This window comes from Cupressus sempervirens, chromosome 3 (assembly GCF_028749045.1).
Source record: "Cupressus sempervirens isolate cs-2001-9-10 chromosome 3, ASM2874904v1, whole genome shotgun sequence".
NCBI classification, from domain to species: domain Eukaryota; kingdom Viridiplantae; phylum Streptophyta; class Pinopsida; order Cupressales; family Cupressaceae; genus Cupressus; species Cupressus sempervirens.
In genome coordinates this window covers 962576016-962720194 of record NC_143120.1, presented here as the reverse complement: position 1 = coordinate 962720194, position 144179 = coordinate 962576016, and the positions used below count along the sequence as shown (strand labels likewise).

At 34.5% G+C, this 144179-nt stretch overlaps 1 protein-coding gene and 1 pseudogene across 2 annotated transcripts; one reads left to right on the top strand and one right to left on the bottom strand.

The window, feature by feature from the left end:
• The first annotated feature begins 45946 nt into the window (after window positions 1-45946).
• Window positions 45947-46807, top strand: LOC149569932 (dirigent protein 23 pseudogene; annotated as a pseudogene). Its single transcript, XR_016362828.1, has one exon. The product of XR_016362828.1 is annotated as a dirigent protein 23 pseudogene (transcript).
• A 6952-nt stretch (window positions 46808-53759) lies between these two features.
• Window positions 53760-97406, bottom strand: LOC149569931 (transcription factor bHLH140-like). Its single transcript, XM_089822615.1, has 5 exons — window positions 97237-97406; window positions 97128-97155; window positions 54911-55111; window positions 54591-54761; window positions 53760-54315 (listed from the first exon to the last, which is right to left on the bottom strand). The coding sequence occupies exons 1-5, from the start codon at window positions 97344-97346 to the stop codon at window positions 53995-53997; spliced, it is 831 nt and encodes a 276-aa protein (XP_089678741.1). The 5' UTR covers window positions 97347-97406; the 3' UTR covers window positions 53760-53994.
• Window positions 97407-144179: the final 46773 nt, after the last annotated feature.

Sequence of the window (144179 nt, the reverse complement as noted above, 5' to 3'; positions counted from 1 at the left end):
TTTTCTTAAATGTCTTCACTATAAAGTTCACTATGAACTTCTTTCATCTTTTCTTCAAAGGTGCCCCATCTAGGACAGTTTGTGTCCTTCTCTAATTTTAATATGATCGTAACATGCCTTTCAATTATCTCTTCACTTAACTCATAGCCTATAAGGTCTATAAACTTAACCCTTGACACAACTGCCTCCATATAGGTTACATCTATTTCAACCATGAAACATATGTCTTTTGTATACTTTTCCACCAAAGAGGGTGGTATCCTGAATCTCTAATTCATCATGGTTTTAAAAAATTTCATCATCTTTCTTATGTCTTCAACAATCCTCTCCTTGGACTATCTCCTATAGCAATACGTCACCAAGTTCATGGTGCATTGATTGTTTTTATTCCATTCCCTATCAAGCACACCAAGGAATTTTTCTAATAACTTGGAAGAATAGGTGTATCAGTGGTGACTCAAACCTATACACCACACTCCTTCTCTTCTTTACTTTCTCTATGTTATGCAATAGTTGATGTCTCAGAATGTCACACATATTAATATATTTCTTCTATGTTGTCATCGAGTATGCTGCATGTAAGAATCCAGCGGGTATTGAGTTTAATCTTGAACTATGATTCATTTTATAACCAATGATCTTGTTGATCACTATGACATATGTTCTCTAAATTTAAGGTCAATCCTCATACTCTTACCATCTGATTTGGTCTTTAGATTGGTTTCCACCATCTTCTTCATATTCTTCTCATCGACTAGATTTCAGTCTTTATTGTATAAACTAGTTAATCCATGAATCATGTCATTATCAATCATGATAGGCACATCTCCAACCCAAAACATTCCTTCATGAATATGACTCTAAATTATTATGCTTCATTCATGGTTGTCAAAATCCATTAAGAACATATAATTTACTATGTTCTATTCTTTCAAGTATGTGAACTCTTTTTTCAATGACAAGTCTACTTGGCACACTAGATCTAAATCCTTATGAATTTCATTATCCCCATTACTCTCAATTTTGTAGTGAATTTATGACCTGATATATTCTACATGAAGAACATTGTCTAGAACTTACAAAAATGCTCCTAAAAGATCATCTACTTGAGATATGAAAGGGTGTTTCTTAAACACATATCTCGGCCTCTCTCTAACATCACTCATAGTAAGATTTTTCATTTTAGCAGATTCAGATACTTCAAAAGCTATGTAAAATATCTGAATTTTGTGAAACTGGGGCTTTTTTACTTCCCATTATGAGCCTTCAAATTTGTCTTTACTTCACTATCAATTCACTCACAATTGCTCCTTAACTCTTCCCACAATCAAATGATACTCAAAATATTTTTCACATCCTTTAAATCTTTCAAATTAACCTTCGCATTAAATGTGAATCTACCAAAATTTGTAAAACTATAACTCTTTTAACCAGTAAAGTTGTTTGTCTTTGTTCTCCTTCATGTGATTACCAAATGACTTGCGCTCTTAACCAGATCTTCCTTATAATATTTTTCTACCTTGTTTCAACTTTGCAACTCGCAACTCAACTTCTAATTTTTGTTCCATCTTTGTGATGCTCTGACTTTGATTTCAAGTGCTTAATTCAAATAAGATGAATCACACACTATTGTTGATTTCATGCTTTCTTCAAGTGCATCAAAAATTGTTCATCTAAAACTGTATGTGAACTTTCCTTATTGTTTTCTCTCACAAATGCTTCCTTAAATTCTTCAACATGCTCTTTAAGTGCTTCCTTTTGGTAGTTATTGCTGTAGAACAAGATTTAGTATGCAAAGAACATTAACAAATAAAGTAAACATTCACAAACCAAAAACTAAATTCACATATATGCTTAGACAAAGAAAGAAAACAAGAAGTGCAAACCTCACAAGAAAAAGCACTCCATGCTTTTTTGATTCTGTAGATGTGTCCTTTTGCTGTGGATGTATGCTCAAGATGCTCAAAAGTTGCTTCAATGGAGATGGGTAATGGCAAATTGGTAGCTTTGTGAGCTCTCAATTTGGCATTACAAGGGTATGGTTGATGGCTTTGGTTCTCAAAATAGCATGGTAACTTTAGCTCAAAGATTGTTGATGAAATGGCTTGGGATGGGATTCAATTTATAGGCTAAGGGGTAGAGGGATGGAGGGCTTAGATGCAAGGATGGATGAAGGCTTAAGGAGGGCTAGGATGCACTCAAAGGAAAGCACATGGATTGTGCTTGTTTAGCACCAATGGGAAGGTGACACTTGTCAAAAGGAGGATGAGTGTGAGAGGCTAGGGTAAAGGGTTGGTTAAAGGCATGATGAGTGGGGTTGAGTATGTAAGAGGAATGTAAGAGGAATGAGTGTGGAAGAGGGAAGAGTGTGGAAGATGGGTGTAAGAGTCATGAGTGGGCTTGTAAGAGTCTTTATGTTTTGTAAGAGCACTCATGACTTAGTGGTTGGGTTTTTTGAGGGGAGACTTTGGTTTGGATTAGGAAAGTCTTAAACTTGTTTAAGGAATGTGACAACATTAGGGGGTGGATTAGGCTTGGGTTTAGGATTAGATTAGGGATGTTAGAGATGTGCAAGTGGATGGCATTAATGAGGGTGGGTGAGTTAGTGGCTAAGCTTGGTTAGTATGGGTGGATGGGGTGGATTAGGCTAAATGGAGGATTAGAGATAGGTTAGGGGTTTTTGAATTTGAGGATTTCATTTATCAAATAGATTTATTTAATAAATGGGGATTTTTGGAATTAGATAGAAGAATAGGATTTAATTGATAAATAATAGATTATTTGATTTATCAATTAGGACTATAGATGATTAATTAAATTAATCAACTAGGGGATGACAAAGGATTAATTAAATAGAAATTTAATTAATAATGCCTTTTTAGATAACTAAATAGGATTACTAAAATAGTGTAATCAAATTTAGGTGTCTACAATTGCTACCATTATCATTTCTTCTATCATTTTTGTTATTGTTCCTTCTATAGTTAGGATTCTTGTTGAAATTTATTCTATCCATTCTACAAAATATCGCTATGTTTCAAAAGTTATTACATACCAGACATATAGATGCATTCTTTCTATGATTGGTTCCACTCCGATTATCTAGTACTCTGAAATTTCTTGCAATGTGTATGTAGTTGTTACATTTGTAACATAAAATGTGGTTCCTTACTCCATTAGGTCTTTCTCAATAATTGGATCAACTTTGTGACCTCCTTCTTTCATTACTTATAGGGTTAGTATTCTTGAACATTCTACTATTTCCATTATTACTATAAAAATTAGGTTTCTTACAATCTAATGCTTTATGTCCAAAACCATTACAATTATAACAATACAAATTTGTGATAGGTTTAAAATACATACCTATGCAATCTCTCTTCATATGACTAACTTCATTGCATATAAAAAATCTACTTCAAAATTCATATCTAGCCTCCTTAGGTGGTTCAACTTTCCCTATTTGTTTTGGTTCATCATGTTTCGTAGATGAATTAACTTGCTCAACTTCTATAGATACTTCTGTAGATTTTCTAGGTTCAATCCTATTTTGGTCAATTTCTTTAGGTTTAGGGGTTTCAACTACTGGATCTAATTCCTTCCTAACTTCAATTTTCTTGGCTTATTTTTCTCCAATAAGATATTCAAGACCTTTCTTATCATAAGAAGATCTCTGATAAAATAGTTGTTCATCAATTTTCTCACTACTGGAATAAAACTTCATTAACTGTTGCTTATCCTAAGTTAACTCTCCTTTCACAATGGTATTGTACTTTTCTAATTCTACATTCTCTATTTTGATAGAATATAATTAAAATGTTACTTGAGTTAGATGGGATCTTAGGTTTGCATTCTCAAATTTTAGATCTAGTTCAATCTTACTATCATCCTTCTTCAGACTCAACTTTAGTTCAACAATTTTCAACTCACATTTCAAGATCTCATTTTCTTTCTTAAGGATTGTTACTTCATCACTATCACTAGTTTGTTCTTTTGATTCTTTTCTAGATTTGAGATGGTCTATTTTGTCTTTCAGTTTACCAATGTAATGTTTTGCTTCTTCATAACTTTCTTTTAGATCATCTCTTTCTTTTGTAAGAAGATCAATTTGCTCAAGGGCTTCTTCAAGATTCCTCTTTAACCATTCCATATCCATAGGGATCTTACTCAAGCTATTAAAACTCTTCTAAAGTAACTGAGCTCTTATACCAATTATTAGAAATAAATAATATTGAGAGGAGTGGTGAATCAATATTCTACAATTTTTTTCCCACAACTGGATACTATTAATTACTTCGCAACATGCATAAGAAAGTAAACCAATAATGTTGAATAGTAAATAAAACCATACACAAAGAGAACTCATAATACCCTATTTTTTTAACTAGGGAAACTCTGGCCAAAGGAAAACCCTAGTGGGGATAGCATCCACTAAATGATCCACTAAACAAAAGAATCGTGTTAAGGATATTGACCATGTTAGGATTATATGAATTACATATAGTGTCTCGGTCCTTGTTATAGGACTAGGCCATGTTCAAAGCCTCAAACTTGTTAGGAGTTTCTTTAACCCTATTAGGAGTTGGTAGTACAAATACAACGTGTGCAAGAAGAGATCACTTCCCTAACATGCAATTATACAATATAGTGTTTTTATACAAAATGAGATAGATACAAATCCTCTTTATTGTTGACTAATGTACTTCACATAGCTCTGATCTTACATCAAAATTTGCATCATATATCTCTCGTACAAGTTTTCATATCACATCCATAATTTGCATACACATAATATATTTCACATTTGCATTACAAAACATCCACACACTTCGCAAGTGGTGGCCCTTTACTTATAATCTTTTCTTTCACAAAACTCTTATGTAAATGGCTAAATGCATTCACACGTTATGTTTGTTAGAAATTTACAATTGGAATTGTTATTGTTTTCTCATTTAAGTCAAATCTATTATTGATACATATTTCTATCTATTCTAAATATCATATATATTTGATTGATGAAGAGGATTTGATAAATTTCTCATAACAATAGCACCTAGAGGAAAGGTTGAGTTATGAAAAGAAAGCTACAATGGACATTTGATTAGATAGACTTTGATAAAGAAAAGTGATTATTTATGTCAATAAAGTTAAGCCAAGTTGAGAAATAGAGTAAAAGGAAAAGTAATGTTGAGTGATGCTAGTGTAAACCGAACCATAGTTAGTGCCAAGAAAATCTAGTGTTGACTAAGCATTAGTATTTACTGAGCAAGGTAGTTGATGCTGAGCCAAGAAGTTTTACAGCCCTAGAGTATTATGTGATAACCAAGTGTCAAAACTTAGTGATTTCCAAGTAATACTATTAAAGATGAATTCAAGGAAATTGTGATCCCCAATCGACTCAGTTGATTTCTTGGGAGATCTAAACCATGTTGAAGATAAAATTGATAAGTTGGATCATTAAATTCAAGATGAGGATTACGTAAAAACCTAATGGACAGATTCTAGAGAAGTTTCTAGAAGAAGATCAAGAAGATGGATAGATAGAGTGAATCATGTCCAACCTAATTGTAAACCCTAAGATCTACAGTGATCATGGAAAATAGTAAATAAATAATTACCTATTTAAAGAGGTAGAAAGCTGAAAAAATAATCAAGGAGTGCAAGTATATGTGAGAGGCACATATAGACAAAGGTGGATCATAAATACACAAGTGTGTGAGTGAATGTGAAGCTAAAGGAGAAATCTTGCAGAGATGTTGCTGATAGTGATAAGTGAAATCTAGACAAGAAGACTTAAGTGTTGTTGAAGGGGGAAGATTGATTTCTTGAAGAGTTGCCAAGCGAATCAAGAATAGAGATGACACTAAAGAACTTATCAGTGAATCAACACCTAAATCGAACAAAAATCTAAACTTGCAAAGTGAGTTGTAATCACACAAATTGAAACCCTTTTTTTTTTTATAATCATTGTAAATAGTTTGTATTGAAATCCTTTTAATAGAGGTTGACCTAAATGTCATTTTGGAAGACTTAATATTCTATGTAAATCCTTTCACAAGGTGACGTTCTAAATGGAATGATCAAAGTCCTCTAACAAGGTCTCTCCTAACAAGGTGATTAAATCCTCTAACCAAGTCCCACTTAATAGTGTGTATTGTAACCTTTAATAAGGTTGGCTCCTAATAGAGCTCACTTTGAAAGAGTAAGAATTGGTGACATGTTGTTGGTAATTTTTCTCAAATTTGGTTTCCACGTAAAACTCCAAGTGTCAAATCTCTATTGATTTCTTTGTATGTTTTACATTTTATATTCAGCAAAGAATGTTATATTTGGAATAGTAAATTTTGTTTACAATAGAGATTCAGCAACAGTAGGATAAGAGGAACACTAAGAGTTTTATTGATTAATTGTTCAAATGCTACTTAAGGATATTGAGGAACTAATTCACCCCCCATCCCCCACCCTCTCAATTATTCTAAACATTTCTAACAATTGGTATCAGAGCTCATTGCTTACAAAGTTAAGTTTGAAGGTACTTAAAGCTAAAGGTCATGACTCACAAGAGAGATGTGCCCAAGCTGAATAAAGAGGACTTTCCTACATGGCAACCCTTGATGAGGTTGCACATATATAGTATTAGTGATGTTATTGTTAATTTTTTGGAAAATGAATATGTAAAGATAACAACTACTCCTATGACTATTGAACAACTAAAAAAAAAGCTAGAACAAAACTAAGAAATGTTGGGGATTTCCTTAGCCCTAAGCTATGCTAAGTTTGGTGACCTAAAAGACTGTGACAATGCAAAGAAAAAGTGGTGGAAACTAAAGACCATATATGGAGGTGATGAAAACATCTTGAGAGCCAAATCAGAAAGCCTAAGAGGTAAATTTGATGACATGAGAATGATGGAAGGTGAGAGTATAGTTCAATATTGCACAACAGTTAAAGAAGCTGCTAATGCTATTTGTGGTGTAAATGGAGAAATCAAAGATGAAACTATAATAAGCAAGGTAATGAGGACTCTACTCCCTATTTATGCCATTAGAGTCACTGCAATCCAAGAAATGAGATGCACACTAGGTAACACTTTGACCTTGGAAGGTTTAATTGGTAGACTTGCTACTTTTGAAATGTCTAACTTTGATAGCTACACACCTACTACTATTGAATATGTCTTTGAGTCACAATTGGTCCTTAGAAAAAAGAAAGCAAAATGTTTGAAGAGTGACAATGATAGTTCTGATGATGAGATTGATGAACTTGAAGCCCTTATTGCAAAATGATTTGGAAGAGGAAAAGGCAATAATAAAAGTAAACTATCTATTATATGTTTTTCATGCAACAAAGTAGGTCATATTGCTGCTAGGTTTCCTGACAGAGAGGATAAGGATGAAAAGAAGGGAAGAAAGGATGACAAAGATAAGAAAGCATGTTATATTGTTGAAGAAACTAATAATGAATCTAAAATTAATTATGATGAAGTAGTCTATGTTTCTATGAAAGAAGACTCTTATGAAGATGAGAAAACTACATTGATTTCATATGTAAACAAAAATGACAGATAGACAATTGGCAGTGGATGTTTAAATCATATGACTAGTGATAAAGAAAAATTTGAGGACTTTGGTCCATACATTTTTCCAATGATATTCCATGTGTTGTAAAAGGTAAAGGAACTATTCAATTGATTGACACGATAAAATGTGACAATGTTTACTTGGTTGAAGGACTTAACTATAACTTGTTGAGTATTTCACAATTAAACAAATCAAGTTATAGAGTTGAATTTCACAACAGGAAGGCCAAGATTATGATAATCTAGTTGGAAGTGGGGAATAGACAAGAGGTAACTTCTTCTATCTAGATTTATCAAATGAGACATGTTTGTTTGCACAACAAGAAGATGTTTGGTTATGCCTCAAGAGATTATGTCATGTAAATTTTGACAATCTAGTGGATATAAGTAAAATGAAGAAAGTAAGAGGATTGCCTAAACTAAAGAAGCCTGACAAAGCTATGCATATATAATGTGAACTAGAAAAGATGACCAAGTCTAGTTTTAAGATAAATACATATACTTCCAATGATATTTTGGAATTGGTTCATTCTGACCTATGTGGACTCATTGATGTTCAAAGTTACTATGGAGATAAGTATTCCATCCTATTTGTCGATGATTACTCTAGGATGATGAATGGGATGTTTCTTACAGTCAAATGTGATGCTTTTAAGTTATTTAAGGGGTATTTAGCCAAAGTTGAAAAAGAAATAGGGAAGAGTCTGAAGTGCTTGAGATCTAATAGAGGTGGTGAATTCATTTCCAATGAGTTTAGTACATTTTGCAATGACAAAGGAATTAAAATGTAGATGTCAACACCAAGGACCCCTCCTCAAAATGGAAGAGTTGAAAGAAGGAATAGATCAATAATTGATTGTGCAAGGACATTAATAATGGAGAAGAGTGTATCAAAGAAATATTAGAGATAAGTTATTAGTACTTATATCTATATCCTAAATAGAGTACAAGTAAAGAAATGTACTAATGTTACACCTTTTGAACTATGGTATGGATAATGCTCCTAATGTGAAATATTTCAAAATATTTGGAAGTAGATTCTATATAGTTAAAGATAATAGGAATGAAAAACTTGATGCAAAGAGTGAGGAAGGCATACTCCTAGGACATTCCACTAAGAGAAAAGCTTCTAAGTGTTTGAAATCTAACACTAACAAAGTTGTGAAAAGTGAAAATGTGAAAATTGATGAGTTTGCAGAAAAAAGTGACACTACATGCAAAGAAGAACTTGAAGATTAGAGTTTTCCAAGAACTCCTAATGAACAAGCAAACCAAGTTGAAATCTCTTAGCAGACAGGGAATGTTGCAGAGCAACAATTTTTCGAGCAATAGAGAGTGGGTGTCAAGCAATAGACTAAAGATGTCGAGTTGCAAACAAGAGATATCAACCATCAAATAGAAAATGTCAAGCATGCAGAAGCCAGACCAGAACTTGAACAAGCAAGAGCAAATGAGCTTGAAATTGATTTTCAAGATTAGCCTAAAGAATAAAAAAGAAGGAAACTACCTGTGATAGAAAAATATGTGAGAAGACATCACAAATCTAATCAAATCATTGGTGATGTTGAATAAAGTGTTATGAGAAGGAACAAACTCAAAGATGACACATGCTTACTCTATGAACTTGAGCCCAAATTAGTAAAAGATGCTTTGAAAAATAAAGATTGGATTTAGGCAATGAAAATAGGGAAATTGAACAGACTAAGAAAAACAATACTTGGACTTTGGTGCTAAGACCCAAAGACAAAAATGTCATTGGGACAAAGTGGGTTTTTAGAAATAAACTCAATGAGAATGGTGAAGTTATAAGAAATAAGGAAAGAATAGTATGCAAGGGTCATGCTCAAGAAGGAGTTGACTATGGAGAAACTTTTTCTCCTATGGCAAGACTTGAAGGAATTAGAACTCTGCGTGCATATTCAACCTTCAAAACTTTCAAGGTATATCAAATGAATGTCAAATTTGCATTTTTAAATGGCATACTGGAGGAAGAAGTATACATTGATCAACCTAAAGAATTTGTGGATTTAAACAAGAAAAATGGGGTATGTAAATTGAACAAAGCCATCTATGGATTGAAACAAGCCCTAAGAGCATGGTATGAAATATTGCATAATTATTTGGTGAAGATTGGTTTTGAAAGGAAAAATGATAATAGTAATCTATATTTGAAGAATGGTAAGAGTAATGAAGTGCTATTGTCTAAAATATTTTTTGATGACATTATATTTGGAGGAAGAGAAGTATTGTACAAATAATTTGCTGATGAAATGAAGGAATTTGAAATGAATATGTGTAGTGAGATCAAATTCTTTGTTGGATTACAAGTATGTCAAATGAAGTTTTGTATTTTCATTACATCATCCAAATATATCAAGGAGATACTAAAGACTTTTAAAATTGAAGATTCAAGACTAGTGAGTACACCTATGTCAACAGGACATGAGCTATCTAAGAATGATGAATCTACGTATGTGAACCAAACCCTATACAGATCCATGATTAGAAAATTGCAAAATGTTGTTCATAGAAAACTAAATATTGCTTTGGTAGTTGGGATAGTTGCTATATTTTTACAAAAACCTAAATAGAATCACATGATGGTTATAAAAAGGATCTTGAGATATCTGGAAGGTATAGAAGATTATGGATTGTATTACAAGAGAAGTGATAAATTTGAACTGAAGGTATTCACTACCTCAAATTGGGAAAGAAATATTGATGATAGAGAAAGCGCTAGTGGAGGTGCATTCTTTCTAGGAAAGAGATTGGTGCCATGGACAAGCAAGAAATAGAATTGTATTTCCCAATCAAAAGTTGAAGCTGAGTGTGTGGCATTTACAATGAACTATAAAAATATTATGTGGATCAAGAAATTACTAAAAGGTACGAAGAAGAGATTACAGATCCAGTGGTTATCTATTGTGATAACACAAATGCTATTAACATTTTAAAGAATCTAATAATGCACACTAAGACAAAGCACATTACTATCAAGTATCATTACTCGACGGAACTAGTATGAGATAAAGAAGTGAAGCTAGAATATGTGAACACCAAAAAAAAAGATTGCTAACATATTCACAAAACCATTACCTAAAGATGCTCATGAATATCTTAGAGGTAAATTAGGGGTGATTCCCCTAACCAAAGCTACTTAAGGAGGAAAGGTGCATTGCATCAAATGTGCTACTTGGAATGTCTTACACATTGATGCAATATAGTTCTACTTTGGGACATTCCTGAGGTAGAAAGATTAGTATAGCATAAAAAATCAATACAGCATAATAGATGACATAAATCACATGCAAAATCTACATAGGTCAAATGTATGAAGAGATTGAAGCCAAGACATCCTAGTGTTGTTGATATTTGATTGAAAAGATCATTTGAAAAGAGTATTGTTAAGGAGATTGTTGAAGAAGACTATGTGTTTCAATCATTATTTTCTCACTGATGTCAAACTTGCTATTTTCTGGTAAGACAATTATTTATATGTTTCAAGTACTATCACTTAGTTGATTGATGAGGAGGATTTGATCAACAAGATATAACAAAAGTACCTAGAGGAAAGGTTAAATTATGATTATGTAATGAAGTACAAGGATCAGTTAAGACAGTGATAACATATTGTATTGATAATCTACTTGAAGTTACAAAATGGTTGGCTACACTTAGAAAGTTCAAAAGAATAAGTTGAACAAAGTTCATCTGCCAAGCTTGACCAAGTGGATAGTAGGTGTCGAGAAAAGTTAGTTCAAGCCAAGAAAAAAGTCAGTTGGAGCTGAGGGAAAGAAAATTCTAGTGGATGTTGAGCAAGACAATGGATGCCAAGTAAAAGCCAGTTGATTCCAAGTGATGCAGTATGTGCCAAGCATCAGAAGATTGATAATGTCAAGTTGTTGCATTATGAAAAAGATAGAAGATTTGCCAAATAAAAGCTGACAAGTTTGTTTCCTTGGAACTTGTGAATCAGGAGAAAGATAAGATTGATGAGTTGTTGGCACAGAATCTTATGTAAACCATTTTGGAGGTGAATTCAAATAGATTATAAGAGAATTTTCTAAAGAGGACAAGATATGGGGTAGATACATTGTATCCTACCTAATCCATCTAAAAACCTAATTTAGATTATGGATAATGAGTGGGAAAATGTTCTAATTTCGTATATATAGGAATATCTGGTCATGAAGCAAAAGAGTTAGAGAGTTTGGTGCAAGAACTTGAGAAGGAGAAGGAGAAAGGGGTTTTGCTTCATCAAGTGACCCAAGAGAAGAGTTTGCAATGGCGTACTAAGCAAGAAGGCTTAAGAAGATGAATGCTTGAAGGGTGAACAAGCTGTCAGAGCTGCAAAGAATGGAGGCCAAGAAAAATTGAGGACTAAATAGAGATCTGTAATTTGCAAGTAAAGTTGTAAGTTGTATCAAATCAAAGCTCTACTATCACTTTCTAAAAATTGTATCAGTCTAGGGTAAATCCTTTGGAGTAAGGTTGACTTAATAGTCATTGAAAAATCCTTTAATAGGGTGGTATTCTAAGTGAATGGTCTAAAGTCCTCTAACAAGGCTCATTTTTAGTAGGGTGATTGAAATCCCTTAATCGGGTCACATTTAACAGTGTGCATTGTAACCTTTAATAGGGCATCACTTCAAAAGAGTGAAAAAGGAGTAGCATGTTACTGGTGGTTTTTCTCAAATTGGGTTTCCATGTTAAATCATTGTGTCAAATGTGCTGATGAATGTGTTGTGTTTCATGCTTTATATTTTTGCAAATTGATTTGACAGTAACATATAAGTTTTAGTTGATATACAATGAATGCATGCATGGGTATGAATGCTTTGTGGGTTCGTTGAATTGTGAGAAAAGTTTTATTTGAACATCTAGACCTTGAATAATTGATATACACCCCCCCCCCCCCCCCCCCCTCCTCTTAGTTATTCTGAAAGAATTCCAACAAGTGTCTTTGGCATTGTTGTCAAAGAGGGAGAGATAAAATGGAAAGATAAATAGTAGAGATGTAGAGATTGTTGGAATATAGAGATGATGCCATCAATGCCAAAGAGGGAGATTCTTGGAAAATTACAAGTGGAACAATTGTTGTTTTTTCATTGATGTCATATCTATTAATGATACATATTTCTAGCTAATCTAAATGTCATATCTATTTGATTGATGAAGAGGATTTGAGAAATTGTTCATAGCAATAGTACCTAGAGGAAAGCTTGAGTTATGAAAAGAAAGCTACAATGGACATTTGATTAGATAGACTTTGATAAAGCAAAGTAATTGTTTATGTTAAGAAAGTTAAGCTAAGTTGAGCAATAGAGTAAAAGGAAAAGGAATGTCTAGTGATGCTAGTGTCTACCGAGCCACGGTTAGTGCCAAGAAAATCTAGTGTTGACCGAGCATTGATATCAACCAAGCAATTTAGTTGGTGCTGAACCAAGAAGTTTTACACCACCTAAGTATTAAGTGATGACTGAGTGTTAGAACTTAATGATTATTGAGTAATATTGTTGAAGATGAATTCGAGGAAGTTGTGATCCCTAGTTGGCTCAGTTGATTTCTTGGGAGATGTAAATTGTGTTAAAGATAAGATTGATGAGTTGGATCATTAAATTCAAGGTAAGGATTAGGTAAATATCTGATAGGAGGATTCTAGAGAATTTTCTAGAAGAAGATCAAGAAGATGGATAGATACAGTGAATCATGGTGGATTTGATCATAAACCCCAAGATCTATGATGATCATGGAAAATGGTAAAGAAATAATTTCCTATTTAAAGAGGCATAGAGCCAAACAAATAATCAAGGAGTGCAAGTATATGTGAGAGGCACATACAGAAAAAAGTGGATCAAAAATGCACAATTATGTAAGTGAATGCAAAGCTAAACTAGAAATATTTTAGAGATGTTACTGATAGTGATAATTAAAATCTAAGAAATAAGGCTTAAGTGTTGTTGAAGAGGGAAGACTGATTGCTTGAAGGGTTTCCATGTGAATCAAGAACATAGATGATAGTGAAGACCTTATTAGTGAATCAGCACCTAAATCGAATAGAGATTTGAACTTGCAAAGTGAGTTGTAATCGCATATATCAAAACCCTACTTTTTTCTTTCTAATCATTGTAAACATTTTCTATTGAAATATTTTTAACAGAGGTTGACCTAAAAGTCATTTTGGAATACTTAATAGTCCATGTAAATCCTTTCACAAAGTGATATTTTAAATGGAATGATTAAATTCCTCTAACAAGGTCACTCCTAACAAGATAAATCCTCTAACCAAATCACATTTAACAATGTGTATTGTAACCTTTAACAGGGTTGGCTCCTAACAGAGCTCACTTTGAAAGAGTGAAAATTGGTGACATGTTGCTGGTGATTTTTCCCAAATTTGGTTTCCAAGTAAAAATGTTAGTATCAAAACTCTATTGATTGCTTTATATGTTTTACATTTTGTATTCAGCAAAGCATGTTATATTTAGAACAATAAATTTTGTTTACAATGGAAACCGAGTAACAGTAGAGACTGAGCAATAGTAGGATAAGAAGAATAGTGAGAGTTTTATTGTTTAATTGTTCAAACGGTACTTAAGGACCTTGAGTAACTGATTCAACCCCCTCCCCCCACTCTATTATTCTAAACATTTCTAACAATGCTAACTTAGGGTAAACATCTAGGATGTTGTCCCTACACAATTAAGTAATTATTTTGCAACTAAAATAATTCCTTAACACTTTATTCCTCTATTTCTACTATGCTATATTTTGTTGTGTATACTTCCTTTACTAGTGTTTTACTCATAACGTTGTTCGTACTATATGTGCTAATCTATGTACTTAGGTACATCATCATGAAACTATATTATATCTATCCTTAACTGCACATGTTCCAAATATGTAGCCTTTGCAATACAAATACTATCTCTGTACTACTAATGAAATTGTCTAACACTTAGACAATTTTCTATCTCTGATTGTAGAATCTTCAACTATAATTCTACCATCTCAATCTGAGTTATATGTTTCCATAAATGAAAACCCTAACTCATCCTACCTAGCCATATTTCTAACATGTTCATCACTAAATTTTGTGAACTTATATTAAAAATAAATGATAAGATGTTGGATGCACTATTAAGATTTTGATGGCCCCCTTTTTCATTCAAAGGCTTTGTTTCCTTTGCAATCCATTTGTAAGGCTTTACAATAGGTTTGTGGATTTATATCTTGTTAAAAACCTCTCCAACATGGTTTTAGATTTTCTTTTTTCCTCTATTTGGTGCAACAAACTATCTAGGGGTAAAAAGGGAGATGCTTTAATAAGATGTAGACCTCCACTTTCACCACTAATCCATTCAAAGGATATGTAAAGGGAGAGAGATGTCCCAAAATATGATTCCTCTTTATAACCCAAATTAGATCAGCAAGACCCAAAAGGGAAAGGGGATGAATTCTAAATTTAAATTGTAAAGGAGGATGCAATATAAGGAATTACACTCTTTGACTTATGTGTGATAATATGTATGAAAAATTGAACTAATTGATTGAATAATGTAAATCTAGATTCTAAGTGTACACAATCAATCCAATTAAGATACAGCTATGAGACAAAGATATAAAAGAAAATAATGTATGAAAGAATCACCATAAAATGTGTAGTAGAAGATCTATTTTAGCTCTAAAAATAGCATATTTGAGCCTATTTTTGAATATCTATTTGTGGATTCCCTAATAAAATTGCAAATAGACAAAACCCATAAAATATTTTTTTTTTGCAAAAGCAGCAGGATCTTGGTCGACCTAGTTGTAACATGACCGATTAGGCTTCCACAAGGTCACCGTGTACCAGGGGCACTATAGAAAATTTGAACAAACTTCTCAAAAAATATCTCAAGGAGTTATTTCTAGATCCAGAGTCACAATTTTTTGATTCTCCTCCTACAAACAAAAAATGAAGGGTTTTTGTTATTTGGTGGATAAGAGCTTACCTTGGCCAAGTCCTAGATTGAGGAATCCACCTTGAAATGATAAATGTAAGTGTAAATGACTAAAAAAGGATAAATATTAGGATTTACCTTTCTTTAAAACCTCAATCAATAAGGATTTTGCCTTGTAATATGTTAAAGAGCTTGAATTTGATATGTGACTGTAGGATATCTCCACAATTCACAATGGATCTACCATAATCTCATCATGGTGTCAAGGATGTAAGTGTACATCAATGTAGATGATGGTGAATGCTTCAATTTTCATCTCCTCCTTTGATGTCCAACAATGTGCTAGATCTCGAAGAGGAAATTCCCACAAAGGATCCTTCAATGCTTATTAAAATCCCCCTTGCTTGAATGCTTGAACTTCTTGAAGGAAAAAGTATGAGTGAAGCTCTTCAAGTATTTTTCAAGTATCTTGAAGTGTGTACGTGTTAAATTAAGTCTAGAAGCCCCCTTATATACTATTTTTTGGGAAGAAAAACAATACAAGTTGACTAGAGAGATGAACCTAACTAATTAAACCCCCCAAGGCTTTTCGGGCACTAGGCCCCACAATCTCTAGGATCAAGGTCAACTTAGTCAACCTTGACCTAGTCAAGGTTAACTTGGGTAAACCTTAACTATTCCAGGTCAACTTGGGTTGACCTAGTCCCAAAGAAGGAGACAAGGGAACCTCAAAAAGCTCATGTGGAGGGTAAAAGACCCTTGGATGAAGGTGAAAGGAAATAGGTAAAAAGAAGCACCGTGCACAAGTACATCCATGGTCTAGGATGTCATTATGAAACGGGTTCTAAAAGGTGTTAAAAGGCAAGTATGTCCATTTTAAGATGGTACATTTAGCCCACACTTTAGTGGGAGTATGAGTTTCCTCAAATTCATGGTAAAGTAGATCAAAATAAAAGAGTTGATTTTATCATGCTCTAGGAGACAAAGAATCATCAAGTTCCCAAGATACTTGATTCTTTTTTACATCCAAAATTATAATAAGAGAGATAAAACTACTAAAAAGTGTAGTATCTTTCCCAATAAGGTTTGTGTGCCTTGTTGTGAACTATACAAGGAAGAAGAATATGGAAGGAAAAGGTCCTTGCAAAGAAGATGACATTGAATGGTCTAGCAAGTGTGTGTGGCATGCTAGTCAACCCATCAAATATGAAATAAATGATCTAGAAATTGTGTGTGGCATGCTATTTATTCCATCAAAGGATCTAACTTCAAGGGAACTCCATGCCCCAAAAATAAAGAATCAAAAAAAGCAATATATGCATAAGGATGTATATTTCTTTAAGGGATCAAAAAAATACCAAGTATTTGAGACTTTCAATAGTCAAAAGAAGGGTCAAAAACAAGGATTGAGCCTCCCAAATTGTCCATAGTTTAGAGAGATATTCAAAGAGACCAATCCTCCACTAACTATCAATAATTCTAGGAAACTAATAATGCACACACACACACACACGGATGAAGTGACAATGCATAGATTTGGGGATAACTTAGAAATCATGGATAAAGTACTTCAAGCTATACTAAGAATATATATTTTCTACTCCATGATCAAAAGGATGAGTGGAGTGTATGCCCCATGTTAAATCAATTGTAAACACCTTAATAGGAGCAATAGGTTTAATGAAATCATACATGCATCCACTAAAGAATGTTTCAACTATGAGATGCCCCCAAGAAGAGAAACACGTCAAGGGAAATGAGCATATGACAAAAAGAGAGAACACAAAGGGATCTACCAACCTTAGGGTCAGTATGATAATAAGATAATATGTAATATTATATTAAGTTTGAAATATCGTCATTCCCCAAAGGAAGTAGAACTACAATACAATGGAGGAAAATATGCATAAGAGTCACAAAGATCATTGATAAGAAGAGATTGTTAAGAGGGAGATTGTTGAAGAAGGCTATGTGTTTCAATCATTGTTTTGTCACTAATGTCAAACCTGTCGTTTGTTGGTAAGATAACTGCTTATAAGATTCAAGTACTATCACTTAGTTGATTGATGAAGATGATTTGATCAATAAGAGGTAACAATAGCACCTAAAGGAAAGGTTGATTTATGATTATGTAATGAAGTACAAGGATCAATTAAGACAGTTTTGACATGATGTATTGATGATCTACTTAAGGTTACAAAATGGCTAGCTAAACTTAGAAAGTTTAGAAGAACAAGTTAAACAAAGTTTATCTTCCAAGCTTGACTGAGAGGATAGTAGGTGTCAAAAAAAGTCAATGCAAGCCAAGTAGAAAGTAAGTTGGAGCTGAGTGAAAGCAAATTCTAGTGGATACCAAGCGAAATAGTTGATGTTGAGTAAATTTTAGTTGATGTTGAGCATCGGTAAACTTTAGTTGATGCCAAGTGATTTTACAGTTGATGTCGAGCAACACAATATGTTTTGAGCATCAGAAGATTGATAATGTGGAGCTATTGTATTATGTTAAAGATCGAAGATCTACCAAGTATAAGAAAATAACTTTTTTTTCTTGAAACTTGTGAACCAAGAGGAAGATAAGGTTGATGAGCTGGTGGCATAGAATTTGATATAAACTATTTTTAGGCAAATTCTAATGGATTCTAGGAGAAGTTTCTAGAAAAGACAAGATATGGGGTAGATATATTGTATCCTACCTAATCCATCCAAAAACCCTAATTTGGACGATGGAAAATGAGTGGGAAAATATTTTAGTTTCTTATTTATAGGAATGTCTAGTCATGAAGCAAAAGTGGTTGGTTTCATGTGTGAGAACCTAAGGAGGAAAAGAAATTAAGGGTTTTGCTTCATCAAGTGACCCAAGAGAAGAGTTTGTAATGGCATGTTAAGCAAGAAGGCTTAAGGAGATGAATGCTTGAAGGGCGAACAAGCTATCAAAGCTACAAAGTATGAAGGCCAAGCAAAATTAAGGACTGAATAGAGATCTATAATTTGCAAGAGAAGTTGTAAGTTATATCAGATCAAAGTTCTACTATTATTGTCTAACAATTGTATCAGTCTAGGATAAATCCTTTGGATTAAGGTTGATCTAACAGCCATTTGAAAATCCTTTAACCAAGTGGCATTCCTAGTGAATGGCCTAAAGTCCTCTAACAAGGCTCACTTTTAACAAGGTGATTGAAATCCCTTAACCAGGTCACATTTAACAGTGTGCATTGTAACCTTTAACAAGGTTGGCCATTCACAGGGCATCACTTCAAAAGAGTGAAAAGGAGTAGCATGTTACTAGTGGTTTTTCCCAAATTGGGTTTCCACATAAATCATTGTGTCAAGTGTGCTGATGAATGTGTTTTGTTTCATGCTTTACATTTCTGCAAGTTAATTTGACAGTAACATACAAGTTGTAGTAATTACCTAATGGATGCATGCATGGGTATGAATGTTTTATGGGTTGACTAAGTTGTGAAAAGTTTTATTTATACATCTAGACCTTGGATAACTAATTCACCCCCCTCCCCTAGTTATTCTAAAAAAATTGCACTTTGAAGGTGGTTGTGTAGCCCACACTTTATGAAAATTGGGTCCCATGCTTAGACCAATCACCAATACCAATACATAATTATTTTATCTTGGTGATGACTTCGCCAATGGAATTTAATCTTTCCACATGGTAAATGAAACATTTTCACCTACAATTCCTGAGGCTTATCTTATTCGATGAACACATTTGCCAATATGTGGTAGATCTTTAAGTTAGTTTATATGTAAAGTACATATACTTGACCTGTATCACTATTTCGGAGACATCAATTATTTTTTATCCTTTCAATATTTGGCCCAAAATAGGTTTGGTTGTTGATAGCAGTCATTATTCTAGATATTTTCTTTAAAACTTGTTCTCCTTTAACATTTTGGCCTGAAAAAGGATTTATATTGTTGATTAAGCATCATCTAATGGTTACTAAATAGGGTTATTGTGTTTCGATGATATAGAATTATGGTTTCTAGGTATTTCACTTTTGGTCATGAATTTATTCAATAATTAAAAATTTGTCAACATTTAATAGAATTTTCATGCAATAAAAATATAACCACCAATAAAATTAAATTTTTTCCTAGTTTGAAAAAAAAATTGCCAATAGAAATTAAAATTTTACCCCTAAATTAATATTGGATTCGCCATGATTTTATACTTTTTTCCAAAGTGGGGTTTCATAAAGTTATCCTTGCACTATAAGTGATTTAAAGTTGTGTAGAAAGCATGCTAGGAAAGTCATTATCCATATCAATTAATTCTTAATCACTACTAGAATGTTCATCATCAAGAGTATTTTCCATATCAAGATTAATAGAATGTAAAATACAAACAGAATCATCATGCTTATCCATTTATATTGTCACCTTTTTTTATCTTCCTCCAAAGACTTGCTCATGGTTTGATCAAATGAAGGTAAAGTTTGAGATAAATATGTTGATTGATAAGAAAGAGAACTAGCTTTAGCTTAACTGTTCTAGCAACATTGACAAACATGTTGGTTACAAATGGTTTTGTGAGATAAACTCAAAGGATCAGGATTAAATACCATAGTTTCTAAACAAGGAATGACAACAAGATCAAGTATGGTAGTTGAAGGAATAGATGTCCATGGTAAAACAGGTTCACAAGTGGAAGCAACAGATGGAGTAGGAAAGATAGGCACAGGGGAGTGACCCTTAGGAAGACTAAGCTCAAGAATCTTGGCTACCTTATATTGTTGATATTGGCGATAAAGATGATAAGGATGATTAGGTGGTTTTTCAAGAAGAAATGACCAATAGAAATCAATCTCAACTCAATCTTGAGGATGTGGAAACTTATCAAAGGAATGATTAATGATGACAATTTCTCTATTATGTAAAAATTTAATACACTTATGAATTGGAGAAGCTATAGCTTGAATTGAAGACAGCCATAAAATACCAAGCTTAACTTAAAATTAATCAAAAGTAGGAATAACAACAAAGGTAGTGTAAATAACCTTTCCTAAAAGTGTAATAGGTAGAGTAATAGAACCTTGAGGATGATAAAGAAAACTATTGCAAGCTTGAATCCATATAGGAGTTGAATCATAGGTATCTTTATGTGTCCCTTTATTAAAAATGTCCTCTTCAATGATAATATTCATAGTAGAGGTAGGATTGATCAAAACACCATGAGAAGGAATATGAGAAACTCTAGTAGTAATGTAAATAGGACCATTAGGTGCCTTAAACATATCTAAACTAACTAAAGTTAATATGTGGTGTTTGTTTAGGTTTGAGTGAAGATGAAATCAAAGGTTGAGGTTGACACTCAACATGATTAACCACGTGATTCACTTCTTCTATCTTATCATTGTACTCAATATTATGGTTAGAAGAAGAAGGTTGATTAATGACATTTTTTGAATGTTAAGGTAAAGGATTAGTGTGAATCAAAAAAAATTGATTTGAAGGTGCAATAGATTTATTCATATTATTAACTTGAGCATCAATAGATATAGCATTAGAATCAATAAGGTCCCAAATAGCAAGCATTCTTCAAAGCATAATATCTTTGGGTATCATGACTAGGTTGGCGATGGTATTGATAAAAAAACATTTGAATCAAATGACTTATGCATTGGTTTTCTAGTGTCAATAGGATAAATAGGAGGAAGTTTAAGAATTCCAACATGAATCAATTTAGTCATCATCTTGTGTAAAGGTTCAGATAATTGAGTGCACTTATGATTAGGATGATATATAAAGGAAAAAGTATTCATACCTTTAGATTTAGTAGCCACATTATTAGCAATTATGGTTTTTGACTTGATTTTGATAAAACTGTTAGGTTTAGAAAACTTATTTGAATTACTAGCAGCATCACTCTTTTAACTAGAAATGAGAGGCATTGGAGTAGAGCTATAGATTTGACTCACTTGTAACTAGTAATGGTGAAGCACTGCACAATGATGAGAAAAGGAGGTATAATTGGTAAGGAGAATCTTATCTCTAATATCTTTCTATAAATTAGATATAAAGATGCATTGAATATCATGATCCAGCATAGGATAAGATATTTGAGCATACAGATGTTTAAATCTACCAATAAAATCAGTCACTTTTTCTTTAACAGATTTCTTACAATGCATCAAATCAATTAAAGAAATTCGAGGACCAATATTATTTTGAAATTTTTGAATGGACGCATTAGTAAAAGTTTGAAAGGAGTCAATAGAATAAAGAGGTAGAGAGAAAAATCATTGCAAGGCTCTATTCCTAAAAGAAAGCGGAAACAACTTATCCTTAAGCCTATAATCATGAGAAAAATCACTACGTATAGTCTAGAAAGTTTTAACATGAATCACATGATCATCTTTACCATTATAAGTCTTCAGATGAGGTACCTTAACATGTTGTGGTATAACAACATAAAGAACACGTAAGAAAAGGGTATTAGCAATATCACTTGTAAGAATGTTGTACTTAGATTGAGTGAATTGAGCCACTTGTTGTTGCAATGTAGTGACAATTCGAACCAAGATACTAATGGTAGGATTGGAAGATGCAATAGTAGTCATAGAAATATTAGATGTATTAGGAAATTTGTAAGAAGTAGAAGGAAGATGTAAATATTTTGATGGAGGATTAGAAGGAACAGTTAAGGGGTTTGAATAAGTAAAAGGAACCACATTATATGAAGGTAACAAAGAGGGTATGGAAGTAGGAGGAACATTCACATGAGGTGAAAGGCTAGGTAGACCAACACTTAGAGGGGTAGACACTTGTGTAGAAGTTATCATAAGAGGTGGAGGATATGTAGGTATGCTAGAAAGAGTGGTGGAAATCATAATAGAAGGTTTGGTGTTTGTAGAAGGAGGAGGATATCCTAACTCTTGAGCACATTCTGCAAAACACTTAGCATGAGTATTAATAAGGTGAGATATACTACACAAGATGGAAATTTTATTATCATCATTATTAACAAGTTTCTTAGGATCCTTAATAACAAAAACATTATCGATATTCTAATGTTCTTGCACAAATCAAGTTTCCAATTTTCCATATTCATGAGAAAGCTTATCAACTTGTGAAGGAGGAACTCTTAAAGATTCATCTTCATTATAGGATGTGTAAGAAGAGTTATACTCCATTATAGGATTGATATCATCAGAAAAGATGTTAGTTCATCATGAGTTCTAGGTAGAAAAGAGGAATCATGATCAACAAATACCATGAGTCTATGGCTTCTCTGAATGGGAACACTGTAGGTTTGATTTAGTATAATTAAGCTCATAAGAGTGGAGATCACAAAAGGAAAATATAATGAGATCTAATCACACAAATGCAATAAAGAGCGTAAAAGAGAGATCTAACCACCACAAAAGATAGCTAAATCTAACTTTATAATAAAAGAAGAATGAAAGATGTAACTCCAAAAAAGAGGGCAAGAGGTTAGGTTCACCAAAAGAAGGTAAACACCTAAAATAAAATAATCTAACTCTGAAAAGAAGGGACAAGTCAAGTTCACCAAAATGTTTAGGGGTAAAAAGGGAGATCCTTAAATAGGATGTAGACCTCCAGTTTTTGGCACTAATCCATTCAAAGGATATGTAAAGGGAAAGAGATGATCCCCAAATACAATTCCTTTTTATAACCCAAATTAGATCAGCTAGCAAAAGAGAAAGGGTCATGTTAACACAAAATTTTGCACCCTTGCCTACTGTATGACCCTCAAGCGACCTTGTGTAACATGAAAATGACCTCCAAGTGTGGGACTTGCGCTTTGAGGTTGAATATCTGAAGAAGGTCGACTTCCTTACTATCAGGATGCACCTACACTACCACTTTGAAGGAAAAGGGAGAAGGAGACTGGAATAAAAATATAGAAAGGGAAAGGAGGGTGATGCACTAACATAGAATTATGGTTACAACTATGTCCATGTATGCACAACACATCAATGAAAAGTCCATAATACACTAGTCTAGACTTTATTCTATCTCCAAGAATCCACATGCAGGTTTGGAACTGGTTGAAGTGTTGCAAGGAAAGACATCTTCACATATACAGCAACCATTAAAAGTTTGGACACAACATACAAACCTTAAAAACTAGAAAGAAACACCCACCAAAAGGCAAGATACATGCATGTTTGACAAATGGAAAGAAGAGATAAGGAAAGAAAACTATTTCATTAATGGAAGGCAAGGAATATAGTTGTAGAGGGAAAGGTTGCTGCAAGTAAACATAACAGAATAGAGAAGAACCTAAAAAATATATTTACAATTTCCTTTAAAGAGTTTAAGCATAACTAAAATCTAACTTGAAGTTCAAACCCAACCACAGGTGGAGTCAAGTTGCAGAGAGCAGCAATAAATGAATATCAGAACTAAATATTATCATGAAATACAATCTACTATAGAAGTGACACAAAGGGAAAAAATAAATACATCCAACCGTAAGAAATCAAATCCCATGAGATTTGATCATTACAGTCATTAATGAAGCATGGAAATGCATAGATGTCATGCAAACTAGGCCAAAGAATGTCATTCAGCATTAAAGAATAGTCCTTGTAACATGTCATGGCTACAACAAATAAATTTGCACTACTGTCAAAAACATGGGATGGGATAATAGGCAAGTTAATGATCCGATGGATATTTTCAGTGAAAATTGAAGTGTCTCATTTCTCTCCAAAATTTGCACCATGAGAAAGATCTCAGCGTCATGATTCCAACGCAACTTGAACGGACAAAAATGGAGTTCGAATGGAGAAGTTACGCTCGGTCAAATTTTTGGTCAACAGGCAGACCAGAGGGCTAAATAAGAGGCAAAATCAGACCATCTCCAAAAGTGGTCCATAATGGATTTCAAATCAAAGATTTTGTCGAGAGCTTCCCAATGGTGTTCGTTTCATCAAAAATGGAGCTCGTATGAAGAAGTTATGACTATTTGAATTTTGGAGGCAAAAGTTTAAAATGGTGACATCAGCATGATGTCACAAAATCATAAAGAGAGGGAAAACATTCAAATTCAAATTCAAATGGATATTTAATTCAAATTAAAGGAATGAGATCATGGGAGTTGAACTCCTAACCATTGGCCTCCTAAAATTAAGGCCAACCAATGGGCTATTTATGGCATATAAAATATTAAGAGAAGAGTTGTTATCTATGCATAACAAATCCACCCAATTTTATTTAATTAAGGGTATTTGTTGAAAACAAACCCTTAATTTTGATGTGAGATCATAACAAAATAATGGTAAAAGGGGTAAATTCGAAATATGTAACCAAAATGGGAGATTATGTTGGTTAATTGTTTTAGCCCATTTTTGGCTAAATTTGATGTATAAAATGGGGGTAGTAGGCTTTGGAAAAGCATTCAGGTGGTGAGAACAGGAGAATGTTTAAGAGATTTTTGAAGACTATTCTTCACGTCGTGGGCATGCTATGCTGATGTGTTTAAGGGAATAAGTCTTGGTGCATTTGTAATTGATTTTGGAGAATAATCGGATCGATCGTACTCTATTGGAGCTGACCCAGAAACATAGTCACATTTGTGGCGAACTTCGAAATCGAACTTTTTTTGCACTCTCTATCTTCTTCTCTCTCAATTATGTTTATTTCACCTTAAATTCTTAAGTTTTGATGAATAATTTCATTTATTTATGCATGTAATAAGACTTCCGCTAAAATTTGATTTTATTTAAGCATTCAATATTGCAATTAGTCTAGATCCATTCATCAGATCAAGTGGTATCAGAGCCCAGTTGACTATTATTGTAGTTGTTTTTTTTTTAATGCTAACAAGATCCAGGATTCAGAAGGGCGAAGGCAAGCTTGAAGAATTTAATCCTGAGATCGGGAAGGGAAGAACATTTTTGAAGATGTCTATTTCTAGAATGGAGGTTCCTAATGAGATCAGTGGGTAGGAATTTTGAAGAGCATTCCTCGAGATGAAGGCTAAGGTGGACATTCTTTTTTCGGAGAGACAAGAGTAGAAAGAACGTGAAGACAAAAAAGGGAAACATCATGGAGATGGTGATATGAAACCAGATCCACCCTCTTCTTCTTCTCCTCCCTCTTCTTCTTCTTCTCCATCTTCTCCTCATTCTACTTCTTCTAATCCTTTCAAGAGTGGGTATAAGCCTAAGATCAAACTGGATGTAAAATTTGACTTGCCTAAGTATTGTGGTGAACTTAATGCTAAAAAATTGGATGATTGGATTCAGCAAGTAGAAGTCTACTGTAGAGTCCAGAACCTATTAGATGATGTTGATAGGATTCAATTAGCTACTCTTCGGTTAGGAGGTACAACTTTAACCTGGTGGGAGAGTAAGACTAAGGCAGAAGTTTCACGACATGGTAGAGTTAGTTTAACTTGGGCAGAGTTTGTTAATGCTCTTAAGAAGCAGTTTTATCCCCTAGGACATATGCAGCAGTTAATGATGGATTGGCAAATGTATAGGCAAGCGAAAGGTCAAACTGTCCAAGAGTACACCCATGAATTTAGGAAAAGGGCTATTGCTTTGAATGTTCCTTTGTACACCCAGGATACTTTGTTAAAGTACATAGGAGGTCTTCATTCCTACCTTAGACATTCTATTTTGGTATTAAACCCTTGTAATTTGGATGAAGTGTCAGTTCAAGCTACGCACTTAGAGTCAAGGGGTAAAGGATATTTTATTGATAATTTTGATAATGATGTAAAGAAATCTTCTAAGAATGCAGAGACAGAGAAAGGAAAGAAGGCAGCTACAGTTAAGAAGGATGAGAAACTTTATTGCACTCATTGTGACAGGAAAGGTCATGATGAAGAACATTGTTGGAAGTTGCATCCTGAATTGAACCCTAAGTGGGCTCAAAGATAGAAACAGAAGAAAAAAGGTAAGGAGAAAGCCACAAATGTTGTTATGGATCTTGGTTCAGATTTAGATGATGAGACTAAGATAAAAGCTATGGGTGTAAAAGGTAAAGCTCCTATCTCTGGTCTTTCTGTTCATAGTTGCGCTTCTTCATCTAAAGTTAATGATTTCCCTGAAGATAAGAAAAGGAATGAGTTGTTTCATTTAAGGGTTGTTGCTAAGAATGCTAAAATTGATGCATTCATAGATAGTGGTTCTCAAGTGAACTTGATTTCTGAAAGTATTGTAAGAAACTTGGGATTGAAAACTACATTACATAAGAAACCTTATCCACTAGGTTGGATTTGTGAAAATGACAAGTTGCAAGTAACAAGACAATGCACCTTAAGATTCGCAATCAGTAGTAAGTTTGTGGATGAAGTACAATTTGATGTTGTTCCATTGGATATCTGTGGGATAGTGCTTGGTAGCCCTTATCTTTATGACCAAAAAGCAATTTTCTACAGGGAAAAGAATCATTATCACTTGTTTAAAGATGGCATTCAGTATATTGTACATTCTCACAGGATTAAGACTGATCGTTCTTTTGCAAACACAGGGCAGTTAAAGAGGGTAACTAATGCAAGTAAAGAGTTAACTCTTATGTCTGTTAGTACAGGTGGTTCTACACTTGAACTTGGAGTAGCTAACCAGGGTCAGATGTTGCAGGATGCACCCACAATACAGCATGAGGAAATGATGATTGAAAGCATTGATGGTTCCTTGGGTAAAAATGTTCCTATTGTGAAGGATTGATATGTTGTTGATTTATCCTCTTTCATTTCTGCATTATTGTTTAGCTTGATGCTAGTGAATTTTTGTTGGTTAGTGGCTATGACAACTGATGTAGATGCTTATGGAAGTGATAGAATAATGTTTATGATCAAAAATTTTGTTGCAGTCTTCATTGTGCTTGTGAGCCAGGTATTTAGATGTACAGATAATACAGGACAAGTGGGGAGGCCAAGTCCTCACTTTATGTCAGAGTAAATGTCACTTTTGGAGGTCCAAAAGGTCTTTAGTGGGGAGGCCTGATCCGATGGATATTTTCAGTAAAAATTCAAGTGTCTCATTTCTCTCCAAAATTTGCACCATGAGAAAGATCTCAGCATCCTAATTCCAACGCAACTTGAACAAACAAAAACGGAGCCCGAATGGAGAAGTTATACTCGGTCAAAGTTCTGGTCAATAGGCAGACCAAAGGGCTAAATAAGAGGCAAAATCAGACCATCTCAAAAGTGGTTCATAATGGATTTCAAATCAAAGATTTTGTCGAGAGCTTCCCAATGGTGTTCGTTTCATCAAAAACGGAGCTTGTATGAAGAAGTTATGACTATTTGAATTTTGGAGGCAAAAGTTTAAAATGGTGACATCAGCATGATGTCACAAAATCATAAAGAGAGGGAAAACATTCAAATTCAAATTAAAATGGATATTTAATTCGAATTAAAGGAATGAGATAATGGGAGTTGAACTCCTAACCATTGGCCTCCCAAAATTAAGGCCAACCAATGGGCTATTTATGGCATATAAAATATTAAGAGAAGAGTTGTTATCTATTCATAACAAATCCGCCCATTTTTATTTAATTAAGGGTATTTGTTGAAACAAACCCTTAATTTTGGTGTGAGATCATAACAAAATAATGGTAAAAGGGGTAAATTCGAAATATGTAACCAAAATGGGAGATTATGTTGGTTAATTGTTTTAGTCCATTTTTGGCTAAATTTGATGTATAAAATGGGGGTAGTAGGCTTTGGAAAAGCATTCAGGTGGTGAGAACAGGAGAATGTTTAAGAAATTTTTGAAGACTATTCTGCACGTCGAGGGCATGCTATGCTGATGTGTTTAAGGGAATAAGTCTTGGTGCATTTGTAATTGATTTTGGAGAATAATCGGATCGGTCATACTCTATTGGAGTCGACCCGAAGACATAGTCACATTTGTGGCAAACTCCGAAATCAAACTTTGTCTGCACTCTCTATCTTCTTCTTCTCTCAATTCTGTTTATTTCACCTTAAATTCTTAAGTTTTGATGCATAATTTCATTTATGTATGCATGTAATAAGACTTCTGCTAAAATTTGATTTTATTTAAGCATTCAATACTGCAATTAGTCTAGATCCGTTCATCAAATCAATTAATCCGCTACAAAATTTTCAAAGTTGACTTGTGTGGACTAAATCTGATTTGCCCTAATAAGATGAGCCATCGATGTAGATCTTCATTTGAATATGGATGGCCTAGATGCTGCAAAAAATCTCCCTAACAGATGAATAAAACACAACTGTAGATCCAAGATCTTCCTTTATAATAATAGATGACTAAGATGGACTCAAAATATCCACAAGATGCTTCCAGATCCAATGACCATCGTATCTTCAAAAGAGCAAAGGGAAGCAATGCGAAATACAAGAACCATCTAATTAAAAGCAACCCAACACAAGAAGGATCCACCATGTGACATGAATATGTTGGTCGGAAAATTTCTCAAATGTTCAATTGAAGAGGTAGCAACAATTTTGTGATTTCACAGAAGCAAGAAAAGTCACTCCCCAAAATTAAAAAAATGGTTATCATGAAAAGTTAACCCTAGAAAAAAATGAGTATTAACCTGCAACTCAACACATGAAGAAAAAATGAATCAACTCGGCCAATTAACAAACTAAACTAGTCAACACATGAAGGAACCGAGCCAACTCGGCTCAGGAAGAGACCCAGTTAACATGAGATGTTAACCCAACCAAAAAGCGTGTTAACCCATATCAAATAATCCAGCCCATTGAATATCTCTCAGATCGGTTATCAATGATGGGTTGAATGGGGAGCAAAAATGGCCAACATGTCCCAATTCTAAATTTGAATTATAAAGGAGAATGCAATATAAGGAAATACATTCTTTGACCCATGTGTGATAATGTATTTGCAAAACTAAACTAATTGATTGAATAATGTAATTCTAGATGTGAAGTGTACACAATCAACCCAATTAAAATATCGATCTAAGATAAAGATATGAAAGAAAATAAAGTATGAAAGACTCGCCTTAAAATGTGTAGTAGAAGATGTATTTTATCTCTAAAAATAGAAGATCTCAGTATATTTTTTAATATCTGACAATGGATTCTTGAATGAAATGATGACATGGACAAAACCTAGAAAAAAATTATGGAAAAGCAGCAAGGTTTAGGTCGACCTAATTGTAACCTAGTCAAACAAGCTTGTTGTGATGTGGAGCCTAATCAAACTCAGAGGTTTATTTGGTGTGGTTTTCTTCCCATATTATTTCTACAAGGGTTTGGGAACAGTGCCCCCAAGATGAGGTCAAGGGGTAGCACCCCAGGTACACTCCCTATCACAATACAAGGTGGGGTCAAGGGGCAACGCCCTCGTGGGGATTTTTGGGGGCAGCACCCCTAAAGCCAAAAATGCCCTTGCATTGTAAAAGGTGTTGGCTACTATTTTTCCTATTGGATGGCTTATTCTAGCCCTAATTTTGTAAGCAGAAAAAACTTGTATAAAAAAGCTTAGGGTTAGGAGTTTCATAATGTAATGCGATGGTATTGAGCTATAAGGGATTGTGTATTGTAATCACTGGATAATAATAATAGTATTGGACTTTTTGTTGGTGGACGTAACCTAGGGATTGGGTCAACCACATTAAATCTTGGTGTCTTGTTTTCTCTTTTATGTGATCTACTATTTTCTAGTATTGGTTATATTTGCATGTAACTGTTATTTATGTCTAAGATTAATCCTAACAAGTGGTATCAAAGCCAAATTGTCGTCATTTTTTTTAGCTAGACTAGCATCACTTTTTTAGTAATCCTCTGCAAGAAGGTCTCACAGTTGAGTGGGAGTCTCACGATTAAGTGGGAGTGATGGAAGACGAGGGTAAGCTAAAGGTGGATAAGTTTAATGGGAAAAACTTTCAATTATGGATGATGCAAATGGAAGACTATCTTTACCAAAAGGATTTATGGAAGCCGTTGGAAGGAAAACCTAAAAACCAGAGAACTATGATAGATGAGGACTGGGAGATTTTAGACAAAAAGGCACTTGGAAGAATTTGATTATGCTTGGCACCATTAGTGATTTAACATTACAAAAGTGAAGATGATGGAAGATTTGATACAAACCCTAGTGAAATTGTATGAAAAGCCCTTCGCTTCAAACAAGGTATTTCTCATGAAGCATTTATTTAATATGAACATAACAGAAGGTGGATTTATTGTAGATCATTTAAATGAGTTTAATACTATTACTAGTCAATTATCTTCTGTGGGTATTAATTTTGATGAAAAAATTAGGGATCTCTTGATTTTGTGTTCTTTTCCTGAAAGCTGGAATGGCTTAGTAATGGTTGTGAGTAATTTTTTTTCTGGATCTAATAACCTAAAATTTGATAATGTGATCGGTGTTGTTTTGAGTGAGAAAACTCATAGGAAAATCTCAAGTGGATCTACATTAGGAAGTGTTTTTAATGCACAAAGCAGAGGTGGAATGATTAAGAGAGGAAATAATTTCAAAAATTATGGAAAATCAAGAGGAAAGTCAAAGGGGAAGAGGTCTCAATCCAGAGGACCGAGAGATTGTTGGTACTATGGTAAACTAGAGCATAAGAAGAAATATTGTTGGACTTGAAAAAAAAATGAAGGAGACAAACCAGAAGGGAACAAGGAGGCAAATGTGATAAGTAACAAATCTGAAGAGGATGCTTTGCTTCTGTCTTTAGAAAGTATTGATGATTCATGGGTTTTAGATTATAGTACTTCGTTTCATGCTACACCCCATAGAGTTTATTTCATTGATTATGTCCAAGAGGATTTTGGGCTTGTTTATTTGGGGGATAATGAACCCTGTTAGATTGTTGGAAAGGGAAAAGTTAAGATTAAGTTGCAAAATGGGAATCATTGGATACTACATGAGGTAAGACATGTTCCAAGGCTGAGTAAGAATTTAATTTTAGTAGGGCAACTCGGTGATGAGGGTTGTGTAGTTACTTTTAATGATAAAAATTGGAAGGTTACAAAAGGTTCCCTTGTAGTAGCAAAAGTGTGAAAGTAGGCACCTTATATCTTTGTATAGGTCATATTGTTCCTTATACTTTGATTGTTTCAAAGAAAAATAAATGTTCAGGAATAGTTGCTACAGTTGAGCAGGGAGAACAAACAAATGTTGTAGTACAAATACAATGCTATGGCACAATAGACTTAGGCACATGAGTGAGAAAGGTATGAAATTTCTTCATTCAAAGAAAGTATTAATAGGTTTGAAATGTGTCAATATAGATTTTTGTGAAAATTGTGTATGGAAAACAAAAGATAGTGAGTTTTGTGAAGACTGGGAAGGAACATAAATGTGAGAGATTAGAGCTTGTGCATATGTCATGCCCAAATTTTACAAGGCAAAACACAACCAACACTTTTTTTTTTTAATTTTTTTTTTTTTTCAAATTAATTAATTAATTTATTCATTTATTTAATTATTCGTTGGAACTCTAAGTTATAACATAGGAATTAGATGGTTTATCATTTTGACTCTCTGCATCCTATCCCTTAAGTAGGACATTTCATGTAGAAATGTGAAGGACAATTTTTCTATCAATGTAATAGCAATAATAGTTTTGCGAATATGAAGATGATTATAGTTGTCTTAGATGTTCCAATTACAAGACGACTTATCTTATATATATATGACCTTAACTCATTATGTCCTATGTCCAATTCTACTCTGTGTTATTTTATTATTGTATTTTATTATTTTTATTTCCTTTTATTTAGGTATACAAATTTTAAAGAGCTCTTACGCATTGTCAATTCATTAAACTTCTAACTTATTAACTTAACCCCATACTATTATTCTGTCTATTGAAGAAGTATATACTCATACTATTCATTTTAATTTCAATTTCTCTAAAATCTTATTATTAGTTATCAACTTCTAGTGTTGATTAACATCTAAATTTGATCATCTCTATACGAAAATAAATTCGTTAAGTTTACATCATAATTAAGGGTCATACCGTTGCTAACGAATGAAATAAAAGAATTATAAAAGTCCAAACAAGAATAAAAATAAAATTACTAATATTTAGCCTCTTAACTACCTCTGCACTACCTTTATCTCTTTCCATGACTACAATAGGATGACAAAATAAAAGCACCGTAATGATTATGGAATAGCAACTTAAATCATACTTTATTATGTATGTCTCCACCCTACTCAACCCTTCTTCCTAACACTTTACCTTTAACATGTAATACATATTTCTGAACCCAACCGTATTAATAAACTCCCTAACACTAAATTAGGCATTCTATTACTATGTGCAATGATTCCTATAATTACTTACCATCCTTCCTACTTCCTATGTTTATTTTTTTAACAAAATTATTTTCCTAGACCCCATGCCTTCATACAACCTAATCGCTAATTATTATTTTTATTACCCCTTAACATACCTTCCTAACCCACCTACTACCACTTGGCTTTACTTAACATTTCATCCTCAACATCACTAATTATAATGTATTCCCTTTTTATACTAGGCATCATCTATCAATCCCAAGGTTACCAACATCTTCTGACCACCTAGTACTTACCCCCTTTTTATCCTAAGACTACTCTTCCCTTCCCAAGCGCCAAATCACCTAGGGTGGCTTGCTTTCTTAAACCAAGGAAGGAGGCATTTAATGTGGGTATTTTGGTCAAAGTAAAAGCAAATTCGCCTTTTCCATATTACACGCGCCCAAGGAAAAGTAAGGAGCGCCTAGGAGGATGGTCCCTGAGATGGGACAATGTCAAGACATTTCCTTGGTGCTTGGAATGTGTGGGGACCACCGTTTGCTCCCAACCTGACCCAACACTTACTTTATTGACCTTTTTACCTTTATCAAATGGGCGCACATACTCATATTTCGAGTTGGTTCTATTTTATTTTATTTTTATTATTATTTTTGTTTTTTGTTTTTTTGGTAGTGAAATGATTATATGGTACTCTCTTCCTTACCTAGGTCTAAGAAGGAATGAGTGCCTAGGTTTTTGACATGGAAATTTTCTTTTGATATTGTGACACAAGGGTCACGGGACTCTGATGAGTCTTCACTCACACATACTTATGAGATAGTTACCTATTATTGTTTGAGTCTTCATCTCCTAGCATAATATATTGTCTTATTAACATGCTATACACAAGATTCTAAAGGATATTCTCTAGATTATTTTAATGGTCTGTAATCTTGGTGATGGAATTTTTTTATTTTCCCATACATTTTCCAGAGAGGAAAATGTGGGTCTACAGCAAGTTACTTTTCTCAACTAACCCCTTTTATATTTGAGTTGGTTTGTTCTACCATAAAAATTCTAAGTGGACATATTTATGTGATAGGATGGTATTATCTACTTAGCAAATTTATTTGAACTTCAACAATTCAAATGAATAAATAATTATACATATACATTGAATTTTCAAGCAAGATGGTTTTCTTCCAGGCTATAAATGCACCACATACAACTTTTCCATGCAACTTATACATTTGAATCTTACAAACTATACTTATAACAATATCCTACATGTCACTTATAAAACTCATACCTACAAATACATCTCAAAGAAGTATTGTCTACAATCTTACTTCATAAGACATGAACTTTAACATAAAGGTTTTCATTACAAGTAAAAATATAAGCATACAACCTTTTTTTCTACAATTTTCAAATGGTAACAATGATACCAAAATATTCTACATTTCATGCTACCTCTTTCATAACTCACAAAACTTCAAATGATCAATTCTTTACAAGGAACATATATGTACAACATTCCCAAATTTATCTCTCTTCATATTCACATGGTAACAATGGCACAACCTCTTTACATCACAATGGGACAACACAAGAGACTTTCAAAATCATGAATATTGAGAACATGAACATTGAGCCTTATTTAAACATTTGGATCTTCTCCACTTTGACAAGGGTGAAATCCTACTACTTCATAGCATACATCTTCACGAAACCTGCACATAACACACACAAATAGGAACCATGGAGGCTCACCTCCCAACCTAGGCTTCTTTGAAGCCACCCACCGAGCAGGGGAAACAAGAACCAAATAGGTTACACACATACATCACAAAATTTTGCATGAATACACCACACAAACACAAATCAACACCCTTCCATGGCTTGCACAATGATTCACCATTGGAATCATAAAACGTTGGGTGAAGGTGGGCTCTTCAAGGAGGATAAATTCTAACAACATAAATATCATATTGCCAATGCATTTTGCCTCTCAAGGCCACCACAACATAAACAACATATTGCCACTGCATTGCCTCTCAAGGCCTTCAAAAATAGCCATCTTCTCCTCATCCACCAAACCTCCTTATACCTCCCCAACAACAAGATTTCATGGCCATGCTGGAGCCCATGCTCCATGATAATAACAAACCTCATCATGAGGTAAAAAAAAGATTTCTTTTCTCACCTACAATGTCAAGCCCAACTTGTGCCCTTCACCCAAGGCTTCTCTGCCCTCCCAAGGGTGAGTGAAGCCTTCACACCCATAATCACAATAAACTCTCACATTCAAACAAGAAACAACAACAAAACAAATGAAGAACAACAAAACAAACCAAGAAAGGATCTCCAAAAGCAGAAAACACATTCACTTCTTCCCAACACAATGACAAGCTCATAACACAAGATTGACAATGCAATGTATACTCCATTGATAACTTTTCACACTTGCAGATTTTCTTATCCACACTAAAGAAAAGGAATAAAAGAACATGTTTAAGTCACCAACCTTGGTCCAAGCTAAAGTAAGGATAGTTGTAGAAGAGCTCCCTTTAATCTCCCTCCAAAACTTAGATGTCTCTAAAATTAGAGAGTGGGTGAACAACTCATTAGTTTGTCACCCCTCCCCTAAAAAGACCCTTTAATACCCTTTTTAGTAAGGACATCAAACCTCCCTCTCTTACATTTTTGCTCCTCCAAAATAAGAAGGTCGACCCAGTGGGGGTTGTGAAGGTTCTATCATGGAAAAACTCAAATTTTCGAATTGGTCAAGTTGCCTTTGTTTAAGGGGTTCCCTAAGCTAGGAAAACATTAAAATAATTGAATTTAGGCCCCTATCATGCTATATTACCATTTGGATGGCTTTTTAACAATAAAGTAACACTCTAGGACCCCATTTAGACCCCCTAAACTCCCTATCAAATTTGAATTCGAAATTCAACATGATGGTGACCCATCCTAACACTCTCTCCCAAATGGGTGTACTTAAGCATTAATTGAAAGGAAGGGAGAGGACCAAGATTAAGTGACCTTATGACCAACACTCTAGGTGACATGTCATCAACACATAGATAATACAAGTGTCAAGTGACACATAAAAATACATTACATTTTTCTTAACATGCCCTTCATGCATCTAGGTTATGATTAAACATATCCACAAGCAAGCAACCATACAATTACGAAGAAAAAATACTTTCACAACGAGGCTTTTGAATCTTCGAAAGATTCGCCTTGGTTAAATTGTGTTCACAAGGTTTGGAACTTGTTTCCCCCAAAAATTTTCCATGGTTCCACTTCCTGCACATTCAACTAGAGCATCAGTAGTCCAAGGAGGTTATCTAATAAATATCGTACATGCCTATAATTTCAAAAGTTACATAATCTTATTAACATAATTCAAATAAATTTCCTTTCCTAATCATTTCAAGTAAATCATTCAAAATATTAAAATATCAAGATCTGCGCGTCAAAATCAAATCAACATCTATTTGTTATCATAAATCATCATAATCAAATTAACATTTCGCATCGTATCAAAAATCTAATAGTATCAGGTCATAGAATTGTATCCATATGTGTTCAATCATTTCATACACAATAACCGGTTCTTATGTAACATGATCAAATTAACATTTTGAACAACCTCGTAATCTATTCTCTATCATAGTGATGAAATATTAAATTCATGACTATTAAGTCACAAGTCATGTGAATTGGGTTCATTAGCATATTTAAATCTATCCTTTGGCACTAACTTTGGTTTGAACATTACAATTGACATTCAAGTATTTATGCAATTCAGTTTCCATTAAAGCAATTGAAATAATTAAAACATGAAATGAAATCATTAAATATATCAATTAGGTTCTAATAAGTGTGAATCATCAAGATGTTGATGTTAAAAAGACATAACCCTATTGTCTCAAAACTCTATATAAAAACATCAAATTAAAAGTACCACAATGCACTAATGTCATCTATACTATGATAGATTGGGTGAGGCCTCACAGCATACATATGTATGGGGACTAGCTCAAGTATGTTCCCTTGGTGGCTCTCATTATTATGTTACATTTATAGATGATGCAACTAAAAAAGTATGGGTTTATTTCCTTAGACAAAAATCTGATGTATTTCAAACTTTTAAGAAATGAAAATTCTTGGTTGAAAATGAGACTGGGAAAAAATTAAAATATCTCAAATCTGATAATGATGGTGAGTATTGCAGTCATGAATTTGAAGATTATTGCTCCACTAATAGTATTCGTAGATAGGAAAATATTCCAAGGACTCCAAAGGAAAATGGAGTGGTTGAACAAATGAACAGGACTATAATAGAGTGTGCAAGAAGCATGAGGTTTCATGTTGGGTTGCCCTTAAACATGTGGGCGGAGGCTGGCAATACTATTTTATATTTGATTAATAGAGGTCCCTCTACTCCTTTGGGTTGTGGTATTCTAGAAGAAGCATGAACTGGTAAGAAGGTGAGTTATTTTTTTCTCAAAACCTTCAGTTGTGAAGCATTTGCTCATATAGATTCTGAAAATAGAACCAAGCTAGAAGCTAAGTCAAAAAAAATGTGTATTTGTTGAATATGGCATTAATGGATTTGGTTATAGGCTTTGGGATTTTGTAAATCATAAAATTGTAAGAAGTAGAGATGTCATATTCAATGAGAAATTGTTGTATAAAGATTTGTTGCAGCAACATGAGAAGAAAGAAAATGATTATGTAGTGATGGGTGATACTCCAAAAGATGATGTTCATGTAGTTCCTCATGATCTACAACAATTGCAACAACAAATACCACACACCCCAATGAATGTTAGACAGTCAACAAGGCTAACTAGACCTCCAGAAAAATTTTCTCCTTCTTTGTACTCTATTTTACTTACTGATGCTAGTGAACCTGAATATTATGATGAAGCTATGCAAGTGGATACTAAGATTTAATGGGAGTCTACGATGAAAGATGAAATGGACTCTTTGCTAAAAAATAAGACTTGGGATTTATGCAAGTTGTCTACAAGTAAAAGGGCTTTACAGAATAAATGGGTTTAAGGTTAAAAGAAGAGGATGGAGGTAAGAAAATATTTAAATCTAGGTTAGTTATAGAAGAATTTGCACAAAAAAAAGGCATTGATTTTGATGAGATATTCTCTCCTATTGTTAAAATGACTTCTATTCGCATTGTTTTAAGTATTCTGGCTACTAAATATTTGCATTTGGAGTAGCTTGATGTTAAAATAGCCTTTCTTCATGGTGATTTGGATGAAGAGATATATATCACAGTCATAGGGATTTGAGGTCAAAGGTAAGGAGAACTTAGTGTGCATATTGAAGAAAAGTTTATATGGCTTGAAGCAAGCACCTCAGCCATGGTATCTAAAATTTGATAGTTTTATGCATGAGCATGGATATAGTAGGTGTCAATCAGATCATTGTGTTTATTTTAAGAGGTTGGATGATAGCTACATTATTTTATTTTTATATGTTGATGATATGCTTGTAGTTGGGCCTAACATGGATCACATTAAGGGGTTACAAGAAAAGTTAGCACATTCATTTTTTATGAAAGATTTCAGAACAACAAAACAAATCCTTGGTATGAACATTTGCAAAGATAGGAAGAATAGGAAATTGACATTATCTCGAGCTAATTATATTGCAAAGGTGTTGCAATGTTTCTCTATGGAGAATGCTAAAGATGTCAACACAGCTTTACCTTGTCATTTGAAGTTGACTAAGGAGATGTGTCCAAAGGCACAAGAAGAGGAGGATAAGATGTCCAAGGTACTTTATGCTTCAACTGTAGGAAGCTTGATGTATGCTATGGTATTTACAAGGCCAGATATTGCACATGTAGTGGGAGTTGTTAGCAGGTATATGAGTCATCCAGGAATTGAGCATTGGAATGCAGTAAAATGGATTCTCAGATATCTGAGAGGAACATCCGGTAGTATTTACATTTTGGGGGCTCTACTACTGATTTACAAGGATATGTTGACTTTGATTTAGAAAGGGATATTGATACCAGGTGGAGTACTACAAGTTATGTATTTATTGTTGGTGGAGCAGCAGTGAGCTGGTTTTCTCAATTGTAGAAGGTTAATTATTTATCCTCTACAGAGGTAGAGTATGTTGCTACTATCGAGGCAACCAAGGAGATGATATGGCTTCAATTCTTCTTGGAAGAATAAGGACACCCTTAGAAGGATAATTATTTGTTTATAGATAGTTAAAGTACCATTCATCTTGCGAAGAATTCAACTCTGCATTCAAAGACAAAACACATTCAATTGTGGTACCAATTCATTCAGCCAATTTTTGATGATGGACAGTTAATGTTGGAGAAGATACATACAAATGATGATCCAACCAATATATTTATGAAGGTAGTAACAAGGGAGAAGCTGAACTGCTCTTCAACTTCAGTTGGTCTTCTAGACTGAATAGAATAAAATGACAATAGAGTCCAAGGTGGTTTGATATTCTAGTGAGAGCTATAGGTTTAGTAGTACTATAATCAGTCTCCAAGTGGGAGGTTATTGTTGTGGAGTCTGATCAATCTCCAAGTGGGAGATTGTTGTGATGTGGAGCCCAATTAGACTTGGAGGTTTATTTGGCATGGTTTCTCCCCATACCATTTCTATGAGGGTTTTGGGGCAGCGTTCCCAAGACGAGGTCAAGGGGCAGCACCCCTGTGGGGTCCTAGGGTAGTGCCCTAGGTGCGCTCCCTATCACAATACAAGGTGGGATCAAGGGGCAATGCCCTCGTGGGAATTTTCGGGGGCAGTGCCCCCGAAGCTAAAAATGCCCTTATATTGTAAAAGGCATCAACTGTTATTTTTCTTATTGGACAACTTATTCTAGCCCTAATTTTATAAGTGGAAAAAGCTTGTATAAAAAGGCTTAGGGTTAGGAATTTCATAATGTAATGGTGATATTGTAACTTCTTGCAGAGGTAGTGAGTTGTAATGAATTGTGGATTGTAATCACTAGATAATAATAATATCATACATTTTTTTGGTGGATGTAGCCCAGGGATTGGGTGAACCACATTAAATCTTGGTGTCTTGTGTTCTCTTTTATGCGATCTACTATTTTCTGGTATTGGTTATATTTGCATGTAACTATTATTTATGTCTGAGGTTAATCCTAACAAAGCTTTCACAAGGTCACCATGTATCATGGGCACTGTAACAAAGTCACACCAACTTCTCAAGAAAGTTCTCAGGGAGTTGTTTTTAGATCTGCAATCTTGCTCCTTCACACAAAAAATGAAGGGTTTTGTTGTTTGGTGGATAAGAGCTTGCCTTGGTCAAGCCCTAGATTGAGGAATCAACCTTTAAATGATAAATGTAAATGTAAGTGACTGAAACAAGATAAATGTTAGGATTTTCCTTGCTTAAAAACCCTTGTCAATAAGGATTTTTCCTTATAGAGTGTTAAAATCCTTGAATTTAATATGTGAATGTAGGGTATCTCCACAATTTGCAATGGATCTACCATAATCCCATCATAGTGTCATGAATGTAAGTGTGCATCAATGTAGACTATGATGAATGCTTTAATGTAGATCTCCTCCCTTGATGATCAACATGTGCTAGATCTTGAAGAGGAAATATCCACAAAGGATCCTTCAATGCTAGTTAAAATCTCCCATGCTTGAATGCTTGAAAAATGCTATGAATGCTTGAACTCCTTGAATGCAAAGTATAAGTGAAGCTCTTGAAGTATTTGTAAAGTATCGTGAAGTGTGTAGGTGTGAAATAAAGCCTCCAAGCCTCCTTATATACTAGTTTTCGAGGAAGAAAATAATACAAGCCAAATGGAGAGCAAGAGTTAACTAATTAAACCCCCAAAGCTTTTCAAGATACAAGTTGTACAATATCTAGGGTTGACCTTGACTAGTCTAAGTCAACCTAGGTCAACTTGGTCCTAGAAAAGGGGACATGGGAACCTCAAAAAGATCAGGTGGAGGCCAAAAGACCCTGGGAAGAAGGTGGAAGGAAACGAAGAAAAGGGAGCATTGTGCACATGTCCATCCATTGTCTAAGAAGTCATTATGGAACAAGTGCTAAATGTCTTAAAAGGAAAGTGCTAAATATATTGTGGTGATGTTATATGTTTGTGATAGAAAAAATCTTCAATATGAAGTATAGAGGCACATCTCTCCTAAATGAGCTCCCTTACAAGCTTAAAATTTTCCATATGCAAAACCAAAACTGCATTGATGGTATTCTTGTTGTTTTTAAAGTTAAACCTAAACCAAAAAATGATAGATTGATAAGCTGGTGGAAAAGAAAAATATCCCTCTATGTTCTTTTCCATTGTGGTTATGGAAGGAGAGTTTTTGCTAAGCGCTAAGATTAGAGAAATATCCTAAAGGACAGCTTCCTCGAGGCTATAAACTTCTAGAAAATAATCTAGAAAACATTAATGCGCAATAATTAGTAGTTGACATTGAAATCCTTCTCTAAAAATTAATAGCTTACAAGCTAAAAGGAGCTCAAATCAAGACAAATTTGCAATGAGTAGAGGAGGGTAATAAGAGTATTATATTTTTCTTCCAATTTCTTCAATATAAACACAAGAAGGAACACATTCTTATTATTAATTCTAATAAAAAATTGCCACAAACTTGCCATGATATTATTATGAAAACACGTTATGGACATTAAGAACACATCTTGTGCATATGAATCAAGAAGTGACCCCTTAGTTCATATAATCTTAGCTTATTGTATCCCTCATAAATACAAAATGAATACAACCTATTCCTTGACTACTATCTTCCTTCGGAAGAAATTGAAGAGGCTATACACAAATTGGCTTCATATAAAAAATTAGGGTTATATGACCTTCCTATTGAATTATATTATGTTCTTTGGACTTGCATTAGGGAGGATTTCTACAATGTTTATCTTAAGGGAATTGAAACAAGGTCCCTATGACCTATTACTAATCAAGGTTTCATTAAGCTTATTCCCAAAGATAGACAAAAAAAAAATTGTAAATGGTTGAAAGCCACATTGTTGAATGCTACTTATAAGATAATGGTGAAAGTCTTAGCCAAAAGAATTAAAATTATCACACAAGAACTAGTTAGGATAGAAAAAGAAATGGCTTACTTATAGGCATAATTATTTTGGACAATCTGGTGCTTGCTTGGGAAGCTACTGAATGGGCCCAATAAACAACTCAAGATGCTCTAGATCTAAAACTTGATTTCAATAAAGTCTATGATTTTATAAGATAGCCATCTATACTTAATATGCTTTAATGATTGGGATTTTATTCTAGTTTTTTGTGCCCACATTTCAATGTTATTCATGGATGCAAATGCTAGATTGGTTGCTTCAAAAATTGATTCATTAAGGTTGTGCTCTTATTCCATTCCTTTATGTCTTCTATGTCAATGCCCTTGGTTACCTCCTTCAATGTGCATAAGAAAATATCTAATTAATGGCATCTCCCTCCATGGAATATTATGACCCTTAATTCCCACTTTGTTGATAAAAACATGATATTTATATAAAATTGGGCTAAAGATGTCAATAATTTATTGGATTTCCTTGACGATTGTTGTACAATTTCAAGCTCTCAACTTGCTAACCACAAAATTATTATTTTTTATGACTTGTCTCATCCCTCATTACTGATGGAAATCAATGGAAGGAGATCAAACATTAATTCATTACCATATATATTGGTATACTCTTTGGAATTAGGATTTCATTGAAAGATGTGTAGAGATGACTTTTAATTAAATTAACCAAATTGTTGATTCAATCAAACCATTTTTTATCCATGTATAATTGTTTACAAGTGGCTAATAAAGTTTTCTTAGTAATTCATATATGCATCTCTTCATGTTAGCTACCTTTTAAAGCTTTCTATAATTAACTTACCAACTTCATTTCTAACTTTATTTGGTCTATATGGGGTAACAAAAAAGGCATGCATGTTACCTTATTGTTTAATTTCATCCTCACAAATGTTAAGGGGGGTCTAAATATCATAGATACTTAATTACAAGGGATTTTCCTTTCAGCCAAATGGATTATCTAGTGGAAGGGGTTGTCACTTGGTAATTCTAATTAGATATAGAACTCAAATTGTCGCACCTAATAATTATCGGATCATAATTAATTGGAATGATCAACACCTCTTAATTGTATTTGGAAGGCTTGGTTTCAAGCAAGTTGTCGTGGTATGATTACTTATTTAGCTACGCACTAAGTTTCACAACTTCAATGTGGTGAAATAGATTAATCCAAGAAAATAATACTCATTTTTAAAAGATTCCTAGATTCAAATGTAATAGTCATTTTCGAGAAAGACATTGAAATATTCAAGGATCTTTTAGACTCCTTGAGCTTTACTTAGAAATTGTGGCTTCAATCCAAAACTTTTTTTGACTTGAGCTATAAAGATAAGGTTATAATAATAAAAATTCAAAACTCATTACCTCCTAATCTCACACTCCTTATTTAATGTTGTTGATTTTCACTTTTTGATGGATTGGAGATGGTCTAATGGTAGCAACATTAAAACCTTCCCCCTCCAAGGTGTTGTGCAAGCAATTTGTTCTTTATTTCGCCATCACTCACTATCTCAACACTCGTTGGAAGTTTTATTAACTCAAAACTTGTTGTCTCCTAATGTCACACTCCTTATTTCATGTTGCAAATTTGTGCTTTTTGATGGATTGGAGATGGTCTAATGGTAGCAACATTAAAACCTTTCCCCTCAAGGTGTTGTGCAAGTAATTTGTTCCTAATTTGGTCATCACTTACTATCTCAACACTCTTTGGAAGTGTTATTGATGTTGTGCACATTGTAATAACCAAAGTCAGTGCCCAAACACAATTTATTTCTTGAAAACTTCATGCAAAACTTCTAGTGGGATCTTGTCTTAAATTCCTCATTTTGACCCCATGTTGTCCCATTTTGTGGTAAAGATGAATCTTTAAAGCAATGTTTGTGGCTTTTTTGTTATATGAGTGTGTTATGGATTTCCCTTAAAACCTTCATACATGCTCTCTTCCATTTCACATGGTCATGGAAATCCACTCTTATTGGATCCTCTCATGCCAATGATAATATTTCTAGCTCTTACAAACTTATTAAAATTATTCGAAAGATTTGAGTCAAGCTCCCTTGTCCACTCTTTTCCCATTGAAAATAGAATTCAAACGATATGCTTCAATTTTCTAACCTAATGACTTGGCTAGTATCCTTTCAAGTTGTTGCAACTAATCTATATGCCAAAATTCTCCACACATTTTTACAAGTTAAAGTTAAGACAACTACAACATGTTTCATTTCAAATTATTCTATACTTGCCTTTGTAACAAGTGATAAAAAGAGAGAGCAAGATGGTGCTTTTAGTTTCCTAATAGATCATATCTTGTATGTTTGGCAACTTGGGAGGTTCTTTAAGCACTCTGTAATGTTATAGTGTTTCCTTCTTTTCAACTCCATTATTATCTTAGAAGTTTCTTCTTCATCATTTCTGCATGGATGTCTATAATGCTTGTAATCACTACAAAAATGATGAGGTAATGTATGATTTCAATAGTGATATGTGATAATGTCCTCTTAGTATCATTGTTGTAACATTGTTGCCATAATTATTTTGTTCATGGCATTGTTGTAATTCTATTATAATGATTTTACAACTCCTTTGTTGGTTTCATTGTTATTGATTAAAAAAATGTATATATATATATTGCTACCCCAATAGTTGTACATAACAAAAAAACTCACTATGACAACAATACTTGTTTAAAAGAGCACCTTATTTTTTTATGTGACACACTTATAGTGGGTATTATTTTATGTTCACATTTTGTATTTCATTTGACAAATCCTTAACCACTATATAAACTACTACTCCAATGGTTGTACACATAAAAATAGTGTTTTTGCATTATGCCAAAAATACTTGTTTAAATGGGTGTCTTTTTTAATAAATGACATGCTTATAATTTGGATACTTATCATATTTTACATGAAAGAAAAAAAGCATTTCATTGCACATGCTAAGGAATGTATTTATGTGTGTTTAATATACCATTCATATATTCTTCTATGTTCAACTATGGGTAAATCTTAACCAACGTTTAATTATTTTGTGTACAAATGAATAAATCATTGACATCATATGATATAAATATATTCCAAGATCACCAAACAAATTATATATTACAAGAACAAAATGTATAGTCACAAATGTTACACTAGTCAAATCGGGTGCAACAACAATGTCATTCAAACCTTACTCTATAAAGGATAAGTCATTTAAACCATAGTCTAAAGGGGAAACTTCACCCAATAATCCATTTAAAATTTAACCTAGCCTAAAAGTGGATCAAATTAAAGAAAATGTTACCTTATAAGCGATTATAAGCCATTTAAAAAATAGTGTAGAGGGGATACTTCACCCTATACTCCATTTGACTTAAACCATAGTCCATAAGCCATTTAAACAATTGTGTAGAGGGGAAACTTCACCCTATAATCGATTCATTTAAACTTAAACCATAGTCTCAAAGTAGTTCACCTCAAAAATAAAAGGTAAATCTTTATTACCAAATCAAAGTTGTATTTAATTTTGATTTAAAAGTAGTTCATGTAAAAAAGTGAAAAAGAAAAGGTAGAAATTTATATTTAGTTTTGATCTATAAAGAAAAAGTTTACGCCATCGACCATTCAAAAGGTAACTTCTAGAACTTCAATGGAAGGGAAACTAGTGACTTCTAGAACTTCAAATCATTTGTTTTGGGAAAAACCCCAGAAAGAAGGGTATATTCATACGAGCAAATCAAGTTTGAACAGAGTGGGTTGGCATTGTTTATGACGGACCCACCTTCAAAGAGCTGTAATTGCTTTAAAAGACCGGGAATAATGGTGTGGCTGTAGACCCTCTTATAAAGGAGAAAAAGCTAGTCAAGGTGGGAATCTTTTCACAATCTTTTAAGTACGCAAGCTTGTCAATGCTTTAAAAAATTTGTTGATTTCCTGCCCTTATTTTGTTTGCGAGCTTGTCAATGCTATAAAAAGAATGGTTAATTTCCTGCCCTAATTTTACTCTAGATGTGAGCCCGTTGATGATTTTCCACGCGGCATGTTTACTTTGACACTGATGGAGCAAATTTCCTACAGATGATACCTACTATTATAAAGTCTAGGTGATCACATCGGTTCACAAAAAGAGGAAACCCATACGAAAGCGCCAGTCTAGTCGGTACCATAGAAGAAGAAAAGTATATGCACATTTTCTGATGCATTCTTGACTGATACAACAACACAAGGTGAGTTTCAGCTGTGAAGCCCATTTTCCTATAAAGAGGGAGAAACTGGGTAAGGCAATACATAGCCTTGTTATTGGTCTTTTATGTTGTTTTGGTTTTGTGTCTCTGGGTTGAGTATGGGGAAGATTGGGGTAATGGGCAGCTTGATGGCATTAGTAGTCATTTTGTTCAGTTTCAACATTGTGAATGTCAATGGTGGGAATCATAAACTGATGCTGAAGGAAAAGGTAAGCAATTTGGAGTTTTATATGCATGATGTAGTGTGGGGGGAGAATGCCACAGCAGTGCAAGTGGCACCTCAGGCAGCTATGAATTACTCTTCAGGTGCTTCCTTCTTTGGTCCATTGTATGTCATTGATGACCCACTCACTGAGACCCCTGATCCCAAGTCAAGGATGTTGGGCAGGGCTCAGGGTATGTATGCCATGTCATCTCTGGGAGAATTCAGCCTGCTCATGGCTCTCACTTACTCCATTGACTATGGAAAGTTCAAAGGCAGCTCACTGAGTATTGTGGGTAAGAACATGGTGTTGAGAGATCAGAGGGAGCTTCCCATTGTGGGAGGAAGTGGGCACTTCAGGATGGCCAGAGGGTATGCCTTTGCCCACACCCACTCCATTCAAGGCCCAAATGCTGTTATTGGGTACAATGTTACTGTCTTCCACTATGGACCTTAGATACTCTAAACTATTCCTACTATTTGTAATGTTTCAACTTTGAAATATAGGTTTTTATAGTTTTAGAAAAGAGGATTTCTTTAGTGAAATAACCGATGTTCAACTCTTATTGCCCTTTGTATGTATTATGGGACCATAAGTTTTCTTCTAAGACAGCTTTTCATCATCCTTGTTATCTTGAAGTGTCTTGAACTTTTGAGTTGATTTGTCAAATGCTTCACCAGCATTATTATGATTTGTTTTATGATTTATAGAGTAAAAGTTCTATTTTGGGAATCTGAGATTTTCAATAATTATTTGCAAAATTATTATGATTTGTTTTATGACTTATTGTGTAAAAGTTCTATTTTGGGAATCTGAGATTTTCAGTCTATGGTAATTATTTGCAAAATTTCTGAAGTAATTATTTTTATCAATTCTGTGATTCATCATTATGGTGAGAATCGTTAAAAAGATGGCATTTAGATGAAACTTGAAGACGGAAAGATTTCAGTATATGCATAATGACATTTATAGGTAGTATGAATTTAACAGAGGGTAATAGCTGTAATATTAAAACTGGGTGTATTATTTGAATGTTGTGTACTCAAAATTGAAATTTTAGCTGTTACTATTGACAAATAGATCACTCCATGATCTATCTTCAAGATGAAGACGTCAGCCTAAAATAATAGTATTGTGATGAAATTTGAAGACACTTCAAAGAATGTCTAAAAAGATTTCAAATACATATGCTTAACAAAAAAAAAAATACACTGAAGACATGTCAAAGAATGTCCAAAAAGATTTCGGATATAATTTGAAAACATTATAAACTTGATGTATTACACTCATGCTCGTAATTATACAACAAAATAAATTTCTACAATTATTCAAACATTAGGTAATCAAGATTTTAAGCAAAGCTACTAGCATTGACTTCAGATCTACCAATGAACTACTACTTAACGACAAAGCAATCTAAGCCATTTGTGCTGCTCAGATCAGAGTATCTAGCAGTCAATAATCTAGTGTGAAGGCTCCTAATATTATAGGGCAGAAAATTATTTATGGGCATCAAATTTTTATTTAATTTTATATTAATTAAGATTTAAAGTTTTGTTACAAAGTTGGATCTAGTATTTAAATTAGTAACATTTTACTCCGATGTAGTATTTTATTAAGTTTGTTAGATTTCAATCTGCTGCAAATATAGTAAGCACTCCCTTATTAGGTATGTGTGTTCTAAATGCAACATCCTCTTAGATTTATATATAGAGAGAATAGGTCATGAATAGACATGTCCCATAAAGGAACATGGTCTATTCATTAATCAGATAATTAATAATAATTACAAATTTTATTACATACATACTATGTATGTATGTATGTTATATTAATTTTTTATCATATAACAATGACTTTATATGTCAATATAAAGATCGCACACATGCGCGCGCACACACACACACAACTATATATATATATATATATATATATATATGTTTATCCAACTGAAGCTATCAAACATCAACACTCCCTCTTTGTTGCGAAGGATAAACACATGAGAATAAATATTACTTCAATGTGATATTACAAATAACAATTTCAAGGATATCTCATTTAATATCTCAGAAGATCTCCACCATTTGATATCGCGTTCAATATCATGAGTAATGGTCTTCCAGAATATCAACATATGATATTCACCAAGTACCTCAATAAAGTTTGATATCAAGAGTATTGACCTCCCAAAATATCAATGATATTCACCAAGTTATCAAAAGGTTTTGATATCACATCTGATATCAAGAGTATTGACCTCCCAGAATATCAATAATATTCACCACGTACTCAGAAATTTTTGATATCACATCTAATATCAAGAGTATTGGTCTCCCAGAATGTTGAGATGCAAGACATTCACTACATACTCAATTTGCTTGATCTCATAATACAAGTTATTGTAAAATCGTCACCTTACAATAACTTCTGCAAATACAAGTGACATCATTTGGAAGTGGTCACTTTCTCATAATGTACACAGGGGGTAGGCCCATTAAAATCATAGTCACAAAGTATATTCATGAATCACAATCATCTTGACTACTACAATTTATTGATCACTAGAGAATCCATCTCAACATGGTTTACTCCCTCTAAATCAATAAAATCGAGATCACCCAAGGTTGATTGAATCACATCCTCTGTCTGCTCCCTCTCTTTCAAGGTTGCCTCTAATGAAATGTCAGGCTCCCTTTGAATCTCAATCTCCCTCTTCCTGCAAAAACATTCTAGAAGGAAAAGATCAAGACAAATAACTCTAATAGTACGTATTGAAAATTACAAATAAAAGATTAACTACAATAAAATTAGTACTCAATAGAAATACTTATCTCATTAGCTTGGGTATGAGCTTATTCATTTAATTGAAATCTCCTTTATTCCAAAACCAATCAATCTTTTAATTTTTCTTTTATCTTGAAAAGAATGTATCTCTTTATAAGAGACATACCATATGATTTTTGTTTTAATAAACAAATTACATTTCCTTCAAAAAATGTAACTCTTTGTTTATAAATTGGCCACCACATTACATTTTATTTACATAAACAGACTGGAAACCTTTCTTGGAGCACTATATAGTGAGCTCTTATATTCGTAAGCCTCTATGTGGGGTCCAATGCCAAATTATTAGTGTGAGGCCACCCTTGGCCACATCAGCTATCTACCCATTCGAAGGAGTCTCCAATACCCAACTTCGTATCCACATTCTTTTCTCATAACTGGAATAGCGATGGGATATGTGTCAATCTATGTGCACCGCTTAGACACGTATGCCCATCCTTTGTGGATTTTATTTTATGAATGCGCTTATAGGTCGTACGAGACCGATATTCCTAACCCCGCATCAAGTCTGCATCAAGGGACTATTATCTTGATTATCGCAATCAATGTATGCAATGATTGCCAAGGACTTCCCAGCTACCTTTTGTCTTGTTCCTACTTCATTTGAAATCATTCACTTTTCTAATAGACATGTGCCTCTCTTTAACCTATTTTCTTTTATATCATCTTGCATGACATTTGAAATATAAATTGAACAGGAATAAATGTCCTTTGAATCCCTCCAATCTTTGGTTGACATTTCCTTACATTTCAGAAAATATGAATCTATATATGTATGTTTCAATCGCATCTCCAAATTGTGAAAACTATTTGAAACAATTTCATAGTCATTAAGTGTCATGGAATATTTGCTTCTCAAACTATGGTCATCTAGTAAGCATTTCTTTGTCTTATTCATGGCGATCATCTCTGGATTGATTATTAAATTCTACAATTCCAAAGATCTCATAGCTTGTGTTATGAATGTCGATTGTTGATTGCGATTCACATGAAGGAAACATGTCTAAAGAGAAATCGATTATCATTCAATTTAATAATTTATCGATACAATGAATTTTAATTCCAATCTCTACTTGTTGAGGTATTGTTATTGCAGATGTCTCAATATTAAAGTGCCTAGGACGATCACATCTCATTGTTGGCGGTTCACAAAATACATATTTAATGAGAAACACAAATTGCTACAACACATTTGCTATGAATTACTGTCTTAGAATATTAGTATTGGTAGCAATTTATTGGAATTCATCAACAATGACATACACATGATTATATTCATTTAGCTTCTACGTCAATAGTGATCAATCGTCCACATAGATTTACTTCTAGTTTGGTTTTATGAATGTGTATGCAAATTCAAATGTTCAATCTCTTTTTACACTTGCAATTCAGCTCTAATACCATGTTAGATTTCTCGAATCTGCTACAAATGTATTAAGCACTACCTTATTAGGTATGTGTATTCCAAATGCAACATCCTCTTAAATTTATATATAGAGAATAGGCCACGAATAGACATGTCCCTTCATGGGACATGTCTATTCATTAATCAGATAATTATTAATAAGAACAAATTTAATCTCATATTTATGTATATATATGTATCTATGTACGTGTGTGTGTGTGTGTATTATTAAATTTTTATCATATGCAATTTATAAGTTTACCTAACTGAAGCTATCAAACATCAACAAAGTTGAATGATAAATGTAATTTTCATAAAATTTTACAGCAAATTTATAATCTTTAAAAATGAAATTTAGTTTATTTAATTTTAAATTTTAAATATTTTTAAAATTTTATATTAATATCATTTATTCAAAAATCATATCAATTTAATTCTAATATTGACTAATTTATCACTTAACAAATTTGTTATTATTTTTGTCCAATTTAAAATATAAATATAAATATGGATACAAATTTTCAGACTTAATTTTCAAAGAGTTCAAAACAAATATTTTGATGTTAGAATATCCTTCTAAAAGTCTTGTTTCAGATATTTTGATTTAACTAAAAAAAATGAAACTGCTTTATTTTCTAGATGTGATTTGATTTTAGTTTTAATTATCTTTGATTCCAATTAATGACCAAGTCTAAAGCTTGCAATTCATTGCAATTCATTAAAGCTACAAAATTTCAAAATTCCAACCTACTTGTCAAAAATTAAGATCTTAGTCCTCTGGGGTTGTTTAGCTTTGCTTGCTCAAGGTCATTGATTCGAGTGGGTTTTAAAGAGTCTTGTAGCTATGTACATAACCATATGCTTGGGTAGAAGAAAATATGCAATTTATAGGAGAATCTTGATTTGGGATTATATGAAAATATATCAAGCCTATTGTAACATAACAATAGTTAATTTTAAACCATTGTGTGCACCAAGGACTGGGGGAGTAATGAAGAGAAAAGCTTTCAAAAGATGTACGATATATAGACAGCTCTGTTTTAAACATAATGGACTACCCTTTGTGCATCCAACGTTTAGTAAACCAAAGAAAAGATACATAAAACTATAGTAATTCAAACTAACCTTATCAAATGGTAGGTATGGCATTGCAAAAATGCAACAAAGTTGATAATCTTCAGCTAGCTCTTTCCACATATTGTATATCGTTCATACCTTTGTTGTAGAGGAGTTTATCTACAAGGAAAGGTAGTGATTGTGCATAGTGTCTATTAACAAACTTCAATTGTAAAATGAAATCTTGATTCCAAAATGCTACAAAGATTGGTGAAACGTGAGGGACTGTTTGGGGTTCTATTGGATGAGGCAATCCCTCATAGGACTTCGATTTGAATTTCAACAAAGATGAATAAAGAGTCTCTAAATTGTGTCCATTCGTAGTTGTGGCCTTTCTCCTTTTCATCATCTACATGTTTCATAAATGAGTCCCCACCCATTTCCTATTGCCCTTCCACTAAAATCAGTGGAAAATTAAAAATATTGCTAATGCTCATATCAATCCAGCTTTTAGAAAGTTATACTAGAATGATTATTCCTATATTTTAAAATCTATTTTATAAATTTTCATCCCCTATCATCTCTGCAAAAAGTAGCTCCCATCTACTACAGTCCCAAAAATGTCACAGCACTTATTTCCTGTTACCCGGGTCCCAAAAATTTTGTGGGACATAAATATTAATTTTGGTAGGTACTGCTCGAAAGGCTTTTACAAAGCTAAATTGCTAGTACAACGGCCATTATAATATTCTCTCCACAAATTTGTTATACAGGGGTCTTTGTTATACTGTCAGATTGAATGTTTTATTTTACGTCATTACCAGATAAAATAAGATTCTACAAGCTGTTTCGCACTTTTTTCTTCAGTTGGTTATAAACCACCAATAGATTAGACAATTCTACAGCTCATCTCCCATTCCTTTCCCCATCTCCACATTTTTAGCTACATATTCCAATCCAAAGCATCTCCCTTATACTCAGGACGTGGTCCAAAATTATTCAACTTTCTAATATTTATTGAGCATCGTACTAATATCCCAGACATTAGTTGTGCTTAAATTTCTAAATCTGTGCTTTCTCACCTGGTTGAAGAGATTTCTAGAAACACACTACAATTGTTCAAAGTTGAAGTTCAAACAATCAGAATTCCCCCACTACAAAACATTTTTGTGATCATGGTTCCTAATAAAAACATTTATGCTCTTGAGCCAATAAACCTCAAATACCTCAACACTTACATGCCTGTATACAATGAGCTTTTCATGGACTTTGTGCAGGATTGTTTAGAATCAATAGTCATATATGAACGAAACATTGATAGCAATTTATTAATAATTCAAATGGTGACAATCATCTAAAGAAATACCAATGCAGGCATTTCCGCTTTCCCTTTATTGACTCTTCATTGCATCCACGTTTTCATCAATTTAAAAGTCTTCAGTGATCTAAATAAATACAACTGATGTAACTAAGTCAAATATCCCGCTTTTTTTCTTCTTTTCAATTTCCATTCTAGAAAATTTGGTTGGAATTAAATCAATGCCTCCAGATATAAATATGCATTCACATGTTGATGTTTATAATGATACGATCTTAGAAATTGCAAATCCGTTTATCATTAAACATATGTTTCAATCAATATCCATTTCAATGACTAAGATTGTACCTCTTAACTTGGAAACAGGAAACGAGATGCACCAGCAACCTTTAATGCCATAGCCAAAAAGGGTCATACTAAAAAGCTAACAGTCTTTGAGGATCTATAACCTACCTTAACAAAATTGAGAAAATTTATAACATAACATTGAATTTTAGAATTTTACAAGAAACCTCAGTTTATAAGAACAAGGAAAATTACTTCATCTTGCTCACAGTTTTTTCTGCTAAGATGCCTGGAGACTACTCTGAGGATTGACATGTCCTTGTTCCATTCTGACATTTGCTGATCCCAGCTAGATTTTGTCGCATGTCTCTTCTCTCTTAGCACAAACAGGTGGCCACTTTTAACATGGGGACCTTGCCTTGGTAGATTTTATTATTTTAAAGCCTGACCTTCACAATGGTAATCATTCGGCCTTGCACTCGAACAAGCCCACTTGATTGACTTCATCCAAATTTATTATTTAGTAGGCAAGCAAGAGAATTTGTATAGATGATGAAATCCAATTGATCATTTTTGAGAAAAGTAATTTCATTGTGCTTATATTTTGGTTATGATACATGATTGTATTAGTAATCAACACCAAGAATTTTCCGAAGTTTAATAAAATTGAACACGAGGACAAGTTCTAAAACTGTTTTGGGACATTTTTTTAATTTTACAGATAACTTTATACTCGACATGTCACTTTAGCAGACCATAATTGCTGCTGATTGCCAACAATCACATCATAAAGACTAGATATAAATTATGCAGACAAATTAGATGCATACAAACAAGGGACCAAATCTGGAGAAAATGGTATTCTGCATATAGAGATATGATATTTTATATGGGAAATATCTTTATGCACAGCCTTGCATCGATGACACCTCAATGGAGATTCAAGTATCCTGCCTTCTTCACCGCAAGGAGTAATCTTACCATTTGATTCAAGCTCAGCTAACACCTTTTTTGAATCTAGAAAAAAGGATGATGTGAAAGAGTTCCAGTGCTTTGCATGCTTTAAGAAGGGGGAATTGAAATCTTGACTGATGACGTGCATGTGTAATTGCCTCATTGAGGGAACCTGAACATCAGAGCGGGAATATAATTATCATGAGTTGCAATGATTCATATACATTTACAGAGTTTTATTCTACTGTAAGATGAACACTTTGGAAAAAAAACAGACAACAAGAGTTGACATATAACATGTTAATATAAACTATTTCAGTTTGGAAACACCAGATTTAGTACAGAACATATTGATGTCAATTCCAACTAAATTTATTTGTTTTATACCTTATGGTTAAACATGTTGCAAGCCATACATATGTGGGTGTGAATTCAAAAGAGAATTACCGAGTGATAACCAAGCCGGAAAATCAATGACTGGTCTTCATTTAGAAACTTTTCAACCCATTCTTGTCCAAGATTGTGCATATTCTGTAAATGTTGTAAATGTTCTATACCAACATCTTCCAAGTTATCGAGACCATTTAATCTTGATATTACCAATACATGTTTCTTAGCCTGCCACATAAATCAGACAACTTTATTGAATACTCTAATTTTATTTCAGATAAAATAAATAAACAGAAGCATTATGTTTACAGAATTTACATATTAGACTAGAATCCTAAATAAACTGTACCAAGTATCAAAATCAACATGAAACACACCTTAGGATACAAGTCTGGGTACACCACAGCTTCATCTGTAACCTGAAGTACTTTATCCTTGTACTTTTCTGGACTAAAAGCAACATCTCGGAGAGCTTCAGCCCAACGTGGCCACTTCTTTAAATTCCCTGCTTGGTGTTTGCCCTCTTTACTCCCTTTTGTATTATCAACTTGCATTATTTTCAACTTGCCAGTAGACAACTGAACTGCCCAGTAAACAATTTAAGAAATAATACACACTTGTGAGAATCTTCATTTTCCTTATAGTTATCAAATTATCCCTTGGCTAACTCTACCATATTTTATATTTTGTGCATTTTAAATGGTTCCATTTCTTTGACTGTGTTGTAAGTTTCAACGTAACAATGCCATTCCATTTATTTGATAAAGTGTAACTGAACAATATAAACAATGCAACAATTAGATTTTAATTTTTCACCTAATAGTAACACTGACATCAAACTTAAATGGATGTGCAAGATTGGTGTCAGATCCAATCCAACCAGGGGCAGATAAATTATAAGGTATCTAAGCTAAGAGCTTTCGTGTCAGAATAAATAACAATAGCACACAACCACAATGGCATTCCCCTGTTTTGTTAGGAAGGATAATTGTTACTTACCAAATACTACCAATAATAAAGGGAGGGGGATTTTACTCTATGGCAAGTATTTTAATAGAAAATGTCAGCCCCTACTATTGGCAACTTTGAGCGAGATGGGACTCTTTTTTATCCTCTACCACTAAATCAAGACATGAACAAGTATCTCCCTGCACAAGAAAAAATGTACCGTGTACTACCATATGTATAGAATCCTAACCCAAAATTGTGGAGGGAAAACAGAACAAAGTTTAAATAGTATCGCAACAACAGTAAATATCACAACAAAATGTTAAAGCAAATATAAAGGGAACATATATACTCTCAATATAATTTACATGCCTAAAAGAGGTGGTCATCTCTCTAGTCTGATAAGATCCTGTATTGTGAAGAATTCTGGATAATTTTACACATCAGAGCTATAAGATTTCCACAGTCCATTATAATGCTATACAGTTTCTGGATTTGATTGTGTAAGGTATTTTTCCCATCAATGTTTCAAATCACACTACATAGAGTCCATCATCAGAATGCAAGAGAGCCAAAGAAAAAACAATAGATTCTGACTTAGAAACCAATAGAAAGAAGGGGGAAAGAAGGGGAGGAGAGAGGAGGGAGTCACACAGACCAAAGTTCACAAAAGCCCCATGAACAAAGATGAAAGGACATAAATAAAAAATTAAAGATCCCAATAAGAACACACCAAATCAACAAGAAAAATAAACTAAAAATATTAGAATAGAAGAACGAATAAAAGGTGAGAACAACACAATAAATAAGACAAAAGATAAAATTATATATATGAATATAAATACCAAAATTAGCATACAAACAAACATATATATAAAAATCTAAATATACATATCTCATCTATAAATTATTATTTTGCAAAAATATATAACTATATATACACTATAAGGAAAAATGAATAAATAAACTACACACATATATGAGTGCAAAGATGAGATTAAAATATTAAAAATAGATAAATACATATATGTAAATATATACATGAAAACAAGCAACACAAATCTATATCTACAAATATACCTACAAACTAAGTCAAGGTTCGAATTCGAATTCAAGTTTGTTGATCATTAAATTCGGATGAAATTTGGCAAGGACAAAAATTTGGGAAAATAATCGACATTAAATTGAACTTATATAAATTTATTTATTATTAACTATAGTTAATATATCCACAAAATTGTCAAAATAGTTTGACCTTGCTAAACAATTAAACTAAATAACTCAATAATATCATTACAAATAACAATATTATATTAAATGGCAAGAGCCTACAACACAACAGTAAATTGTCAGCCTCCTATCTGGGAGGTCTTGGGTTCGAGTCTCAAACTTAATAAAGAGTAATAATAAACAATCACAACACATAATAATAATAATTAATCTTGGCTTCGGTCTCTTACTGATCAAAAAATAATAATATTACATTAAATATCATAAAATTTATATGAAGTTCGGAAAGGGTAAAAATTCGCTGAAATTTGAAATTCATGGGTGAAATTCGGCGTATCCTGTAACTTAGCCTGCAAACACAAACAAATAAAACATTTAAGAAAACCGATACATCTGTAACTGAAATCATAGATGGAAATATCACTCGCTGAATAATCGCTGATTTTTAAAAACTCGCAGAGTTTTTCTGCTCCACGAGTTAAAAAAACTCTCTTGCATTTCTTTCAAAGTCTTAAAAGCAAAAAAAAAAATCTAATTTTTTAAGCTCCTTTCTTATTTGCACGCAGATTTAGTCATTTTTTCAGCTCGGGGGCAGGAGGATTTATACAAATATAACATTTAAGTATAAATAATTTAGGTTATATTTGTATAAATACTGTCAAGATAGGCTTCAGCTTCATAGGAGCTAAAATGCAGAATTTAGATTTTGAGGGTTTTCAAAAAAATTTACACTTAGCCAAATTCAGAATTCAGCATGTCTTTAGTAGTGTTATCTCCCACAACTTGTCCTAGCCATTTGAAGTCAACTTAAAGCTAGAACAAGGATTTTATAATGAATCTAACTCATTTTGTCAGAAATCACTCGGTTTCAATTCTATATTCCAGAATACTGATAGACTTAGCTCAACCACTTGCTCGCACCCAAGAAAAGCATTACTATCTTGCAGCCCAGAATTGCTCAAACTCACTCTCGAACTATTTTGCTATGATGTATCTACTTCTAATTTTATAGAAACAATTTACTATGAAGTATTTACTTCTAGTTTTATAGAAACTATTTACTATTTTGCTTCTCACAATCAACATTTTGCGTGAGAATTCGATTTTGTACCCACTTTGCATTTACATATATCTAATCTTTGTTAGTTTCTTTTGTGTTCTCATAAATTGCAAGGAAGCCAGCATATAAATCAAGAACGAAGACATATAAAATGAATTGTAAAACTTGGCCGCTTGGAGGGCATTGGACAAAATCTCAGTTACCTCTTGCGCCCAATCGATATACAATGTATCTGAACATATAACTTGAACCAAGAAGAAGTATTGTTCAACAAAATTTAGGGCTTTAGTTTCACCTCTCAATCTGTGCAAAAGAACCAAAATGTCGAATATCTCTAGTTTGAGGTTGGATCCAAAACAAAATTTTGGGGACTTTGCTCTTGTCACTCTATTGCTTCTAGAACCATGTCCGCATGATCTCCTTCCTCCAGATCATCTTCTTAACCGAGAACTCAGAAATAGCCCCACTGACAGTTAGGTTAAAAAACTCCTTCCGTTCTAGCACACGAAGGCAATTCACCACCGTTTGTCTGTCGATCGAAATCAATATAGTGTCATCAGGTAGAACTATCTGCTTGGTTTCCGGATTGTAATGGTGGATACATTCATAAATGAGCTCTGGGGCTTGAACCGCAACCAAGAAACCAGCGGCTTCAACCAAACCACATCCTCGAAACTTCTTTGTGATAGGATGGATGCGTTCGACCTTTACACTCTTTTGGAAGTCTGCCATATCATAGAAACAGAGGGATGTGTCTGTGAAGTTTTGCAATTGAGAGTTGATCCCAATCAAACCGTCCAAACCCGCGAACTTAGTGGCCATAGCTTATGAATAAGATTTTGAATCAAAAAATGAATAAGACAATGAACTTCTACAATCACTGTCTTTCAAAAGCTATGCATACTGATAAAATGAGAAATCAAGGAAACAAGGTAACTCATTGAACTATGTGTTTTTATACAAGGACCTCGATTCATCCGTTAAACTTCAAAATTCACGCCACACGAGTGAAAATTTGAGGAAATACCCGTTAAAAAGTAAATGCAAAGGTTCAATAGATATTTAAAAGTCTTTTCATTGTTTCGTTGGTTGTAACGGTAACTTTACATTAACTCGTTATGTACTTTTTTGTTTTCCTTTTAGTTTCGGAAAGTTACCTCTGGAGTACTGCATTGATGAAAATCCACCAACTCAGATCCTAATGATATCTTCTTTCTGCAACAATTTGTTTCATTCCAATATCATCTTATAATGCACCAGATTCAACATGGGAGCCAAATTTTTCCTGTTAACTTGATTTCTCTGCATAGTCGAAAAATTGCCTTCATGGGTTGGAAACCCGTCGAGGAAAAGACATTTTCAATTTTTCCACCAACACTTCCTTATTGATTGAATCTCTGATAAATACATTTCTGATTGTTATAGATGTTTAGTTAAGGTGGATGGATCCACTTGGCTATCACTTAGCATCTTGCATTTCAGTTTTATCTGTTTTGTGGGAAATCATCTTCATGGGTTTAAAACCCACCGAGGAGAAGAGAAATTGAGGTTTTTTGCCAGGGCTTCGTACTTGATTGCCATTGAATCTAGGTTATGCTTGGGAGTTTCATCTCGAATTAAAACATCAATTTTCCTAAGAATCTGTGCCCTTTGATTATCTTTATGCAAAATACATTATCGATTGATCTCCTACAAAAAGTCACCTTCATGGGTTGAAAACCCACCATGGAGAAGGCAACATGAGATTTTCCACCAATGCTTATTTTATCAACCATTGATATGACATGAAGTGGCTTCACTTGACCACCAGTTCTTACTGAAATCATAGCGATAGATTTCCATATTGCTAGTGTCATAAAGACATGTGAATTTTAGAGAACTTTTAAGTGCATGGGAACAAAATAGTGAGCACGATTCATCTATAATGAGTGAAAATTGATCTCTATCGGATTGGGTACTAAACTTACCCAACAAATTACAAGACAAAAACAACAACCCGCCTAACTTTGAAAATAGAGAGGGCACTTTGGGAAAATCCGATAAAGACCGCCTAGCCATTAGGAGTCTAGACCTAGACTCAAACATTTACGAGACCAAAACTGACTTCTTCTAAACATGCAAAACTCGCTTTTGCTAATCATTTCGAAAACAAAAGTGGGCAACAAAATCACAATGACTTGCATATCTTGGAGGAGCATTCTCATTACCCACTCTTGGTCTACTCGGAAGTTAATCACTTGAGAGGTATTGCCCAATGTTACTTTCAAGTGCTTTATGTTTTCTTTCATATTCATGGATCTTGAGCTACAGTTAGATGGTTCTTGAGGATTTATTATGAGAGATTGACAACGTGGTTATCTACTTGAGGTATACTTTCATTTATGATGATAGTAGGAGATGGTAGTGGGTTGATTCCCTGAAATGGGAAATGGAGTTGTTTGATCTTCTTTGAGAGGCTTACATCCATGTAGATTCATGATATCATGTTATGTTTGATCTCTTGAGGTTGATGATTTTTTGGATCTTGTGATAGCTCTTCTCTTGGGGTTGTGAAGGGGATTATACTTTGTAGACCTGACATTTAGAAGTGTTTGTGGAAGGACATGCTACATGCTTATGATTTGCAAGTTCTCTCTTTGGTCTTGGTTACCTTCTTGGATATTTAGGTTCATATTAAATTGTTTTTTGAGATCTGGTGGAGCTATGGTGGTCACTCTTTTGTGGTCTTATGTTATCCCTTGTACTTCATTGTTTTTAGGTGATACCGTGATGGTTCCTTTATCTCTTTTCATTGTTGGATGTGGAGAACATGCGAGAGTTGTGGAGACTAGTGTCATGTTCTGAAATTCGTTTTACTCCAAACAAGTGTACACTGGATCACAAAGGCGTACTGGATGAGAGGAACGGTAGGGCAAAAGTGGTGTATAGAGTGCTTGGGCTGTACTGTAGAGGCCTGAAGGTAATACAGTGCTTCCTTAGAGACCGTACGATAGTAGGTGAACACCGTACGTGTTGGAGGGAGACTACTGTTGGTCATACAATGGAATGCAGATATGGTCGTACTGGTTGGTGGTGCAATGGTCGTACAGTGAGGGGGAGGACCAATCGTACGTATGATGGAGCAAATGTCATATGGTAAGATGAGGTTGTAGTACGGTTGTGGAGTTGTCCAGGCCGTACGGTAGGGTAAAGTTGCAGTACGGAAGATGCACTATGTTGTGTGAGGCGGATGGTGTAAGGATGGAGGAATTGCACAATCATGCAACCATAAACTTATAGACCCAAATTCATCAGATAAAGCCAAACAAGATGGAGATTGAACATGAATAATGCTTCAATTAATATTTGCCTAAAGATGGTGCTCCAATTTGCCAGATCTGAGTGAAGTATTACAAGCGACGAAATAGGGTGAGGATTGAATCCCACCAAACCGGAATAGTCAAGTAGGGAAGATCTTTCACTTCTAAAATGGCAAGCAATAGAAAATCTTGACTGGAATTCGCAGTACAAAAAAATAATCCAAATTGCATACAAACAACTACCTACAAGTTGTGCCTAAATACCCTTCAGGGAAACCTTTTCGAGTATGTACAAAGATAGCCAACGGCAACACCTACCTACAGAAACAAAAAATAAAAATGGGTCTTAGAAAAACTAAATCAATCGACCCATTAACAATGTTTGATTAATAATTTATTTTATAACGAAGATATTAAAGTCCTCCCGTACAAAATTTTGCTTGTCCTCAAGCAATTGCAATGTCGGATGCTATAGAATGTGCTCGCCTTCCCACTTCGCATTGTCCAACAACAAGTGTCTCCAGCATACCAAACATTCCTTCACCATGCGGTTCCGCAAGGTCTTCTCACGTACTTCAATGATCTCGACTGGTTCCAATATGAGCTTCCCTTCTTCATTGGGTGGCAGAAGGTCTGCAACTACTGTGATGTTCTGTCCCACAACTTTCTTAAGGCAAGAGATATGAAAAATGTTACAAATACGGCTCCCCTCTGGCAATTCCAACCCACAGGTGACCTTACCGATGCAGCAAACTACACGATAAGGGCCATCTACAGTTCGAGAGACATCTACAACTCGATAGAGTCGTCAACACTCGGTAGGAACTACCAATTTCATAACCAAAAATAATATGCAACCCGACTTTGCTCGGTAAGGTCTTGCGACCCGAATTTGCTCAGTAAGGTCTCCTACTTGTCATCCTACTTGGTGATCCCAGTACATCTTGAATGCTGATTGGATCATTCTGCTTGCTAGCTAGAACCGATGTTAGATTACTTCTTTTGAATCACAGCTCCAATGACCTCCATAAGGAACTAAGTTGAAATGTTTGAGTCATCCAAATCATTGACTTGGATGTCCTTCACTTCATGATTTTGATTTGCATTTTCTGAAGATTTGGTACCCATTGTTGTCTCATTTGTTTTCTGATATTGTCAGCTTTGGCTTTATTTTCATCTTCAATTCTACTTGTGTTCATATAGTTCTTAGCAAAATGTTCAAGTTTTGTACAAATAAAATATCTTTTCATAGTATATCTTTTTCTCATGTGAAGTTTCATACAATTTGCTCCAATGTGCCCAAATTCACCACAGTAGTGACATCTACACCATGTGTTGTAGTCACATCCAAATATTGCTTTCACAATCTGTTCGACTGGGTTTCATTACTTGGTTTTGCACTCTAAGGATTTGTGTCCTTGTTTCTTGTATTTGTAAAATTTATCTTCAAACTTAGGTTTCTCTTTCCATTCACTTGCTCTATGACCATTATTGCAACTGTAACACTTTCCATTGAATTTTGCTTAACCAATACTCCAACATTTGTTTGATGTATGACCTATCTTACCACAATGATTGCAAATAGGTCTTTGATTCTTTTGAGCTCCTTGCTAAGATGATCCACCTTCTGTTGTGTATCCTATTCCAACTTTTCCTTTGTGTTTACATTGACTTTGCTCATTGCATTGACTCATGCTTTCCTAAGATATCATCATTCTTTCATAGGTTTACTTTTCAGTGTTGAGATCATTCTACAATCTTTCATTCTCTGATCTTAAATTCATAAGCTATTCATTTGCATTAATGAGCTGATCAATGAAGTTTGTTTGTTGAAGGGATAGATGCTGAATTTCATTGCTCTTTTCCTCTATCTCTTCTTTGGCTGTCTTGACTCTTTTTCTTCCATGACTTCACATAATCTGACTAATTGGATTTCTTGTTCTCTTTTCAGCTTTCCAACTTGTTCTTGAATATTGGAATTATTTTCTAATAGATCTTTGATTGCTTCATCAGCTTCATCTGAATTTCTTTCAGAATATATATTTTCAATTCTTTCTTCAGTGTAAAGATTGTCATTCAACTGTACTGCAAGATCTTTCCTTCTTTCCAATAATTGAGAGATGTGTCCCTTTTCTTTCTTGAGTTGTCCAATAGCCAATTCTAGCTCTAACTTTTCATTGTCAATAGCCTTATCTAACCTGTATACCTCCATTTGCCTCTAATCCTTTCTCAAGCTGTTAAACTTCTGATGTGAGATCCAAAAAAGCTCTGATACCAATTGTTGGAAATATGAGATAGGCAAGGTCACTGAGAGGGGAAGGGTGAATCAGGAACCAACAAAACTTTATCTTACTTCACCAATTAATCCTTCATATAATATTTTGATCTAATTGCATGCATGAAAGAATGAAAGCAAATAAACATTCATAACACTTTGACACAAGATATGGTAACCCAGAAACCTTCCAATTAGAAAGTAAAATTGGGGTGGGGATGATACCCACAAGCTTTCATATTGTAGTACAAATTTAACCTATTAAAGCTTACAATTGACCACTTCTGGTGATCTATCCTATTAGGAGCAATAAGGACTGTAAGGTCCACCTTGTTAAAGGATTTACAAACATACAATGAAGTATGCACTCGATTAAGAGATTTAGCAAAGACTGTTAAGTTTACCCTGTTAAAGGATTTAACTGATACACCTGTTAGGATGAACCAGTGGCTGATCTCTGATCTGCAACTCTGATTTGCTGGTTGAGATTCCTTGTAATGCAATAACCACCTAACTATGATAGATAAATCTTTGTTGTCCCTTATACTACTTGTAGCCTTCTTTAATTCACACTCATGCTCATCATATTTCTTTACATATACATACTTGGATATGATATAATGTATTACATATATATCAATCCAAATCATAACTAACTAGAGTCGGCTACAATACCAATTTCATCATAATTCACAAAGTTGGCCCAACTGTTGTAACTTGGGTCCTGAAGACAAACTCGATGATGTCCTAATACTCGGCAAACACTATCAACACTCGGCAATCTTTGGCACTCGGTTGAACTTGAAGCTCAATCCATACTAATCACTTCCAAGTATCTCAAACTCGGTGAGCATTGTGACTCAGTGAACTCTGAGAAACTCGATAGCAACTAGATCACTCGGTTGACACTCCATAACTCGATCAACACTAGATCCACTTCGTTAACTCTGTGAGCTTCGTAGACACTGTTGGACTTAGTTAACACCACAAAGCTCGGTTAACACTACGATTTTATGGACTAGCTCGATAGACTCTGCTACACTCGGTTTCCACTAACCTTTGCCTCTGAAGCTTGGTAAACACTGTATACCTCGGCAAACACCGCAAACTGACTCAAGTGCTCGGTAGATACTATATTCTAACTACTTAGCTCGGGAACAACTAAATCACTCGATTAACACTATAAACTAAATAATAAGCTCGGTAGCAACTGAAGAGCTCGGTTGCAATGTAACCAGTTGACTAAGTGTTGAGTCACTGATAGACAAATTGACCTTAATGTCAACAATTCGGATTTGTTTTGCTGGCAAACCGCACTCTTACATACTGCAATACATCTCCTTTAAGACCTTTCCATGAAAGCCTCTCCCTAAGTTGTCTGTAAGTTATGAGGAAGCCTAGGTGCGCAGCCAAAGGTGTCATGTACCTCCTTCAAGATTTTCTGCTTCAGTTTGGATTCAGGCACTAAGTATATTTGATTCTTATAGTAAATGATGTCATTCACCACTTTGTACCGATCATCTTGTGTGTTGCCATCTATTAGCTCACAGGGAAATGTGTTTTTGGAATATTCCACCAACAAATGTGCTTTCCAATCAGCTGAAACTTGAGTCAGTAAGCAGAGAGCGGATTTCTTGGACAAAGCATCTGCAACCACATTGTTCTTTCCTTACACATAGTCAACGTCAAAATCAAAAGCCTAAACCTTGCTTAACCATTTTCGTTGCGTTTTGTTCAAGTCCCATTGCTCCACAAAATATCTCAAGCTATTATAATCAGTACAAACGACAGACTTGGCACCCACCATATATTGTCGGAACTTGGTTAGTGCATGAACGATGGCCAACATCTCTTTGTCGTAAATGGAATATAAACGCTCTGTTTGTGTAAGTTTCTGACTCTTGTAGGCTATGGGGTATCGATCTCGCATCACATCAATACTACGCCAATGCCTTCTCCGAATGCATCACACTCCAGAATCAATGGTCGAGTAAAGTCAGGTAAGGCAAGTACTGGACAAGTGCTCATAACCTCTTTCAACTTATCAAAAGTGTGTTGCGCCTTTTTATTCCACTGGAAGGAACTCCTTTTTGTCAAATCTGCTAATGGTGCATTGAGCTGAGAGAATCCTTTTACAAACCTCCGATAATAACTACACAATCCAAAAAAACCTCACAACTCTAAGAGTGATTTGGGGGGGGGGGGGGGAGAGCAATCAAGGATAGCCCGAATCTTCTCCTAATAAACATATACTCCATATTTACTGACAACATGCCCCAGATACAATATTTCTGTCATACCTCATTCACATTTGGATCTCTTAGCGAACAAAGACTAAGCCTTCATGATCTCTAGGACTTCATTCAGATGTTTCAAGTGCTCTTCCCATGTCTTGCTATAAATAAGGATATCATTGAAGAATACCAATGAACACTTACACGATTATTTGTTGAAGATGCGATTTATGCATGTTTGGAACGGAGCAAGTGCATTCGTTACTCCGAACGGCATGACCAAGAACTCATAATGCCTATAGTGACAACGAAAAGTCGTCTTCTCCCTGTCTTCTTCCCTCATGTGGATCTAATGGTCTCCAAAGCAGAGATCTATTTTTGAAAAATAAACCACACCATGTAATTCATCCAACAATTCATCGATCTTGAGAATAGGATATCTATTTTTTATCGTCTTTTTTGTTCAACACGTGGTAGTCCACACACATTCGCATCGTCGCGTCCTCCTTAACCAATACTACTGAAGATGCAAAAGGGCTCGAACTAGGACAGATCCATCCTTTCTCAAGCAGTTCCTAAATCGTCTTTTCAATCTCATCCTTGAATTTCTTGGGATGGCAATAGGGTGTGGTTATGACTGGCTTGGCACCTACTTCCAACTCAATAGTATGTTCAAACCCACGATGAGGAGGTATGCCAAGAGGAATGTCCATAAAAACTTCATCATGAGCACTAAGGATATTCTAAAGATCATCATCCTGGTGAGGTGTCTATTGTCCATTTATGGGTTTTGCCGAAACAAAACAGTGTGCAACCCAAGCAATGTCATTATGCCGAAAGATTGCCTCCATCTGATGTGTTGAAACTTCCTCTGGTCCCTCCTTGGCCATTCCGGGGAGAACAACCATCTTCCCATCAACAACAAAAGTGAAGTCTATTCATTTGAAGCTCTGAGTGTATTCATCAAGTGTCTCCATCCACTGTATGCCCAAAATAACCTCCATATCATCTAGGTCCACTATGAAGAAATGAAACGCCCCGCTCGGGAACCCAAGAGAAATAAACCTAACATGTTACAATGTTTAATGAACTATTTTTTTTTTAAAAGTTTAAACAACATCAAGATAACAATAATGCGGAAGCAACATGAACCTACACATCAAATACACATAGCAATTATAGATACAGTTTCAATTCCTCAAGGGTTCCTTTACGTTGAGTCACATTTAATAATTTAAATTAATTAGTTTAAGTTCCAAGTACAATGTCTCAAGATCATAAAGAAATAACATATACATAATTGCATAAGCAAAGCATAAGTGTATCTAATACAATGAAAGTACATCCACTAAATAACATCCACTGCACATGTCGCAGGGTATGTAAGAATAGATACAATACATCAGAATACATGATAACATATATACATCAATTGAAAAGAAGTCTCTGAGATAAGAAATAAGAATGATAAAGGTACATCTTCTGCAACGAACATCCAACAACTGTCAATGTGAGGGGAACCCAAATGGTAAGAAGACACTACCTCCCGACCGCGTGGTTACCTAGTCAGGCTTCCACTCCCACCGTGCAGGGAAGATAATGAACGATCCACATATAGCTAATCAAACATAAAACATTCCTAGGCAAGGAATCCCTAATAGCCAAAACTACCTCAAGGTAGCACATACTACTCAAGAAGATAAGATAATCCAGAAAGAAAGAACACTCAATCCAATACCGACACCACATAACCAAACATCATACACGAACCAAGTATAAACCAAATACCAAGATCATAAGATAAAGTCAACGAAAGATAATCATCTCAAGTCAAAAGCCACATATCAAAAGTACACCATCCATGAATCACCGATCATCATCGATGAAAGCAAAAAACCACAATAAACACATCCAACAATAAGTACACCACCAGAGGTACACAAATCTACAGAGGAGACTCAAGCTGCATACTAGGAAGTGTCATCACATGGCTGCTTAAGTTACCCTGGACTGGTCTCTTAATAGACCCCGGACCCTCAAGCGTTGAGTTACCCTGGACTAGTTACTCTGAACCTCGGAGCCTCAACATGACACATGTGGAAACCAAAAAGCCCTCTCAAGAAGACGAGGCGCTCATCTCATTCCCATCCTTAATCTATACAAGCACTCAAGGCATGGGTGGATCAAATATCTCTAACTTATCTTTTTAGTGTGTTTCCCCCCATAAATTTTAATTACTAGATTATCACTTATTACATAACTTGCATTAGGTTACCCTGGCACTGACCTCTTTGGGTTCCGGACCCCTATTGCAAGCCACTCCCACGTCCCGTACCTAAACAACCTCTCCTAAGCACATAAAAACACAGTTGTGTCCCATACCACAACAACCATAAAGATCAAACTCGGTTCCTTAACAGGCAACCTGATAATAAGATGGTTCTCCCATCCAAGAACACATAAAAGCTCCACAAGGTAAATCTCATAAATATAATCTCAATATGAATCACAAAACTCATCATGACATCCAGCCATATAAATAGTATAAAATAAATCTCACAAAAACCTCTGGTGTACTCTCTAGACTGGTCGACATCTAATCAACACCAAAATCCAAAGCATAGACCATACAAGCAAAACAACACAGTTTCATGGTCTGGGTTTGATTTTAAAGACAAAAGTTTTAGTTTTGTGTTCAATGTATGTTTCAAGTAATAGGTTTCACAATTAACTCTTACAATCAAGCCAATTCTATATTTAAATAATTACGCAACTACCCCTATTTGATTTAAGTAATTTTTTTCCAAATTAATCAAGGGTAACCATTGATTAAAATCATTAAAAATAATAATCATTGATATTAAATAATACTACGTTATTATTAAAAATCAATTTTATTAATAATAATAACGAAATCACTCTATATCTTTCTTAAACAATATTAATCATTAATTAAATTCAATTAATCTATTTTTAATTAAATTATTAATTAAAAATCATGTTAAAATATTAATTAAATTTTATATTAAAAAATTATAAACAAAATTATTTTTTTTGAATCAAAATGCATCAAGTAAAGCGTTTTAGGCCCGCTGGCCTGCAGACTGCGGTCTGCCGCGGCAGTCCTTGCTGCAACATGGGCAGAGGAAAAAAGGTAAGGTGGGGGTTGGGTTAATCCCTCCCCCGTCATACTTTATTTAATTTTACTTTTTAAAATTTCATTTTTAATATAATTCGCTCTCCATTTAAACAAATAAACTCAAACTACCCCCTATTTTATTTTATTTTTAAATGATTGAAATTTTAGTCTAATAGGAAAAATAAGTTGAACCCATTGGATTTTCAATTTAGGATTTTCATTTCCAAAATTAAACCCTTTCCAAATTTAAATTTCTTAATTCCATTTTAATCCAAAACTCAGATCCTGATTTAATACTAATTTCTCTTAGATGTAGGACGAGGTTTTCTAAATGGTTGTTTCTTTTCGGATTCACAGATGAAATCGAATAGTAAAAGATTCAAAACGAAAGGTGGCAAGATTCATACAATGAAATTTGAGAAATCAATTTTCAACAAGCATGAAGAAGACAGAGATCCGAAAGTGTTTCTACAATGGTTCACGAACCCTACCTTGATCTGATGCTAACAATCTGGTGAAACCCTTGCTAATCCAAACCCTTCCAAGCTTCCAAAGATTTCTTTGTTCCCCTTTCCAAAAGTGTGTTCCCTGAAACCTGTGTGTGTAATAATGACCCCAAAACCCTCTAATATAAAATCTAATTACCTTTTAGGGTTTCTGTCACCACCACTTCTAAAATTATAATTATTTTATTTAATTAATTCTTTTATGCACAATTAATTTACTTTTAATTAAGACAAATGAATTATTAAATTACTTTATTTAATTTCCACTTTGACTTTGCTTTAAATTAATTTATTAACTTTTTAAATCTCATGAGCACTTTAAAATATCTTTATTAAGTTCACATATTTTATCTTTTAATTAATTTCCTATATGTCTCATGTAGGCATCATGCGAACTTGAATCCTTTCCATAATTTAATATCTTTCAACTTCTTAATTTATTTTCAAAACTTAATTGATAAAATATTTATCAACTTAAATAATAATAATATTTAGCATTTATTTAAAAATGAACTCTAAATATATTATTATTAAATTAAATAAATATTATCATGTTCTAAAATTTAAATTTATAACTTTTATCTTCGAATTCCATTTTTTATTTATTTAATTAATTTCTCATTAAATTAAGTCATTAATCTAATTTTTTAATTAGACTTAATTAATAGAAATTCATCAAAGACTCATAAAACAACATACGCACAAAATACTCACGCGTTTTAAAAAGGGTAGACAATCTATTACGAGTCCTCCTTGCAGGACAAGTATTATAGGCTTATGGCTAGGATTGGACCTGATCATTATCTTCCCATTCTCACCATTTGAGTATTTGTAATTGGGCACACTCATCCTAGCAATTCAAAGAAGTCGATGCCCGGTACCTGCATCGTGCATAAAAGACGAGCATGTACATGTATATAATATATCTAAACTAAACAGGCAATGGCAGGGAGTAGTTCATCGTATAGATCCCGACTAGTAGGTGACTACGACTCCCTCCCTTAACCACATCAAACATGTCAAACAGAAAAATAAAATAAACACACGTACCATACACATGCGAGCATGGGGTAAGTATCATAAAAATCACAAGTCTAATATTAAATGCGTACATATAATAATGCATCTCTATCAATACAAACATAACCATCATTAAAGACATTACGTTACATTGTTATGAAAGAAACCACATTTACTAACTAGGAATCATCAAAATATCATAAAAATCAAATGAAATGAAATCAACTAAGTAATCATAACTGATATATTTGTAATCCAAGACATGAAATAATATCATAATATTGTAAATCCAATATCTCTAAAACTAATCAATGCATAAAATCAGCTTAAAAGAATTTGACAATGATAACAGAAATGCGAACTAGGGGCAGGCACTACAAGAAATCCTTTGTCACCATGTGATTAGCCATAGTGATACTTAGTTGGGTACAAGGTGTGTATACGGCAGAAGGGTCCCTCCAACGACCTTGACCTAGAATCCTACGCGCGTCTCAGCAAGTAGACCTCTTCATTTCACCAAAGATGAGTTTATGAAGATTAGAGTGGCTTCGCTATCAAGCATCACTAGGACCCTTTGTCCTTGAAGGGTTCCTTGTACATGAAATACCGTGCACCTCGAGCTCCCGGCTAAGGTGATAGTTCCTCCGTACCGTACCAATGTTGTAATTCTCTCCGTACAGTTCAAACTAACCATTTTGGTGTCCTCGTGGGGATGGTTGTCTTCAGAGGGTAGATCTTCTTATTCGTCCTCATCATCGGACACAACTTCAATGTAGTGAATTTTTCTTTTCCCGAGACACCTGTGCCCCAGTTCCCACAATCCCTTGCAGTTGAAACATAGTTTCTTCCTTCGGAGCTCTTGTTTGGTAGCTTCCTCCAACAGGGCTTCTTTGGCAAAGGTTTATTATCTTTGTCCCTCGGAAACACCAGCGGTTTGGAATGTGAGTACCCTCGAGAGGATGACATTGATGATGATGCCAGACTCTGAGCCTCTGACGGGGTGGTAGGATTGAACCTTTTTACCCAACCCTTCAGTGATTCTGTCAATCCATCCATGAAAAGCACTATTCGTTTTCCTTCGGAAATGTCCTTGACCAAAATAGAGAGTTTTTGAAATTTCATAATGTACTGGTCAACCAATCCAATTTGCTTCAGTTGTGCTAATTCTTTAAAATTAAGTTTCAGATCTTTGCCATCAAATTGATCTATCAATCTCTCATTAAATTCCGCATAGGTATTTATTTGGTCATGCCCCAGTGTGATGGTGTCGTGATGCCACCATTCATATGCTACTCCCTCCAAGTGTAATGCCACAAATTTAATTGCTTCTTCTGGCATAGGATTAAGCTAGAAGTAAGTATCGGCCTTCATTACCCATGCTTGCGTACATATGGATCCAAATTCGTCCAATGGAGACAATTTTACTTTACTCAACTTCCTTTTGAGATCATCATTAAAATATCCTTGGTTTCCGCCTCCCAAATATCTCATTCTTAGATCTATGTAGTCTTTGTAAGATATATCTTCCTCAAAATTTGCATTCTTCCAGTCTTCTCTCAATTGTTCTCGAACTTTCTCAAAGGTTGTCTGCTTCCCTCCATGTGATGCCTCCATTCATGGCGAAAAAGATGACATGGAAGGTCATGAGTGTGCTAGATGAGGATTTGCTTTACTTGACACCGAGTTTGCACTGTGACCATTTTGTTCACCGGATATTTTATTGTCTGCCAATTTCTTGAGAGTTTCTTCCATGAGTCATTAAAGATCATTGATCTGTGCCTGATTCCTCGCAAGTTCTCTTAGTAGCACTAAGAGTTCGGCAACTGTGGGTTCTAGTTTTGCTGCCATTCTATAAAATGAATGGAATCTTCTTCTCTTTCGACTATAAACTCTCATTCACTATCCATAGGCTAGCAAGATTGAAGCTCTAATACCATTGTAATGTTCGCAGGATTGAAGCTGTAATACCATTGTAATGTTCTGAAATCCATTTAACTCCAAACAGGCATGCACTGGATCACAAAGGCATACAAGATGAAAGGAACGGTAGGGCAAAAGTGGTGTACGGACTGCTTGGGCCCTATGATAGAGGCCTGAAGGTCGTACGGTGCTTCCTTGGAGGTCGTACGGTAGTATGTGAAGACTATACGTGTTGGAGGGAGACTAATATTGGTCATACGGTGTACGAGTTGGTGGTGCAATGGTTGTACAGTGAGGTGAAGGACCAGCCGTACGATATGATGGAGAAAATGTCATACGGTAAGATGAGGTAGCAGTACAGTTGTGGAGTTGTCTAGGTCGTACAATAGGGTAAAGTTGCACTATGAAAGATGCACTTCATGTTGTGTGAGGCAAATGGTGTACGGATGGAGGAATTGCTCAATTATGCAACCATAAACTTATAGACCCGAATTCATCAGATAAAGCCAAACAAGAATGGAGATTGAACACGAATAATCCTTCAATTACTATTTGCCAAAAGATGGTGCTCCGATTTACCAGATCTGAGCGAAGTATTACAGGCAACGGAATAGGGTGAGGAATGAATCCCACCGAAACCAAAATAGCCAAGTAGAGAAGATCTTTCACTTCCAAAATGGTGAACAACAGAAAATCCCAACCGGAATTCTAGCAACTACCTTCAAGTCGTGCTTAAATACTCGTCAAGGAAACATTTCCGAGGGTGGACAAAGATAGCCGATGGCAACACCTACCTACAGAAACAAAAAATAAAAATGGGTCCAAGATATACTAAATCAATTGGCCCATTAACAATGTTTGATTAATAATTTATTTTATGACGGAGATATTACAGAGAGATGTTTCTTGCAGAGTTTTTGCTACAAGATTTGCATATCTTTGTGGATAGTCCTTGGTACTACATGGCTACACTATCTTTGTGTGGTTATCAATACACTCGATATGCCTTTGATTTTTCAGATCTGGCATTACCCATGCAATGGGAGTTCTTGTATGTGTTTGGTCTTCATCGACTAGTTTGCACATGGAACTTGAGATTGCAAATTATGGGTTAGTCATGTTGCTAGCATGATTTTTCTGATGTTGGATACCTTTGAGGTACGAGTGATTGGATAGGTTAGCATTTGTTGTGGATGCTTTTTTCAATCTTGTGGGTTTATCAGTTGGATTGGAGCACTTAGTTTGGTTGCTATTCCGGCTGATGTTTTATCTTGTTTTCTAGAGGATTACTTTGCAATTGTGTTGAGCTAAGAAGTTGATGTATTTGATGTTTTTGTGTAGCTCATGAGCGCAATGGAGTGGTGGCAGTGTTATATAGCCTTTGTTATCATTGTGGACCTTATGCTTGTGTTTCTTGGACAGGCGTCTAATTGTAGCTCGAGAGCACGTATTAAGATTTATGTGGTTCCATGGATGGTTGTGATGATATAGTTTCATCAGTTCAACTCCTGTAAGGTCTTCGCCAAGTGGGAGATTGTTGGGATATGATGACTCAACCTTATCATGCTTTATTGGTTTTTATTTATGCATTTTTGGCAGATGCTATATGAGACCAAATCTTCTACAAAGATAGAATTGGACCAAAAAATAGAAAGTCATTTTTTTGGGCTTTATTCTCTTTGCTTTGTTTTTATGCAAGAGTTGTGCATAAAGGAAGTTTCTAAATAAGTTGTAGCTAAATTGAATGTAGATGCTTTAGAGATTGTTTCCTTCTATATGAAAACTCTATAAATACAATGAGTTGCTAAAGAGATGTAAGAGAGAGATGAGAAGTTTGTTGCACACGGTTATGCTACCGGATTTTTCTAGAATGGCGCAAGATGTAAATCTCCATGTGAAAGCTAAAAATGTATTGTAACTTGTTACTGAATAATACATTAGCTGATGGTTTGGAGGGTAGGGTTTTTACCTGGAAAGGTTTGGAGGGTAGGGTTTCTACCTGGAAAGGTTTTCCCCACATATATTTGAGTTTTCTATTATGTCTCATTCTTCTAGTTTTACATTCAAGAAACCATTAGATACAAGATGTGCATACTGATCTCAGTTGGCTTTCTGGGATGTTCTCATTTCCCTTCAAAGACCACCTAAACCTACTAAGAAAATGAAAAGAGGGTCCCAATTTGCAATGGGCCAATGGTTGAAAATCTCACAACATCTAGCACCCCACCACCCCCCACCAAAAATGTTCCTAAACGTATCAAGGATAAGACTTGTTTAGAACCAAGAACCTTCAACTAATTCCACTTCAACTTATTAAAGAATTAGGAAATGCACTCAAAATGGAAGAAACCATGAGTTGAGCTATGAGCCATCATCCTCAACTACGCATGTGTGTGCCAGTGATTCATTCCCTGCTCAACAAGAACGTAAAAAGGCTCTAGATCTATTCGACTTAGTTATGTTAAATATCCTTACTCCAAAAGCATCCTAGATACAACCTTAGTTATGTCGGATTATCCTTACTCCAAAAGCATCCTAGATACAACCTTAGTTATGTCGGATTACCCACATGTGTGTCAATGATTCATGCCCCACTCAACAAGAACCTAAAAAGGCTCTTAGATCCATTGGAATTAGCTAAGTTATATGCTTACTCCAAAAACATCCTCGATAGAACCTTAGATCCATTGGATTTAGTTATGTTAATGTTGGTTAACATTTTGTCTTCCTTGGATTTGGTTTATACCCTGACTCATTATGTGCCCAAAGGAGTGGAAGATTAAGCTGAAACTAACAAAAGAGGTCAATGTAGGTATTCTATCAAGGACCCTTGAATTGGAAGGTACAGCTCCCTTACGTGCAAAGATTTGCAATGAATAATGTTTTTAGTAGATCAACTAGTTTAAGGGTATGCTCTTAACCAGAGAGCAAAAGAGGATCTAACCAGATTGCCCAAAACTTCAAGCAACCCAAGCGGATTTCTGATGATAAGTCACAACCTCCATGACCATGAATATATGTGAATCACTCTGAAGTTCTTCTAACTCCTAACATGCAATCTAATATATTTACTAAATGCAGGATGCAACTATGCAAGCTTAACTACTGATACACACTACATAAGAAGAGAAAATGTGATCAACTAAGCAACCCACAAATTGCTCAAACTATTGAGATTCCACAATAGATTGCTTTTAACTCAATATCTTACATCAACCATATCCCCAACCTTTTACACAGCAATGAAAATGCACATGAAACTAACTTGCATAGAACAAAGGAAATGAAATAATATTGTAAATGATAGTAAGACTTCATAAAACCATTGTAAGGAAAGCAATAACACAATTTATTTTCAATCCCACAACTTTCCTTAACAGCACGATTCACTCTAAAGCACTACACAAAACTAAACTACACTATCATGAACAGCAAAATTAAAAATGTAGATGTAAAGTCTCACACAGTAGTCAAAGCTACAGGGGTTTGCCACACCAAAATTTGTCAATCTTATTCACTTCTTCGAAAGTTACATTTATAGGCCCCTAGATTCTGGCCAATTACATTTCATGATTACAATACAAAAAACCATTGTAAGGAAAGCAATAACACAATTTATTTTCAATCCCACAACTTTCCTTAACAGCACGATTCACTCTAAAGCACTACACAAAACTAAACTACACTATCATGAACAGCAAAATTAAAAATGTAGATGTAAAGTCTCACACAGTAGTCAAAGCTACAGGGGTTTGCCACACCAAAATTTGTCAATCTTATTCACTTCTTCGAAAGTTACATTTATAGGCCCCTAGATTCTGGCCAATTACATTTCATGATTACAATACAAAGCATCTCTGAGCAGATGTGTCTAAAAATTAGATTGACTAGTCAGTCATTCGTTACAAAACATATGCCTACGAGAAGAATGCCATATTTGGCCACAAAATCAGAGAGGGAGAGAGAGAAAAAAGAGGGGCGAAACTTGTCACATATTGCAGTAGCTTCATTCTGGGAAGAATGTAACGCCTACAACAAAGCATCAATTCTTCTTTGGACTTACAGCTTTAGCTCTATGCGCCTTCAGAGCATCAATTACGTTCTCCAACTCCTTAATACTTGGGATAAGGATGTTGTCAGCTCTGACAACCCAATGATCATGCATTTCTATCAATTCTTCAACTCTGGAGACCTTTGATTGGAGCTTCTCTGCTGCACACTTGAGGATGCAATCAATAGCTGAGAGTTTTGGAATCTCCACCACTTCGAAGTTTGTTGGATGAGTAGTTTCTTCAATGAATGCCAAAAACAGTCTTAATTCACTCAATGTCTACTAGTTGGTTATTATTAGTGACATGATTCGGTATGTAAAACCTTTAGATATTCAAATATTTTGTCCATAACTTTCTTTACTGAATCATAAACACCCTTTAGTTCTTCTTCTCACTAAACTAAGTTTTCAACTTTAAACTCTACAAATTGCTTCCAATGAAGCAACGGTTCTTGACCTGACTTAAGGATCCAATGTGTCACAACAACATTAGTCTTCATATCAACGACCTCTTGTAATAGGGCTAATTGCTCTGTTAAGCCTATTGATTCCTTCTTCATTGACGTCTAGTGACTTAGCACTACCTCTCTCAATTTATTTGTATCTAACAACAAATTTCCAAGGTTCACTATGAGCAAGGGACCTTGGGTCTTCAATCCAGGCACGCACAAGTTGACTAAATTGCCTCTCTTGTTGTAGCTTAGTCAATAGATTCTTGTTCTCCTCTGCACTTGGGTCAAAAGTACTAACAAATGTATCTCCAAGTGTTGCTCTAATGTAATCCATTAATTCTTTGTTTGAGGCTTTCAGTACCTCTTTCTCTGTCCTTAACTCCTCTAACTTGTCTTCAATCTTCACATTAGTTGATTTCCAGATGTTGACCATAAAATTGTGTACTGGAATACCTATGTCAACAGTTCTGATTTGGAAATCATTTCAAGTTAACTCATGAAACCTACCCTCCTCCTGAGGTTTCGCAATCTCCAAAAGCATGTGTCTAGTAGTTGCATCAATTGACAATGTTGCTAGGGTCTTTTGCTTCTTTGCCTTCTTCGACACTGCCTGGGTTGAGTTGCTTGCGCAATTAGATCTTTAGATGGAGCACTTTCCTCACATCTCCTCTTCTTTCTATCAATAGTCTCTTCCAACCAAAACTTAGTTGAAAGGTCACTAAGTGCTAATTGCAAGGCTGATGGAACAAAAAGCTTCCTTGTAACTAGGGGTGTCACCTTCTTCCTGCTAGCAAATGGAAAGGCAATTGTTTTAGTAACAGATAAGGTTGGTGTTGTACCTTGTTCTAATGCTCCTTGTTCTTGACCATCCAGAGGATTGTTGTCACCATCAAGATTGATGACTTGCACCGAGGAAGAGGTCTTGACTACTGATTTCTCCTTCTCTTGTTTATCTTTCTTTGCATCTTCATCTCCGATTTTTCCGGCATCTGGCAAAGATCCTCCTCCACAAGTTGGAGGAACTTGAATATTCTTCTCAGGAGGTTGGTCTCCTCCTCCACCAATAGATTGTGCTGGTCTAGTTGATGTTGATGTTGCTGCAATAGCAAAAGTGCCAGCTAACAGGGACTAAGCTGCTCCAGATGCTACTCCACTAGCTAAACTTGTGGTCCAGTTCTCTTTTTCCTTGCTCTAGTCCATTCTACCCATTTGTCTATCCTCTTAATGATGCCAATCATCAAGACTTCCATTGTATCAATCACAAGACCATCAAGCGGAATTTGACACTGTGGGAGTGTCTTTGATCTTATCATAGGTAGTGGGCCTCATGTAGGAACCATCATCTATGATATCACTTACATCAACATTATTATTATAAAATTTAATCTCATTAATTATCAATCTAGCCCAATATTTCTCTCTAGTTTGGTATTCATTATGACATCTGGCCCAATAGTCTTCTATATCTGGGACATGCCTATGAGCATAACCAAGCTTAAGATGGTCTTTCACAAAGCTAAAAGGATCATATTAGGCCCTTATAACTTCATAACCTATCAGTTTAATTATGTTCTCACGAGCCTTGACTATATTCCAGGCATCAGACCTAGAGGCACTAGAATGGGGTCCTACTACAATTGGAGAAGAAATATCAGCTATCTTCTTCACATTAGAGGATAAGGTGTTAACCTCTAATATTTGTCTACATAATTCAACAAGAACAACCTTATCGTCTGGATACCTGGGGAGTCTCTTTGAGAATCCATCGAATGCACCAATCCTAATTTAGGAGAAAGATGGAAATTGAATAAAACAGCATCTGAACTAGCTTACCGTTGATATAGCTTCAAGTGAAAACCTCCACTCAAGGTTCCCTTGCAATTCCCAGCATAGCCTCATGGTAAAGGCATCATTCACCTTCACATATTCCTCAAAGTTCTTCTCTAATTGCAACGATGGATAGAATTCATACACCTTGGTATTCACATCGAAATCTACAATACAAGGCAAACCAGGCCATAGATTATGAGTGGCTAAGGCATATATCAGATAGGAAGACATATAGAATTTGTTTGAATGCCCTTGTCGAATTTAGCCACGAGGCAAGCTCATCACAAATTATTTGAGCCCAGTCAATTTGTAATTCATTAGCACAAATGGCTTGAACCAAGTAGAAGTGGTGCTCTATGAAATCCAAGACTTCCTCTTTTCCATTCAATCTCAACAACAAAGCCAAGTTATCCACAATTTCCCTCTTTAGATTAGTTCCAAAGAGAGTCATCGTCATTTTGCTCTTCTTACCTCGAGGAGCCTGGAACCATGTAATTTGTATATCTCCTCTCCTCTGAGTTTTCTTCTTGTTAAACATTGATGAAGGATAGCCAAAATCAATATCACAATACTCATTGGAATTTCGAAGGCAGACAGCAACAATTCTCTATTCACTGAAAGTAGAATAGACTGATTAGGTAACATAATCTGCTTCATCTCCGGGTTATACCTCTCGATGCATTTCGTCACTAATTTTAGCACTTACACAACCATGGGAAACCTAGCAGCTTCAACTAATCTGCTCTCCTTCAGCTTTTGTGTGATTGGATGGATGGGTTGAGCGTTCAATCTTCTATGCAAATCACCAAGATCAAAGAGCTTGAGAGACATATCAGTGTAATTCTTAAGTTCACTTTCTAGTCCACCCAAATGATAATACCCAGCTGATCTGATTGCCATTTGCTGATATTCGCATAGAAAGATCAAAGACTTAACAAGTTTGCAGAAAATAGCTGTTACGAAATGAGGAAATTTGTTCGGCTGAAATCCTATCATATAGACTCAAGAATTCAAACATTGGGGCCACACGAACAAAATAACTCATCTCTAACAACATAATGGTTGGATTTGCATTTAATTAGGTAGATCAACGACCTTGAAAGTAACATTAAGCCTACCCACATGATGGCTTACAAATCCGAACAAATAAACTTACTTTAATCTCCTGGAGTAGCGAGATTATTTCCTTTCCAAACTCCTTTATACTTAAGTTTTTTGAAAGATACTTCTTTTACTACGAAATCCGACACATTAACGTGCATTAAACTCATTAAGCGCAAGAAATTAGGCATTACTTTATCTCTCTACAAGCCTAGCTTTACTAGGGATTTCCTTCGATTTGGGAGTGCATCATGCGGGCTTCTCCTTTAGTACCTGGGAGACTTACATTTGTTTCTTTTCCGCACAAAGCTTTTCCTTCACTTTATCACAATGACTTGGAGAAGTCGCGATACAACCTTTCTGCTTTACATATTTGAGTGAAACATTTCCTTTGTATCAAGTTTGAACTTGGCCAACTACTCCATCACAGGGCATTATGTCAGCATCTCCGTAGAATATCCCAGCATCTGAGATGACGCAACTTTGAACATCTTCATCTTTATAACCTTCGGAAGACAAACTTCACGGATACCCCTTTAGACAAAAAAGCACCATAGGAACCTATACTTTCCAAAAGACTCAACATTCAGAAGGATGTCCATCACTTTAGTTACTTTTCCCTTGGAGCTTTTAAGGTGAATTTTTTACCGTAGATTTACCTCTTCATAACATCAAATCGACCGATGACCTTGAGTTCTTTCTAAATGCTTCGAAAAGATATTTGAAGGCTTTCACTTCCAACGGAGGAGCAATCGAATAGATGGAACTCCGCCTTGATGCATGGAATAGAAATTTTGAGTTTGAAACCTCACTGTGAAAGTTCCAAAGCTTTAAATTCGTCCTCTTTAGATCATCTCACCATGGTCCAATCTGATAAAGCTCGCCAGTGATAGAAAGACAATAGAAAGGGCCGTTATCAGAGAGGAACACTTCTCTGGAGATAGGAACTTGCCACAGAAACAAATATGACTTTGTTCTCATCGGGAAGACGCTCAAACAAAAACCCATTCAAACCTAGACCACCTAGGACCAATGATATACAAGAATTGCAAGAAACCCGCATAGAGGTGTAGGGAGGCAGAGAAAACCTAGAAATATGCAAAAGGGGAAAGAGCTTAGGATGTTTGATGAGAAAGAAGTCACCTAGGGGCTGTCTAGACAAGGACTCAAATGCATTTTGCATTGAACCATCCTTAAGCTAGGAGCTTAAAAGGTGTAGACTAAAAATCTAACAATAGTTAAATATCCTTACTCCAAAAGCATCCTAGAAAGAGCCTTGTTGCCAGTCAAACATCCAAAGCATTGTCAAGTTATGTTGTGGCCAACCACGAACATTGCTCTACCTTTACTAATTTTATTTAGTAGCACCAATAGAGTTATTCGCACACCCAAAGCCAAACTATTTCATTTTAAATATTTTTTATATTCTTTTCTTTTTGCCTTTTTTGCCTTTTTCTTGCCTTTGGATATTGCTTTTCTTTTCTTTTCTATCTTTTTTTTGGCTTATTAGAAGTCAAGCTTGTTGAGGGTTTGGAAAACAATGGTGGTGTTGAAGCAAGTGTATGATTTTCGCTCATTCCAACTTCACTTCAAATACACCCAAAGAACTCAGAGCAACTATATGTGTGTAAAATGTTGTAATTGAAAGACTCAAATACTAAAAACACAACCATGATCCAATACAAATTTAGGACAAATCTTTTTCACAAAATATGGGTATTAAGAGTCCAATCTCCAATTCAAGGAACCTCAAAAAGAGATATCCAAAAAATACATCGAACAAATCCACTAGGATAAATACTAAAGTGTGTTGTCTAACACCTTGCCTTTCTCACAAATTTGGATCCCTCCAACTAAATTACCAAAGCAAGCTCCTAAACTAAAGCTAATGAAGATTTGCCTTTAATATTTTTAAGAGCACAACTTTACTTCCTAGTAACACATTGTAATCCATCTTTACTTAGAGACAACCCTATCTACCATACTAGTTGTAGCTCCTCAAGCACTTGTCCACCACCTCTATATAGTGATGAGCAAGATTGGGAGGCAGATAATTTGTTAGAACAGCTCATTCATGTTATAAAGACTTTGTTTTTGTGTATTTGCTTGCATGTAATGTGCTTAAAAGTAGTGTTGCTTGGTGTATTTTGGTTGTTAAGCTATACTTAGATGACCCTATTGCTTTGTTGGTAGGATACAAAGAGACCAACCCTAAAGTTACATTACTCTATTTGTATCTTCATTCTTCTATGTGTTATACGCATAATATGCCATGAATGTTTTTTAGTGTTGTATTTTGGGGACAATGGAAAATGCTGAGGTTTTTTGTCTCTTCCATGTTGAGCTAGAAAAAGCCTTTGTTCATTTTATGTTTTCTTCCATTGTGCTTCTAGTTCCATTGTATTTGGGGAATGAGGTCGATTTTAAACAATCATGTTCATGTGCCCTTTCATAGGAATGCATAATTGAACTCCTTTGAACACCATATCATCCTAAATGAAATAATCCAACCACTTGCTTCAGTCAACTATATCAAATTATATGCAAGCCTTCCATGCTTTTGCAAAATCAAGATTTGTTTCATACAAGGTCTTCAATTCATCAAACACAACTACAATTCTCATCTCTGCCAGAAAACCCCTTCTTCTACTCGAGGAGTCAACGACTCTATTTGACTATCAACTCCTATGCTTCAACACAAAGTATAACTCTGTAATAACTCAACCCATCTCATGTGTACCTAATTGAGTTTTCCTTGACTACTCAAATCTGACAATGTTTTGTGATCAATATACAACACAAACTCCTTAGGCAACAAGTAATGTCTCTACTTCTTCAAAGCTTGAACTATAGCATAGAACTTTCAACGATAGACCAAATATTTCCTCTTGACATCATTTAACTTTTCACTATAAAAAGTAATTGGTCTATCTTCTTGACTTAACATAGCTCCAATTGCATTCCCACTTGCATCACAATCCACTTGAAATACCTTGTTGAAATTCAATATAGCCTATATTGGTTGTTTAGAAACTTTCTACTTTAATAACTCAAAACTCCAGTTTGCTCCATGTGTCCACCTGAAATCCTTCAAATCACCTCTTGTAATTTTTGAACTATGGAATAGAACTCTTGATCATAGACCAAATATATCCTCTTGACATTATTGAATTTTTCATTGTAAAAAGCAACAGATCTATCTTCTTAACACAGCTCCAATTGCATTCCCACTTGCATCACAATCCCCTTATAATACCTTGTTGAAATCCAATAAAGCCAATATTGGTTGTTCATAAACTTTATGCTTCAATAACTTAAAACTCGGGTCTGTGCCATGTGTCCATTTAAATCCTTTTGATCACCTCTCATAGTTCTTCGTAGGGTTACAAAGTGAATAGAAAATCAAAACAAACTTCTAGTAAAAACTAATCAATCCATGAAATGATTTAACTTCCCCAACACTCTTCGATGTAGGCCATTCCATAATTGCTTTGACCTTCTCAAGGTCCATCTTGAAACCTTCATTTGAAATCACAAATCCAAGTACACACTCTCTTCCTTCATGAAACAACATTTCTTCTTCCAATCTCTACAATACTTGTCTCACATGTAACAAATATTTTTCCTTACTCTTACTGAGAATCATAATATCATCCAAGTACACAATCACAAATTTATCCAAGAATTTCTTCAATATCATATCCGTCAACCTCATGAAAATACCAAATGCATTAGTCAAACTAAAAGGCATAACCAACCATTCATACAAACCCTCATTAGTCTTAAATGTGGTCTTCTATTCATCAACTAATCTGATTATAACCACTCTTCAAATCAATCTTAGTGAAGTAATTTGCTCCAATCAAGCAATTCATTATGTCATTCATCCTAGGAAAAGGAAATTTATACCTTATTGTGATCTTGTTGATTGTTCTGGAATCAATACACATTCTCCTCTCTTCTTAGGTGTCACTACCACAAGTACTATACAAGGACTCAAACTTTCTCTGATCAAACCTTTTCTCAACAACTCTTGCACTTGCCTATTCAAATCCTCATTCCCTACAAGTGTCATCCGATGTGGTGATTTGTTTGGTAAACTTGCTCCCGAAACTAGGCTTGTACAATGATTGATACTCCTAACAGGGGGTAATCCTTTAGATACATTATATAAAATTATGTTTTCAAATTTTGTCAGCAACGCTTTTATCCCTTAGGTTGTTGAATGTTCATCCATCATTCCCAAATCAGGTTTCTTCAGAAACAAAGCATAACACAGTCTCTTTTGTCATACAATCCAAGAATTTCCTTCCTTCAACCAAGAAAACCCTTACCCTGGTATAATTCTCATTCTTAGTATCTCCAACCAAAGGTAACAATACTTACTTCATCCCATTTGCTACGCTGGTATAACTATTTATTCTACCATCATATATTGCTTGTCTATCATATTGCCAAGGTCTACCATACAAGATATGACAACAATTCATTGACATAACATCCCAAAGAACTTCATCATGATAAGATCCAATTTTCAATTTTACTACACATTGCTCGCTTACCAATGTCTTATGATCATCCTTTATCCCTTCAATTTGATATGGCTCCGGATGTTTCATCCTTGGTAAATGCAACTCGGTAACTAATTCCTCTGGTGCTAGGTGGTTTGGTCTCCCACTATCAATGATGACTTTGCAACACTTTCCTACAACTTTACATCTTGTCTTGAAAAAACTTTTCCTCAACACCAATTCTTGATTAGGCTCCTTAGTACATTGTGCTCTTCTAACCATCAAGGCTTCTCCATCTTCTAGTTGATTCATAGATCCAAGTAAACTCTTCTTCCATAAATTCATTCTTGCTTGAACTTTCTTGTGTACACTCAAATGCTCTATGACCTTCTTCTCCACATTTGAAACAAGTTCCTTTGAACAAACTCCTATCTTTTGTTCTATAATTATTACTTCTAGGCTAAGCTCCTTCTCTTCCTTAGTATGAATTTCTTTCCTTTTTGATTTGCCTTTGCTTGAATTTGAATAGGATCTTCCTCCTCTGGTAAGTATCCTACCTCTTTGAAACTGCCACCTCTTCTTTGTCTATTTTCCTGCCTCTTATTCAATTTCTCCTTAGCCTTAAGGGCACTTAAGGGCAAAGTGATAAACTTCCTCAATGATTTCCATCTTAAGCAAACTAATCTTATCGATGTTCTCGAACCATTTAGATATCTTGCAATTCTTTCATGTTCATCATTTGTATGTCCAATGTATGGAGTTCTTCAATATACTCCTTCACAATAGGTTCCTTCTACTTTTAAATTATGCACTTTCCTCAACAAATTGACTTGATAATCACCAAGCAAGAATTTACCTTTTAATTTTTCCACCATTTTGTCTCATGACTTGATCTTTTCCTTCCCTCTCCTTTGTCTATCCATTTGCAAATGTTCCCACCATAATGATGTTGTCCTTTCAACTTAGTACTAGCAATGTTCACCTTATTTGCATTTATACTTTCATACTCAAAATACTTTTCCATCTTAGTTATCCAATTGAGCAATTCATCTATATCTAACCCACCATCATAATCAAGTAAACTAATATGTGGTCTTGCATTAACTCAAAGTCAAGGCTCTCAAGAATTTTTCATCCCCTTGTTCAAGTACTGGTCCAACATCTCCTGCAACTGCTTCCCCTTTTTTAGGCAGTTTCTGCTACATCAAGTCTAGCTGCAATTTGTCTCAATATATTCATCACTGCAAGATCTGCATCTCTCCTTCTACAAGCCATTTTGCTACCCTTTGCAATTGTAACTTAGATCTCAATTGTAGGCTAGATCTCGATTCTAGTTCAACTAGGGCTTCACAACTTCTACTTCAACAACTCAATCCTCAAAAACACAAACCTTGCTTCAATCCACCTAATGCAGCTGCGAATGGAGGAATCTCAATGAGATCAGTCCAAGCGTACAGCAAGAATAAACACAGCAAAAACAAGGAATAAAGAGAACAATGCTAGATCTACCTTTATTAAGTATGAAATCAAAATAAAATCACTTGGCAACACACATGCTAGGCTACAACACGCCTACTTGATTACAATCTCTGGTCAGAGGCCTTGGATCAAATTCTTAACAACTAGATTATGACTATACCCATATATACGCATCAAAACACATAGGTCGTCCTTAAGATCAATAACATTCTTCAAGAATAGGAAACATAATACAACAAATAGGTTTGGTCTTAAATCATAAGGAACTCATGGCATTAACTGTTTGAGAGCTATGATCCAAGAATATAGCTCGATGTGTCACTATAGATCGCAAGCCATAGATCTCCATCGCAAATCCAAATTCCACAAAAGGTCCAAGAACATATAAGAACAAACTACCCAAGATAAAACAATTCATAACTCAAGCAAAACAATTCCAAATAAGCTACAAACCCAAGAACGTGATCCAAGATAGGTCTTGTATATACTCTAATCATCGCATTTGTCAATGCGACAATATGAAAAACAATTGGGTTGATCTCCCACACTGTTTAGACTAGCACGCTGGCACAAACTAGAAACAAAATATTATTAGTTGATACAAGATCTCTCAAACCCAAGATGCTCCTACACCATTGTCACTCCATCACCCAATTTGTAGTCTCATTTTCTCATTACCTAGCAAACAAAGGTTTTGTTTTGTATCTTTTGTTGGCAACATAAACTATTTGAGAGCTATGATCCAAGAATATAGCTCGCTGTTTAACTAAAGATTGCATTTCGTAGATCTCCATCGCAAATCCAAATTCGACAAGAAGGTCCAAGAACATATAAGAACAAGCTACCCAAGATAAAACAATTCATAACTCGAGCAATATAGCTCCAAATAAGCTACGAACCTAGGAACATGATCCAAGATAGGTCTTGTATATACTCTGATCATCGCAATTGCCAACGCAACGATATAAAGAACCACTGGGTTGATCTCCCACACAGTTTAGACTAGCAAGCTGGCACAAACTGAAAACAAAATATTTTTAGTTGATGCAAGATTGCTCGAACCCAAGATGCTCCTGCATCATTGCCACTCTAACACTCAATTTGCAGTCTCATTTTGTCATTACCTAGCCAACAAAAGTTTTATTTTGTATCTTTGTTGGCATGTGAGTCACCTAGCATAGGGCACGTTACTCAACTTGTGTAAGACCTTCACCCTTACATAAGTCACTCACACCCCCTCTATCATTGGGTTTTTTAACATCTAACACTTTGTGTAGCTTATCATTGCTGCCCCTCAAAATTCCAGGATGCTAAGTCAAATCAAAGTTGTCAAATCCTGCTTTTCATAATCATGTTTTACAGTTTTTGACATTTGTACTGAAAAAAATTCCAGGCTGCTAAGTCAAATCAAAGTTGTCAAATCTTGCTTTTCATAATCATGTTTTACAATTTTTAACATTTGTACTGAAAACTTGTGGACTTCGGGCATTTTAGTGTACCATTTACGCATTGAAATGAACTCTAGAAGCAATTAAGTATTACTATTAAATTGTTTGACTCTCATGTGAATGCTATTGTTGTGTTTATAATGTAATGTCAATAACATTTGCAGTTTTATTAATGTTATGATTTATCAAAAGAATCTCTCTCACAATATGATTACATTTGCATCTCTCTCTCTCTCTCTCTCTCTCTCTCTCTCTCTCTCTCTCTCACTATTGGCCTAAAAAATCTCAAACAAACTCTCTTATTGCTAAAAAGGTAAGAGCAATAACAATTGCTCCCTAGCTATCAAATAGCGTACACAACAAAAAGATCACTTTGATCTCATCATCCAAATTAATAAACTGACCAAGGTGTTGGACTTGTTCAAATATTTTTTGATGGCACCATGTCTATAAATTGTACAGTATCTCTATCTGAAATACTTTGTTTGAAGCAGGGTAATCTAATTTCTGTTGGTACATTAAACAAGACATTGTTGGACAATAAGAGAATGATTGTGAGCACCATCCTCTAATCAGTTTCTCCCAATCATCATCCAACATTTCAATTGGCTTTTTTAATTTTTGTTCCAACATGATTGAAAGGTCTTTCTGGACTAGACGAGCTTCAAGAGGCAATTTCTATTACAATAATTGATAAGACGTCTATTATTAGTTAATGGTTATCTTGTAAATATCTTTAGCTTTAGTTTGCTTTCATTTTTTGCTTTCTCTGGAATAGAATGTTTCTATTCTTTACGATCGTTTCCTAAGGAAACATCGTCTCATTCTTTTGTATAAATTGACCTTTCGGTCTCTGTTATTAACAAGCAAGTATTTACCAATTACCTCGTAATATGGTATCAGAGCATAGTTCTTAATTTTTTTGAAAATTATAATTTCTTTTCCGAAATTATCAGAGCCAATTTTCAAAATTATTCTGTGATTCTTGCTTTCTAAAAACCTCAAATTTTCGACTAAGGTTTTTTTGTTGAGTTTTTCAAAAATCGCAACTGTAATAGTTTTCGGCCAGGTTTGAAGAAAAAAATCTGCATCTCGCGCGATTTGCATCTGTCTGGATCTTCACATAGTAATTTTCGCAGGGAAAAGTGCAGTTTTTCTGGAAAATCGTCAGTGATTTTACACCAAAAACGGCTCTGCGTTTTTCTTTAGACGACTCGGATTTTGGAAATCAGTCATCTGCGTTTTTTATGGTCGTTTTTTCCTGTGCCTGACCTCAAGGCGTCGGTTTTCTGACCTCCATATTGCCGTGACCAGCTTTAGTCGACTGAAAACCACCATTTTTATCAAGAAATCTGAAGTTTTTCAAATTTTTTTCAGCCAGGGCCTTTTTTTTCGAAACCCTAATTTTTGGGGTCGAAAAATTTTTTGTTTGCAACTTCTTGGTGGGTTTTCCGAGAGCTCAACTGGGTTGTCGTCCGTTTTTTTTTGGGTGCCTCGATTTTTGTGCTTCAATTTTTGAGCCAGCGGATTCAAAAAACGACAGTAGATTCCTTCTGGGTTTTTCGAGCTCTCTTCTGGATCATTCTCTGATTCTTCTGGGTCTTCCGTATTTTTGCCTCGAAGAACATGCCTTCACAGATTTCCACAGTTTTTCATTGAAAAACGTGCCATGGCATCTCTAACAAATATTCTGCTCGAGCATAATTCCACATTCAATGGTCACAATTATGGAACCTGGAAGCAGCGCATCATCGCAATCTTCGAATATCAAAACACCGATCAACTTGTTTTGGGTGTTAAGCAACGTCCGACTTCTCCGGGTCCTGATCAAGATACATGAGATCTGAACAATCAAGAGGCAGTAATGCTTCTCAAACTCTCCGTAGCTGATGACCAGCTTTCTCAGATTCCATCCGACAAGACAGCGGCCAAAATCTGGACACATCTCAAAGGTCTTCATGAGACTTCTGACAAGAGCAGAGCCTTCTTTCTGAAAAACACTTTGTTTTCTATTGTCATGGATGAGCGCACCTCGCTCCAGGCACACCTGAATCAGATTCAAGAAATCCGTGATCAGTTACTTGCCATCGGTCGCAAGATGGAGGAAGAGGATATTGTGGTAATCACTCTTCGGAGTTTACCAAATTCCTATGAGCATTTTATCGAGACTCTCAACATCACATCTACTGGTGTTGATCTAAAGTTCACTGATCTCTGCACCCTGCTGCTTCAGCAAGATCGGTGGAAACAACAATTCGGTAGCAGCTCCAGTTCCACCTCCACTGAGCAAGCCTTTGCTGGGAAATCCTTTCAGAAGGATAAGGGCAAGTTTCAGCAACCATCTCAGCAGAAGTCTTCTGCTCCAGCATCCGATGGTACCAAAAAGAAGAACATTCAATGCAACTATTGCCACAAGTATGGTCACATGAAGGTTGCATGTCGGAAACGCTTAGCTGCCCAGTCTAAGCAATCAAGTTCGCAACCCACAGCGAACAATGCAGAGCACACTGAGCAGGCGAAATCTGCCTTTTACGCCTTCATGGCTAAAAGACCTGTAGATCATGTGCAGTCATCTGCTTGGTACATTGATTCAGGTGCCTCTCGACATTTCACTCACCGCAGAGACTGGTTTACTGACTACCAGCCTTATTCAAATTTTGTTATCTTTGGTGGTGGAGAAGAGTACACGGTTGTTGGTAAAGGCAACATTCAAATTCAGTCTGTTGGGAGGAAGCTCATATTCCTTGATGTGTACTACGTTCCAGGGATGGAACTAAATCTACTCTCGATCAGTCAATTGCTGCGACATTCTCCACACTTGGCAGTCACCTTCAGTTCATATCAGTGCACCATCACTGATCGGGCAACTAAGTCTATTGTTGCAGTTGGTCTTGAGGATCATGGTCTTTTCAAACTTACTGATTCTGGTGATTCTCAAGACTTAGCTATGGCTGCTCAGCGATCTTCCATCAGCACACTTTGGCATTAGCGATATGGGCATTTAAATGTGCATTATCTCTCACAACTTGCTCGGGATGAGCTTGTTCTTGGTTTGCCAGAGATTCCAACCCAACACCTTGGAGTTTGTGACGCATGTTAGGCTGGGAAGCAACATCGCACACCTTTCCCCAGTGGCGATTCTTGGCGAGCTTCTCAAGTACTTCAGCTTGTTCATGCTGATATCTGCGGCCCTATGGCCACTCCTTCTATTCTTGGGTATAAGTATTTTCTGTTGTTTGTAGATGATTTCAGTAGAAAAATGTGGGTGTATTTCCTTAAAAAGAAATCCAATGCATTTACTATATTTCAGAAGTTTAAACCCTTAGTTGAAAAAGAGTCTGGGAAATCTATTATTACTCTTAGATCAGACAATAGGGGAGAATTTTGTTCTAATGTTTTCTCTAGCTTCTTGGATACACATGGCATCCAACGCCAGTTCACCACACCCCACACGCCACAACAGAACAGTGTAGTTGAACGTCGGAACAGGACAATCACCAAGATGGCTCGTTCCATGCTCGAACACAGACATGTTCCGAAGCGTTTTTGGGCAGAAGCAGTTAACACTGCAGTTTATCTGTTGAACCGGTCACCCACAGTGGCGGTCAAAGGTAAAACTCCGGAAGAGGCCTGGTCAGGTCGCAAGCCCAGAATCAGTCACCTGAAGGTTTTTGGCTCTCTTGCTTTTGTTTGGATCCCTGATGCTTCACGCACCAAGTTGGATGCCAAGAGTCAGAAACTGATGCTTGTTGGATATAGCAGTCTTCACAAAGACTACCGCCTTATTGATGTTGAGACATCTCGTCTCATATACAGCCGCGATGTAGTCTTTGATGAGCAGCGAGGACCATTCATGCCTGTTTCTCCTGTTCCTGATCCAGCAGACCAGCCTATGCAGGTTCATGATTTGGGAGTTCGGCTTCCATTAGGTCCACCTGATGGGAGGGCTCCAGTAGCTACTACAGCTCCAGTCCTACCAGTGATACCTGTACAGCCACCTCCGACTTCTCCTGCAGGATCACCTCGTTTTGAAGATGCTTCACCTGAGTTTGATCCAGATTCTTCTGATCAAGATCCTGCTGATCAAGCATCTCCTAGTACTACTGTTGGTCATTCTCCTCTCCAGCCTAAGTGGTGGGCTAAGACACTTGCTGATCTTCATGATGATGAGCTCATTGATGGGAGAACTGCTCGAAAAAAGAGCAAAACTACAGATTCTGTTAACTTTGCTCTTATGGCCAACATTCATAGTGTGTTTGAACCTCAAACATATTCCGAGGCTAAAGGAATTCCAGAGTGGGAACAGGCCATGCAATCTGAACACCAGAGCCTGCTGAAGAACAACACTTGGGTCCTTTCTGATCTTCCCCCAGGGAAGAAACCCATTCGCTGCAAATGGGTCTTCAAAATCAAATACAAATCAGATGGTACTTTGGATAAGTACAAAGCTCGTTTAGTGGCAAAGGACTTTTCTCAGCGTCAAGGCATTGATTATGAGGAGACCTTTGCTCCTACTACAAAGATGAGCACCATCAGATTAGTCCTAGCCATGGCAGCACAGTTTGGCTAGAAGGTCCATCAGATGGACGTAAAGAGTGCTTTCCTGAATGGTGATCTCCATGAAGAGGTCTACATGACACAGCCTCCTGGTTTCAAGGTTGCTGGTAAAGTCCATCAGGTTCTCAGATTGGTAAAAGCTCTCTATGGTTTGAAGCAGGCCCCTCGGGCATGGTACATCAAGATTGATACGTACCTCAGTGATCAAGGCTTCAAGAGGAGTTCATCAGACTCAAATCTGTACATCAAGACTACTGACAGTGACATCATCCTTCTAGTTATCTATGTGGATGATCTGATCATCACTGGCAGTTCGGCATCTTTGATTCAGGGAATCAAACAACACTTATGCCAGTCTTTTGATATGACTGACCTTGGACTCCTGCATTATTGCTTAGGTGTTGAAGTTTGGCAACAATCTTCTGGTATATTCATCTCTCAGTCCAAATATGTCAGGGCCTTGTTAGACAAATTCCGAATGCAAGATTGCAAACCTGCATCTACACTTATGGAGAAAGGTCTCAAGTTATCAACCAAGTCTGATTCTCCTTCCGTTGATGATACTACGTATAGGCAACTAGTAGGCAGCCTCATCTACCTATCTACTACTAGGCCTGATATCAGCTTCGCAGTCAGCTATATTTCACGCTTTATGACAGCTCCTAAGGCTGATCATTGGATGGCAGCAAAGCATGTGCTTCGTTATGTGAAGGGCACTTCTGATTATGGACTTCTGTATTCTCGGAGTTCTAATCCTAAACTCAGTGGGTTCACAGATTCAGATTAGGTAGGCTCTATTGATGATAAAAAGTCAACATCTGGATATGTGTTCAGTTTGGGATCCGGTGCAGTCACATGGACCAGCAAAAAGCAGCAGGCAGTTTCTCTCTCTTCTACAGAGGTTGAATACAGAGGGACTGTTAAGGCAGGATGTGAAGCTATCTGGCTTCGTCGGATGCTTGGGGATATGCAGATGTCACCAACAGGACCGACTACTCTGTTTGTTGATAACGAAGGCGTTATCAAGTTAGCACGGAATCCAGTCTTCCATGAACGAACCAAGCATGTGGATGTTCATTGTCATTACATACGACAGCTGGTTGAAGACGGGACTATAGATCTGCAGTATGTTCCTAACACAGATCAGACTGCAGACATTCTCACCAAGCCTCTTGGTCCTGATAAGTTTGTCAAATTCTGAGGACAGCTTGGTGTGTTAGATAGATTAACCATTAAGGAAGGGTATTACAATAATAGATAAGACGTCTATTATTAGTTAATGGTTATCTTGTAAATATCTTTAGCTTTAGTTTGCTTTCGTTTTTTGCTTTCTCTGGAATAGAATGTTTCTATTCTTTATGATCGTTTCCTAAGGAAACATCGTCTCATTCTTTTGTATAAATTGATCTTTCGGTCTCCGTTATTAACAAGCAAGTATTTACCAATTACCTCGTAATAATTTCTACATCCCAAAATTCTGTCCTAAGAAGTTTTGAATTCTCCATTTGTTTACATCCTCCATTTCTTCTTGTTTGCAAATGTTTCTCTTCAGCTCTGATACCAATTGTTAAGTAAATAGAACAGATAAAGTAGTAAAAGTAGTACATAACACAGAAAGAATATAAACTGAGATTCAGAAGTAAAACATTGAAAATACAGAATAGACATGGTTCACCCAAGATGACAACATCCATGGGAAACCAGGTTTCTCTGTTTTATTAACAATTTAATTGCAACAAGACATAAACATTGTACAGCACAGTCCAATATCTATGCCGGATACTACTTTATTCACACCTGGATTAAATGCCCATCACACATTTTATAAGACTCGCAAAATGGGAAAAGGAAGGTCCAGAACTGTTCACATCTAACAAGAGATGAAAGGTTAAAATATGAAGAGTCAGACCTCACTTCTGAACAGCCATGGCATAACTGTGAGAGGGACAATATGCCAACAAATGTTAAATTGATTGCTGACAATAAGAACAATAAAATTAATAGATATATATAACTAATTGATAAATGAGTGACAGGAGAAAAAGATGATTAAGGAATTACAGAAAATTTATGAAAGGAGAAATAAGATGTATGAAACAAAGAAATAGATAAGTAACAATAGCAGAAAGGAGGTGCATATAAAGAGTAAATTATGTGAATGCATAGACTAATGATACAAAAGCGAAGATAACAAGAAAGAATAGGGCATAGTTTAGAAGAGGAAAAGAATGAACAAGGTGAACAAAGCAAACAAAGGAACAACAACCAAGGTGGAAGAAGAAACTCACCTGGGAAATCTGGGCCGATTTCTCGAGGAAGTTTATTAGGAGGCACCAAAAATGAATCACCCCTGGACCTATTGAGATTGTTTTCTAAACTAAGCTTGCTAATCTCAAGGTTGTTGATTAATATAATACATTGTGCTGCTTAAAATTCATATGCATATATCTAACTTGGCTTTCTCTTGCACCATCTCAAGTCCTAAAAATGCACACTGCATGCTCCTTAGCTTTAAGGAAATCTAGCCACTCATACATAATTAAAGGAATGCCAGCTAATAAAAAGATCGGTTCAATGTCACGACCCTTTCGAAGGAAAAGAAAACACCATGTAAAAGTTAAAACAACTAAACCATATGTTACCATTTATACCACGCCTATACGAGTACTACAACAGTCTCCTATGTTACATAAGCAAGATGTTTTTGTTAGACACCTATATTTCCTTTCAATTACATCTATTGTAGAATTGTAAATTTTCCCACACAATGTGTCATCACAAATAGTTTGACACTCGCTACAAGATGTACTTCCAGGGCTTACCTGTCTAAATTTCAATCAGGAATTATCTGTGTATATTATAGATAATCACCCCTATAGATTGAGGTTTGGGGGCATAACCCATGGACGAAAAGTTCCTCAATGGCAGGACCAAATTCAAAGGCTAAGTAGATGAAAAAGGAGAAATAAACAATTGATTTTTAACTAGTTGTTCAGTAAAATACAATCTGTATACTATATAAGCATGTACACAGAATCATAACAATCAAACAAATGTAGGCCTTAAGTGTAGCAACTAACATAGTAAAGAATTGAGCACACTCAAGGTTTGGTCATTATTTTCAACTCAAACGACATATCTGCATAAAGTCTAAGCAGCAAGAATGTATAAGCTTACAATCTAAGAGGACGAGCAAAGTTTTCAGCTCAGGAAAAAAAGGATAATAATTATAGCCCGTTTGGTCATGTTTCATCAAATATTTGTATGCATTAACCAACCTTCCACAATTAAACACTCAATCAATCTATTAGAATGAAAAAATTGATAAGCCCAAATAAAGAGCTATTCATTCAACTGATGTTGGAATGGGTCAATGCTAGCCTTGGAATCATGTCAACCTAGGTTATAATCTACAAATATCATATACAGATGTATCCATCGTGTGAATGGTATAAAGATAAATGAACCTGCCATACTACCCTTGTAGAAGTAAGATTTGGTATTTTTCTCATTTCCCTTACGCATTTTTAACTTTGCACTCTTAGGTTTCGACCTCATGCTCAGGAGTGAATCAGACCCTACCAACCCACTTCCACTCAAAGTAAATATGAAGTAATACATGAATGAGGTGGCCAATGGTGACTTCCTAGGTGGTCTTTGAAAAAGGCCTCAGAATGTCTCCACCGTCTTGTCTATTTGAAAAGACCTGATCCAGATATGGGCTTGAGGCTAATCTTCTGACCATTCTTAGAGCACTTGACAGGGCTCAACTTTTATGCTTGAGGCTTCATGCAGCACTATATCATGTGCTGACTAGGCAAGCCAACTCACAGATTTGGGTGTCTTGAATTTTGTTCCGCATAGCCCCAGCACAAATTGTAGCCTACCATTAACAGTGTCCTCTTTGAGCTATTATAGGTTATCCATTGTCAAGCATGTGTTCCCAATATATCATGTTTCAAGTGCTCGCTTATGCTTTGTACAATGGGAAACCAGATCGTCTGTATCATCAGTGCCAAGACATAATTATAATTAAAACATAATTGTTTCTCCTATATAATGCTATGCATTAATTTATCAACAATGCAAGCCAGGCAGAGAAGCTCTGACGCCATAATGAGTTCACACAACAAATATCATGCACATAAAGGGATTAAGATATTTGCAGTTAAATCCATTAAATCTGACATGTTCTTTCTATTTCATAAAGGTGCTTAGACACCAAACTTCGTCAGAATTCATGTGGGAAACAAGAGCACAAAATGTTAGTCTGACACAGCTGTGCAAAAGGAAATTCCCAAAATTTGTAATCTTGCTGGTTGTGATTGTCTCTCATCACTTTCTTAATCTCAACTGAACCCTTCACTCTAAATACCAATTAAATTTTTTAAATCCTCCTAACATTCCATCCGCACATGAACAACAGATTTGTTCATCGTCTATAATATTTACGGTTGTTCGTGCATTTAGGAGATATTGGCAGAAAAGCCCTTTAGGTAAATTGGCCTGTACAGAATTCACTCCAATTTTTGGTACCTACATCCCTCGATCCCTCAGAGGGCTCCATATTTGAGGACAATTGAGTGAACAAGGATAAATGCACACAATAATGGCACACAGCATAGCTAAAAGTTACATACTTTTTTGGTGTGAAATTGCAATGTGAGTTGACGTCCCAAAATGATTCCTTCCTGCTCAACTTCTTGAGAGCCGAAGGCATTCCGGAAGGAATTGGGATTGTATATCAAAGTAAGATTGTTGACACTTTTCTGTTCTCTGAAATCCTAGGTAAGTATCATTTCCCAAATAAAAAAGGCAATTTCAATTCGTCTGGTGTAGCATTTCTAGATTCTGTGCAAAGAAAGAGAAGCAACAAGATAGGTGAATATAAGTATCTTGCCCAAGTTGCCCAAGAACCGTGTCATGTGGATTTATTTTGCAGGTAAAACGAAACAAATTTAAGTTTCACAGCTCAGGCTTCCAAACGATGCAGTACAGTGGAAAAAACACCTAAAAGTAATAAGCACCAAGCCAACACGGAGTTGAACTGACTTCGACATTCCTGTATTTTTACATTGAGACACATCTACCTGAAGTTCATGTAACCATCAATTATTATTTAAGGGCATTCCTTACAAGCCTAAGAAGATATCCTTATTCCTCAGAAAAATGAAAGACCAGACAATAGAAGCGCTTAGGGTTTCAGACATATAATAACGAAAGGACTTCAACTAAAAATAAGACTGGTGACCTCAAACAAGGGCCTATTATGACAAAGCCTGTTATTGCGAAAAGATATAAATGTAAAGAAACTAGATAAAATGAACAAAGCCTACTATTATTGAAAAAAAGTATATATATCGCCATGATATTACAGATTCATTTCAACCTACACAGAACCAGATTTAAAACAATGAAAGAAGTAGCGTGATTTTGAAACAGAGAGACGCACCATTCATTCAAATTTAATATTTCAAAGCACCTTCTTTAAGCTTTGAATAAAGCAATAAAGTTTTGAATTCATTTAAACTCACCTTTTTATTAAGGTTTCCCTTGGCAAATCTGCAAAAGCCAAAACCACCATATGAGAGATCAATCTAGTGAAATTTCAAACTGTTACAATAAGGCGCGGAATCTTCATACATAATTCTCTGCCAATTCGCGTGTCTGCCCCTGTTCATGGGGGAGTGAGACTTTGAGAACGAAAAATCCAGAAAGACGTTATGCTCTAGGTGTTTCCCGAAGGTTAGCATATGAAAATTGTTTGTATTAATGAGGTCTAAATTTAGTCGTTGCCGAGAGATATTTCGAGAGGTGTTCAAGAGGCATGTAAATTTATGTTTTTGAAAAAAATTTAAAGTGATATTTTGAAAATATAAAGGAATCATAATGATTAATGATCACAGATTTCCACAAATTATGATATTATATTCATGTTTGTAGGTACGATTGTGTGGGAGTTTATTAGTATCAACGTTTGAGATCATACTCAATGACCCATCACGATGAGAGAGCTAAGAATGTAAAGAGACAGGACGAGCATCACGATGAGAGAGCTAAGAATGTAAAGAGATAAGATGTATCTCTTATGAGCATCATGATGAGGGAGCTAAGAATGTAAAGAGATAAGATGTATCTCTTATGAGCATCATGATGAGGGAGCTAAGAATGTAAAGAGATAGGATGTATCTCTTTTGAGTAGTATCATTTTGTATTTATTGATATTCTATCTAATATTTTGGGACTTGGCCAATTTTCCCAAATGCTGTAATCAATGCCAAAGGGGGAGATTGTTGGAAATATGGCTAGATAGATAAGTAAGTGTTGTCATTTATGGAAATATATTTATTTTGGCATTTCATTATGAAATCAAAGACATAAAATTGTCTAAGTATTGGACAGTTGTAGCAACATAGAAATAAGATTTTGTGAGTACGGATGACAGAGTTTGAGTTGGCTCGTGCATAGTTGAGAATTGATAGATGATAGAGTCATGATGATGTGTGCCAGTGCATAGATCTGTACAAAGTATAAGGAATTAGTTACAGAGGAATTGCCAGTATAAGTAATTAGCAGAACAGAATAGAGCACGACAGTAAAATGAATTGTACAACTTAAGAAATTATTTTGGTAAATAAATAATTACTTAACTATGATGGGATGACATCCTCGATGTTAACCCTGAGTTATTTTTATAATTAGTCGAGTGTGTGTAAGCTTTAAGGCCGATTGATCAAAGTTTTGATAATTAGCAAGGTATAAGTAAAGATCATATATTGCGCAGCTAAAAGAATGTGAATATGTGATGTGAATTATTGTGAAGAATGTTTATGTGATATGCGAGATTTGTATGATGCAAGATCTGGTGTATGATTAGGGGATTTAAAAAGTGCAGAAGTAAGACAATATTGTATGTATATCTATACTTGTGAAGAAACTTATTTGTATATTGCATGTTAGGGTAGTGGATCTTCTTATATACATTGTAATTGTTTTACCAACTCCTGACAGGGTTGAAGCAACTCCTAATAGGGTTGAGGCTTTTAACAGGGCCTATTCCTCTAACAAGGATTCGAGACACTATATTTATTTGATAGTCTCCTAACATGGTTCTTTTGTTTAGTGGATATTTTGTGAGTGTCATCCCCACTGGGGTTTTCCCTTAGCTATAGTTTCCCTAGTTAACAAATAATGGTGTTGTGAGTTCTCTCTATGTATGGTTCTATTTAATGTTCAACATTATTGGTTTACTTTAAATATGCATATTGCAGAGTAATTAATAATATCCAGCTGTGGGTAAAAGTTTATAGAATACTGATTCACCCCCACACCCCCCAACACCAACCCCCCCTGCCCCCGCCCCCCCCCCGCCCTCAATATTATCTATTTCTAACAAAACATACATATCAAAAGATATTTTTCATGTACTATTCTCCCCCATAAGATATCTACAAACATTCATATCAATCTAGATATTTTTCTTGTGTTACTCTCCCCCATTTATATTAATGACAAAGGTATCATTATGTTACTACATATGATCTTTAAAAATATCAAGTGTCCAAAGACATTGTTAAGTATAAGTTACCAAGATTCCTTCATGACTTAGCTCGAACATAGATACTCCCCCATAGAGGAAGCATAAAGAATCTAGACTAGATAAAGAATATTGCTCTGTTACCACTAGACTGATGCAATCTATGCATGAACTACTTGAAAGTAGGTTAGGGCATAACCTTAAGCATAGCTCTCAATAACTCAAAGTATCCTTTAGCAAAGTCTTTGTAAACATACCTTATATCTGCTCCTTTGTACAAAAGTGAAGCACTGGGACTTCATTTTGAATCACTACTCATGAAATATGGGTCAATAAGTTTGACTCAAAAACTACAGTCACAATTTGACTTTCTATGGAAATTATCTCCTACTTATCAATTGGTGAGCTTAAGGGGCTTTCTAATTAATGGTTCATAAGGAACAACACTTAGTGAAGGTTTTGCAAATAGGGTTGCAAGCTGAGTGGATTTACCCGTAAAGGAAATTTTGTAGTTAAGCGTGCTCAAACTAGAGTAGTACTAAGATGGGTGACCTCCCGGGAAGTCCCAATGCTTCACATCTATAAGAATCACCTAGATCTAATGAGTGTTAAGTGTTCTATTTATTCTCATTAGAGATGGATTCATTTTGAATCACTACTCATAAAATATGGGTCAATGAGTTTGACTCAAAATACATAGTTAAATCCTAATAGAAACATCACAATTTTACTTGTTGTGGAAATTATCTCCTACTTACCAATCAATCAACTTAAGGGGATTTATAATGAATGGTTCATAGTCAAAACACTTTGTGAGGGTTTTGAAATAGGGTTTTAAGAAGAGTGGGTTTAACCATGGAGGAAACTCTGTAGTTAAGCATGCTCAAGCTGGAGTAGCACTGGATGGGTAACCTCCCGGGAAGTCTCGATGCTTCACCTCTGTGAACATCACCTAAAGCCAATGAGTGCCAAGTGTTCCATGTATTCTCATGAGATATGGATTCATGTTGAATCACTACTCATGAAATATGGGTCAATGAGTTTGACTCAAAAACCACATAGTTGAATCTTGATAGCAATATCACAATTTGACTTGTTGTAGAAATTATCTCCTACTTATTAATTAATGAGACCAAGGGGATTTATACTTAATGGTTCATAAGGCACAACACTTGGTGGAGGTTTTAAAAATGGGATTGTAAGAAGATTTGGTTTAACCATGGAGGAAACTTTGTAGTTTAGCATGCTCAAGCTGGAGTAGTATTGGGATGGCTGACCTCCTAGGAAGTCTTGGTGCTTCACCTTTGTGAGCATCACCTAGATCCAATGAGTGCTAAGTGTTCCATTTAATCTCATGAGATATGGATTCATGTTGAATCACTACTCATGAAAAATGGGTCAATAAGTTTGACTAAAAAACTACACAATTAAATCCTGATAGCAATATCACAATTTGACTTGTTGTGGAAATTATCTCCTACTTTTCAATTGACGAGCATAAGGGGATTTCTAATGAATGGTTAATAAGACACAACACTTGGTGAAGGTTTTTAAAATGAGGTTGAAAGAAGAGTGGGTTTAACCATGGAGGAAACTTCGTAGTTAAGCGCACTCAAGTTGGAGTAGTACTAGGATGGTGATCTCCTGAGAAGTCTTGGTTCTTCAACTAGATCCAACGAGTGCTAAGTGTTCCATTTAGAGAGATGGATTAATTTTGAATCACTTCCCATTAAATATGGGTCAATGAGTTTGACTCAAAAACTACACAATTAAATCCTGATAGCAATATCACAATTTGACTTGTAAAAATTATCTCCTACATATCTATTTCTCCTCTTTGTTATACCATTTTATTTAGGTGTCTCAGGGGCTGAAAGCTATCTTTTAATGTCATTTTAATCACAAAAAATGTTAAACTCATTTGAAATAAACTCATGAAATATGGGTTAGTGAGTTTGACTAAAAAATTACATAGTTAGATCCTAATAGCAATATCACAATTTGACTTGTTGTGGAAATTGTCTTCTACTTTTCAATTGATGAGCTTAAGGGGATTTGTAATGAATGGTTCATAAGGTACAACATTTCATGAATGTTTTTTAAATGGGGTTTCAAGAAGAGTGTTTTAACCATGGAGGAAACTTCTTAGTTTAGCATGCTCAAGCTAGAGTAGTTTTAAAAAGGATTTGCACCATACTTTCCTTATGAGATTAGTGTAGGAAGTTGTTTCCGCACCTGAGTTTCCTTACAATCATCACTTTCACTGAGAAAATTTTATACACAAGCATCTAATTCCTCATCATTAGAAAATAAACACTTCCTTGGCTTTTAAGGCTTCTTCTTAAAATTTCTTCTCTTTTAGTGCACTTAGAAGAATAATGACCATATTCATCACATGTCCAACATTTAAAGTTTTTTGTACCTTTAGGTTCTCTCTTGATAAGAAGAGCAAGACCTTCCTCAATCTTCTTGTCTTCTTCTATTTTTCCTCAGCTGCTACGAGCATAATCTCCACTTGTACTTGTACTTCTTATTAACATAGGTCGAACACTTAATGAACTAAAAGCAGTCTCAATTCTAGGCAATTCTCCAATTTATCTCATCCACATACCAATTGATTCTAATCTCCTAAGAAGAGTCTCTCTTGTGAAATTAGGTGTGCATAGAATAATTTGTTCAATCATCTATGTTGTCCATTTGTATGCAGGTGTCAAAGTTTTCATTATTTCCCTTTTAACTTCATCTTCATCTTTTGTTCCAATATAAGCCTTAATTCTTGCAATAATCTCTGATATTCTTCCAAAATAACTTCTTACAGATTTATCTTCAATCATCTTAGCATCTTGAAATTAACATACATAATTCTACAGTCTAACCTTTCTAGCATGCTTGTCACCCTCAAATGTAGATTCCAAAGATTTCCAAATTTCATGAGCTAGTTTTAAATATTTTACTTGACTATACTCATTTTCATGAAGAACTATCAAGAGTGCTTCTCTAAAAAGCATATTTCAGATAAACTTGTCTAGCTAAGGTTCAATACAAGTCTCAAGCTTATCTTCATCAACCACATCTTTCTTGTCCTTAGTGATCGAATAGTATCCTAGACCTATGCATAGAAAATGTATCTTCATCTTCTCCTTCCAACTATCATAGTTAACTCCATCAAACTTTAGACTTTATTTCTTGAAATAATCACTCACCATAGATCTCCTTAAGCTATTAAGAATTTCTTCAAGGACCTGACGCTCTGATACCAATTGTTAGAAAGTAAACTCCACCAAGATAATTGAGAGGGGTGGGGGGAGGGGTGAATCAATTATGCAATTCAAACAAATTAAATATCATTATTAATTCCAAAACATGTAAATAGTATATGCAACAGTTATAGAAATATCACCATATACAATAACACCAGATATGTTAACTAGGGAAAACCTTGATCAAAGGGAAAACCTCAGTGGGGTTGGTACCCAAAAAATGATGTGCTAATATATAAGTTCCTTGTAAGAGGATGGACCTTGTTAGGAGTCAATAAAATATATTCAATATATCAATCCCTATTAGGAGACTTTGAATCCCTATAAGGAGATTCCAACTATGTTAGGAGTTGTGGAAGACATAAGGACCCACTATCCAAACAACTGTAGGTCAAGACCATCAAACTCACTATCCAACTGGTCTTAGTACCATCCTTCTTAGAATAATGCAAGTAAAAAACTATCCACATGAACTTATTTTCCAAATACAACATCCTTGTTAACTCAATGTGCCTCAACTGCGCCAAACACTTCTCTGATAAAAAGATATTCAATATCAGGCTCACTGGATCTCACATACAAGTTTTCATATTTGTATTATATAAAAACTACTATGTCACACACAACCACAAGGATATAATCTTTCCTTTATACCAAGTCCTATAATAACTTATTCAGTCAACCTTGGGACTTTCTCAATTTACATGTTACATTACAATATTACATCTTTTCACAATTATAATCAAATTGTTGGCTCACAGCCTTCATAACTCTTCACATGTGTAACATCTGACTTTTCTGACTTAACCATGTCTTCTATCTTTGTACAACCCCACTCAACCAGATTCTATCTCTGTTAGGAGATATAATCAAAACATTACCAACTACTATTCAAAAACTCTATCTCGACACCATCTTCACCAAATTTTGAATAACTCTACACTATCTTCATATTTTTGCATGTGCTCTTAGCCATTGCATCCAAACACTTTGTAGAACACGTCCTCAACTGTGCATAAGCTAATATGCAATCCGCAAACTGTGCAAAGCTAATATCTATCTGCTACTCTTCTAATTCCACAGAATAACATGTATATTGACATCAATGATAAACATTGTCATGAATGCAACATATGACAAGTGTACCATCTCTCAAGCAATGATGGGATTCTCCCCCATAGGAATTTTAAAAAATCATGCTAATAATTCTACATTTTCCCAAGGTGTTTAAGACTAAATGGATTCATATTATATTGAGTAGAGTGCACAATATGTCAATATGGCTTCATGAACCCATGAAGATCACCAATGATGTTATTCGTATGGTCATAGGATATCCAGTTACAAAAAAGGCCAAAATAATTAGGGTCACACCAAAGAAGGAAATATAAGAACATATTGATGCTCTATGGGATGGTAGAGGACTCAAAGTTTCCACCATTACTGACCCTAAAAAAATATTTGACACTTATGTCATTGCATTTAAGATATTTTGTAGTGCCCCTCCCATTTGATTTATGTAAGTAATCCTAATGGATGCAACCTTGTTGATCTTTCTTTGTGAAGTGATTGTAATTGGCACCATGAGTGGTCTACACCCTTGAGGTGATTATATTTATGTTACTATATCAATTGCTTTGATTATGCTTATGGTTGATTTATGAGCTTATGATGTGTTATATGGTTTCACTAAGGTTTGTGCCAGTGATTACCAAGATTGATGTGGTATCATGATGTTGTTCTATGATTACCCTGAGATGTGTACAAAGATTGCACTGTGTGTTATTATCCTACTACACTGGACTAGGTTCCTGTAACAGTGGTTAGTCATGTATTTGAGCATGTTCACTTATGTGTTTTAGTGCCTTTTTATGTTGTTTAATCAACCATTATTAAATGCTTAAATAATTAGAAATGAATTGTCCATGTTAGATTACTGTGTTGTTCAATTGATCATATCTGCATGATGATGTCTTTTTTGAGATGACAGAATGTTGTATGATGATATATGGTTATTTGGTATTTGGACATATCCTCTGATTGCATTTATATGTTGGATTTAATGCTATGGTTATTTACTTCATTCTTGTTTTGTGATGCTTTATGTGAAAGTGAGTGATGTAAATGGATTATTTTAGTATAATTAAATAAATGGTTAAATTAAGTTATTTAATGCATTTATCACTTCAAATATATTATTATATGCAATTGCACTTGGTCGTGTCGTTTAGTGTGCAGGATTTATGTCCCTAGTAGTGGCACATGGAGTCAGTGATTCGATTGTTCGTATCTAGCCAATGTCATCCCTATATTGTCAATGTATCCTATTTAATTGTTTAAATTAAATCCTCTAGTGATTTAATAAATCTAGACTCATTTGCATTATGTGATTAGACCCGTGAGCATGTCTATGCATTTAGAGATTCACATTTGACATGAAAGTAATTAAGAAATTTTGTGATTTTGGTTTAAGGGAATTTTGGGCTTTATCGTATTTAATTTAATTCCTGATAGTCTTATTGTAGTTAAATTATAATTACTTAGAATAGCCTATTTTCATTTGGGTGGATTTAGGGTTTAACTAGGTAACCTAGTTATTTACCCTAATCCTTTATTCACTAAAAAAGTGAATAAGTAATCAAAAAGGAATTTTATTCCTCACTTCTCACTTTTTGAAATAGAATTTTGAGAGCAAATTCCAAATCCTCTTCATGAGAAAAACTATTATGTTCGTTGTGGGAGCTACGAATGTGGGATCTTCGTGAGATTAGACTCTTTGGATCCAACTCAGGGAGACGTTGGATTGTCGTGACTTTTGGTAGTTTTGTGGGGGTTTTATTTTATTGCTCATGTTCCCATATTTGCCCTTTTGGGTGCGAGGTAGGGCTCTCATGTTTTATTGTTTTAGCTTTGTTTTAGCTCTTGTCATTGGTAGCCATTTGTTAGGAGGTTGAGAACTAGTGTTCCCCTCTATTTTTGTATGCTAGCTCTACCCGGTTGTGTGGGTATGAGTATTTCCCTATTTTTCGAGATGAGGGTTTGGGGTTTTACACCGTTATGTTGGTCATTTTTGTATACGGACTCCAAAACTAGATTTTATTTGATATTCATGGCTTTTATGCCCTAAGACCAAATGGGTTTTAATTTCAAAGTTTTTGAGCGCTAAGGTTTTCACCTTGATTTGTGTACTGCCCAATTTTCTTAGGTTTTCTTGGCATGGTGTTGTTCGTGGATTTAGATTATCCATAGGATGTCAATCTAACTCTTATTGCAACATTTTGTTTGCATTGGGATGTGTGTTACATTTGTACTCTTGATCTTGTGTTTGGTTGAGTGATTTTATATTTGGTGTTATTGTTTCAAGTCAAACCCTTGTTGTTATTTTATGGGCATTAGGATTTGTGTAGAATCCATACTCTTGGATTGAGGTTAGTTGAGTGAGTTCATGATGAATGAATTGGTTGCATCATTGGAATTCATGTAGAATCCATACTTCCAGAGTGAGGTCAGTTGAGTAAGTTCATAATGTATGGTTTGGTTGCATCATTGGGATTTGTGTAAAATCCATACTCCCAGATTGAGGTTGGTTGAGTGAGTTCATGAAGTATGGTTTTATTGTTTTTTGGGATTCATGTAGAATCCATACTCCTGAGCTTGTATTAAGTTGAGTGTTATTGTGCTTGTGTTTTCATCCAACCTTTATTTTATGATCTTCGTGATGGTGGTGCACCCACACACGAGCACATGCACGTGCATTTGTTGGATGAATTGTGAGGTTTGAACTCCTGGTTGTATTTTGGTGGAGTTATGTTCATTAGGGTTGGATTGGGAATGTGCATTGCCTACAGGAACTCATCATGTAATGAACATGGGTTGGGTAGGGTAGCACCATGGAGGGGCTTCTACCGCAACCTTGGTGACTATTTCCCAAGTTGGCGAGAAAAAGGCTTAGTTAAGTGAAAACTAAATAAATTATTGAGTAATAAATTTAAGATAATAAAAGGATATGTGAGTGATTAAGTCAAAAGACAAAGGATGTGATTAGTGTTGCTAATACTAGCTTGGGCTACTTGATGCCAAGTGACTTACCATCCAACGAGTCCTTACATAGTTGACCCATAGAGTGTCTGATCAAGACCTATTGTACTTGCATAGTCTCATGATCTTGGTTGCAGTCCTCTTTACTATCTGGCATGAGTGTTAGCCATGGATGTTTTCTTTATGTGTATTTGTGGTTCGATCATTATCTCCATCAGCATGGCAAGAGTGGACCTATTGGTTTCATGTGGTTGGGATGCATAGCTACCTATACCACTATTGGGGACCAATGCACATAGATAGTCTATTTCTAGTTTAGACCGATGCCTGATGTTCACTTCGTATCTCATGTTTCTAGAGTTTGTTTCCTTATGATTTATGCTTTTATTGGCATGTAGGGATATCATGTTTAGATGATGTTAGCTTAATTTGACACATTCCTTTATTATGATGTGATAACATATGGTTAGATGATGTGATTCACTACTAGTTGGAGTATCTATGCTTTGATGGATTAGCATGTTAGATCGTCTTGTTCTTATGATGTTAGTTACATTTGTAGTAGTAATTCCCTCATAAGACGACTCTAACTATCTAGTTGATAGTTTGGGATGTTAGTGTGGGGGATGGGTAGGGCCTTTGAGGTCTCATGATGCTATTATGGATGGGAGGAACCATGCACAAGTTTTAGTTGTGTTGGTTCTTAGATGTTTATGTTTTCCTTCATATGATATTTGGTTTATGAACCATGCATGTACATTGTGATGTTGCTTTCCACATGTTCCTTCATGTGCTTTTATGGATTAGATGGATAGTTGTTTTCTACTCCCTATTGCATGGTGTTTTGTATTTCATGCATTCGAGTGTCCAAGCCTCAATTATTATGGATTTGGTACTCCCCAATGTGGAGGTCCCAACCATTTTTACCTTATGATTGTTTGTCAAGTTGTTTCTTTTCAATCCTGGGTGACAATGGTTTAGCATTGGATGATACTAGAAGAGTATCGCATGCCTCAAGCAGTTCTATTGTATGATACTTGAAAGCATCACACCATAGTAGTGAAAAATATTGTACGACATTGGTAAAGTATCACTTGGCCATACTAAGAATTTTCACCTAGCCATATTGAGAAGTATTGCCTAGCTATAGTGAAAAGTATTCTTTAGGTAAAAAGTATCACTTGTCTATAGTAAGAAATAACATGTGACTATTTTAAAGTGTTGACTTATTTCTTGTAAAATCCTACTCGAGAAAACAACAGGTATCTCTTGACTTTTAGGTTGAGAGTTGAAGGGTATTCTGGGTACCCTCTAGGATTGCACTCCTTCCTAGTTCAACAAATTTTCAACGGGGGTTAAAATATATCGTTTAAGTATAAGTTGATAAATATTTAATTCCTTATACTTACTTAAGATATATTTTAATATATGCAATGATTGATAAGAGATAGGTTCTAGACCTCTCCAAGATAAGATAAAGATTCTAGGAAATTTCAGGGCTTCAAAAATTCAGACTTAGCCAAAATTTAGGGCTTCACGATTTCAAACTTAGCCAAATTTTAGGAGTTAACATTAGCTTTCAACATGGTGTCTAGTAGATGAGTGGATGTAACTTGAGCCCTCGTCTTCTACATGGATCATTGTTGGTCTCTACTTGTGAATCATGATTATGATATGTTTTGTAGATATGGACTTATATATGTAAGCATGTTGGGAGCTTTTACTTGGGGTTTGAAAGAGAACATCCCATTAGTATTTTCTCATGATTTGTGTGATCTTTAGTTCATGAGTTATGGTTTAGAGCTTGGAGATCTTTGGAAGTGTTTGTAAGACTTCCATTGGTGTAGGTGAACATGTGATTCGTGCCATGTCCCCTATTCTCATCACCTTGTGTTGATGCTTCACTCTTGCACTTGGTTACTTTATATTGTTTTTCAATAACTTATCTTAAGAAAAAAATTATTCAATGAATGTTTTATCCTTGTGTTCCAAGGATCTCCAAGTGAGGCATTACATATTCCAAACTAGTTGGCCTAATAGTGTAGTGTGTGAAGTAGTTTACCTAGCATACAATATTGTGAAGAAAGGTCACAAGCTAGACCTTACTGAGCTGTTATTGAAACAAATGGATGAGAACATAAAGACCATCCAAGTTGCAAAGATCAATACTTGCAAGTACAGTTTACTAGTTGTATGTTTATTCTTTTACTTTCAATATTAGTTCCCCACTATTGGCAATGTTAATTGGGATGTTAAAAGGCTAGTCATCTATTAGAGAAATGAATACATTGAAAGGTTGGGTGAAAATTTTAAGAAGGTCATGCTTTCATATTTTAATAATTTTAAGGAAGAATGCATTAGAGGTTTATGATAGCTCCACAACTTGTTGAGAACTATAAAGATGACATATGTTTTCTTATTGATATGGATAACACTTTGACCCAACTTGTTGAATCAAGAGTCACATGGTTAGAGCCCATGGACTATTAAATTGATATAGACCAAGTCATTGAGACTATAGAAGAATTATTGAAAGAAACCATGGATAGGAAGGCTAAGCCCTTTGACACCTATGAACAACCAAAACAAAGAATCAAAATTGATCTTGTAGTCCCTAAGATATAGAGAAAAATAAGGAAGATGATAGACAATCTAGAGGGCGCACTTAGTAGAAAGTAAGAGAAGTCAATTCTAATGATTAGCAAGGGTAAATGAGAAGATGTGAGAGAAGCAGAAGGTGATGGAAAATAATTGGAGGGGGAAGTAATAGAAATAAAGAAAGGGAAAATAAAGCAAATTTCTACTCCATAGATTCTTGAGGCTTCTCGCTCTAGGACCAAAGTTTCCTTAGAGGACTGTAACGACCCTTGTCTACAATTACTTAATATTTTCTATTTTTGCTCATTTCTTTCCTTGATGATTCCTATTTTGGTGTGTAATATTATTATATATCTTATTTGGAGAGGGGGTGTGTCCTTTCATTTAATTTATTATTATTTGTATTTATATTAACATTATAATTATGATTTACTACTAGCAATAATGTTTACTTAATGTTTATATTATGAATATTTGTAATTTTTTAAATCTTCAATTTATATATTTATCTTTTTAATATAAATATTATGTAAATTATATATTATAGAAATGATTATTATTTCATTATTAGAACATTACATTGTCATTATCATAACATAATACAATTCTAATTATACTATTTGGTATATTATCTCTCTTTCTATAGTAATTACTGATTTAATTATATGGATCTTTTAGAGAGGGGATATCATAGTCCTCCCCTCTCAAATTTGCTAGTCCTCAAGCAATTAATACTCAAATTCATTCTTTTCCCTACATATGTGTTAAAATACTTGCAAAGTACACATGTTAGTATATGATGGTCTATGAGTGAAGACTAATGCAAGAAGACACAATGCAAAAATGAGGTAGACAGATGAATGCAAGAAGACACAAAGCAAGCACGAGGTAGAGACACAAATGTAGGAAGACACAAAGAAGACACGAAGAAAACATATTAATGTAGGAAGACACAATGTAGACACATAATATACATGTTAGAATCATGCTTACAATTTGAAACAAGAAAAGGTAAGGAAATGTTTTACCACTTTGATCGTGAATGTCACACTCGTTTCCCCTATCATGAAATCAAAAGTTGGCCAAATAGGTGTGATACCTATCTCTAATACCAACACACATATCTTTCCTTAAAAGTTGGCCAAATAGGTATAATACCTATCTTTGATACCAACACATATATCCATCTCTATTGTGTCAGCCAAACAGGTAGCTATACTTGTCTCTGATACTAACATCAATAGATTTCCATTTACTTCATCATATTTTCCAAGTGGGAGTTCACCCACCTTTGATACAAATATACAAAGTTATAATCCTTCCTTTATGTGATACTTATTAATTTCCATTAACAAGCTATTACTAAGTGTGAATTACTTTATAATCCATTTATTTATATCATTACATATAAAACTGTTCAATCTATGATTTATAATAAAATGCCTTTATATATATATATATATAATTTTTTTATTTCATTATTTATGTGACATGTATTACTTGACTTAAAACAATATATATTACATATTTGAAAAGAAGCCTATAAAAATAAGATTATTCTATGCAATTTAAATCATACATACCTTCAATAGCAATATCATGTACATGAGTGGTGCCCTATCCTACTTAACTTATATGTTTTCATCCAACATACCTTTTCCAAACTCTTTAGGTGTCATCAATCATAAAATATGTTTATACACCATTCATAAGGTCATGTAGGTCGGTGGAAGTTACTAACCTTTGTCTAAGGGTAACTCACATTGTCTTTTTTTCTAACTTCCTATTTCTTCTTTATTGATGCTTTCATTTTATCATTGGTGAGGGGAAAATTGTCATTTTAAGACATAAACAGTATGCTTGTTTGACGCCCATCAAATCATGATTCTACTGACCATATGTGCCTTTTCTACAACAATCATTGCCTAAGAGTCTGAGTCATTACTCACGTGGCATGTGCACCACATAAGTCCACCCTTAGAATGTATTTTGTTTTCGTGGTGATATCTATAATGTATTCACTATTTCCAATCACTTTGGCAGTGTGCTTCTATTATTATCGATCATTGTTCCTGTTGGCTCCTAATTTAACAGACTTAAAAATAACCGAGAAACCAAACCAATACATCTAAGGCTAGCAAATTCCTATGATGGATACACTTGACTGCAATCTTGGGCCAACTATAAGGCATAACTCCTTCTTCACTTCAGGCTCTACAAAACCTAGATGGGTTAACCTTGAGGTTCTAATATATGGTACCAATGCTAAAACATAAAATCTGAACCTATTAACAATAAATGAAACCCTTATATCTTTTGATACTTATGCAACAACATAGGAATGAAATAGCTACAAATCATAACCTATGAACTCATAAGCTAAGTGAGGGTTAATTCCTTTCAATCCACTACAAAACATGAAAAACTGAATTGATTTGATTAAAAAGATTTGTGCAAATGACCATCTTAGCTTGCATCTGATTTAGTGATCAATGCCTTATCCATTACAACATAGAATCATTACTAGCAAGATGACCTAACTTGATTGCCTTACAATTAAGTTTATCAATTGAAATCCCCAAATTCCATTCTTACTAGCATCCTCTCCATACACCCAGAAACCCTATCAAATCATTGAAGCATTTACTTAACTCCTTGAATTAAAAGCAACAACAGAACATACAACTCATCCAAGTTGTCTTAAATTGAATGAACCTTATACATTCAATCGTAAAGTTAATAATGTATGAAGAATTAGGAGACAAAATAAGAGAACACTAATAATTCATTGTAAATCCCCTTTTGTATTTATCCCTGGAAAGGCTAAATACATTAACTAGTAACACTTAATGAAACTCAAGATATGTCATATGATCTATCATCAATTTTCATTATCTCAAAGAAATAATACATAAAATGAAACTAGAAACTTGCACAAGAATAGATGTGTGGTCTTCATAGCTAGAGCTCTGCTCAATAGACAGGAAGCAAAACCAACCAACCACCTAGTCTCACAGTAAAAACTAGAACCCTACTGGTCTCATAGAGAAAACTGCCAACCCTTACAATGAATGAGAGAAAAAGATATAGAAGTAATGAATTCCTGGATCTGCTCTGCAATTGCCATGTGTCCACTTGGAAAACTTCCCTAAGAAGTTAAAAGTATCTCTCTAATCTCTCCCAACAACTACCAAATCAAATCCTCACTCATTTTGCCTCCCAAGTTGAAAATATCTTCAACACTTGATGTAAAACATAATTGATTTGGTAGGAAACAACAATTACCAAATTTTCCACCAAATAAAAATGAAATTGTTAATGAGAAGCCAAATACTTCAACTAGGATCAAAATATCACATACTGGAACAATGCCATGTGTCACCACAACTGATATCTACAACTAAAAACATGAAACACCTACCAAGAACCATGGATTCAAAAGAATTACAAATCCCTTTGTAGCATGCACTAGTGAAAACCTGTGCAAAAAATAACTCTAGAAATGGATAGCTTGTCTCTTTCCAATTCCAACAGTATATTGGAGTCCATATTTTGGACAAAAAATGCCTCTTGGTAGCTATTCAAAGTTTTAGGCTCTAACTCCAGTTTTGCACATTAAAATGCAAAGCATGTGAATTTTTTTTTATAAACTCTATAGTATAAACTATAGGTTTTGAATTTATAACCATGAAATTTTTGATATGAATGGCCATTTCACTTATTTAATAAAATATTAAAACAAAAATATTTTATTAATCTTCAATTCTTCTCCTAAGTCCACCCAGGCACCAAATGTGTGCCATGTGGCATGTTTTGATTGCCCCCCCCTTGACCACTAGTGGGTCCCACAACTCTCATTGTCTTTCCATTTTTTGGGAGGTCACCATGTTGCTACCGACAAAATCCTCCCATTTTTTGGTGGCAACATAGTGACCACTAGAATTCAACATCCTTTTTCTAGTGAGTCAAAATTGTTTGACTTTGTTTCCACTGGCCATGGCTGGCCCTTCCTCATTCACTTCCTTCAAAAGATAGTGTCTTTTTAGACATCAAGTATATTGAGTGGAATATTATTTATACATTAAAAATTGTCCCTTCATAGTGAATGTGGGATAAACGACCTCCCTAATGGTGTGGATCTCTAGGCGGATTGGGGAGGGCTCCTTCACAACCCAAACATTTGATGAATTTTCATTCAAATTGTTTATGTTGGAACATGAATCTATTTTTCCCAAGCAAGAATAGAAACCAATATCAACAAGAGTTTTCAAATAGTCATTTTGGCTAGCTTCCATTCCAACAAGAGTTTCTCTTGACAGGAAATTTGCATTACAATATTCATGTTTTGAATTCTAACCACTTTTTTCTGGAAACATACCATCCATCATAAGTTGCAACAATAGCCATGTGATCACTCTTACTAGTGCCTGCAAATTGAAGACATGCAACATTGACTTCCTCTCTCCTATCCATCAGAAACAAGAACGGACTACAACCACTGAGTGTTGAAGCAATAATAAGAATGGGATTAAGACATCTTAACATGCAACCAAATATGAGCATCTTCCCGACAGAAGCATCAACAGGAATTTGGGCAAGATATTGTCCAAGAGGTGTCAAACACTCTTTCTCATCCAATACATTCATAGACCACAAACTCCTTACTAATTCACCTATTGTGTCAGGGCTTGGAGGACTAAGCATTTGTCGTGTCATGTTCTCAAGTGGACCAACAAGAAGGGTTTTCACCTTTAAGCATAACCTATCAAGAGAAATCCACAAAACTTTAGGAAGTTGATACTCTTCAAATTGCTCAAATTATTGTCTATTGTTTGGTATATTATAATTCTTGCATCCATTGATAGAACTCGGCCCCAATTTGGAAACTCTCCTGTGGATTTTCAACCTTCAATGCATTTCATGCATATGATCACTCATTTTTAGCAAAAATTTCTTATACTCAACACCACTACCATTTCTTGCCTTTGCATTATGATGTTTTAATAAATCAAATTCATTATAATCTCATTTATCCATATCAAAAACCTCATCATGTCTTACACATCTGATGGAATTAGTCAGGCCCCAAAGTGAGTCAGGCTAAAAAAAAATTTGTTTCCAAACATTGAGTTGTCAAACTAATACATTAGTCACATGAAACTGACTAAAATCAATTTGCAACATTGATTCAACTTTCAATACTCAATTCACCTCTTTCTACAACCTATCAATTTAGTGCCAAGGAGGTCCTTTGATAGGCTCTAAAAACTAACAAAAACAATTGACCAGGTGCTGAAATCAACAATATTGATTCTCTATTCCACATACTCTTACCCTGTCAAATCTCATCTCATGATGAATTCTCAGTCAAAAGATATCGACCACCAAAGTTTCCCTCTCAGAACTTCCTACAAGCAAACATGTCAAAAAATGATAAATCACGTTCGGAATTGGCTCTAAAAACAAGGCAAACTGACACTTGGGAGCACAAAAACTAGGGAATTAGTTCACTGTCATGAGGAAAACATAAATATGGGATTAGGACTCATGAAAAATAATAGGACGAAAATGGCAAGTGGTCAAAGTGGGCTACTCAAATTTTCAGGACTGGAAACAATGGTAGAAAAGTGATTTTTGCAAACGGAATGGACCAGGAAAAGTGTGCAAACGAATTTGTCAAGATTTGAAAATTAGCATACTTAAAGAATTTTCAAAGTATAAGGCAATAGTACAATCCATTTTATTTCACCTATCATGAATTTAGAGATATGACATCCCGAACAGGGGTACCAACTAATCTACATCTTTTGACACAGTAAAACTTTGCAAATTGCATTTAGAATCGCATTCGAAAACTGATCAGACAGATTCATCATAAGCTCAAAATTGAAACATAACAAGTCTCTAACCTATATAATGAAACACAAAATGATATTTATCATTTTGGTTAACTAGGTCAAAGTTATAACAAGTCAAACAGGGCCTCTTAGATTTCAAAACAATTTGCATTAGCATGACAACAGTACATGACCGACTTTGAGGGATTCAAAACCTATTCAAAACATATCAAAATGACTCAAAATCTGAAACATAGTTTCTCTAATATGGAAACTAAACACTCCCAAAGTGGTGAGTCATGAAACATTATTGGGTATGAGATATTCAATTGCAAACATGACCTCTTGTCACTATTTAACACAGGCAAAAATGCAGATTTGGACATTGCTCAAAACAGAACTTCATAGAATGATTCGAAATGTCAATTTATCTTCATGGGATACATAGAAATATTGAATGCAAGGTGTTAGAAACATTAACACCTCTTAGGCCTTGAAAGGACAGTCAGGCACACATGCATCAAAAAGTGCTTATAGGGCTTGATTTTTCAATGGTAGTCAAAATGAGGGCTACGATTTTGATTCCCAATAGTTCCCTTCACTTTTTCAATGATGTTTAATGTAAGTTAGGGTTCCAATCTGAAACTTAATTTTTTTTTAAATATATACGTCAAATGGCTGTGGCCATCTTAATTGTTGCAAGCTTGTCCACGATGGTGGTGTTTTCTTAGGATCTATCCGCAGTGACAATATTTCATGTCTTGCAAAATAATGTGTTGACTTTGGTGTCACACCTTTGAATGTCGGTTATACATATATTGAAATCCATATGCAATCCATTTTATATGTGTTGGAACATTTTTTTTCAAGGTAAGATAAACTCCAATATTTCATTTTGTTCATATATCCTTTCCACTGCTTATATTAAATTTGGCTCTATTATAAATTGTTCTACATTGTCCACGTGGCACACAACTTTTCTTCATACCCTACACCTTCCTTTCATTTGTAGGTGTGAGTGTGCACAATGTGATTGGGTTGCATATTGAATTGGGCAATTTATTAGCGATTCCTTGCGTACGTGTCATATGGATCATACTTGTGCAGCAATAGTGATTTAATCTCTATGTATTACTGAGAGTGCTCTTCATCTCTTAGCTTTTATCGAGAAGACTTTTTAAAATTTGAACTTGATCAAGCACCTCCTCTTGATAGTATATAAATTTCATCATTCTAATGATGTTGGGTGCGACCTTATCTTATTTCACAGATGATAGACTGGAAGAATAAGACCATGCATCTCTTGATCAACATTATTTTTTCCCTTTTATCTAATGCAAATTTTGGTGCTTGTGTCTATGGAGAATGAAATCCATGTTTGGTATTCTTGGGATGCTTGGGTCAACTCTATTAGCCTTCAATCTTATGAATTATTGTAGATTGATTAAATATTAGAATTATAATGCAGTTGGTGTGACATTTCACTTTGAACCCATAAGGATTTTAATTTCTCTCTAATCCTCTTTCATGGAAGATGCAATTTCTTATTTATCGGTGGCTTATTTCATATCTTCATTGCTCTTTTATCTTCAATGATTCAATGAGATTCCATCACTTTTGTTTGATCATGTGATGTATGTTTCAAATGCTGACTTTTCTATTTTGATACTTCTAAAATTATCTTCACAGGTTCGTAGGATGTTAGCTCTGATACCAATTGTAATGACCCTTGTCTGCAATTACTTAATATTTTTCGTTTTTGCTCATTTCTTTCCTTGATGATCCCTTTTTTGGTGTGTAATATTATTATATATCTTATTTGGAGAGGGGGTGTGTCCTTTCATTTAATTTGTTATATTTTTTTATTAATATTAACATTATAATTATGATTTACTACTAGTAATAATGTTTAATTAATGTTTATATTATGAATATATGTAATTTTTTAATATTCATTTTATATATTTAGATTTTTAATATAACTATTATGTAAATTATATATTATAGAAATGATTATTATTTCATTATTAGAACATTACATTGTTATTATGCAATATATTGTATCATATCATAATATGATTCTAATTATATTATTTGGTATATTATCTCTCTTTATATAGTAATTATTGATTAATTAAATGGATCTTTTACTAGCGAGGATATCACAAGGTCACCCCACCTTTGAAGAAAGAAGTTGCTAGAATAATCAAACCTATACAATCACAGACAAAAACCTACCAGTAGAGGAAGGATGTTCCTGCATCCTCAAGCCAACAAAACAAGAGAACGAGAAGAAAACTAATAGTTCAAGAAGACAATGAAATCAACCAATTTAGAGTGGCAATAAATCAAAAGAACAAGACTATTGATAAAATTGTTGATTCACTCAAAGAATTTGGTGGATTAGAAGCATTCAAATACATTAAATATCCAAAGATGAATAATGAAGATAAACATAATATTGAAGATGCATTGATTAATTTGATGTATAATTTCAAATACACACCTATTGAGATTGGGAATATGATCCTAAAATAATTGTATGATAATATTATCAATAGATGGTAGTATGTCCTAGATACTGAGCACTAGATGAGAGAAAGTGTGCTTGTTGTTGTAATGCTAGAATTTCATGCATCTAAAATAAGTGAGACAATGAAAAGATGTCAGAAAATATTCTTGCAAAAACAAAGGGAACTACATGTTTTGACAAGAATATTGATAAATGTAGATGAAGATGGTCAAAGAGTGTGGAAATAATATTCAATATTAAAGACATTTGAGGAATAAATACAAGTAGAAGACACCAACCCTGAGAAGCAAGTTGAGCTTGACAATAAAGAGGATGAGTTTCAAAATGTTTCAATTCAAGATGTTTTTGTTGATGTACAAAATATGGTAAATGACATAGCTAACAATGTAAAAAATGTAACTATTGAATACCTTACTGGTGAAGATCCAGCTGGTGGAGAGAAAAATGATAAAAATGTGATGATAAACACCAATCTTAATGATGAAGAATATTCACTCACCAAGTTAGTATGTGAGTACATACTAGGCTACACATCTATAATTTAATAGATCAACACATACCAAAGGCCAAAAGTACAAAATGAACCTCCAAGTATAAATACTAATCTTGTTGATTCTTTGAATTCCTTTGTTACTAATGTGATAGTGGATGTGGATAAAACACAAACTAAGCATAAAGATCAAACTACTCAAGAAAGAGATAAGAGTATTGAGCAACAAACTAGAGATGGAAATGTTGGTACTACTCAAAATAGAGGAGACACAAAAGATAACACAACAGATGATTCTTCTACTAGCAATAGGCCACAATCCTAGGGACCTCTATATGAGGGATTAAAGGGGAAAGGTAATCAAACTCAACCTAAGTAGAGTTCACTAGGTGAACATGATAGGGATAAACATAAGTAATCTAGGGTAAGCCTCATGTGCCACAAATTAAAACAATTATATAGCTTGCACTTGAACAAGGGAATATAGAAGGAGAGAAAAAGAAAAATTATGAGTCTAATCAGACAAACTAGGAGAAAAAGGCTCCATTTCCACCAAACCTATGACCAAGCACAAGCATTACTACATCAATGGATAAGAAGAAAAAATAGAAGAACTCAACATTAGTTGGATCTAATCATGTTATATTAGATGAAGTAATTATCATGCTATATTGGGACCTCCATACTTTAGACCCAGATGCTTTAGCAAAATTTGGAGAGTTATGCACAAGGAAAGCAGAGCAAGATTGAATGAGAAAGGATATGAAGTACAAACAAGTGCTAGTTGATATCAAGGACATCTTGTTGGGCATTGTTCCTAATATAACTCTAGATGAGGAAACCCCTATTTTGGAACGACTAGTGTTTTTAGTTAATAAGGTCAATGAACCTGATGTGGATGCCCAGAAAAAGCTCATGGAAAGGGAAAAGAAGATGTTTGAAAATAAAGTTATGGAAAAAGTAGCATGAACTATTGCAATACAAAAAGTGGAATTTTCCACTATGGTTACCGAGCTAGAGGCTCATGTATAGAATGTAATTTCATTATTTCAAAAATTGTGTAATATACCTCATCACACCCAAGAGATCAATGAAAAATTGCAAAAAGTTGGTGTGGATATGAAGTCAAGTGCAAATGCATTGAAAACTGACATAGGTTTCTACATAGTTCACTACTCCCGAGTGAAACATTATACAAGGATTCAACATGACTTTTTATTATAAGAGGCCAAGACACAGGCTGAGATAAATTAAATGAAAGCTTTGATATTACCTCATCTTGGGGTTATGCAAAGACATATAAAGAAGGCCAAGGATTTGATTATTTCACCTGGTCTATCTATTGTAGACCATATGTTGGATCTCATAGCTAAGTTGTGTGTGGAGAAGGCACTATTGAAAACTTTGAAGATCAACTGGGATTCCACCATGGTTGTTTTGATGAAAAACAAGTAGAGATTTCTTGATCAATTATGGGTATATCTTATGAAGAAATTTCAAAATTTTGAGTTTATCTTTTCGGAATAAGTGTAAAAAAGGGGGATTATGATTGTATGTATACAAAGAAGAATGATATATATAGGGGGAGTATATGTCAGGAGATATAAGGATTGAAAAATTGTATACAAAAAGAATTTTGAAAATCACATGCTATACTGAGGAGAAGATCATAATGTGAAGGAAGGACATATTTAAGGATAGTTAAGCAAATTTTTACAAAGTCAAATTTTGAGCTATCAAGCATAAGGCTTTTGCCACTAATACAAAGGGGGGAGAATGTTACTCATATACACATTTATTTTTGTTATTAGAGAAAAAAATTAGTCGATGAATATAGAGGTTATTGGTCGGTAAAATTTGTTATCGAGCCATGACATATTAACCAAGTCAAGGCAAAACAAAAGTGTAAATATGAATCATGTTGCAACCGAGCACTATATATATCAAGTAGTTATATGTACCAAGCAAAGACTTAATGTAGCCAAACAAGCTTAACCGAGTCATGAGGACACATAATGATATATCTACCAAACATGAACATTAGTGTTTACCAAGATACACATGAGGAACCAAAAAGTTTGGAATGGTACATAATTCTTGTTGGAAATATAAGAGTAACTGAGAGGGGGGGGGGGGGGGGGGGCGTGAATCAGTTACTACAAAAATAAATCCCAAATCCCTTAGATGTCAATCAAAACATAAACTCTGATTAAATTATATTTTGTTGTTACTCAACAAACACACATGCACTTGGTTTACACTAGCAAATGTTGTAACTTGAAAAACACTGAGAATCATCTATAATTGATCTTAATGTGATTAAACTTAAGTTTAACTTAGTTTCATACACATAAAATAAATAGCATGAACACAAGTGACACGAAGATTTAACGTGGAAACCTAATTTGGGAAAAACCACTAATTGCAACTGGTCACTGATTTTCACTCTTCTGAAGTGAGCCTTGTCAGAGCCAACCCTATTAAAGGTTACAAAACACACTATTATGTGTGACCCTATTAGAGGATTTAATCATCCTATTAGGAGTGGCCTTGTTAGAGGTCTTTAAGACACTTCAAATAGAAATGCCACCTTGTTAGAGGATTTATAGATAACTGTTAAGCTAGCTCCGTTAAGAGATTTAGATCACTGCTACAATGGTTAGAGATAAAAATGGAATGACCTGATTTCTGATGCAACTAAATTGTTGATTACAAATCTTAGTTCTGGCTTGTATAGTTGATCCCTCTTGATCAAATGTATCTTTGTAGCTCAATAAGGATATTGTCCTTATCCTTCTAATTTGCTTCCTCTAAGCATCATCAAATCTTTTGTTATGTTCCACACATTCAATTCTCAGCTTGACCTTATATTTATATCTTACACATTGTCAAGTCAGCTTGAATGCAACTTAGAATACTTAATATTCATCTCCTCAATTAGCTAGAACCAATACTTAAATCAATTAAACTCGATATGCTAAAACAAAAAAATCCTTTGTTAGTCGACCTTGCTTGGTAGACACTAACTCAGAAATGATTTTCCTATGTTAACCAAGTGAACTTGATTAACACTATACATTCACAAAGTTCCTTTGGTAACCAAGTGAACTTGGTAGACACTAACTTCTAAACTTGGAAAAATCTGGAATGCTTGGCAGACACAGGAAATTGTCTTCATCGCTTGAGTAAGCTCGACATACATTGACTGAAAATGATATGACATTTTGTGTAACATCAAAGACAATACACAATTAATCAATCTATGCATTTTAATTCCACTAGATAGGAAAATATGTTTGTACAGACTGATGAAAATATTTGGCAAGATTTATTGGAAAGAATAATTTAATTGTTTATGATCCCAAGGAAAAATAAGAATCAATGGAATAAAAGAAGGATAGAAAGATGATAAGAATGACTCTAGATCTTTGATTTAGATCAATATTGTATTCTGGAAGTTCTTATTAACCCTAATTAGGTCATGGATCAAAGAGGTAAAAAAGTTTCTATTTGAGGACCTAAAAGGAAAAGTTAGAAGTTGTTGTAGTAGTAGTTGTTGAATCTATTGTTGAAGTTATGTCAAAGAGGGATATGTTAGAGGAATGAGAAGGTAAATCTACTACAAAGTAGAACACCGAGTAGCAAAGGAAGGATTTGATACATCAATTGCTAGAGGTGATAAGATAAGAGCATAAGAGGGATTTGGACAAAAAATTAAGTTTCATCTAATCAGATCAAAGTTCACTGCTATATTCTGACCATTGTAACAGATAAATTCTTTAACATGGTAGACCTACTAGTCTTATTGTAAATCTCTTAATTGAGTGCACACATTATATTTGTGTTACTAAATCCTTAAGAAAGGTAGATCCTTGCAAAAAAAAATTATTACACCTAACAAAGTAAGTCGCTAGAAGTAAGTAAGTCACTAGAAGTAACAAACAATTTTAGGCCTAACAATGCAACCTCTTTTTGTAGTAGTGAAGGATTTGTAGGTGTCATCCCCACTGCAGTTTTCCCTCTAACCAAGAGTTTTTGCATGACAAAATCTTTGTGTCATGTGTTATGATTTTATACTTTATGTTTACATGCATATGATGAAGTAGATTAGTTATGTTTACTTTCATTTCGAGTATTGAAGTTATGAATGTTCATGTTTACCAAGTTGACAAGTCAAAAGGGAAAATCAAATTTTAAAGAGTATAAAATCTTTGAAGGATATTGATTCACACCCCCTACCTTACCATCCTACATTTCTTAAATATTCCAACACTTTCTCCAAAGTGAATGGTACCTTAAGGAGGGTATTGTCAGCATCGACAGGGGGCTGACATGCATGTACAAGGGGTGAGGGGGCTCTAATAAACAATAAGACAAAAAAAAAAAACTAATATCCTCCTTATTGCATGCACATGAAGGAAGTATTTTTTTGAAAATAAATAAATATTTTTTTGATAAAAAAGATTAGAATATTGATGTCTCATAATGCGTGCCCAAACCGTATGATCTGGATACCAATTTTTTGGTCACAAACAACAACTTTGTCCAAATAAGACAAATTTTATATGGAAATGGGGGTCTTTGGGCACTCTAAGCTCAACGGTGATGTTCATTTGGTCTCAAAATGTCCCAAATTGAAGGTCCCCTCTAGATCCAATACAAAAATTTCTAAAACTCTGATCTAAAAACTAAGGTCAAAACTATTGATCTCAGATTGGTTTTGACAAGTGAGTGTCAACACACTTAAGCCATTTACTCAGTTCATTTTGAACTAGCAATACATGTCAAGCACAACATGTAAATATTAGACCATGCCGAGTTGCAATGAGTGCTGAGTCACTCAAGTGCCGAGAAAATAGACCATGCTAAGTGATTAAGGAGCCAAGTAAATAGTGGATGCCGAGTAATGCAGGTGCCAAGTCACAGTATACAAAATAGTGCATGCCAAGCATAAGAGACTTCATATGCTGAGTGACACAGTATTGACATATTTGTTTGTAATGACACAAACAGCTATGTAAACCATTTTTGAGCTGACTAAAGATTATATTTTGATATTATGGAGATAAGGACAAATCTCTATTTGGATTCCCTATGCAATTACATGCAACCAATCAAAAAAAGGGAAGGTTTAAGCAGCAAATTGGATGAATCTCAGCCATAGATTCATACCTAACCCTAAGCCACCTAAGTCTTCTTAAGGAGGACGAAGCCCTAAACTCTTTACGATGACAGAGAGGAGTTAATGGTATGGAGAGTTGGAGGGAACAAGATAGTTTGCAGAGCATTCAAGGTGACTTAGAAGTGAGAGTGAATTGCAGAATCGGTTAGAAAAGAATAAAAGATAAAGCAAAGGATGCAACATTGAAACATCTGATTATGAAGGATCAATAAGATATTGTGTAGAGGTGATCTGTTATTAGTCAAGCAAGTGCTAATCGTAGAATCTATGCTGAGACATTTTAACAGGTGATTTCAGTTAAATCTCTTAATAGAGTAGTCCGAACATGCTATATGAAATCCTTTAACAGGGTGCTTACATAGTTGTAATTTGAAGTCCTCTAACAAGGCACACTTCTAATAGGGTGTTAAAATACTCTAACAAGGTGAGACCTAATAGTCTTTGTAAGCCTTTAACAGGGTAGACCTTTTACAGGGTAGATCATGTTTCATGGTCAAATCATTGTAACCTTCATTAGATACACTTTATTACTACAGTAGTAAAGATTTCTAGGTGTCATCTCCACCCCAGTTTTACTTTCTCGCTTGGAGGGTTTCTAGGTAATCATATCTAGTGTTATGTGTGTGAATGCTTACATGGTTATGTGATTTAGATGCACATGCCTTACATGTTATTTTAGTTTATTTATGCATTTAATGAATGAATGGTGAAAGTTTCATGGGTCTAAGTTTCAACTACTAATTCAACCACCCCCCACCCCCCCCCGGAACTCTTAGAAGTTTACTCTTTCCCCTTCTAATTCCATCAATTGGTATTAGAGCCTTATTCTCTAAAAGAGAAGAATTGCAACTTTGAGGAAAGATCATGAAATGGAAGTCCACAAGTTAAGAAAAACTATTGAGAACCAGGAGATTGAAATACATCTCATACTACATCAACTGAATGAGGTAAGAGATTAACTAAAGAAATCCTTGAACAGAAGGAAATAGATTGCTATTACTGAGAATGAAACACTATACAAAGAGATAGACACTACCAAGCTATTTGTAGATGGTGACTCCAATGAATTTGATGCAGCTATTGTAGATCTAATGGAAAAGAATAGAATCCAAGTTAAGGAAATCATAAATCTCAAGTTAGAGCAAGAATCACAAGCTATATTGCTATGTGAGATTACTGAACAAAAGAAGAAAGCTGTGGAAGATAAATCCATGATTGAAGAACACAAAAGAATTTTGGCCAACAGATTGGAACATAAGTCAATAGAGTTAACCAAGGTTTCCAAGATGCAATTGGATCCTCTAAGTGAAATGGTGAATGCCAACTATGAATTGAATGTCAAGGACATTGAGATAACTACATTGAAGTTGCAAAATGAACAATTGCAAAGAAACCCGAAAAGAGAAAAGGAATTTGCTAAAAGTTTCAATAAGCCAAATGAAGCCATCAAAAACTTTGAGCAATTACTAAGATCATCTAGACCTAACAATGATACATTAGGATTGGGCTACACAAGCATTGAAGGAGAATCATTCAAAGTTGCAGAAGAATGGAACATCAAAGGTAAGAATTCCAAACCTACTTGTCATAAGTATGGTAAGAAAGGACATACTACTAATGTGTGTAGGAGCAAAAATATAAATCAAAATGTCAAGCCTAAGAACATGACTTATTGTCATAAGTGCAACAAGCAAGGTCATGAGGCACATGAATGCAGAACCAAAACCATGAATAAACAAAGATTTGAAGGATATTGCTACAACTATCAGAAGTATGGACACAGAGTTCTTGAATGCAGATCCAAATCCATGTGGTCATCAAACAAGCCAACAAAGGTAAGAAACAATGGGAACTCCTACAATTGGGATTATAATACAAGATATAGTTGTCATTATTATCAAGAATATGGACATGTTCCTGAGAATTGTATTAGGACACACTTCAATGGTAACTACAAAAGGTGGTTGAGTCAAACTACATGTTTTAGTTGTTTGAAGACTGGTCACATTAGTAAATATTGTCCAACTAGCTCAAAGCCACCAAGTTGTGAATTTGATAAAGGTAAAGGCAAGGCAAATGTTGAACACATCAGAGATGAGATGAAAAAAACATGGAAAAAGAAAGATGTTAGTAGCACATCAAATGGAGAAGGGATCACTTCACCTAATGGGTCAGGTGATCACACCTCATCAAACTAGGCAAACAAGAGGTATGTGGGATTGATATTTAAAGGTTATATCGTGCATTAGTTCCAAAAGGATATAGTACTAAAAAGACTAAATTAGCATGAATGAAGATGCAATATGTTGTTAGAAATTCAAGACAAATCTTTAAGTTTTTCATGTTGTTGTCGAGTATGAAACATTTCCTATGTATGTCAAGTGGAATGTTAGTTGATGCCAAGCTACCAGAATATCTAGTGGATGTTGAGCTCGTAGAAGCTGCAAAGTAATAGAAACATCAATGGATGCCTAAAAATGGTTGTTGTTGAGCTTACAACTATGTAAGTACTTAACATTTAATGCAAGGTTTCTGAAGGGTATATGATCAATTTGAGCTCATTTCTTTGTCATTGTGAAATCGAGAAAGAGTAAGACGAGCTAGTAGTGACCTCAAATTTGTTAGAAGTGATTATAAAAGATTTGTGCAGAGATTCATCATCAGTTTGATAGATTTTCAAAGGTATTTATTAGAAGCCAAGCTATGCAATTTCAATTTTCATAAACCCTAGTTTGACAAGATGACATCTAGTTCAAAAAATATGGAAGAGAGAGAAGTTTTAAATGTTTAGCTTGTCATTAATGAAGTTAAGCAACCTCTATTTAAGGCCATTCCTAACATTGCCTATAAACAAGACCCATCTGGCACATTATCCATGATCCCACCAAATGTGATAATGGTGCAAGATGTGAGGAAATGCTACAATTGTAAGATAGGAAGCATTGGTGACATGGAGATAAGAGGTGCATATAATAGATTGTATAAAAATGGTGTTCTAAAGGAAGAATACAAAATTGTTGAGAAAAAAGGTTTGACATGAGCTCTAGATTTTCTAAATATATTTAAGACTGAGTGGATAAGAATTGTGCAAAGCAAAATTCATGATGATTCCTTGTGGCTAGAAGGAGGACCAATAAAAATAACTAAGAGAATAATTCATAAGGTTATTGGCTATCCAACCCTAGATCGGCCAAAGACACTCAGGAGCAATTCTAAGGAAGTAATTGAGAAGAATACTAGAGTAGTCTGGAACAAGAGAGGTATGACTATAGATACCATCATTGATCCATTGCTAAACTTTGTTGTAAGGGTAATCTCACGCAAATTCTATCAATCTAGTAGATTAAATAATGTATCCTACATAGCTATGGATGTTGGTTATAAAATTATAAAGAAAGATCATACATATGATCTAATAGAACTTTAGCTACAACAACTAATGGAAAACCTTGGAGCTATAAGGAAAACCAAGAGTGCATAGTGCAAGTTTGGTTATATGCTAGTTTGTATATTCTTTTATGTACAAAATACATTTCCATCAATTGGTACTGTAGGATAGAAGACAAATAGATCAATTGCAGCACAAATTAATGAGTACATTGAGCAATTAAGAGAAAACTTTGAAACTATAGTGACTAGTTATTTTGAAGATTTTAAGAAGTCAATCAAGTAGAGACTCAAGATTCCAGTTTCCTTAGTGGAAAAAAATTATGATGATGTATATTTTCTTGTTGATACTGACTATACATTTGTGCAAGCTACCACACCAAGGGTAAGATGGTTGAGACCCTTAGGTTATGACATAAATATAGATGAGGCCTTAGCAGCCATAACAACTCTATTTGTAGAGGAAGTAGATAAGACTGCTAAAGTCTTTGAAAACTATGAGATGGTGAAATCAAAGATTACGATGGAATTAAATACTTCCTCCATACTCAAGAAGAAGGATAAGCTGGTTAAGAAGCTAAAAGCAATGTTTGGAGAAGGTGCAGAAGAAGAAGATGGAGAAGAAGAAGAAGATGAAGAGGAAGAACAAACACAAGCACAAGAACCTCTAACGTTGACTCAAGGCATGGGAGAAGATAAGGAAGAAGAGGAGACTATAGGTGTCGAGGGAGAAGAAGTCAAGGAAGCACCTACCGATGTCAAGTCAAAGACAACAAAGGCAAAGGCACAGCTAGTGGAAAAAGCAAAGAAAGTTATAAAACCTAGCCAAGCCAAGCCTACTACACTAACCACTAAAGAAAGCACACGTGAAACTACCCAAAAGGCCAAAGAAAAGAAGAAGCATACTGAGCAAGGTGGACAACAATAGAAAAGACAAAGAAGGAAGTATGTGGCATAACTAGATTTTGATGAAGAGAAGACAAAATCAGATGATAACAGTCAATTCAAGATGGTAAGTCACAATCCTCTCTCTGATCTTGAGAACTTATGTAAAAATTTCAAGAGCAATGTAGATTTATTTGGATTTAGACATATTGATTTTGATAAACTGGGAAAAGAAGAGAAAAACCAAGTGGAAGAGGCATTATATGTCATGATCTCAAAGTTTAAGAACACTCCACTAGAATTTTCCAAATCTATACCAAAAGGCCTATATGATATTGTTGCACAAAAATGACATCATTGTCTGAATGTGGAAAGACAAATCAAGGAGACAACATTAGCACAAGTAGTGCCAGAGTTGACAAAGGGACAAATTGTTAAGGTTGTTAAGAAATATGCAGTTAGGTTCACACCTAAATATAGAGCCTTTAGCATTCTCCAAAATAACATTGAGGATGTTGTGAAAAAGTCAACACAAATTTGGAAACTCATTTATGGGTTGACCATTGTGAAGCAAGGAGAAGCTGAACCTTCAGAGGGTAAACATGATGACAATGATGATTACAAGGAAGATAATGATAAATATAATATAGTGGGGAAGAAATAGAGAACCAAAATGATGACAAGGCAACATCTAAGCAGCAACAAGATGAATAGAGTGAGCAGGACACACAAGTGTCGAGTGTCATTCCTCCCCATGACACAACCAAGACCACTAAAATCATAATTGGTAAGGATGTTTTTGATGCATTGACTCAAAACATCAATCCTTTGACTGCAAAATATTTGAAGAAGATTTTAGATCAATCTACTCTGCAAGCAAAACTATGTGGTAATCCTATTCTAGTTAGTGTAGAAGAACTACAGAAGATAATGACTAAAGTTACAAGGGAGAAGGTGAATCCACAAGAACCACCTTCAATCATCCCTTCAGTTACCAATGTACAACCTTTGATTCAAACAATAGTAGACACATCCACCAAAGTTGATACAAGTGTTATAATTGAGAAGAAGGCAGAAGAGAAAGATACTACTACAGTTCAACTGTAGGAAACAAGATAGATAGATTAATAGATATACCTATAGCACAGGAACAAGGTGCCAACCAAGTCATAGTGATAGACCAAGGCAAGCCTGAAGAGAGTGAGAAAACACCAAAGGTGAAGGAATAAGTAGCCATCCAAGAACTAGTAGCCCTACTAGCATCTGCTACTCCTTCTACTCAAACTCTTCAAAAGCCAAGCACATAAGCCATTTTATTGCAAATCTCAGTGCCAAGCCCCAGCTCATCAAAGGTAGAAAAGGTAATCCATTATGGAGACATAAGACTTGATGAATAAATTGTTATTCCAAAGTATGACTATGATACTATGACATTAGAGAAAACATGAATTTTACAACAAGCCTTAGAGAGGAAAAAGCATCAAGAAAAGGTTAGGAGAGAACATAGGTAGAAGCAAGCAATCCAAGATATCAAAGAAATCTTTTTAGATGCATTTAGCCTACCAATTTCTAAAGAGACCAAGCCACTCATAGAACAACTAATAGATATAATGGAAAAGGTTAGTAATGAAGACCTTGATACAAATGCAAAACTCTTAGAATGGTCTGAAAAGAAGTTTCAAGGCAAGGTAAATGAGAAAATATCCAGTGAGATAGCACTACAACAAGTTGTTGTTAGAATTCTTTTAGAATAATTGAGGGGGGGGGGGGGGGGTGAATCAGTTATTCAAGGTCCAATAATGTCCAATACAAATTTTTATTTAATAAAATTATCATGCAATAAAACAATCATGAAAAGTAAACATGCATCACCACATAACACAGAGATTTTCGTGACCCAGAAACCCTCCAGGAATAAGAAGGTAAAACTGGGGTGGGGATGACACCCACAAAATAACTGCGCAATTGATTTCAACCACTTCTGATGGTTTACCCTATTAAAGGCTTTACACACTGTTAGATGTGACCCTGTTAAAGGATTTCTACACCTTGTTAAGAGTGTGCCTTGTTAGAGGACTTAAGAACATTAAACTTAGAATGCCACCTTGTTAAAGGATTTAAACAGATCTATTAGGCCCACCCAAGTCCATGGGATTTTCAATTGCCTTCTCAAAAGGATCTCTTATCCCTCACCTAAGGATCTCCTATCCTTCTCCTGAGGATCTCTTATACTTCTCCCGGGGATCTTCTATCCTTTTCCTGAGGCTTATCCACCTAGCTGTTAAGCTAACCTAGCAATGTAGGATTTCAATGTCTAATACAATGGTAAGAAAGTATTAGAAAGGTTTTGACCTGATAAAGATTGCAACTCTAACACTGCAGATTTTAGATCACTTCTTCAGTTCTTTTCTTTGCTTGGCTTTTCTTCCTTATAGTGCTGACAGCTTGTCCACCCTTCAAGATCTATCTCCTTGAGTTCTTCCACTCGTTGTGCCAATGCACTCTATGGTCACTTAATCAACTCAGAGTCTTGATGCTCTATGCTTACTCCTCATTGTGTCCTCTTCTTTTGACACTTCACACTAGCCTTCTCTTGGCTTCTTCACACGACCACACTTGTGACCAACTTACTCGCTCACTATTTTGATCTTTGACCTATAACTCCTTATAAAGAAGTTATATTCTTCATTTCTGGCTCAAATCTTCGTGCTCATCAATTTGATTTGATCTGAGAGAATGATATTATTTTCCCTCCAAATTATTTCATCTAGAAACTTCATGATAAGTCCATTAGTATTCGCCTTTAATTGGTTTGCATGGTTTACATAAATTTTTGTGACATCTACTCATCATCCTTATCATTCAACTAATTCACAAAATTCAATGTAACAAACTTATCATTTCTAATCTGGCGAATCTTTTGACTTAACAAATAATGCAACAACTCGGTATCATTGGTTTACTGATGCTCGACATTAACTGGGTTGCTTAGCTTCTATTGCTATTTACTGATGCTCGGCACTATCTAGCTCTGGATTGCTCGGCATCCTCTGTAGTTTCTACTTTACTCGGCACCTGAAGCTTTCCTATATTTCTCAGCTTCTATTGTTTTCTTAAATCACTCAGCTTCTATTTACTTCGTAGTGCTCAGCTCCTGTTGGATCCTGAGTTACTCGGCACATGTTGAATTCTGTATAACTCAGCATATAAACATCTCTGTTACTCGGCATATACAGTTTTTTGGATCACTCAGTTCCTGAATGATTCTTGATTTTCTTGGCATCCATTACCTTTTTCTTATGCTTCGCACCTACAAATGAACTTAGTCAAGTTCTACAAATGACTTAGTTAAACCTTAAATCTTTGATGTGTCTTAGTGTGTCAATTCCCCATGTCTTAGAGTATTTCATCAATACACTATTTCATCAATGGCTTAGCTGATCTTTATACTTCATTACAACATCATAACTTCAACCTTTCTCTAGGTGCTCTAGTTACATCTAATTGATTACCTCCTCCTTGTCAATCAACCAATTGACAGTATTTGGATCACTTAAGCAATTTTCATTCCTGCAAGTAGCAAGTTTGACGTCAGTGATAAAACAATGATTGAAAGTATTCTTTACCAGTTCCATGATTCTTCATTCATGATCTTTTCAATCATTTCCAACAGTTGCATAGGCAATAAAGTTTGAGGATGTGAAGGAGGTACTTGAGAATATATTCTCACTATACACAAAACTATGCAATTCTACATTCCTCACTCAAGAGACCAGAAGTCACATTCCAAGTCTAGAGAGCAAAATATTTGCATTAGGCGCAAGCCTACCATCAAATCTAGCTCAGAATGAGAAGCATTTTAGAACATTGCTTCAGACACAAAGTTAGTTAGCTATCTTAATAGTAGATGAGGCTAATATTAGAGCCAAGCTGACAAGTATTCAGGGTACCCTCACCCCTCATATGGAGATAATACACAATGAACTAGGCTATGCTGAGACTTTACTGAAGAAAGACCCCAATCTTTCTACTTTGGTCTAGTACACCTTGTTACTGAGCTTGCAATCCAAATTAAGTCATTGGATGTTGCTTGTGATAAATAGGATGCATCTCTGAGGATAATAATGGATGTCCACAAATAATTTTTGGACAAACACACCATAGGTGTATAACCCATTTGACATAAGTGTCAAAAAACAGGGAGATATATTAAAGGGATGGAAATAATATAAGAGATATAATATGGGGGTGTATGAACAAAAGAGAAACAATTAAGCAAGGGGGAGCATAGTAGCAAAGATATATCATTGGGGTGATATACATCTTTTTTGGAGAGAAAGTAGCAAACGAATACAAATATCAGTTAAGAGAGAGCATATCAAATGAAAGAGTATCAGATACAGTGCATTGAAGTCAAAGGGAACATACATTTCGATACAAATTAGACACATTAACTCAGGAGGAGTTATAAAATTTTGAGGTATACAGATGGATACAAAATTTTGCAATTTTGAGGTTTTGTATATATGCTGAGTCATGGATATGTTATGCTCGAGGGATTAAGGTTGATCACAAGTATTCAAGTGTTTTTGACACTCATGTCAAAGGGGGATATTATTGATCTTAGATTAGTTTTGAAAAGTGAGTTTCAACACACTTAAGCCATTTACTTAGTTCATGTTGAACTAGTAATACATGTTGAGCACACCATGTAAGTATTAGACCATGCCGAGTTGCAATGAGTGTCGAGTTACTCATGTACTGAGTCACTTAGGTGCTGAGCAGATAGACCATATCGAGTGATTTAGGAGTTGAGTAAATAGTGGATGTCGAGTAATGCAGATGCCAAGTCACAATATATAGAACAATGCATGCCAAGCATTAGAGACTTCATATGCCGAGTGACACAATTTTGACATATTTGTTTGTAATGGCACAAACAACTATGTAAACCATTTTTGAGTTGGCTTAAGATTATATTTTGATATTATGGAGATAAGGAGGAATCTATATTTGGATTCCCTATGCAATTACATGCAACCAATTAGAAAAAGGGAAGGTTTAAGCAACAAAATGGATGAATCTTAACCGTAGATTCATACGTAACCCTAAGCCACCTACATCTTCTTAAGGAGGACAAAGCCCTAAACTCTTTACGATGATAGTGAGGAGTTAATGTTATGGAGAGTTAAAGGAGTGAATAAGATAGTTTGTAGAACATTCAAGGTGACTTAGAAGTGAGAGTGAATTGTAGAATCACTTAGAAAAGAATAGAGGATAAAGTAAAGGATACATCATTGAGGCATTTGATCATGAAGGATCAATAAGATATTGTGTAGAGGTGATCTGTTATCAATCAAGCAAGTTCCAATCATAGGATCTATGCTGAGACATTTTAACAGGTGATTTCAATTAAATCTCTTAACGGAGTAGTCCTAACAGGCTGTATGAAATCCTTTAACAGGGTGCTTATTGTAAGTTGAAGTCCTCTAACAAGGCTCATTTCTATCAGGGTGTTGAAATCCTCTAACAAGGTGAGACCTAATAGTCTTTGTAAGCCTTTAATAGGGCAAATCTTTCATGGGGTAGATCATGTTTCATGGTCAAATCATTGTAACCTTCATTGGGTACACTTTATTACTGCAGTAGTGAAGATTTGTGGGTGTCATCTCCACCCCATTTTTACCTTCTTACTTGGAGGGTTCTAGGTAATCATACCTAGTGTTACGTGTGTGAATGCTTATATGGTTATATGATTTAGATGCATATGCTTTACATGTTATTTTAGGTTATTTATGCATGTAATGAATGAATGGTGAAAGTTTTATGGGTCCAAGTTTAAACTACTGATTCACCCCCCACCCAGAAGTTTACTCTTTCCCCTTGTAATTCCAACAAAAAACTCTCATAAAGAGAACCAAGGCATGAAAGTTTGGAACTTTGATACCGTGTTGAAGTTTAGAAAAGCTCAACTTAGAACTCCCCAAAATCATTTGCATGCAAAAACTCATCACAAAAAGAGAGAAACAAAGCTATGGAAGATTGAATTCATAGATCTAGAATAAAAGAGACATTCTTGTTGTGCAAAAGATTAATTTAATTTAAAAAAATGTAAATTACATATAGATATCCATCCTTATAAATGAGGTCAAAACTCTAAAGGTAAGTAACCTAGGTTGCATAATATTAATTAATTATTTCAAGGTTATCTCTTCACATTCTTATTTCTATTTCTCAAAAATGTCCTTAGTTATTGATTGTAGAGGAGGAATTAACAAACCAGAGATCAAATCCTTAATCAATACTTCTATATACCATTGAATTAAGAGGATTTTCATGCATCTATGCAATTTGGGAGCTTTATTTCAAATGCGATATGTAAAATGGGTATCACTTACTTTGGACAAATTATTGTTATTTCTACCATGAAAAATCCAATTTCTAGAACTAATTGATTTTTCCTTTATTGGATGGGTTTAAGAGGCCTTCAAAAGTAACTAATTTAATTCCAAATTTTGTTTGAATTTGGATTCTCCATAGCCCCGTTGTCTCTCAAGCATAGATTACATGATTTTAATGAGATGGCTATAAGCTGAGTTTTGACAAATCCTAGTGTGCAATATTTTGGGATTATTTTATTCTTGTAATTACTATATGATTTCTTTATGATAGCTTTTTCAAGAAATTATTCATATTGTGACCCCAAGAGAATGGAATGAGTAGTGGTATTAGAATATCGAAATTGTGTTTTTAGTCTTGTTATAGGAACTATAATGAAGGGCAGTGACATTATCTAGTGATTAAAAATTTACTTTATAGCAAATCAAAATTTAGTTTAAATGATTGCTAATTTTAAAGCCTTGTGAATGAATCATGAGCTCCAAACTCATCTATATCTACAAGAGGGCACTTAATCATAAAATCTCTAAAATAGAAAGCTATTTAAGCTCTAGTTAAAAATGAGTCTAAGTATAATCTCATCAACAAGATGCATATTATCAATACAAATCTTGTTTTAAAGGAAAATGAGTGTTGGGATGGAAGAACATATAAATTTATTATAGAAGGAACTGTTTTACCTCACAGAGAAGATAATGGAAATGAGAAGGTTCAATATGATTTCTAGTTGATTCTATAGGAACATACACCTTGAGTAAGTACTCTAGTGTTGGACCATTTTAGTTTACAATGTCTAGAAATCAAGATTAACTCCTATAAATCAAGATTGGGGTGAGCCATTACGTAATGGTGGTAAAAAAGAAAAACAATTAGAGGTTAGTAATGAATCAAATCCCATGTTATTAGTGTCATCCTTTAGGGTTATCAATCCAAATACTATTTTTCTATTCATTTGTTTATGTGTCAACTTCATGAGTGTACCAAGTGCCATGATGTGGAAAAGTTCATCATGCCTACCAATTCAACTTGGGTTCTTCTATTTAATTTTGTAGCAGCTAGTTCATATATTATGCATCACACTACAACATTAACAATGCTATGTGGAGAGAGAGTTGGTTTTGAGAGATACCAATGTCGTTAATTACTAATAACATAAAACTTGAATATAAGAATTTTTGGTATCAATTTTTTTTTTGTCTAAAGGACTTTGATTTTTAGATTAGATTGTGACTCCTTATTATAGTAGGTCCAATATTCTAGTAGGATACAAAAAATTCTTTTAAATATGAAAAAAATATAAAACTTTTACTTCTTCTTCTTGTATAAGTTAAAAACAAATTAATTTGTTTCATTAACCACCATGAGATAGGATGCCTAGATTTTCTTACCTTATAGGTACCCAGTCTTAGACTGTATATAGGATAAATAAGTAGAGGATTGCCTGAAAATATTCTTCTATTATTGACTTCATTAGGTGGTTATTAATCTATATGATATATGATCTTAGGGAGAAGTTTTAGGAGGATTTTATGAGCCTTCTTTTTCTCCTCTAGATCTTCATCTTACAAAATTATTTATTTCCTATGGATCTTTCTCATAGATCAATGACTATCCTCCCATTGTCGAATGTCATATTTGCCTAGGTATAAATGTTTCATTTGTTATAACTAATATGTGAAAGAATGTAATTTTGGGGATCTTTCTCATAGATCAATGACTATCCTCCAATTGTCAAAAGTAATATTTGCCTAGGTATAAATGTTTCATTTGTTATAACTAATATGTGAAAGAATGTAATTTTAGGGTTTCATTTTAGGAAATGACAAGGTTTTACTTTCGACCTCCAAAAGTGACTTTCTCTATTTTTGAGCTATTTATTTTTTATAATCATTTCCTATTACTTATTTTTAGTGTCTTATTGATAATTAGTTTTAAAACATATGGTTAAAGTAGAACTAATTTCTCCCATGCCTTCTTCGTCTACTCAAAATTGCTTCCAAATTCTTTCTTGTAAATTGTCTCAACAGGACTATAATTTCATGGAAAGGGTTATTTGGGGGTCAATACCGTCTTTTTTGTATAGGAACATAATTTTAAATATAATTTTTTATTTGAAGCCTAGATGTTTGAACTAATAAGAACATGGGCCAGTGATCAATGAGAGTTTTACAAGAACTTTTGTTGTACTTCTTGCTTAGCCATATACATTTATGGAAGACAAGTACTTTGTCTAGGTTTCTAACTATATGAATATTGTTTTCTTTTCTTGATCCAAGTGCAAATGGACTGGCTATGACATTTATTTATGGTTTGTTATCTATGTTATAGCTATAACTTCTATTTTGTTATTGAGATCCCTTGTCTAAATTCTTACATGGTTATATGTTTTCTACCAAACCACCACATCTGATTCAAAAGTAAGTATGAAAACATAATCGCTATGCTTTGAAGCTATTATTGTAAGAATATTAGAACTGTAGACTTTTAGCTTTTCACCATATTGCTACTTCTAAGAAAATTATTCTCCTAAGCTAAATTTCTTTGGTGAGTATTTTTTTAAAAGAAAAATTCTCTGCTCTATTCTACTTTCAAGTAACATAGAGGATTTTGGTCACTAAATTACAAAAAACTATTGTTCCTTTTATAACATTCTTCAATCTACTAGCTTTGGTGGTCTCACTGACTTCCTCCAACTGCTTCAGGAAAAACTCCTCTATTCTAAAATAGAAGCTTATTTGTTGAAGAGCTCAAGGGAACTTTGTGACTCACAAAATAATTTCTTGCCATTTATGAGATTAGTAACTTTCTTCCTTTTAATTGAAAGATGAAATGCAACTATTATAGCTATAATTACCAAACACATTGAACTCTTCTAGCTCATATAATTTTTGTGCATGATAAAAATGTTGATACATACATACATGTACATATATGTGTGTATGTACATATATATACATATACATATTATATATACATATATACATGTATATGTATATGTATACATATACATGTATATATGTATATATAGATATATATACATATATATATATATATATATATACATATATGTATATACATACATAAATATATATATACATATATGTATATACATACATAAATATATATATATACATATATATATACATAGATATATATGTATATATATATATATATATATATATATATATATATATATATATATATATATATATATATATATATATATTTATCGACATATATATGTATATATATCTATATACATATAGACATACACACACACACACACACACACACACACACACATATATACATATCTATATGTATATATATATATACACATATGTATGTATGTACATATATATGTATGTATATGTATATATGTATATGTATAGATATATGTATATGTATAGATATATGTACATGTATATATATACATACATATGTATGTATCTATATATACATACATACATAGATATGTATGTATGTACGCATACATAGATATCTATGTATGTGTATGTGTATGTGTATGTGTATGTGTATGTGAATGTGTATGTGTATGTATATGTATATGTATATATATAGTTTGAATGCAATAATATAGTATTTTAGGGAAGGGAACACATTAAGTAAATAGTGTTAAATATTATCCTTCAATTTTGTTCTTATCTAGGGGTAAGAAGCGACTGTCAGATACATCCACATCGAGACACACCAAATCTGTTCGATCACGTCACTGATTCATTAGGTAGTGATATTCTACTTCCATTGCTACTCAGATTTAGGCTCAAGCTCTTGGTCTCCCTAGTTCTTATCCCTCAATGATGGATTTCTTTGTATCGAGAAAGAATATCTATTCCTTTTCTTGTATGTTCATTCTCGTTTCCTCTCTTTGTTTTGTTGCTTGTTCTTTTTTGAACACTGTTTGGTGCTCCCGTTGGGTTTCTTTTCTACCTTGTTGTATCTTCTAGTCCCTTAGACCTTCATTGATCTTTTGTCGGACATTAATATCATTATCTTATTTTATCTTATCTTTTTAATGGATTGATTACTTAGAATTATTTGGACTTGATTTAATTTGCACAATTAAATTAAATGAGAAATTGATAGTTGGACTTTTAGAATATATAATTTGTGTGCATGACAATAATGTTGATATATCTTTAAATCAATAGTTTGAATGAAATAATATAGTACTTGAGGGAACACATTAAGTAAATAATGTTAAACATTATCCTTCAATTTTGTTCTTATGTTTGATTTCTTTTTAATAGATTGATTTTGGTCTTATGTTTTATTTCTTTTTAATGGATTGACTACTTAGAATGATTTGGACCTGATTTAATGCACAATTAAATTAAATGAGCAACTGATAGTTGAACTTTTATAATTTATAATTTGTGTGCATGACAATAATGTTGATATATCTTTAAATCAAGAGTTTGAATGCAATAATATAGTATTTGAGGGAACACATTAAGTAAATAGTGTTAAACATTATCCTTCAATTTTGTTCTTGTGTTTTCTTTCTTTTTATTGGATTGATTCACTACTTAGAATGATTTGGACCTAATTTAATGCACAATTAAATTAAATGAGCAACTAATGATTGGAGTTTATGATTTATAATATAATGCAATTTATACAATAAATATATTGAATAATTGTAACATTTTTCCATTGGTCTATTTAAAAAATAAATTAAAAAAATTGTCAAACTTTTAGAATTGTATATTTGATTGTTGCTGTATAAAGTTATTTTGATTCAAATATGTGTAAATTAGATGTGATGTATAATTATTATTTTTCAAAATGATCTAATAAATTTTGATAATAACCTACTTCATAATTATTGTTATGGCCACATTTTATAACATCTTAGATCATTGGACGACAATGCAATGTATTGTTGGAATTTATGATTTAGAATATAAAGTAATTTTAAACAATAAATATATATTATTAATGTAGATTTTTTTCATTGATCTATTTATAAATATCAAAAACATAATTTTCAAACTTTTAGAATTATATATTTGATTGTTGTTGTATAAAATTATTTTGATTCAAATATGTGTGCGAATTAGATGTGATGCATAATTATAACTGTAACAGGCCCAAAGAATATGAAATAAAATGCACACACACCAACATATTTATTATAAAAAGAAGTGAATATATCCAACCTAAAAATTGTTTAGGTAGTTAAGTAAAACTATATAAATAGTTACATAATTAAGTTGTTAGAAAACTACCTCCTAAATAATAAATAATTAAAGATGACCCCGAAGGATTAGTTAGCATTCTCCCCTTAATCTGAAGGGATATTTGTCATTCAAAATTGTTCAAATTTTACATGTCCTAGTGCTTTAGTAAAAATATCAGTAATTTGTTCTTCAGTGGAATAGTGTTTTAGCTGTATAGTTTTGGCCTCAACATGATGTCAAATTAAGTGATATTTGGTATTGATATGCTTGGTTTGATCATAAAATTTAGGATTTTTAGCCAATTATATTCCAAAATTATTATCAACAAATAAAGTTGTTGAAGTTATCTGTTTCTCCTGCAAGTCATTAAGAATTTTTTTGAGCCACACAATTTCTTTCGTAGCTTGAGCTACTATTACATATTCCACTTCAGTTGTAGAGTCAACAAGAAGTGTTCTTTTCTTTGATCTCCTAGTAATAACAACTAATCCTAGAGTCATCAAATAACCTGAAGTAGATAACCCATTCTCTTTGTCACCATCAAAATCAAAGTTAGAATAGGCATTAAGATGGAAGTATGAAAATTTTAAATATTTTACGCCAAGAGTTTGAGTTCCTTTTAGATATTTTAAAACTCGTTGTGCTGCAATCCAATGCCCTTCACATGGTTGATGAATAAATTTGGACAAAATTCCTACTGCAAAGGTAATGTTGGGACAAGTGGTGGTGAGATACATCAAACTTCCAACAAGCTTCTTGTAGTTAGTTGGATCTTCAAAAACATTTCCTTCATTGGATAAAATCTTCATATTTTGCTCCATTGGAGTGGAAACAAAATTACAATCTTTCATGCCAAATATGCATAATAACTCTCCAATAATTTTTTTCAGAGAAATCAAAATAAACTTAGGATTTTGAATGACTTCAATACCTCAGTACTAATGAAGTAATCCTAAGTCAGTCATATCAAAAAACTTTTTCAACTCTCTCTTAATGGATTGTATATAATAATAATTATTTCTTGTGATGAAAAGATCATCAACATATACAACTAGATACACAATTGATCTACCAATTTTCTTGACAAAGAGAGTTTCATCATCTAGCCTAAAATGCTTGTAGTCTAATATGAGGAGGTGCTTAGTTAATTTTTCATACCAAGCACGTGGTGCTTGCTTCAAACCATACAAAGATTTTACCAAATTACATACCTTTTGTTCTTGACCTTTGATAACAAAACCTTGAGGTTGCAACATATAGACATCTTCCTTCAAATTTCCATTCAAAAAGGTTGTTTTAACATCCATGTGATGCATATTCCATCCTTTTTGTGCTACCAAAGAAAATAATGGTCGAACAGTTCCCCACTTTGTCGTAGGAGAAAAAGTTTTGGTGTAGTTAGCACCTTCTCTCTAAGCATATCCTTTTGCTACAAGTCTTGCTTTGTGTTTGTAAAGTGAACCATCAACTTTATATTTGTTCTTATATACCCACTTGCAGCCAATAGGTTTGGTTCCAATTGGAGGATCCACTAACCTCCAAGTTCCATTTTTTATGAGAGCATCATACTCTCTTTGCATTGCACTTCTCCATGCATCACTTGTTGTTGCTTCTTGAAATGAAGAATGTTCATCAACAACAACAAAAATTTAATTCAAAATCTTCATACCTTTTTGGAATTTTCTTGGTTCGTATTGATCTATGTATTGATTGCTCTGATGTTTTCTCAATATTAAGAGCCTTTGAATTAGATTCTTCACAAGCTGGTTCATATTCTTTTTCAATAGGTTCTTCATGAACAGTTTTAGATTTTTTAGAATTATTCTCTTCTCTTTCGATAAGTTCTTCACAAACTATTTTAGATTCTTTAGAATTGTTCTTTTTTATATTGTCTTCATTCTTTGTAACTTCCAAAGATTGACCTAGAAAGGAAATCCCCCCTTCAAGAGTTGGAAGTGTGAAGTGTACTATCCCATTCATAATAGAAATTTTTTGATTGAAATATGTTAAGATGAGCAAGTTGTTTGTAAATACTATGTGCATGTTTTTCAAATTCAAGAAATATAACATCTCTCGAAATAACAAATTTTTTGTTCTCCTTGTCATATAGACGATAAGCTTTGGAAGTAATAAAATATCCCAAAAAAAGTATTTTCTACTCCTAGCTTCCAATTTATTTAAAGCATAACATGTGGAACCAAAAAACTTGTAATGCTTGACACTTGGAAGGTGACCATGCCACATTTCACAGGGAGTTTTACTTTGTAGTACAATAGAGGAACTTCTATTCTATATGTAGACAACACAGAGGATTGCTTCTGCCCAAAACATCAATTTAACATTTTTGAAAAGCATCATAGATCTTACCATATTAAGGATTGTTCTATTCATGCATTTAGCCACACCATTATGTTGTGGGAGGAATAATTGTCTTATGCTTAATACCATTTTCTTGTAAATATTTCTAAAAATCTTTAGAAGTGTACTGACCACCATTATCACTTCTTAGGGTTCCAATATTGAGTTGAGTTTCATTTTTAATCCACAAATGGAAATTTATGAAGGTATCAAAAGCTTGAGATTTTACTTTTAATAAATTAACCTGATACATCCTGGTATAGTCATCAATCAAATTCATTATGTATTACTTTCCATTTGTTGATGGAAAAGGCATAGGCCTACACAAATCTGAGTGAATGAGACCTAGCTTTCTAGAAGCTCTAAACATGGAATCATGAAAAGGTTATTTACTATTTTTTCCTAAAATGCAAGCATCACATTGAGAAATTTGTTTTGGGATAGTGGGAAGTCCTTGAATTCCATTTTGTTTCATAATTCTAAGACTATCATAGTTAATGTGACCAAATCTTGCATGCCATAACAAGCTGGAAGAAAAATTATCACTATGCTGTGAAAAATTTGCATAATTTTGAGACCTTGATGAATTACCTTTCAAATGTAAAAGTTTACCATCTTCCACTCCAGTCATTACAATCTTATGATCAACATCTCTTTTAATCTCAATAATACCATCAAACACATGTATTGAATGACCTTGATGTCTAATATGCACAAGTGATATTAAAATTCTCTTCAATTGTGGAAGATAAAGAACATTAGAAAGTATGTGATCAACAAGACTTGGTAATTTAAGTCTAATAGATCCAATTCATGAAGGTTTAACTTAGATTTGTCAGCAAAATATACTACTCCATCGACTTGATCATTGAATGTCTCAAAGAAATCTCTTCTAGATGTCATATGACATGTGGCTCAAGTATCTAACAACCAAGTATCATTCAAAGTAGAATTTGAAGTACTAAAAACTTCTTCAATCCCAACATTATAATGTGTAGATTTAGGAGGGTTACCTCTATCTAGTGGCTTCTCCTTGTCACAAAGATGGAGCATTAGATGCAAAAAAATGAGTATAAGGGACAGGTGCAACAAAAACATTTTGTGCGAAGAGGTCAGGACTAGCTGGTGTCCAAGGAGTGTAAAGGTTTCAATTTGTGCAACAGAAGGTAGGGAGGTAATAAACATGGGTTGCGAAAGGATTCAAATGGTCGTTGGATCAATAATGGAAACCTTCACTTTTTTACAACCAGATTTGGTGGAAGGGAATTTTTTCCTTCTGACTATCATCGACCTCACATTTAATTGGTTTGGGAAATTTGTTTGATTCCTTTATTGTCAAACCCTATTTCTAATGTTAATGGTGTCTACATTAGGACCTTCAACCCAGTTGCTCCTTCTTTTGTCTCTTGGCCTAATTCTTTGATGGTTCAACCTCTTGATTATGTCTCTTCTCAAAATAATAATCCTATTCAATCATGTCATCCCCTTTCCCATAATCAGCATGCTCAATCCAAATTTAGGGTTTCCACTTCCCACCCTTTTCAGAACCAATTTCATCAAGGTATCTTGGGTCCTCCTTGTATAGGTTCTTTAGCTCATGATTCCTTCAAACCATAGTCACTACAACCACAAAATTCCTTTTCAACCAATCCTAAGGTAAGCATCTCTAAACCCGTGCTCTTCCTGGAAGATGGCCTCTTGGCACCTCAAGTTTCACACATGCAAGAGTATGCCCTTATTGATAAGATCTGGTCATTTATTCCTATCTCAAATTTTCATTCTTGAGCTTTCATGAATTGGGTTAGTTTATCTAATTTATTTTATATGGATCATGCATCAAATTTCTTTGTTGCTACTTTTACTTCTTTGGTGGCTCATAACAAAGTTCTTTGTAGTAAGTTCTAGTTTTCTTTTGGGTCTGGTGTATCTTTGGTTTATTGGGTTTCTAACTTTCAAATGAATGATTCTGCATGTGCATTTATTCTATTATGGATTGAGATGCCTACTTTACCTATTGATTATAGGAATATGGATGTTATTGAAGCTATTACAAATAAACTTGGAACTTTCATTTGTCATGATCTTCTTCCTTTTGAGAAACCTCATCGTTCTATTTGTGTTTGTCTTCTATTAGATAACTTCAAACCTCTACCCAAATCCATTATTCTTCAATCTAACTAGTGTTTATGGCACCAAGATATTAATATCTAAGATGCGCATATCATTTCTCTCTATGCCAATTTATTGGGCCATTTTACAAATCAATGTAAATATCCAAATTTTTCAAATCTAATTGTTTGTAAAGATCACACTACTTTTCCTTTAAAATGTTCTATGGTGGTTCGAGAGGATCGAATTGGTTCATCCACACCAGCAGTCGATGCCTCCCTATATTGTGCTAAGGTCTCCTAACTAGTTGGGGATGTTTCCTTACATAATGTAGGGGACTCCCAATTATTACATGATAAGGTTGCTCTAGAAAATTGCCCTTCTCATGTATCAGATAATCTATTTAATCAGCCTACATCATCATTAGAGATACAAGTGCTCTGTTTGAACTAGTCCCCATCCTTCTCTTTTTCCTTTGTTAGCTCTTTTATTAGCATGTTAAGTGTATATTTACCTATCATTATTTTGATATTTAGAGGAGTGGATTTTTCTAATGTTGTGATTTAGAAAACCCTATTCCCACCTCCTAGGTCTTACCCTAAGCCATTGAATTCACCACTGAGGGATTCTATTGTCAATAAACTAATGTTTTTTGATAACCCCCTTAAGCTTTGCAAGTTGAATTTTGAGCATACATACCTTATGGCTACAGAGGTGCCTTTAACTATTGCATCATTTTTTTAGAGTGACTTTTAGCCTAATAAGGGCA

What these genes read in the sequence shown, in the direction of transcription:
- LOC149569931 (XM_089822615.1), bottom strand. Translation starts at nt 97,346, where the DNA reads ATGCTAACCTTCGGGAAACACCTAGAGCATAACGTCTTTCTGGATTTT. An exon ending in AGGGAAACCTTAATAAAAAG is followed by an intron (nt 55,112 to 97,127) that starts GTGAGTTTAAAT and finishes TGGGCAGTTCAG; the next exon opens with TTGTCTACTGGCAAGTTGAA. An exon ending in ACCCAGACTTGTATCCTAAG is followed by an intron (nt 54,762 to 54,910) that starts GTGTGTTTCATG and finishes TTTATGTGGCAG; the next exon opens with GCTAAGAAACATGTATTGGT.